At 43.2% G+C, this 118,696-nt stretch overlaps 1 protein-coding gene across 3 annotated transcripts; it reads right to left on the bottom strand.

Annotated features, from left to right (window-relative positions):
• Positions 1–44,456: 44,456 nt before the first annotated feature.
• Positions 44,457–113,778, bottom strand: TMEM154 (transmembrane protein 154). 3 transcript variants are annotated; one of them, XM_066280636.1, is made up of 7 exons: positions 113,544–113,778; positions 94,539–94,811; positions 94,410–94,448; positions 88,542–88,569; positions 86,630–86,715; positions 78,885–78,942; positions 44,457–45,419 (listed from the first exon to the last, which is right to left on the bottom strand). In XM_066280636.1, exons 1-7 carry the CDS (start codon positions 113,611–113,613, stop codon positions 45,416–45,418), a joined length of 558 nt encoding a protein of 185 aa, XP_066136733.1. In that variant the 5' UTR covers positions 113,614–113,778; the 3' UTR covers positions 44,457–45,415. The 3 variants fall into 3 exon arrangements, with proteins under 3 accessions (XP_066136733.1, XP_066136712.1, XP_066136723.1); XM_066280615.1 differs by lacking the exon at positions 44,457–45,419 and adding an exon at positions 64,463–67,698 and having other exon boundaries at positions 113,544–113,772; XM_066280626.1 differs by lacking the exon at positions 44,457–45,419 and adding an exon at positions 76,981–77,677.
• Positions 113,779–118,696: the final 4,918 nt, after the last annotated feature.

Below are 118,696 nucleotides of genomic sequence, written 5' to 3'. Positions count from 1 at the left end.
TTTTAAACTACTTCTATGAAAATTCTTGGAAATAATTTAAGGAAACATTGAAAATGCATTTAAATTTAAAGAGAAAAAAAATTAGCTCCCCCTTGCCTCTTGAATTAAACACAGAGTCAGTTCACAAGGGATCTAAATCTATCAGCTTTTTCTGCCATTACTATGTACCGTATTTCCCCATGTATATAAAATGCTCGCATGTATAAGACACATCTTAATTTGGGGGCCCAAAATTTGAAAAAAAAAAGTATTACATAAAGTTTTTGAACTCAAGTTTTATTCATCATATTCATACAACTCCTCATCACTGTCAAAACTCCCATCTATTAGCTTGTCCTCATCTGTGTCTGATGACGAATCACTGTCTTCAATAATGAGCAAAAAAACAGCGCAAAAAAGCGGGAAACGCAAGTAAAAAAATCTACAACCACTGTCTAAGATGCACCCAGTTTTTAGACCCCAAATTTTTCAAAACAGGTGCGTCTTATACATGGGGCAATATGGTACCTGTTACAGATCCCATTCCAAGGTTGACTGGCCCACCTGCTATTTGCAGACCTCACCCTTGCTCTTGTCACTGTGGTTCCTTCTGTCTGAGATGCCTGCTTTTCACCTGTGTGCCCCTCTCCAACTATGTATCTCCGACAGGCAGAAATTCCCCTCTGCCTTTAAAGCTTCTTCTGGGAACTTTGCCTAACCGGGTGGATCTTCCTACACTTAAGATTGCTGAACATGGTTTATGCCCAGTTTATACCACTGTTGTCCTCTGCAGGGCTGGGATAAGGGTGGGGTAAGGGAGGCACTCGCTTGAGATGCAAATGTTAAGGGGGCACCAAAAAACTCAGTAATCAACTATTTTTAAATGAGACCCCAATCAAGTTTCACTCTATGCATTTGATTATGTGGCCTTGGTCTTTTTAAATCTAAAACATTCCCATTACCTCTTTAAAAATGTATCTTACTCTGTGGACAAGTCCTGCCGGGGGTGAGGACGACATAGACGCAAAGACCCGACTCTGGGGACCAGGTTCAGTGACACAGATCCACTTTATTCAGGAAGTAAACTAGCTTATATATGTGGATTCAGCCTATAGGGTGTTACAGCGTGTCCTTCATAGCCAATGGCTGAAAAGATCAGGAGCTGTGTGGTTGGCGCTAAGTCACTCCCTTATAGCCAGTGAGCTTCCTTCCTGGGTATGCCCAGGAGGCTTCTGGGAGCTGGAGTGTTCTCACAGCATTGCATCAGCTGAAGCTGCTAGGAATGCACTCTGCGCCCCACCCACATCTCCCCCTTCTATTTATTTATTTACTTATTTGTTTGTATTTTTCTGAAGCTGGAAACGGGGAGAGACAGTCAGACAGAATCCCGCATGCGCCCGACCGGGATCCACCCGGCACGCCCACCAGGGGCCACGCTCTGCCCACCAGGGGGCGATGCTCTGCCCCTCCAGGGTGTTGCTCTATTGCGACCAGAGCCACTCTAGCGCCTGGGGCAGAGGCCAAGGAGTCATCCCCAGCGCCCGGGCCATCTCTGCTCCATCTTGGCTGCAGGAGGGGAAGAGAGAGACAGAGAGGAAGGAGAGGGGGTGGGGGTGGAGAAGCAGATGGGCGCTTCTCCTGTGTGTCCTGGCCGGGAATTGAACCCGGGTCCACTGATCCAACCGGCCAGGGCTCCCCCTTCTCTTTTAATTAAGGCCAATTGGACTTGATGAATTACAGCTTGTTGTTCTTGTAGCTTCTGAATGCTACACATTATGCAATGGAACCCTACTAGAACTAAAACAACTATAATACCTATTATACTATATGCTAATAGATTAGCTAGATTAAACAATGAGTCAGGCTTCTATAATGTTGGACTAGTTAGGAAATAGAGCAGGGGTCTTAAACAGGGAATTCCTCCTAGAGGTCGTGATGTCATTTCCCTCCCATTGTGTTACAGAGACCTCCCAGGTGCTGTTAAACACAGTTCCATTTTGATTGCAAAAAATGGACATAGGCCCATGCATGCCCCCTTCCCACAAAGATCCCAGCGTCCAAACACAGAACGGATGGCTTGCCATGGGCTGCGTACTGCATATGGTTGCAAGGCACATTACACAAATTATAACAACATGACAAATCATACAATTTCAATAATTACAAAGGTACATTTCACCAGTCTCTGAGCACTTTGCCAAAAGCACAAAATGTCCTCAGCCTTCTTTCTAGCCATGGGAAAAGCTTCCCGGGGCAGGGGAAGAACCTCCAGCAAAGCTGCCCCCCACCCCCATCAGAGTATTTCACATGGTCCAAAATCTGTAAGTCCATCCAACAAAGGAGCCAGTGCTCACTCGGGTCGTAGTCCAGGAAATCAGTCCACGCACAGGAGGCCTCAGCCACCCCCCTCATTCCTGCCATTCTGGCAGGTCTCACTGTCCCAGGAGGAGCACGTGGCAATGGCAGTCAGCATTTCCATCTCTGCTCTAGAGAGCATGATGGCAGCCACCCCTATGTCCCAAAGTGACAGCGAACCCACCAGCAGCTTAGGCACTCCCTGCCATTCCAGCGGCCAAACAGTGATGCAAACCTGGCTTCCGTTCATCCTTCCGCCGCAGCTGCCGCTGTTTACCTTCTGGAGACTGCGAATCACAACCTCAGCCCAATTCTTCTCATCCTCCAAAGATGAACTGAAAACACCAGCTTGCGCTGCCAGGTTAGAGCCCCGGGCTGCCACTGCCTGCATCTGAGAGTCAGCGGTCACTATAGCACACATAAGCAAGAGCAGAGCACCACGGCCTGGGGACCCGTCAGGGGCAATTCTCTGGGCACATCCCACCAAAGCCTCCACATCCCCCCAGGTGATGGGGCGCACACCCTGGCCATGAGGTCTTCTTCTGGAGCACTGAGGACCTCCTCCCCTCAGGCGTAGTTGGTGTGGAGAAGGCCAGGGCTGTGGCTTTGGACGGGTGAAGACTAAACCACTTAGTGGGTGCCCAAGAAACCCTGTCAAGCAGGTTGGGGGGTTCCTGGGATCCAAATTGGCTGAAAAACACAAGCATAACCTCTCCCTTGTGTTAGAAGAGGGTGTGATCCCCACCACTGTGCTGTGGCTGGGTCCTTCCAGCGACATATCAGAGAAAGAGGTGGGGGAGAGAGAGAGGAAGAGATACAGAAAAATAGACAAGACAGACAGAAAGAAAAAAGAACACGGGGCGTATAGGCTGGCCCATGGATCTGCAGCAGGAACACGTGTTGGAGAAAATGGCGCCTGAGAGGCTGGGGTGGGGCACTGAGCCCCGGCAGGGAATGCGGAAGTAGCGACTTCCTTCCGCTTCTTCGGTGGCAGAGCTGATGGCGCGGTTTCTAATGTATCTAGTTTCGTTTCTGCACTCTCGGCTGCAAGTCCATCAAACTCGATGGCTCAATCCTTTTCTTCCTCTACAGGGGTAGGCGAATACGGAGGTAGGGGTTCCTCTGAAAGAGGAGTAGCCTGTAGGACCTTAGGGACCAGCGGAGGGTCCCCAAGCAGGCGCGTATTGCCAATAAGGCAGGAGTGAAGGTTTGCCCCCCATGCACCTCGGCCAAATGAACGCGTGGAAGAACTTGGGCCCAAGAATCCAGGTTCCAGAGGGGCGCGTCCTCAATCCAGAGATTGAGACCAGAGAGGATATCCCAGTAAGTACAGGGATCCTTTTCACAAACTTCAACTTGCCTACTCTGCAATAGGGCGTGCAGGGCTCGAGCCTGTGGGGCTCGAGAGTGGGGGAGAAGGTTTCCCATTGCAGAGGGTCACTCACCCGTCCCTTGTATGCTGGTTAGGTCCTTGCCCCAAAATGGGCGCCAGTTGTGGACAAGTCCTGCCGGGGGTGAGGACAACAGAGACGCAAAGACCCGACTACGGGGACCAGGTTCAGTGATGCAGAACCATTTTATTCAGGAAGTAAGCTAGCTTATATACATGGGTTCAGCCAATAGGATGTAATAGCGTGTTCCTCAAAGTCAATGGCTGAAAAGATCAGGGAGCTGTGTGGTTAGCGCTGAGTCACTTCCTTATAGCGGGTGAGCTTGCTTCCTGGGTATGTCCAAGAGGCTTCTGGGAGCTGGAGTGTTCTCACAGCATTGCATCAGCCACAGCTGCTAGGAATGCACTCTGTGCTCCACCCACATTACTCAGTATTATCATATCCAGTACATAGTTTATATTTCTATTATATAATATTTTATGTTAACATTGTAAAGAATCAAACTTAGTGTACAATGTATATGATAATATTTGATGATATCAAAGTTTTTAATAAAGACAAGATTAGTGTGGCTGATTTTCCCTGAGCCTCAGGCTCCAATATGGCTCCAGGCGGCCCTGGTTTGTTCCCACACTGCCCCAAGTAAAGGACTCACTCATCTGGTATGCCTGCAGCACCTATCCTAGGGCCTGGCACATCCTGGGCACCCATTCATATGACTACAATTTTCTGCTCCTTCCAGGAGGTATTATTGTACTTCCCTTGTTAAAGGAAATGTGTGTGTGTGTGGGGGGGGGGGGGGGGGGGAGAACAGCAGTGATGGTTAAGACATCTGTGTTAGAAGACTAATGAAGAAAAAAATGTAACAGGTTTGTAATAAAAGAGAGTACAGATTGTCTCCAAGTCAAAGAACTTCGGCTGCATTCTCTGCATTCTGCACATGAAGACAGACCACAAGGGCAAAAAGAAGTATTATCTGAGATTGTTCTCATTTTCAAATTCTTTCTCTTATACAATAATAAATTATCCTGAAATCATCAAGCCCCTTCTTAGCCTTCATGTAGAATTATTTTGTCATAAAATGCACATTCTTGATATAAAATTAATATAGTATATCGAGCCCCTTTCCAGATTCTCTTATCTTCCAGTTATAGATTTCTTTCTTATAGTAAAGATGATAAGAATTGTCAATTTGTGGGCACTCACGTTCTTGGTGACTGACTAGCCTGTTTTGACATTCCTCTTTTATGGGCCAGACTTTAAAATAAACTCTGAAAGGATTCAGTGACAAATTGTGTATCTCAGTATTACCATTGTGTTCATGGATTAATCAGAGAATTATTCATTTCAATTCTTTAAGCTTCATGATATCATCATATGTAGTCTTTTCTAATCTGGTTAAAACCGGTTTTGTTCTCATGACTCTAAATATATGTTATAATACAGAAAACCTCAAGTTTTAAAGAGAAAAAAAAAAACCTAACATAACTTACTGATCTGCTGTGCATTTTCATATTCTTAGCAGTATTGTTTCTACCTGTATATGTAATACTGCTTTGTTTGATAATATAGTCTATTTTTAACATCATTTGTTCTTATCTGAAAATAAATACAAGCAGAGTTCAAACGTCTTAAAATACTCCCTGTTCAAAAGGACAAATTCTTGCTCCTTAAATGAGAGTAAGTTAGGCTCCATATTCACTGAAAACTTGAAAGTACTATTACAAGAAAGATTTAGTTTAATCTTAAGAGGGAACAATAATAAATAACAATAAAAACCCTTAAAATGTGAAACTATTTTTTTTTTTAATCTTTTTTTTTTTTAATTTTTTTCTGAAGCTAGAAACGGGGAGAGACAGTCAGACTCCCGCATGCGCCCGACCGGGATCCACCCGGCACGCCCACCAGGGGGCGACGCTCTGCCCCTCTGGGGCGTCACTCTGCCGCGACCAGAGCCACTCTAGTGCCCGGGGCAGAGGCCAAGGAGCCATCCCCAGCGCCTGGGCCATCCTTGCTCCAATGGAGCCTCGCTGCGGGAGGGGAAGAGAGAGACAGAGAGGAAGGAGAGGGGGAGGGGTGGAGAAGCAGATGGGCGCTTCTCCTGTGTGCCCTGGCTGGGAATCGAACCCGGGACTCCTGCACGCCAGGCCGACGCTCTACCACTGAGCCAACTGGCCAGGGCCTTGAAACTATTTTTTAATGAAATAGAACTGATTTGAGCATGGGTCCAGATTTCCTCACTTTGTTAATCCAATTAAAAACAGCACATACAGGCCCTGGCCGGTTGGCTCAGTGGTAGAGCGTCGGCCTGGCGTGCAGAGGTCCCGGGTTCGATTCCCGGCCAGGGCACACAGGAGAGGCGCCCATCTGCCTCCCCACCCCTCCCCCTCTCCTTCCTCTCTGTCTCTCTCTTCCCCTCCCGCAGCGAGGCCCCATTGGAGCAAGGATGGCCCAGGCGCTGGGGATGGCTCTGGTCACAAAAGAGAGATGCCCCGGAGGGGCAGAGCATCGCCCCCTGGTGGGCAGAGCGTCGCCCCCTGGTGGGCGTGCCGAGTGGATCCCGGTCAGGCGCATGCGGGAGTCTGTCTTGACTATCTCTCCCCGTTTCCAGCTTCAGAAAAATACAAAAAAAAAAAAGAAAGAAAGAAAAGAAAAACAGCACATACAACATGCATCTTGACTACCTCAGGGGAAGGAACCAGCTAGTGGCTTGGAGGATGCCTTCTATTTTCATTTGCATCAGTATTAGGGGTGATTCATAAATTATCTTTTCAAAGTTTAACCCTAGTTTTGGATTTTATTACTGATTATAGGCAGAAATAAAAGTCTATATGCCAGTCATTTGCTATAAAGGACGATCCAGATATGCTCCAGGATGAAAAAATGGGTGGAGACCCCCTTTCGGGACAGCTACCTTTCTCTGGCTTCATCAGATTTTATTTATATTTATATAAGCAAGTCTAGAACAGGACCGGCACTAAAAAGAAGGAACTGGTTCGTCAGGAACATGGTAACTCACTTGTGGGTAACATTGGTCTCCTCACAGTTGATGTGTCAGCAAATACTTCCCTCAGGGAAGAAAGAGAAGATCTTTAAAATAACACAGAACTTGTTGCCTAGGGAAAGCTGCTGTTGCTCGTGTCAAATATCTGACAGTTTTGAAACTTCCATCTTGCCTGTCTTCTCTACTGCTGTATACTCAGCACCTATGACTCTGCCTAGCACATAGTAGGTATTTAATACACATTTTGATGAGATTGTTAATGTCTATAGCTTTACAAAATCTGACTTGGGGTGGTTAACACACAATACAATATACAGATGTTGTATCATAGATTTGTACACTTGAAATGTACATAACCTTATTAACCAATGTCACCTCAATAAAGTTAAAGAAAATAAAATAAAAGTCTATAGCCTTAAAAGTACATGAAGGAATCTTAATGCATATTGCTAAGTGAAAGAAGTCAGTTTGAAAAGGTACATATTGTATGAGTTCAAGTGTATAACATTCAGAGACTGTAAAAGATCAGTGGTTGCCCTGACAGGGTAGCTCATTTGGTTAGAGTATCTTCCCAACATGCCAAGGTTGTGGGTTTGATCCCTAGTCAGGGTACATATAAGAATCAACCAATAAATGCATAAATAGGTGGAACAAAAACTGATGTTTTCCTCTTCATTCTCTCCCCCCTCCTAAAATTAATAAATTCAGAAAAAAGTTTTTTAAAGATCAATGGTTACCAGGAATTCAGGGGAAAGGAGGGAGGAAAGGATGAGTAGGCGGAGCACAAAGGATTTTTAGGGCAGCAAAAACTATTGTATATGATACTGTAATGTTAGATATGTCATTACAAGATAAAGATTGATCCCTAATATAAACTATGGACTTTAGTTAATAATAATGTATCAATACTGGCTTATCAATGTAATAACAAATGTGTCACACTAATGCAAGACATTAATAAGGGGCCACAAGGGTGAGGGGAAAGATGTATGAAAACTCTTTTTACTTTCCGCTCATTTTTCTGTAAATCTAAGCTTCTCTAAAAAATAAAATCTACTAATTATTTTTAACAGGCCCATGAGCTTTTCTGTGCCCCTGACTTTGACTTGAGGACAATATAAAATGAGCTACCAGGATACAAGTGAATTAATGAGATATTTGAGGGAATATTCTTTAGAGTATGTTTTATTTTGAATAAATAAATATATCTATTGAGTGCATACTAAAACATCACTAAGCACTGTACAGCATGGAAAGAAAGAAAAGTGCTCCTTATTTTGAGAACTACAAAGAAGAGCTTTTTCATTCTCCTGACCACAAGATTCTTCAGGAGAAAAATGTTCACCTGCCAAATAAGGAGAAAAACCACCAGAGTTTCAAGAGCTAGGTAAATGTATGAAAATGGGGAAAGCATCCTAATAACAATGCAATAAAGGTGTAAGAGTCCATGCTGCAAATTAGGGGATACAAGAATCACCATTTCTTGAGATAGTCAGAAAACTTGTGTATGATTTTGTAGGTCAACTGAGACATGCTAGATTCACTTGGAGTCTCTCTCATGCACACATGCGCACACATACTGGCAGTCCTCTTTCTAAGGATCTCCAAGCCATAAACAGTTGAATGCAGCCATTGGAGGTAGGGAACAGGGAGTCTCATTTGATGTTTAAAACGAAACAAAGCAAAACACAGGCTTATACAATTAGGACATCTTTCTCACCACCAAAACGGCAGAGAAGTGGTGCTGCCCATTCCTGCTTCCACACCCATTCCTCTGGCTGACCTTTAGTGACTTCCTTTAGTCTTCAAATCTGGCCTGTGAGTAGACTGTTTTATTTTTAACCTGGTTTTATCTGTACACAAATTGCAATGCAAGTGGTCAAGAAAGCTACGTGATTTTCCCTAACTTCTCTCCTATACCAGGAGAGCCCAAACCTGAATATAGCATTTGGGAGCTATGAGCTACTCAAGAAAGATTACAAAAACAAAAACAAACAAAAAAGCATGATTGGGAGGCATTCCTTGAATATCCCTAAGGGAGGAGGTAATATGGAGGTAGGGCTTTATGATCAGGAGACTCTAGCCTAAAAAGTCACATAGTCTATCAGAACCTCATTTTCCACATCTCTAAGATAGGTGTTTAATAACATGTGCCCTTCGCCTGACCAGGCGGTGGCACAGTGGATAAAGCGTCGGACTGGGATGCATAGGACCCAGGTTCTAGAACCCGACGTCGCCAGCTTGAGCATGGGCTCATTTGGTTTGAGCAAGGCTCACCAGCTTAGACCCAAGGTCACTGGCTCGAGCAAGGAGTCACTCAGTCTGCTGTAGCCCCCTGGTCAAGGCACATATGAGAAAGCAATCAATGAACAACTAAGGTGCCCACAATGAGGAATTGATGTTTCCCATCTCTCTCCCTTCCTGTCTGTCTGTCCTTCTCTGTCCCCATCTGTCCCTCTCTCTCTTCCTGTTGTCTCTGTCACAAAATAATAATAATAATAATAATAATAATGTGCCCTTCACAATAGACAATTATAATGAAGATAAAATGAGATAATGAAAATGAAAGTTATTGGTACACTGTCATTGTTGTCATTATTCCTTCCCTCTCTGGAAAATTACAGGTTGTCCAAAAGGTACCCAGGAAAGTGTTTAAATGTTTTTAGGGTATAATTTAATCATTGGTGTGACCCTGGAAGACGGGACATATATACACTTGTTTTCAAGTTCAGCAAACAGTTATCACCAGGCCTGTACCATATGGCCATGTGAGTTATACACTGCACAATCCCAAGGGGAATCATTTATATAATTCAGGACCTTCAGCTGAAAACTAAGGATTAGTAGGTAAAGATTTCAGATGCCACTATCTATCATACACTCACAAATGATTAGGCAAACCAGGTAGCTAGCTATGCAAACAAGTGGTACATGAACCTCAAATTTTCAATAAATTTGAGAAGCACAATAAAATTAATGAATGAAAGGAATTCCCATCCTGAAGCTCTAAGTCCTTTTTTAAGTGATGAGATATATACAAATACGGAAACTAAAAAGGGACAACAAAAAGTGTAAGAACTTTGGTCCTTCAAAAACCCACTTACTTAAAAGTCTTCACTGCAATTCTGAGATCAGTGACAAAAGAAGTGTCTCCTAAAATACAAATTTCAAACAGCTTTATGAGAACAGGAAGTACAAATGAATTTTGTTCTCAAAATGAGAATGAACTGGATAGGGAACAGGTACAAGAACCCTTATCTGCTTGATGGCAGGGACACTCGTTGTAGCCTTTGGATACTTTCCAGAAATTTTTGCAAAGTCTATGCAGTTCTGATCAACAGCTCCATAGAATCTTTCTTTTCTTTTCTTTTTTTTTTAGGTTGGAAGTATACTAATATTCATCTGAAAGAACAAATGAAAACACCATGGATAGTTTCAAGAGAGATGAGGTAGTGAACTAACCCTACCAGATGCTAAAGCCTTATAAAGCAACGAGAAGTAAAAGTCTGTGGTACTGGGATAGGAACTTGATTGACAGACCCCTCAGTGGAACACCTGCCTTTGAATGGATTCTAGGATGTGTTGAATACATGTTAAAAGTTATATCACAAATCAATTGGGAAGGAAGAATCATTCCATAAATTGTAATGGGCTGAAGAGCTAGCCATTGGGAGAAAACTCAATTCATATCTTCATCTCACATCATGAATAAAAAATAAATTTTAGAATATGTTAAAAGATGGAAAAAAAGTAAAGCTTTAGTTGAGCTAAAAGAAAATACAATTAAATATTTTTCAATTCTCAGGAAAAGTATGAATTTTTAAGCTTGAAAACAATAGAAGAAACAGAAAGTTGACAACATAAGAACAACCATAAATTTGAAAGTTAAATTTTAAAAAAGCAAACTATAAAATAATAATTTATGGGGAGGGACTATTAACTCTAAAGAGTTCAGATAAATAGATATAAAAATAACTAAGATCCTAATAGATAAATCAGCAAAGGGCATGTTCAGAATATTTACAGAAGACTTCCTGTAATTAGTTTTAAACAAAAATTTTCACCTGCAGTTGTGATTTTCAAAAGCAACATATAAAACAAAAATACATCATTTTCACTTATTCAATTGGCAATACTAAAGAGTTATATCATTAATGTACAGGGGACAGGAAAGTAAATATGCTATGTATTTCTAGTGACACAACCTTTTAGAGAGTAATAAATTTTATTTAAAAAATCTCATGCCCTTTTTATCCAGGGTCTTTATTCTGGAGATGAAGAAAATGCAAGGAAAAAGCCAAATGCACTAGGATAGTTGTAATATAGTATATTATTTATGATTATAAAAGATTGGAAGCAACCAATTATATAACATTAAGGAACTGGTTTAGAACTTGTCAAATGGTGGCTTGAACAAAAATAATGAATGAATAAAATGTATGGTGGAATATTAGCCAGCAGAAAATAAGATCACTACATAAATCAAAAGACCATCCACGGCAGCTATTGTTTTGAGTTTCTTCCCCTCCTTTGTCCAGCATGCTTACCACTTTCCTTCTGACAACAACATCCCTTCCTTTTGTAGAATCTTTCCCAACCTTGTGTTATCCTGGCCTAACTTCATCTCTGTTAACTGGTGAACATAGGACTCAGATTGAATTAGTGACAATTTCGCGTTGCCCTATGCATGGTGATTGGTCAAAGGAAGGCTACATTTTTTTGTTTCCTTTTGGATGACTTTGGACTATAGGCAGCTGTACCCCCTGCTGGCTGGGTTAGGAAGTGCAGAAGAAGAGGATGGAGGCAACATATGAAGAGAAGGAGACAGAAAAGAAAGCTCTAAGGACTTTCTCTGGACTCCTGGATTTAGCCCTAAGGAGACCCCTTATACTTCCCATTTACATAAGCATTCCTGACACATGGTTTTGAATGGTTAAGGCAGCATGAGTTGGGATTGCATCCTTAGCATTTCTGTCCTTACTCATGCAGAAATAATTTCCATACAGTGTTTCTGGTGACCAGAATATCTTTTAAAATCTAGATCAGATATGTCACTGCCTGTTTAAAAATCTTACAATAGCTTCACATTGCTCTTAGACCAAGCAATAATCTCCATACTATATCCTATTGATTTTCCCAACACACACGCACACACACACCATCCTCTCCTCGTCTCAGCTCCCTCCATTCTCCTTTTGCTCATCTACTCTACTGCACTGGCCACATTTCTGCTCCTCAAGGAAAGGTCACTCCTGTCCTGGCATCCTGGGTCCCTGAACTCATTATCTCATGTGTGAGGAATGCTCTTGCCCAGGCCTTCACAAGGCTGACTCTTTCTTGTCAATCAGGTTCCGTTTCAAGTAACGTGTTTGGAGATCTCTTCTGGCTATTTACTCTACATTATTCTCCTTTACCTACTTCACAGTATCTATGTCTATCTTAAATCATTTATTTGCCTTTTGTTTGAGAATGAAAAAAAAATTAGCTTACTACTAGGAAACAATAAGCACGCAAGAAAATATATCAGTTAAGGACAAACTGATCATATCTCATTTCTTTAATCTTTTTAAAATGTTTTCATATTTTCTATAATGTATGATCTGTTTAATTAATTCAGACACAGATAGAAAAAAGTCATACACACTTCAGAAACCACTAGCTTCCTGGCATTTTTATAAAGAATTTTGCTTACCTCAGCCTTAATTTTTAGAAACTATAATAATAGCTTCTAACAACAACTGGCCTCAGAAAAATCTTTTGGTTAAAAAAAGAAGAAGAAATAAATCAAAGGAGAATTTGGTATGACAGTGCTTCAAATCATAAAAGATAAACTTGTATTGGGTCATTGTTTAAACTGCCAAAGCACAAAACAGAACAGTGATAGGTTTTCTCTACCTACACATAAGTTCACATCGAGACATGCCAGGGTCAGATACAGTAACAAAAGTTCTTAGAATTAGCTGTCCCAATGCCATAGTCCAGTGCATAATGACAAGGATCCTTTCTTTCCTATCTGCAACATGGAAGTAGTTAATTGTGAAAAAAGGCTACAGTCTAGGAATTACACAGATTTTACATTTAAAGTTTTATTTACAATCTTTAAAATTTTAACACTTTATAAAAATATCCCCAAAGCCTAAGGTGATCTCATCTGTGTCTTAAAATTTGCAGTGACCTTCCTCCTTCATGAAATCACATTTCTCTTGACTCTCAGTCCTCTCCTGGTTCTTTGACACATGAACCTTGGCACTTCTGCCCTCCCAGAGATCCCACAATCCCACAATTTCCCTCACTGGTTTATGTGGGAGTTTCACCTATTTTTAAACCACCTCATCTCTGTTTGATAGATAACACCATTCATTTTTTTTTTTTTTTTTTTTTTTTTTTACAAATAGTTACAAAGTGCCCACATATGGTTGATCTTGGGCAGAAATGAGACATTCTCCCCTGTTGAAACTTACAATTTACTGGGAGAAACAAACAAAAACAAGTGAACAAAAATATAAATACACAAAATTTGGTTAAGTTCTAGGGAAGACACAAATAGGATTTCCTGCTAAGATAGTCAGAAAAGTCCCTCTGACAAAGCAAACTGAGACCTGAATCACGAGGAGGAGTCGGCTGAGGGTGGGAACAAGCACAGTTTATTTGAAGGTTTGTATGGACACATAAGCAAGGGACTAAGCGGCAAGAAATACAATGTGTAGTTAGAACAAGCATAACCTACAGGTTGGCTTTTGTTTAAAGTGAAAATTGAAACAGTTGCAACATTTTAATCTAAAAAGTGACATATCTTTTATAAAATAAAAGTGATTTACTTTTATTTTTGCCTCATTCTTTCCATTTATTTATTTATTTACAGAGACAGAGAGAGAGTCAGAGAGAGGGATAGACAGGGACAGACAGACAGGAATGGAGAGATGAGAAGCATCAATTATTAGTTTTTCGTTGTGACACCTTAGTTGTTCATTGATTGCTTTCTCATATGTGCCTTAACTGCGGGCCTTCAGCAGACCGAGTAACCCCTTGCTAGAGCCAGTGACCTTGGGTCCAAGCTGGTGAACTTTTGCTCAAACCAGATGAGCCTGCACTCAAACTGGCGAGCTCTGGGTCTTGAACCTGGGTCCTCGGCATCCCAGTCCAACGCTCTATTTACTGCACCACCGCCTGGTCAGGCTCATTCTTTCCATTTATTTACTGCTTTATATCCTTAGTCTCTAAAGGATATGAACTTTATAATCAGTTTGTTGACATTCACAAAATAACTGGCTGAAATTCGGATTGAGATTGTGTTAGAACTACAGGTTAAGCTGGGATAAAATGACATCTTGACAATATCGTCTTTTCTTCCAGGAAGGTGGACTCTCTCTCTATTTATTTAGATCTTTGAATTCTTTCATCAGAGTTGCATAAGTTTCCTTTATAGCTTTTCAACATATTTTATAGATGTATACCTAAGTGTTTATTTTGGTGTTCATGTAAATGGCATTATGTTTTTAATTTAAAATTCATTACTGATATATAAGGAAGCAATTGACTTTTTTATATCAATCTGTATCCCATAATTTTGCTACAATCATTAGTTTTAGGAATTTATTTTTATTTTTATTTTTTTAAAGAGAAGCAGGGAGAGAGAGAAAGAGACAGGAACATCAAGCTGTTCCTGTATGTGCTCTGACTAGGGATTGAACCGGCAACCTCTGTGCTTCAGGACTGCGATCCACCCAACCAAGTTATCTGGCCAAGGCTTAGTTTTAGGAGTTTAAATGATTCTTTGGGATTTTCTACATAGATAATAATTTATTATCCTTCAAAGGCTTTAAAATATATGCATCACTGAGAATTCATGAATTTAAACATTTTAATCTGTTTCAGTCTCTTACAATAATTATTTCTATCAATATCTCACTATCCCATATGGAGCCAGTGGGAGTCACTTCAAGTAGATTCTTGAGAACTTTGGACATGTCCTCAGTGGTCTTGGATAGCCTCACTGCTATGTACGGCAAGACATTCCAGGCTAGTCTTTTTATATTTCTTACCCCAGACTTGTAATCAGCTTATTTTCCAAGGAGACCTGACTTCTTTCATTGGTAGACCAGGTGGATTACCATACCTTCTCCTAACCAGTTTCTCTAATTCCACTCAACTGGTTTTTATCCCATTCTCTATATACAGTAAAAGCAAAGTTGATTTTGTATCACACCAAGAATTGTGACTTCAAAATACCGTTTCCCAATAATATGATTGTTGGAGGAAAAACAAAACAAAATGACTCTCAAGAACAACTTACACGTTTTTGGTGAAAACTGAGCAGAATATCAATATCAAAATAAGGAGCTCTGGCTAGTTGGCTCAGCGGTACAGCGTCAGCCCAGCGTGTTTAAGTCCTGGGTTAGATTCCCAGCCAGAGCACACAGGAGAAGCACCCATCTGCTTCTTCACCCCTCCTCCTCTCTTTCGTATTTCTCTCTTCCCCTCCCAAAGCCAAGGCCCCATGGGAGCAGAGATAGCCTGGGTGCTGAGGATGGCTCCATGGCCTCTGCCTCAGGTGCTATAATGGCTCCAGTTGCAGAGAAGCGATGCCCCAGATGGGTGGAGCATCGTCCCCTGGTGGGCATGCCAGGTGGATCTCGGTCAGGCCTATGCGGGAGTCTGTCTCTCTGCTCCACCCCCTATCCTACCCCCCCCCCACCTTCTCACTTCAGAAAAATACAAAAAAAAAAAAAGAATAAGGAATATTCTCGGAAAGACTTGAAGTGGGATATTAAATCACTCTTTCAAAATACCAGTAGTCTAAAATGTAAAACTATCATATAAACAATGTTTCCAAAAATCCCACCCACCTAGTAACTGTTTACAATACTTTGTATATTCTTCCAGTCTTTGTTGGCTAAGTCTACAACTTAAAAGTTGCAAGCAATAAGTTCATTCTGCTTTATGGCCTCTGTTTTTCCATGCAGATGGTTTGAAATCTCATCACTTTAAGAGATATTCAATCATGCTTAACACATAATAATTTATTCAATCATTTTCTTATGTGGGGTTGATTTGCTTCTGATTTTTTATTATTACATCTCTGTTAAGATTCTCATTATAAGTAACAAAAAGTGATTCAAGTTACTTTAAGATAGAGGGTGTGTCATGAAGTTAATGGGCAGAAATGCAGTTTGGGCATCTGGAAGGAGCCAGAAAGCTGATGGTCCATTTTTTGTTTATTTCTGTTTTTCTTGGTGAATCTGCTCCATTCTTCTTTTCCTTAATCTGATTGTCTCTCCTTCTTGGGGACTAGAGTTACTGGTAACTAGAGTTACTACTTTATTTTACCACCCTGGCCATATACAAAGACTAACCTCCAGTTCTCTGTCCCAGTTCCACAACCTAGCTTGCATTAGATCCATCTTTGGTTGAGCTGTAGTTTAGGAGGTGATATTATTCCACATTGACATGGCTGCCCATGCCCTATCCCTGTGGATGGGGAGCCAGGATGGCTCACGGGCTGGGCTGAGCCCTAAAAGAAGTAACTACTGTTTGAATAATATGCTATGAACAAGTTTGTGGACTGTGTGTGTGTGTGTGTGTGTGTGCGCGCGCGCGCGCACGCACGCGCTTGGCGTATGTTCTTCAAAGTAGGATTACAAGGTCTGAGTAGGAACAGTTCCTAACGTATCCTTAGATGATGTGAGTTGGTCTGTGCTGACGACAAGAGAGGAAATAAGGGTTTTGGAAAATACTGGTCTGGCAACTCTGAAATAACTCTTCCTTATCTCCACGATATGCTTTTTAAGTCGTTGCATGTTTTCACCCCCAGAAAGCACTAGAATTAATACACTTTCCATTACTTTTTTTCCTTTTTCTTTTTCCTTTTTTGTCTTTTTGGTAGTATTTTCTGAACAGAAGAAATGAGACAATAATGAGATAATACAAGCCAAAGCTCATGTAGTAACATTACGATCTTAAAAATTCTCTTCTCACAAGTAAATACCCCACATCTTCTCCTCTTTCTAATCGGTCCCATTTTCCAACCCTTTTTGGCCTTTGCCACTCTCTGAATACTTTCCCTCCAGAATATAACACCAAGAAATACTCATTGGTTTAAACTACTGATTCATTTGGTAAATGGCAACTTTAAAGGATATTGATTACTTAAGTACTTTACATTTTCAACATTTTAAACAAAACTACATTGTTCTTTTTAACTTGGGGCCAGAATTTTATATTACCGTTGGTTTCCTCAATTCATACATTTGGGAATTGGACAGACTTTAGTATAAGATTACAGGAAGTAGGGGGGGGAGGCTTGAAGGAACCGGGATGGAGAACGCTCCAGGGTGACTTTGCCGTGGCTCACCTGGCTCAGCAGGCTGCGAAAGAGGCCATACAGGAAGAGGAAGAGTGGGGAATTGGCCAATATAAGATATCTGACTGACTAGTGGAAATGACCAACTGTGGGCTCTAAGCTGGTAAACTAGCTACTAAAGTAAGGCAAGGTAGGCTTGAGAAGAAGGCAAATGTAGGCTTCAAGTCCAAGATCAAGATCCTAGGAATAGATGAAAGACATGTTCAGCTCAAAGGACCAGAAGGATAGCCAGAGAGATCTGATCCTACACGTAAGCATTGGAGGTAGTATTCGCCATGTGTTTTCAATGTATTATAATTCTTCCAAATTGATTTTTTTCTTCACTGTATTATAAAATCCCATGTTGCTTACTTAAAATTGTACAATTCACAAAGGCACTGTAAGAGCACGACTCTTGATTTTAAGTCAGGTCTCACCCCCTGTTTTATTTTTAAAGGCAAGCAATGAGGGCTGGTGTAACCTGACTGGTGTGTTCTCGTCCACAGCAAGATGAGACTGTGCAGGTGCCGTTGGCTGGGGCTGCAGCCCAGGCAGGGGGAAGTGTCCCCTGAGGGTCCCTCAGTTTCTAAGGGAGTTCTTCCACAGGTACAATGGAGAGTGTTGGGGGCCTTTCCTTATATCATTCATTGTTTGACACACCCCCACCTAATTTTAAGGGTATAAAGAGAAAGGTAGCTGGTTTCTGAGTTTGCAGGGGAAAGTGCTAAAAGCAGATAGGTAGTTGAGAAATGTCCTGGAGTTCCTAGATTGAACAAGGCAATAATGTGTAATAGAGGAACTTACAACTGTTCTGAGAACATGACCACTGTGCTAGAGAGAAGGTTGGTCATTTGTTTTAAAGAGTTCAAGGAATAGCAAAAGCCATTCTGATCATTTTGGGGGGAAACTGTGAGCAAAAATTACAGAAGAGGAGGGGGAGGAAGAGCACATGAGACCCGGGATCAGCTGTCTGTTAGAAAACAATGAATTTGCCCTGGCCGGTTGGCTCAGCGGTAGAGCGTCGGCCTAGCGTGCGGAGGACCCGGGTTCGATTCCCGGCCAGGGCACACAGGAGAAGCGCCCATTTGCTTCTCCACCCCTCCGCCGCGCCTTCCTCTCTGTCTCTCTCTTCCCCTCCCGCAGCCAAGGCTCCACTGGAGCAAAGATGGCCCGGGCGCTGGGCATGGCTCTGTGGCCTCTGTCTCAGGCACTAGAGTGGCTCTGGTCGCAACATGGCGACACCCAGGATGGGCAGAGCATCGCCCCCTGGTGGGCAGAGCATCGCCCCTGGTGGGCGTGCTGGGTGGATCCCGGTCGGGCGCATGCGGGAGTCTGTCTGACTGTCTCTCCCTGTTTCCAGCTTCAGAAAAAAAAAAAAAAAAAAAAAAAAAAAAAAAAGAAAACAATGAATTTAAAATAAGATAAATAGCCATTGTACTGTAAAACAATATTTATTACAACATTTCCATTCTTGCTTCCTTACGTTTCTGTTCCCAGACTTTGCTAGAATATAGGATCAAAAAATAATGTGACGCTCAGACAGAAAATGGCTTGATCCCATTCATCAGTATTGAGAGGAGTATTTGGCATTTTTTTATAATACATTATAATTCCCCTAAATTGCCTCTTTTCTTCACTCTATTTGTTTCCACCCATGTTGCTTTATTTTAAATTGCATAATTCATAGAAAATTAAGGCTTTCTCCCATGAATATGCTCAAATTTCTCATATAACATAGAATTGCATGTGCTTCTGTCTTTGTTAGTGACTAACCCCCTCTGCATACTTAATTGTTAGTAAATATCAATATTAAGTGATGTATTGCTTCCGTGTTCTTGGCTAGAAATTCTGTGACTGGGCATACTCTCAAATTTTGCACCTTTTTGGATAATGTACTTTTTGTAATAGTGAATCAAAATAGATTTATGTTCCAATGCTTCCTTAAATTTAAAATAGAGAGAAAGGAATTCGAGGATCTTCGTAATGTTAGGGGAATGTGACTGCAGCGGAACTGTGTCAGAGGAAACCGCCAGGATGAACTGAAGAATGTCCTCCTCACCATAAACTCTAGAGGTGGAAGGAGAATTTTTTAAAAAATAGAGGAATGCCTCAAATGAGATATTTTTAACAATTATAAAAATCACTTCCATTTTATCAAGCTATATATGATAACCTTAAAATATCAAAGTGAATATAATGGGCTCTGATTTAAACAGATGGGACTACAATTTTCAAAGCAGTGAACTTCAAGCTGTATTTAATAAGATTGTTTTTTTTTCCCTATGCTACTGACCTAGTTTCAGATGTGGACTCACAAATCCCAGACCCCTAGGAGAGTAGGAAGAAAAGTTACTTGCTTGTATTCTGCAATTTATTACACTAATCTATGGTCCTTCAAGTCTGGGCAGGGGATGGGCTGTTCTTGTTTTATAGAAGAACCTTTTTGTCCTTTGTTGGGGATGTTTCCAGCAATTTAACAATGGACTCTAATAGAATCTTATGAATAAAACTAATGAAAACATGAAGAAATGAACTCTAGAGACCACACATACAGTAGCTTATTGTTCACTCTCTGGAGAATAGAAATACCTTCTCTAACAAGGTACAATGGTGCAAACAGGAACTAACACTCAGGTTTGAATGAACAAGGCAGTTAGGGTCAGGAGAAGGCCAATGTTACCGACCTTAATCTGGTCAGTAGGAGTAAATTCCATAAACAGGTATTAGCAAAAAGGTAAATGTGCTTTAACTGTTGGATGTGTTCAGATGATTATTAAAATTGTTTTGAGGGCCCTGGCCGGTTGGCTCAGTGGTAGAGCGTCGGCCTGGCGTGCAGAAGTCCCGGGTTCAATTCCCGGCCAGGGCACACAGGAGAAGCGCCCATCTGCTTCTCCACCCCTCCCCCTTTCCTTCTTCTCTGTCTCTCTCTTCCCCTCCCGCAGCAGAGGCTCCATTGGAGCAAAGATGGCCCGGGCGCTGGGGATGGTTCCTTGGCCTCTGCCCCAGGCGCTAGAGTGGCTCTGGTCGCAACAGAGTGACGCCCCGGAGGGGCAGAGCGTCGCCCCCTGGTGGGCGTGCCGGGTGGATCTGGCGGTCAGGCGCATATGGGAGTCTGTCTGACTGTCTCTCCCCGTTTCCAGCTTCGGAAAAATACAAAAAAAAAAAAATTGTTTTGAGAGAGCAACAATTTACTGAATCTAGTTTTTTGTCCTCTGGCCATCCCAATTTTTTTTTTTTTTTTGAAGGAGCAATAGATAAGAATGTTTTATCTTTCACTGTGGCCAATCCTTATTTTGCCTATTCTCTCAAATCTTAGGAACTATATGAGAAACATGGAAGGGAGAGTTGATACAACTGAAACACCTAGATGGCTTTTAATTACCAAATTCTTCAATATATGTCAAAACTTTCAGTGTAGCTGCAATCCCAGAGAGATTCAGAGAGGACACATCACTCACCTTCTTGGGCAGGCGTGGCCAACAGTTTTTGCCTCCAGGCCAGATTAGAAAAAAATTTTTTTCATGGGCCGGACAAAATATTAAAATTAAAAAATGTTAAATACAAAAATGATTCGTTTAAGTAAACAAAATTTTATTATGTAATTTATGAATAAATGTAAATGAGTGAAAATAATTTTAATATACAATATTATTTTAATAAAAATATTATTACATATCGTATAACTATCCAAACTGTATCTCAATCAATCGAAACAATATTTAATTAATAGAATGAGCTTGAAGGGGTTATATCACAAATAAAACAATTATTTCGTTTTACAAACAGTTATCACAAATAACTGAAAACTTATTTTCAGTTTTGTTTGTTTCTTTGTTTGTTTTTTAGAGTGACAGAGAGAGAGTCAGAGAGAGGAATAGATAGGGACAGACAGACGGGAACGGAGAGAGATGAGAAGCATCAATCATCAGTTTTTCGTTGCGACACCTTAGTTGTTCATTGATTGCTTTCTCATATTTGCCTTGACTGCGGGCCTTCAGCAGACCGAGTAACCCCTTGCTCGAGCCAGTGACCTTGGGTTCAAGCTGGTGAGCTTTGCTCAAACCAGATGAGCCTGCACTCAAGCTGGCAACCTTGGGGTCTTGAACCTGGGTCCTCCGCATCCCAGTTCAACGCTCTATCCACTGCGCCACCGCCCGGTCAGGCACACATTTTCAGCTATTAACTGCAGCAATTGTCTATGCTATAATGCCACTTGATTCAGCACACTTGACCACAAAAATAATGAATTGTTTGACCTTGGGTGAGCACTGGCAAACTCCGCCTAAAAGAATGTGGGTTTCACATCACCACTAAACATCAAACAGTTCATCTCAAGTACAGATGAGTACAAAAGTTGTAAATCTTTTTTTTTTAAGTTGTAAATCTTTATAATGGAATTTTTTTTAAATATAAAGAAGTATCGCGAATCCATTCGACCAATTATTGGAAGTTAACATTAGATTAGTCACACGCAGAATTATTTTCCGCCTATCACTATCTTCTTAAATATCTTGATTTCCAATAATCAAAGACACTTCTGCTTCTGAGTAGCTGAGATTTTAAAGTAGTGGAGAATATTAAAAATTTAATCGCAGGCTGCATAAACTCATTACGCGGGCCAGATCCAGCCCGCGGGCCATATGTTGGCCATGCCTATCCTAAGGTATGTGTTGCCCTATAAAATGAGGAATGTATGTGATTAGTACGTACCCAAGTACACCCATGCCCCTGGTAGAACATGAGATTATTTTAGATGGTATATGAATCGGTGTTTTAAGTTATATATTTATTTTTCTAGCTTATCAAACCTGTAATGTTTATGCATATTACTGCTTAGAAGTAAAGTTTGTTTTTTTAAGGCCAATCAACATAATGTAAAAAAATAAGTAAGTGATATAAGGATATGACAAAGTAGTGACACATTATTTTTGAATGAGTAATACCTGGAAACTATCAGGCTGGATAATCCCTAAAGCATGTTTTAGCTCTAAGTCTAAAATGTCTATAATTTTTAAGCCTTGTTCCAAATCTTGCTCATATCAACCATAAAAACCAAAATTAAATAAAACTGATGAAGGTTAAACAGCAGAAGTGGGAAGAAATGAAAGCAAGTGCTTGGATAATTCTTAGACTTGATAATCACTCAAGAATTAAAACTGAATACATTTCCTTTGATTTTGACATAAAATTTTTACATAACTGTCTAAGTAACCTCATGCAACACTTTCATAAAAGCCTTTAAAAAACCCATCTTGAATTATAAATTCTGTAAATGTGCCCCAAGTGTTTATATTGTGATCAACACTGGTGTTCTAAAAGAGTTGCAAATTCTGCGGTGGTTGTCCTTTAACTGTTTGTTGGACTGGAAAGATAGTAACACACTAACTTCATTTATTGAGCACCCAGCAATGGTCTTGAACTTTATAAACTTTGTCTTATGTAATCCTCAAACAACCTCAAAAAGAGGTATTATTTCCCTTATTTTCAGGTTAAGAAACTGCAGGGTTTTTTTTACTTTTCTAACTTGCTATTTTACCCAAGGGCTCACAGTTAGTCTGTGGTAAGCAGTTAAAAAAAAAAAAAGTTAGGCCCTGGCCGGTTGGCTCAGCGGTAGAGCGTCGGCCTGGCGTGCAGGGGACCCAGGTTCGATTCCCGGCCAGGGCACATAGGAGAAGCGCCCATTTGCTTCTCCACCCCCCCCCCTCCTTCCTCTCTGTCTCTCTCTTCCCCTCCCGCAGCCAAGGCTCCATTGGAGCAAAGATGGCCCGGGCGCTGGGGATGGCTCCTTGGCCTCTGCCCCAGGCGCTAGAGTGGCTCTGGTCGCGGCAGAGCGACGCCCCGGAGGGGCAGAGCATCGCCCCCTGGTGGGCAGAGCGTCGCCCCTGGTGGGCGTGCCGGGTGGATCCCGGTCGGGCGCATGCGGGAGTCTGTCTGACTGTCTCTCCCCGTTTCCAGGTTCAGAAAAATACAAAAAAAAAAAAAAAAATGTTTTACCCAATTCTATCTTATTTCTAACAACACAGGTTTTTTCTACAACATAAAAGTTTTGTGTTTGACTTTTAAAGAGTTAAATATCTCTCTCTCCCTGTATGTGAAATAAAGACACCTTTGCACTTGACCAAGAAAAATTTTGGAAGAACTCAAATTCTTAAAGAATAGGTCAGAGACTTAGGCTAAGGTAGTAACTACAGAGTGGGTCATTGCAAAAAAAGAAGTGGTCATTCTAGAGATTGTCATCTCTGTCTTAACAGTTTATGCTGAATACTTGGGGTCCCTGGATTGAGATGCTTCCTTTACCTGTGCAGACAACCACCACTGCCCCTTACCACACACACCCAGGGGGAAGCTGGCATCTTTCATTACTGTGGTAGTTTTCCTCCCCCACAGTTTATTTGTCCACATCCCAGGCTAAAAGGCTATATATCCTTTCTCTGATCTCTCCACCAACTCTTAACTCTCAGCAAAAAGTGACCAAGCAGTTTTCCAGACTTATACAAAGTCACCTCTTGGCCTTCACTCTCTTCTCATCATGCAGTAGTCCGTTTTGGAATGCCCTAAAAACTCTGAAGAAGACCAACTAGCCATACTACTTTCCTTGAGAATCCTGTTATCCAAAAACAATGTAGGAATTTGGAATATGTGAAGTTAGAAATTATGTCCACAAATAAAATGATTGACCCCCTTGGTCCTTCTGAAAAGAGAAAAGTCCTTATATAAATAATTGTTTTTACTAGAGTAGAAAACATATCTTATCAAATGGAAAAAATAAAGCTGAAAATATTTACGATATTTGGAATGCAGTCTTAGTAAAGGTGCTAAGGAGAGAAGGAAGTAACTTCTAAACATACTTGGTTTGAAACACTGTGGCCTCGGTTTCAGACAGGTGACGGGTGCCCGGAGCAGTAGCTCAAGGGCAAAGTGACTAGCGAAGAAAATGTGAACGCAAACTCCTGGTTTCATCCCACTCCCAATGGTTTCTGTTATCAGCACCTTCCCCACTCACACTGAAGTCCCAAAGAAAGCCTCATTCTTAGGAGACACCTCCAAGGTTGGGCCAACCCGACTATTAGATTCAATATCCGAGACTGCACTTTTGTGAGTCAAAAATGTCAGCAATGCCAACCTCTTCACTTCCTTCCGGCATAGGAGGTGACACCTTGGCCTTGAACATGCTCTCTACTTCATTCACTTTCAAGGGGCATCTCTTCCAGATTGTTCCTTGGCAGCACCAGTCCCCACATCCAGACTGATCCCTGAACTTCAGCATTGGTTAGAAGCTCTACTCTGTGGCCTCTGTCCCGCCTTACTTGCTAGGGAGAGGGGTTTAGTTTAAAAGGACCATATCCTGACAAAAGTAGGGTACAGGTATAGCTCAGAGAATCGCCACCACTGAACGGGCTCTGGGTCCCAGAGGCTCACTTTGTACACATATACACCCCCACACACACACACACAAAGCATAGGTGATGTTTTCTACTTTAATTTTTTCTATCTCACTAAAAAATCGTGGTGGGTATCCACTAAATTTATTTTGTGAGCTATGAATGGGTCGTGATCAACTCTTTGAAAATGCTTCTCAGAGAAGTCTTTCTGGATAAATTCTTTGAATACAAATGGAAATATAAAAAATGGGCCCTCCTGAAGGCTTGCTTGCCAGGGTACCCTGACCTGGTTTTTCTGGTCCTGCCTGACTCCTTTCGTTGTCTGACTCAGGGTTTTCTGAAAGGACCTGACAGCTGCTTTGGGAACCTTTCCTTTGCCTTCTTTAGGCCTCCACTCCCCAGCTCTACCCCAGGCTTCTTGCCCAGTCTTTCCTGCCCCATGAAAATGTGTACATGGCCATGATACAAAATTGTAGCTTCAGAGATTCATCAGTTTGCCTTTTTAATATTTCTATGTTTCAGTCCAATTTCAAACATTCAAGATGTATATGGTACAGTTTATCTTAACCAATAACACCCCACACAAAGAACTGAGCCCAAGTATTAACATCGTGATCAATTACGAAAGAGACTGAGATGGAGAAATGGCAAAATAACACTTCCCAAGTATAGTTTTCAATGCCTGTTCTATTCTCCAATCTTTTTAAAAAGTCAGAATTTTTCTTCATAGCTGTTATTATAGATTGTATTATTTATTTGTAGTTCTTTAATTACAAGTTCGATAAGATCAGAAACTACAATGTTTGGTATATCGTAGGTTTTAATACATATTTCTTGAATGAGTCAAATGAATGTTTCCTTTAAGAAGACTCTGGTAAGATTACTTTTTTCCACAAAGGCTTTGAACTTTCTCTCATGTCTTATAAACTGGAATACCAAATGTGAATTTGTCACTGAATCAAAAACTAAATGTACAGTCCTAAAGGTTTCAGTTATTTTTAGGGTTCCAGGTAGGGTATAATCCCCTCAATACATATGAGCACCCAACCCCCAAGGTAGCTTTCTACCACTAATAGCTGCCATCTATTGCACCCACACAATAACTTGAAGAAGTGGGTACTATATTATCCCTCATTATACAGAAGAAGAAATTGAGTCAGAAAGGCTTAATCTAGGTCTCTAGATTTTTGCCTTTATGCTACCTTTTTTGTGAAACTGTATAGAGCGAGACTAGAGTGGACTTTTTGGACACCTTTGACAGTCCAATATGGAATCACCATCAGTCATGACAGTTATGTCCCCTGCTTTGTCAAGACTGAGGTAATGGGGTATAATAGGAATGCCTTTAGGAGGAGCCCAAAACCACTTGGAGAAGGACTCCATCTGGTCACTGATATAAGTGGGGCCCCCACCGTGGTGGGCTATGAGAACTCAGAGCTTTGACAACCCAGTGCTGGAGCTTGGCTATACCACAGCTCACACTCAGAGTGCTGCTGGACTTCCATTCCATCTGATGCGTTCCACTGGATGCGTAATACCGGATGTGTAACACCAGATGCATTCCGCTGCTGCAGACACCTGGCTTGAGACCGATGCCTGCCTCTCCACCTGTGGACAATGCCAGTGACAGGGACTTCCTGCCAGAAGCTTTCTTTTCTCCCTTCTTTCACATAAGCTCTCCATCTCTGTGTGTAACCTGTGTGTCACATGCATGTGACTATTAGCCTTTTGGGCAGGTCTCCCTAATAAACCTGGCATTGTGGAAGGGCACAAACATGTGTGACTTCTTTCAGGAATGCTCCCTTGCTCACAACAGAAACACCTTATCTTTTTTAAAAAGTGTGTTTTTCCTCCATTCTTATGAGAATCTTTTGTACAATGGGATCATTAAGAGATGTCAAAGAAGAGGAATGAGCTTTAAAATCAGGTTATTCTGAAAAAGAATGTAATGTCATAATGAAGTGGCTCCACAAAGATGTTCACTTACATTGTGAACAAGTTTTTTAAAAAAATCTGTCTTTTCTTACTGCAAGTAAATGAACAACCTTTCAAATAACACCATCACTGCCTGATTTTAGTTTATAGTCTTTCAAAAATATAAGTGGATATCACAGGAACTGAGAGAAGGAGGAGGTTTAAAAATATAACAACTTTTAAAATGAAGAATAAGAAAGAATTTAGGTATGGCTTTTAAAAGGTGTTCTAAGTAGTTTTTTCAAGTTAAAAGAGGGAGGCCCTGGCTGGGTGGTTCAGTGGATAGAGCATCGTCCCTGGTGTACCTAGGTTGCAGGTTCAGTTCCCAGTCAGGGCACATAGGAGAAGCAACCAATGAATACACAACTAAACAGAACAACTAAGTGAAATGGTGAGTTGATGCGTTTCTCTTTCTCTCTTTTCCCTCATTCTCTTTTTCTCTCAAATCAATTAAAAAGGTTTAAAGAAGGGAGATTTTGTTCATCTATAACCCTATGAATAATTTCTACTTTGGAGGTTGGAAAGTGTTCTTGAGATTTATTTTCAACTGAAAGCTCTGTCTCTCATCTTATCACTTCTCTCTACTGGAGTGGGTAGAATGTGCAAAAGGTGTTAAAAGGGGTTCTGAGAAACCTGGTCTTAGTTCTCTGAATTTTACAAAAGCAGTGGCGATTGTTATTACTTTTCTCAGAGTTACCTGCATTTCAAAAGGACACATATTCTGATTTTTCGGTCTCTTATAATTGATAATCAAAGTGTGTTCCTTGAAGAATCGAGCCAGCAACAAACACTGTAACACCCCCCCCCCCCCCAAAGCACTCAATCAATACTGACCTCAGCGAGCCTGGGGCTGAGGCCACCCTTGCCAACCCCGAGAGGGTGGTGAACAATTGATGGGTGCTCCTTCTACTTCCTTCTGCCTCTTCCCTTCCCTTGCTCAGTTCCACCTTTGACCTCACGAACTAGAATGAGATGCTTTCTACCCTCTCTTGGTGGGAAGATGCCAATAATTAGGTAACAAGCTATCAGCTGAGAACATGAAGGCAACTGCCCCCTTGATTTCCGTCTGTAGCCAGTACATCTGGGGCCTGGACAGCTGCCAGGGAAACCATGGCAATCCAGCCATGAGAGAAACAAACCTACGGAATCATGTTTGGGTATAAAAATCAAAGTGGGAAGTTACGCAGACAAATAATGCTGCTTTGATGGCCAACTCTGATCTTATCACAGAGAAGTGAGGGGATAAGATGAGAAATGGATTTAAGAGTTACAGGGGTTGATTATTTTGTAATACTAAAGAAACAGGGAAAAGAATACACACAGGCGAGGAAGACCCATTACTGGTCCTCCCATACCACCTCACTATGTGGCCCGAGGTCGTTTCATACCTCTCTGGCCTGAGGAGTCCTCCTCTGCCAAAAGAGAAAGAAGTGTGTACCTGTTGAGCAGAAACCACAAAAGGCTGAGTTTCTTTCCATGCACGTGAAATAAATGGTTTTCATTTAGAGAACAACCCTAAATAAACATAATTTTTTAAAGAAAACATGTACATATCAACTTGCTGGGACATGCGCGCTCCGGCACACAGGGAGTAATTTCCGAAATTGAGGAACTGGTCGTGTGAATTAGGCCTCTTGCAGTGGTTCCTGGAAGCCATTAAGCCGTGTCACGGCCCTGGCAAACCAAGCCCCAGCATCTTCACGCCAAAGAGCTGCAGCCGGCGCCCCAGGAGTTGGTGGAGGCCTGCAAGGTAGCGGAGCAGCTGGCTTCAGAAATAGATAATGATGTTCCAAAACCAACCTGTCCCTGCACTGACAGCAGTGATGCCCAGAAAGGCAATGTCATGGCTCCTCCCTCCAAGTCAAAGGAACAAACGGCGACCCTTGGAGAGAGGTCATCCAACAGCGGTTATCCAGGTTGCCACTTCAAAACTGTTCATGGCCTGAAAGATTTGGACCGCATCTACGAATCTACATGGGAGACAAACCACACCAGTGTGAGTTCTGTGACAGTGATTTCACGGGAAAGACAACCTGACCGTGCACATGCAGTGCCACACCGTGGAGTCTCCTGCGAGTACCCCTTGTGTGACCATGCTGCTGTGGACAGCAGCAGCCTGAAGAAGCACCTGTAGATGCTTCTGACCAGCAGCCATAAGAATGTCAGTTCTGCCCCTACACCAGCCGCAAACCCAGCCAGCTCACCAGCCAGCTCCGATCCCACACAGACGTGGTTCCATCCATGAGGGGATCGGAGTCAGGGATCGAGGCCCATCTGAGCTGCTGGTCTGGTCTTCCCAGGCTTCCAGCTCTGGATAAGCCACATCCAAACTAAAGAAGAGTATGACCAGAGATTCTGGAATGGACACAGATGGAGTCTCAGATGTTGAGGTGTCTTCTATTGCGGTTGTATGGGAACGCTGAGGCCTAGTGGGAACAGTGGACACAGGGCCGGCACAATGCCCTCCCAGGCACGCTCACTCCTAGCCCCACTTCTCTGAGCTGCTCCACACTGTCTCTAAGGGACCCTGGGGCAGACAGTGTGGGGCTGAGTGCCGGGAACATATGCATCCTTCCTGGCGAGCTGGCCACAGAGGCATGGTTATACCAGATACCACATGGTCGGGAAACATTACCCAGAAACTGTACATCACAGTATGTTTATTGGCTGTCACCTGTATGCAATCCCTTCTGCAATCCTGAACTCAATCCCTGATTCAAATGTTGTGGCCACTTCCTTAGGCTTGCCACCTCCATCTGCCTGGACCTGGTCCACTAACTGCAATGGTCTTCAAACCCCTTTATCTGCTTCACCCCATGCTCCAAACCCTTCTTCCCATTTTTTATAACTATAAATTGGATTATACAACTCTTATGCTTAATCCCTCCAAGAGCCACTCATGGCAGAGTCCGGGGTGATGGACCAGGAGTCTCTGAACCTGACTCAGTAGAGAGACACTAGGAGAGGGAGACGGGGCTTGAAGAAGCAAAAGGTAGCAAAGCCAACCAAAGAAGGACCCTCCCTCTGCAGAGGCACATGCTGAAGATGACTCGGTGGGCAGGAGACCATCCCTAAGGCAACCCTGGGGGCCGTGACCTAGGATGGCAGGGCCACATTTGGGAAGGAACGTGGGTCCCCTGAGTCACCCCATCCAGGAACACTTGATTTGAATGGGGGCAAACTGGCTTCAGAAAATCCCTGAATTTGTGAGGCCTGCCAGTTGTCATTGGTTTCTGCTGAGTTCTCACCATTGAGCCCAGGTCCTTGAGTCTATTTGGGGAAACCCTTCAGTCCTTTGCTCCTGCCCAACTATTGACCAAACACAAGGACAGAGGAGGAAGTCTTGGAAAAGGAACTCCCTGGGAATTTTGTAAGCAGGATCAGCCTTCCCTACGATAAAAGGAAACTCAAAAGCAGGAGAGCGAGCCTCACCCAGGGGAGAGGACCTCGCCACTCTGCTCTGATACGCTCACGTGCAGAGCAGGGGGTGTGGCATGGCACTGCTTTGACCCTCTAGGTTTGCCGTGTGGCCCCAAACAGTTCCAGGTGCAATGGCCCTCCCCACTTCCTAAAGGCACTGTACAGGTAATGTCACTTCCTATGTGTGCCATGAGCAGAGCAGTTAAAGAACACTATTTTCTAGAATTTGCCGGGCCTCCCCTCCCCCCCAACCCTAATGATGGTTTGCTCTGGTTGCCTGGCACTGGTTTGTGTTCTAGACGGAACACTCAGCAGGGTTCTGTGTGGTCAGTTGTGCCCCGATCACAGGATCAGAGGCTGAGCCGTGTGCCCTGTGGAGCCGGGGAGGGCTTGCTGCCACTACCAAAATGTCTTCCCCGCTGTTCCTGTAGCAGCTGTGGGATGTCCTGCTGGTGCTGTCTGAAAGTTTGAGACAAGGCCCCGGTGTCTCGGAGTTTCCCTGGGAGATCCTGCTCTGTGCTGCTCTGGTGATTTTTATAGTATAGAGCCGACACATTGTAAGACGAGGAAGAGAGCTGGCCAGAAGGTGTTCTGACCAGGAAGAACTCTATGGCAAAGTCAAGGAGAAGATCGGACTGATGATACAAACCTATGAAGCCCTCAAGACCCCTGTGGTGGAGGCCGGTGCTCCCCATTACAAACCCTGTGCTTAGTGGCACTGAATAAAAACCTCAACAAGTCACTTCACATGGCAGACTTCTTTGAGAAAGGACAGAAAAGTAAGCCCTCCCCCCCCCCCCCCCCCCCCCCCCCCCCCCCCCCCCCCCGACCTCGACCTTCATTTCAACACAGCAGGCATCCTTACAGTCTGAATATTCGCAGCTCAACATTGAGGCTGGGCTGGGAAGCTCTGGCGGCAACTTCAAGTGCTGCTAGAATTACATCAAGAGCATGTGAAGCAGCTTCTGAGAATGTCAATCAAGGAGGAAGGGCCCTGCCTGGAAATTGAGAGGAGATTTCACAACGTGTATGAAAACATGGACTATACCCATCGAGAAGTGCACCAGAAGATGGCGGAGGACAGGGAAAAAGAATCAGAGAGAACCATCTTCTCCTGTCAAGGGAAGATTCTCTTCTTTGAGAAAAGAGCTCAAGACAGGTGGATGGTGAATGGCAACTCTGTCGGCCGAGAGACAGTTCAACGAGAGAAGGAAGGAAAACGATCCAGTCAAATACTGGGCAACGTCCAGTTCAAGTCCAGTCCTTTTCCAAGCGGAGATTTTGCTCCTGATGTTCCATGTGCAGCCCACAGAGGTCCAAAAGTTCCGGGATCCCCTGGGTCACTAGGTGCTTCAGGAAGGAGGAAGGTCATGCTGGAAGGATTGAAGGTCCCATGGAGGTTTAATTCATCTTTCACAGCAGCTGGGCTTGAGCACTCACCACCGTGGCGAGGTATATGCTTGTGTCTTCTCTCTATAAAAGTTATTTTGATTTCTCTCCTTCAGTCTTTCAATCCTTACAGCCTAACTGCTGTTGATCCTGCAATGGCTCATATTTAAGTTGAATAACATGATAATGGTTCAATAGTAGTTTTTCAAATGTAAATTTAGTTAATATCATTGTTAGAAATACATTATTTTCATGTCATTGGACCCCCTAAAATTAAGTAGTGTAAGTATTTTATTTTGATTTCAAAAGGACCACTTTTACCTAAACCGTAAAAAAAAAATTTTTAATGTAAAGATTATAACTCTAAAAAACTTCATTTTGCATGTTAACTCCCTTGCATGGTTCAAATATAGTTGTACATTCATTTTATACTGAAATAGTTAATAATAAATAAATCCACCTGCTTGAACAAAAACCTGGTCCTTGATCTGTTTACTGAAATTTACCATATACATTGCCAAATCTTTTATGTCACAAGCTCTGCATAAATTCTCTCATTCATCTTTCCTTTCACGAATGAAATATCCTGCATGACATGAGACATTGTGCTTGACTTTTGGACTTGTGTTGTCAGTGGGATTTTACTTCTAAATTAAACTTTATACACAGTTGGAGTCAACAGAGCATTTAAAACCACCATGACCTTTGGGTTCTCCCGAGTTTCTATGTGGCTTTGGCTTCCAGCACTCCATTAAAATTGGTCCTCTTGAAATGAGTAACCGTCTTCACCTTCTTCCTGAACAGTCTTTGAATGTTGGACTTTTCCAGGGTCCAACCTAAAGCCTTAATTGCTTCTTTCACAGTATCCGATCTGATGGGTAGCTCGTCTATTCCCTGGTTTTAAATACTTCCCCTAGCCCCTCTTCTAAGCTCATCTACGCCATGTAGTCACCTTACTTATCAAAGTACCTCTTCACCATTTTCCCTGTTTAACTGAAGATTGCAAATGCTGGTGGAAATAATCACAGACAAGTCCTAAGAATGTGACCATTCTTAAGAATTCAGAACTTTCCTCACAGGCACCTCAAGCTCAGTATCTTCAAAATGAAAATCTCGACCCAACCCCCTCCCACCCCAGGACACTCCTGCCCTAGTTTTTCTCTGTCTCAGTGAGTGGGGCCATTCCTCATAGAGTCACTCACTCTAGCAGGACCTATCATGCTTAAACCCTCCCTTCATCTTTTCTTTCACTTTCTTTTTCTTTTTTATTGAATTTTTTGGGGTCACGTTGGTTAATGAAATTATGTAGGTTTCAGGTGTACAATTCAATAGTACATCACCTGTATATTCTGTGTTCACTACCCCAGGTTGCGTCTCCTTCTATCACCATTTATCCCTCCTATACCCTCTCCTACCTCCCCCCTTCACTCTGGTAATCACCCTACTGTCATCTGTGTCTATGAAGGTTTTTTTTTCTTAATCTCTTCACGTTTTCCAGTGAATCCTGCCATTTCTACTTCCTTGAATATTGCTCACCTTCTTCAGTTTCTCTCCAGCCCTAAGCCACTCTCCACTCTTTCCTGGGCCACTGCAGGGTGGCCTGACTTCTCTGTTTCCCCTCTTGCTTCCTGCCAAAGGATAGCTGGAGTGATATTTTTAAAAACACAAATTGAATCGTGATGGACCATTGTTTGACAACCTTAAATGGACTGTACTTTCAATAAAGTCTAACCTTTTGACTACATAATCTGGCCTCTTCTCTTTTTCCAGTCTTGTCCTACCTGTTCCCTGGCCCTATACATCTTGAACTCCTTTCTCTCAATGCATGTACGAACACCTTTTCTGCTTTAAGGTCTTGTTCTTACTGATTCTTCTGCTTGGGACCATCCTCCCTCTCTTTGCTCGTGCCCCCTCTGCTCATTCTTCCGGCCTCGGCTTCAGTGTGACCTCCTCTGAGGGGCCTCCCTCCACCTAACCGCACGCACGCACGCACGCACGCACACTCACACATCCAGTCAATATCCCACTGCATCTTTTCATTGGTAGCATTCATTCAATATTTAATTAAGCATTTTTTGTTTATTGACCATCAAATGCTTTTGCCAATTATTCTTTTCCCCTCCGTCTTCCTTGTTTCTTTTGTTTTTCTTGTCATTCATCTTTCCATTACTTAATAGTATATTAATACTGTTGAATAAATAATTTACAATCTGTGGACACAAGATAATTGGTTTTTAAAGGAGGGAGTGTTTAAATTTTCAAAAAATTAAAAAAAAATTCATTTTGGGTAGGCACAGGGGAGGGGAATGGGGACAAAAGAGGCTTTGCTTGGGTTGATGGGTGCATGATGCAGTGTGCGGACGATGTTTTGTTGAGTTACACACCTGAACCTGTACCCCAGTAAATTCAATTAGAAATAACTTTTAAAAGGTTTCCATTGACTTGAAGTCCTGAGGTTTATAATCATTTGATAATTTAAGCCAATAAAATAATTTCAAGCAACAGTGCTCTCCACGAACTGGCCTACAAGGACAGAGAGGTGTTCATCTGTAGATTTGCTGGGGATGTTTCACTGAAGATTGAAGACGCCGGTGGAAATAATCACAGGGCACAATTATCCTTAAGAATTCAGAATTTTCCTCTCCTGGTGTTCAGGGGAAGAGGTTGTGTCAGTAATGACGTTAGCCAGGGCTGCTCTTGTTCAGTGTCAGTGACGATAAAGAAGTCATATGATCTGACAGAATGCGGGACAGGAGGGTTTGATCACCGTGGAACTGGTTCAGATGAAACATTTAAACACCTGGGATTCCCTCAGAGTTTAGGATCCATTCCTGGTCTATGAAATAAACGCATTTAAAGAAAACATCTGGTTTGGATTCCTTCCATGTGTCAATTTGGTAAGCAGTTTAAAATATCACAACATCTGAATTGGCCAGTATATTCAAATATTTTGAAGGAAAGCAGGCTTCAGTGACACTGTGGAACCAGAGGCAAGTTAATAGTATACTACTCTTTTGTTTATTTTTACCTATAAAAATGAGTGCAAATTATTGATTACCCACCATGATGGTAGAGATGGACAGGAAATATTTACTGTTTGGATGAATTCCTTCTCTTTGGTTATAACATTATACCAACCTGTATCAATTGATCAAGAAAGGAAATAGTTCAGACGCAAAATCAGGGCTCAAGAGAGCTGAACTGAGAGGCCAGACAGGCCTTCCCAGAGCCTCCCAGCTTGCCCTTTCAATGGAACAATGGCACAGCAGAAGTGGCAGGTGCACCTGCATGCATGTGCCGCATTGCCACCCGGGGAGCAAAGAGGCCTGTTCTAAGAACAGAAGCTGAGCAGAGCCTGCGCAGAGAAGGTCGGACAGCAAAAACCAGGGTGTTTCTATCAGCCAATGACTTATGGGCAGGATAGGAGAATTTTTTTTAAATGGTACTAAAACTAGAATTTATAAACAGCCTCTCTGAGAGCTTACAGTATCAGCTCAACACAGAGCAAAGCATCAGCTGAGAAGGAGCGGGGAGAAGGGAGACTTTTCTGAATGACAGGTGGCCACTGCAGGCCCTTGAGCACGTGTATTGATGGAGGAAACACTTTCCATCCACTCCACGCACATTTCTGGCCCACAACAGCGACACAGCTGATGAAAAGGAGCACTTCAGTTCTGAAAAGGAGCACTTTGGGCAATGGCAGATGGAGAAAGAAAATTAACAAAAAGCCTTTATGTGAAAAAATAACCATATTGACGAGGACAAGCATGGGTGGGGAACAGCGTGGAGCCTAGTGGGGGCCCACTTATCCGGGAGCAGAACAGAAGATCCCAACAGGGCATCACAGACACAGGGACTTCAGTGAGGTCTGATCAAGAATCACACGAACTACTTAGTGAGGGGGGGTTAAAAGTTAATACCACTGTTCTGTATATTTTTATATGTTCAATACATATAAACTTGAACTATTTCAACCATTTGGTCAACTCCATTTTGTTAGTTACCAGAGTGTAGACTCAATCAATCTCAACTATTTTGGGGTGTGTATACAGACCTGAATTATATATATATAATTTTTTTTTAATCTCAGGGTTTTGTTAAAGAAAGAAGGCTGACCTCCCCAAATCCGGCTGTTAATTGCAATCAAGGTCCCAGAGTGTGCAGACTGGGTTAGCAGCATGCCTTAGCCCAGATGGGCATCTGAGGGGGTTTGTTCCTGCTAAAGTAGGTTTAACTTTACACCCGAAGGAATAGATGTTAATGGAATACAAGCATTTCTGATCTGAAGATGAGAGGTGAAAGAAATAAAAAGGATTAATGGTAGGCTCTTACTTTACCATCTCTTAGATTTCTGTCTCTCATCCTTCTAAAGCCTGTGATTATCCACTAGGTTCCACTCTCATAGGACCACTGGTGGCTGTGGTTGGGGATGGCACAGTGTATGATGCCATTCATTCTGAAGAACGATGACTGAGCTCGGAGTCAGGAAAGCTGGGTTTGAGTTCACGGTGTGTGCTAGCATCTAGCTGAGTGACCCTGCTCAAGTCTTCTGGTCCTTTCACATCCTTTCATGATCTAATTCTGCTGCCAACATTCTCTTCCTCAGACCCAGAACTCTCTCTTGTTTGACTCCACCTCCTTTCATTCTTCATGGCTCACTGACCCTTAAAATCAATCTGCCTTCAGATGTGCTCAGTGGTTGTGACCCACAAATTCACCAGGACTCAGGCCTCTTTCCAACAAAGCCTCTCTCAGCTTGCAGAGGATCTGAGACATTCTCTACTCCGCTTACGTTCTCTCTCTCATCCTTCCATGTCAACCTAGTAAAGTCCAAGTAAAATCCTAAGCTCACCAAAAAACAGCCTCAAAGCCCCTCAAAATATTTCCCTTATGCCACAGAGCTATTTATGCATCCATCTTTCTCCTGCTCCTCCTTAATTGTGGGGTCTTCAAAGGGGGGATCAACTCTTCTTTGCCACAACCCCTAGTTTTTCACTTTGCTGAGTCTGTTGAATTGCTTTGAAGAAAATTCTAAGTTTTTACTAAATAAGTATCACTGGGATAAGTGTAAAAGAACTTCTACTGGCCCTGGCCGGTTGGCTCAGCGGTAGAGCGTTGGCCTAGCGTGCGGAGGACCCGGGTTCGATTCCGGCCAGGGCACACAGGAGAAGCGCCCATTTGCTTCTCCACCCCTCCGCCGCGCCTTCCTCTCTGTCTCTCTCTTCCCCTCCCGAAGCCAAGGCTCCATTGGAGCAAAGATGGCCCGGGCGCTGGGGATGGCTCTGTGGCCTCTGCCTCAGGCGCTAGAGTGGCTCTGGTCGCAACATGGCAACACCCAGGATGGGCAGAGCATCGCCCCTGGTGGGCGTGCCGGGTGGATCCCGGTCGGGCGCATGCGGGAGTCTGTCTGACTGTCTCTCCCTGTTTCCAGCTTCAGAAAAATGCAAAAAAAAAAAAAAGAACTTCTACTGAGGTTATTTAGTACACATACAACACAATCTGTTATTTCGTTGAGATAGAATTCACATATGTACAATTTGCCCAGTGTACAATTCAGTGTTTTTAGTATATTCACAGGGTTGTGCAACCATCACCACAATCTAATTTCAGAACAGTTTTGTCTCTCTAAAAGCAAAACCTGTACCTATTAACATTCCCCAAGTGCTGCTAAGCCCCTGGCAACGACTGTTCTACTTTCTGTTTCTATAAATTTGTCTATTGTGGACATTTATGTAAATGAAATCATACAATATGTGGCCTTCTGTGATCTAAGCTTTATGCTATTAGAACACTCAGAGATTTTTCTTTTTAAAAGATTGTTTCCTTTAAATAAATCTCTTGCAAGATCCATTCTAGAAGGGAGAAATCATTAATCAGGCAGGGGAACACTGAGTGACCTTTTTTAAGGGTATTTGTATTTTAACAGCAAATAACAATTCCATCATACAAATAAATAACTCTTATTTAAAGGGAAGACACTTTGGGTGAATGCAAAACACATCACTGAGCAGCTGTCCTCCCCCAAAGCTGGCTCTCCCCTTGGAATCGGCGGGAGGCAGCATACCCTGATGGGAGGAATGATCAAGTTCTTGGTAAAGGCCAAAGATTTGCGATGTGCTTTCTCACTAATAGGAAGAGGTGCAGTTTTTCAATAATCCTTGAAAAGTGTCCTGAGGATAAAATTCATCCTCTTAAGACCAATTTCATGGATTCTAAGACGCACATTTTGTTCACATTTAAATGTCCCTTCAATTAGAGTGCATCTTACAGTCACTGCTGACATGGTGGCAGTCATAAAAGATGGTTATTGCTGGGACAGGCACAACACTGTCAGAGCTGTCCACTGGGCATTTTAATTGAAATGTGTGCCTGGTTGGCACCACCTGCACTGAGTCCCCAGGCCACTTACAGTGTCTTCAGAAACTTATGCTACAATTTGACTTTGGCATTCTACATGCCCATTGTTCCTGGTGGCACTGAAGATGTTATGTGAAGAAACACAGATATTATCGACCAAGAGTTAAAAAGTCATTCAAAAGACACAGACTCTGCTGGCAAAAACATTTTAAGAACATCCTCTTCTGAGATTTTCCTCTTAATGTATGCACAAGAGTGATATGTGATCTTTAATATCTGTGTCAAAATCTGAAGGAGTCTTTTTAAATTGATTTTTTTCAAAAAGCTTGTGTTAGAGTTTAATTAGCAGATATTTCTTTCTTTCTTAGTGGTAATAAAAAGTAATACATCTTACCATCTCTAATTCTGCATCTCAAATTCAGAACATTCCTGGTGCCTTTCGTTCCACGCTCTTTGTGAATTAGAGAAGGAGCTAAGAAACGGAGTGAATTCTCAGAGACTCAAGCCAGCAGGACTAGAAAAATGCGTCTTATGTAAGGGACTTTCGAGGTTACTTCTCATGTCCCAGTGCTTGTACAGAGAACACCAAAAATCATGACAGAGATAAGCAAGCCGGGATACACAGGACTAAGTGGGATTCCGTTCTCACCACACTGGCCAGCAGCCTGGAGGCGCTCTCTAAGCTCCCGGAATCCTCCAGAGGATTGCAGAACTCCATAAACTGTATGCTGACATCATCCCTGTCTGGGCGAAAACAGGACCAGCAACCACCCAAGAATGGCCTTTCAGAATCCCTAATGAATTAATCACCATAAACCCGAGCAGGGGAGGGAGAACATGCTCAAGCCGTCAGCCTGTCTTGGCCCGGGAGTTCCACCTCCCGTTCGAATACCAATTAACTTTACAGGCGCATCTGCCTTTCCTGCCAAGCTCTCCCATAAAGGAATTTATCACCTTCTGTTCTGCTTTTCTTCCCCCATGTGTATCAGGAACCAACAGCCCCGTTTAAAAAGGTACTTTCAACCAATCCAATTATGCTCCCCAAGCACCTTTATATGGAGTGAGTGAGCTCTTCTGCGTTTCCTTTTGCGGCTTTATTAACGACACTGGCCCCGAAGCTCGCTGCTCGCTGGCGCCAATAATAATAAGAAACACTTGTCCTTGTGCCAGGCGCTGCTCTGCGGGCTCCATCTCTATTACCTCATCTAATCCTCACTCGGAGACAAGGACTGTTATTACACTCATGTTACAGACGAGGAAAAAAACTGAGGCAGAGAGAAGTTAAGAGACTTACCAAAGGTTCACACAACTCTACACAGAAGAGATGAGGGCCGAATGTGTGCAATCTGGCTCCTCCAGGGCCCGTGCTTCTGAGCACCATTATGCTCACCCTGAAGAGAAGTGTCAGACCCTCATTTTGCCCCTTTATGTGAAGGTTAACTAGTCCTATGGTTCTCGCCCCTTTAAAATCAATTTTACTTAGAACTCACATATATAAAGGGTCCAATCAGAGATGCCCTGTTTGAAACAGGGACAAGGGCCTGTAGTCCTTGTGCCTGTTTGTCTTTTCTCTGGAGCCTTGCAGTGGTCGGAGGCATTTTCTGGGACCCCAGGGGCTTCTGGGAAAACTCTATCTAAATGCCTCTTCTTATTGATGAACTATCAAAAACCTCAGAGAAGCAGCTAGTTTCACCAGGCTGTCGCTGTTGTCAGGGGCAGACCGCGGGCAGAGCCCAGCTCTCCCCGCCAGCTCCGGGCTCCCTGGCCCTGCCCCAGCACGCTGCCTCGGCATGTCGGTTAGTGCCTGCTACGCCACTTAATGAGGACAAACAAATGTGCTCATCGCGTTGAGTTCAAGTGTGAATGATGTGATCATTCACTCCTGCTTAGCGATCCTTTCTCTGGAAAGATCTAGGGCAGATGCTGCAGAGCTTTAAACATAAACTCCCAGACAACAGTGCCATGCTTACAGGGGAGTCCTCGAATCAAGGCTGCAGGGGAGCTCTGCTCACCAATTTGTCTCAATTAGCTTGTCTTCAAGCAAGCTCCTTGCCCCGCTCTTACTGTTAGTTCACCCTGGATAGTGTTTGGAAGTTTTTCCTTCTAACTCATCCCTCATAAGCGAGGGGACAGACAACCTAAACCACCTGAGAAATTTTCAAAGGGTCATGCGAGTTGGTAATATCTCTTTTTTCGGGGAGTATAAATCAATCCCCAACTTCTTCTGTGTGGATCACTTTGTATTAGCAGAGAGCCCCACAAAGCGTCATTGTTTTTGCAAGCCTGGCCACATGAAAACCAATCTGTGTCCTCTCCTTGAAAGTGAATCTGTGTCCTTTCCTTCACAGCAGGCACTATCAAGAGCTTTTTTGAGGGCTCAAACCAGCCCGATGGAATAATTGGCCAAGAAGTAACAGTAACATACAATTACCATTCTGTATTTTTAAGCTAATAAAGAAATGATTCTTTGATTGCAACACTTTCTTTTGTGTTCACTGAAGGCTGACTACCTGGCATGGTAGTTTAACAACTTTTTAGGAACTCTGATCACAGACATAAAAATACCTAGGCATTCTTGCCTCCCTTTCTGGCCTTGTTGGATACTTGTTTTAATCACTTCAATAGTGTGATACATTTATGTAGGGAAAAAGAAGGAAGGAAGGGAAGGGAAGGGAAGGGAAGGGAAGGGAAGGGAAGGGAAGGGAAGGGAAGGGAAGGGAAGGGAAGGGAAGGGAAGGGAAGGAGGGAGGGAGGGAGGGAGGGAGGGGGAGGGGGGGAGGGAGGGAGGGAGGAGAGAAAGAGAGGAAAGAAAGAAAAGAAAAAGAAAGAAATGAAGAAAGGAAGAAAAAAAGAAAGAAAGAAAGGAAGGAAGGAAGGAAGGAAGGAAGGAAGGAAGGAAGGAAGAAAGAAAGAAAGAAAGAAAGAAAGAAAGAAAGAAAGAAAAGGAAAAAAAAAAGAAAGAAAGGAAAGTTTTGGTCCAATAGTGATTTTAAAAATCCATCTTCTATATAAATAGATGCATTATATTTAGAGTCAAATGCAACCACAGTATTATGTTTTTCATCTTTGGGCATCTTCAGCTATACCTGCCTTCATCTTCTGCATACTTGGCCAAGTTATATAGGCTCACATTTAATTTCTCCTTAGAAATAATGCCATATTAGTCATTAAGAAATATGCATTCATTCCCTCTCAGTCTGGCTTGAGACCAGGGAGCTCTCAGGTATAACTTGAAAAATTATGGGGAAAGTAAACCACTCAATTATGAAAAATATTATCAACATAGGAGGATAATCCTTCTGCTTCATGTTAAGGTGGCTATCTTCTTCGATCTCATTCAGTTCTTAAGTCAGTAGTCTGGGACAAGAATATGCAGTGGGTAAATGTCTGAATTCAACCAATATAATAGAAAAAATATATTCACTAACAATAAATGCCATTAGAATTGTCTCATTTTATCCAATAATTTTTCTAATGCAATTTCTCTTAAGTGGAGCATTTTCAATATACAGATGTATAGTCTCTACTAAAGACCTACTAGGTCAGAATCTTTTGTGATGTGACTCAAGCAGTGTGTTGAAAGACTTCACAAGTTTTGTTGTTGTTGTGTTTAACCTAAGTGGGTAAGACTGACTTCTCTCCATGGTTCACAGTTGTATTCTAATTTTTAAGAATTTAAAGCACTGTCATCACTTTTTGTAACATTTTATTGATTTGACTAATGGCAAAACTAATTTCCCTAGTTAAATAAAACATCACAACTCCAGCAGATGATTTGAAGACTAAGGTTGACAGCAAGTGATTCTTGGGAAAGGCAGATGGGATGAAAAGGTTGGGGACCTCACCAAGTTTCAGTCTAAAGGAAGCACAGCCTGTATGGGTTAAAAACTCCTGCCATCTGCCAACTTTGTGCAGTGGCATGACGTCAAGACAGCAGCAGACAGGTGCCTCTTGCCACCAAGTTCTGGTTTGGCCCTTGTCACTAACAGGCAGTCTTGAGCATGGAGGCCCAGCACTGAGCAGCCCCATCAGGGTCTCTAGTCTGTGGAGGAGTCGCTTTTCCCAGGGAGGACTCCTGAAGCCTGGGGGAGAACAAAGAACACCCAAGGAGTGGACCTTCCAAAGCTGTCATTCCCAAGCAACGCTCAGCTCCTTCTGGAAACACACACCCCTGCACACACCTGGTCCTGTTGAGGAGCGGGGTGCTGGCTGCCCCGGGGAGGGGGTGGTGCAAGGGTGAGGAGTGGTTCAACACGGTACCAAGTTTAGGTTAATATATTGTCATTTCATACATTTATGAACTCATTTTACACAAAGAGCATTTTCTCTTGGGTAAAACAACAGCCTTTCAAAATCGCAAAACATGAAATAAGAAGGAATCACAACAGGTTAAATCTACTCTGAGCTACGGCTTTCTATGTGCAGCTGCCGGGTCGTGAGTAGCTTGTAAAACCAACCACTGTGACGGTTCATGCATAGACTCTGCTGATTTTACAAATGCATAGCAATGCAGCCGCCTCTCCAAGGGCAGGCTCCAGCCTGACGTTTGCACAGCCAGCAGAAATAATTTCTTGCAGGAGATAGAATTTCATTGTTTAGCAATATTCCTTCAAAGGAAGATGCACCCTCAGCCACATACGCTATTTCAGAGGATGTGGCTGCCCTCTCCCTGGCTACCTCCCTTCAAATTAATGGCAGCTAGCAGGTAATCATGCCTTTTCTATAGGCTGGCAGAGAAGATTCTGCAGGTCTCTGTGTCGGGGGTATTTATCATGGGAGGCAGACGCGAGGTTTTAAAAAAAATAACATGTATTGTTTTTTTCTGGGTTATCAAAGTAAATCATGTTCAGTGAAGAAATGTTGAAAGATAAGAAAGCTTGAAAAAGGAGGAAAAATTATTTGTAATTCAATCTTTCAAAGATGACCACTCTAATGTTTTAGCATGCTCTGCAGCCTCTTACACAACTGTTGTTACGCCATGTGTTCAGTTTGCTGCCTGCTTTCTCCCTCAATACATTGTGCGTGCTGGACAGTTAGTGACTGTGTGTGTGTGTGTGTGTGTGTGTGTGTGTGTGTGATGAAGAATGTTTTGGTGAATCTCCTTGGATGTAATTTTTAGTCTACATTTCTCATTATTTTCTTAAGGTAGATTCCTAGAAATGGGATTTCTAGATCAAACGATATAAATGAACAACAGCATGGCATTTCAACAAAGATTTTCTAGGTAAATTGGAAAACACACCACTATGTTTAACTGGTGTGTACGGCTATTTCTGGGTAAGGAAAAACCACCTCTCACCAGTTTTTCTCACACCAACACTTTGTTGTTGGTAGTCTGGGGGTGGGTTTGACACTTCCTCTGGAGCCCAGACCATTGGATGACAGGACCCACACTGTCTGGCTTCCTTTTGTCCCTTCAGCTCTTCTTCTCCCCTCCACCCTGTGTTGTGCCCTGCAAGGCTGATCTTCATGAACTACATCAACAGGCTCGCTCACTGTGTGTGTTTTTGTAGGTTCAACTTGTAAGAGACTCTGGCCACCATCGGAGGGAGCAAGGATGAAAATGTTGAATCTTTATCCCCCAGACAGCTCTCTGAAGAGTTGCTGTGGGTTGGCTGCATCCTTTTATTTATCTGCATTCTCTCTCTCTCTCTCTCTCTCTCTCTCTCTGTGTGTGTGTGTGTGTGTGTGTGTGTGTGTGTGTAAGAGAGAGAGAGAGAAAGAGAGAAAGACAGACTGGAAGGGAGAGAGAGAAGAAGCATGAACTTGGAAATGCAGTACTTTAGTTGTTCATTGATTGCTTCCTCATATGTGCCTTGACTGGAGGACTCCAGCCCAGCCAGTGACCCCTTGCTCAAGCCAGCAACCATGGGGTCATGTCTATAATCCCATGCTCAAGCCAGCGATCCTGCACTCAAGTTGGATGAGGAGTCATCCATTCTCAAGCTGGATGACCCCATGCTCAAGCTAGCGACCTCGGGGTTTCAAACCTAGGTCCTCAGTGTCCCAGGTCAATGCTCTATCCCCTACCACCTGGTCAGGCTCTTATCTGCATTTTTAAAATTGTGGTTTTATATATATACAAATGTATATATGTAACATAACATTTACTATTTCAAACATTTTTAGGTATACAATTTATTTACAGAGTGCAGACATCACTATTATCTATTCCAAGAACTTTCATCATCCTCAAAAGAAATTCCATACCCATTAAATAATATCTCTTTGTTACTGTACCCCATAGTCCCCAGTACACTCTGTTCTGCTTTCTGTGTCTGTGGATTTTGTCCATTCTAGTTACCTCTTATAACAGGAATCACATAATATTTGTCCTTTGACTGGCTTATTTCACTTGGCAAAATGTTTTCAAGGTTCATCCACATTGTAGCATGTATCAGAATTTCATTCCTTTTTAAGGCCTAATAATATTCCACTGTGTGTATACACCACATTTTGTCATTTATTCATCTGTTGCTGGGCGTTTGGCTTGTTTCCACCTTTTGGCTACTGTGAATAGTGCTGCCATGAATATTGCTGTACAATGGCTACATCCTTTTCCAAGGCCAAAAATCCTGTCAGGTGGTCCTGCTCATATGGTTACCCTCTCTGTTTGTTCCAATAACCATTCCCTTTCCTTGACCCTTTAGGCTGAGGGGGTAGTAGCTCCCTTCTGTTGCTAGTATTGGGGTAACAAACTATCCCTTGTGGCTTTCCTTACAGCCTATCCATGACTGTAATTCTCTTTATTAATCTTCTTTGAACTGCCCAGTTTGAGTGTGCTACCTATTCCTTGCTGGGATTCTGACTTCCACTGAACTTCTGCTGTAAACCATTAAGGTTTCTATGCAGTACTTTAGTTGTTACTCCAGTTGAGGTCTGAATCAACTGAATACCTCTCAAAGAGAACCTGGGCATATCGCCATGCATTCCATCAGTAGATAGTGATAAGCATCTGGAAATCTAAAAAAATACAGGTGCCCAGGCTCCATGCCATTTCAACTGATTCAAAATATCTAGTGGGATGCTCTAGAAAAATTTCATTTTAAGGATGTTTTCCAGCTGTTGTTTCGAGGTCTAACATAAATCCCTGGCCTTGGTAGTCTTGTTTGCAGCCTTGAACCAAGGTGTAGTTCTAGGTCTGCTGTAAGAATTTAGGCCAACATTTTTAACTAAAATACCCAAAGTACATTGAAATGAAGGCACGTGAAAATGAATCACATTTCACTCACAAGAAATTTCTAAAATAACTTGGTTTCATATTGGGTTGCCTTTCAAATGATCAAGCTTTTAAGGAAGGAAGAACAGAGAATGATTTTCATAGACAGAACTTGTCTTCTCAGCTGCCAACGTATTGTCCATTTTTCTCCAGGTACTATCTTATTGCTCACTAATCTTTTAGGTTCAAGATTCTGTACAAGTAATAAAGGCAAGACTGAGAAGCTGCCAGCATGCAACCCCCATACCTCTAAACATTTACTTAATTACCAATACTTCTTATAGTAAGTTTGCTGAGGTAGACAAACAGAGCTGTCCTAAAGTGTAATGTCACAGGTCACAGCAGACATGCTATGATTGTGTTACCAGACCTTCCCGGCAAACAGTAGCTATAGATTTAAATGGTTTTCATAGCTAAGTAGAGAGCTGAAAGGAGAGACAGGAAAATAGGCTTTATCTACCTTAATATTTTGCCAAAGGCAATCATGAATTCAGAGTATTAAATAAGTTATTATTATATCCTTTGCTTATTACTTCTTTTTTTATTCTCAATCCTGTTAGGTGATAGATTCTGAAGTTCATCTAACTTCTCTGATCTTCAACTTCTTTATCTGCAAAAAAACAGAAAAATATTTTGCTGTACTATAGCAAAAAGCATCTAAGATCTCATGAAGTTAAAAATTCTTTGGTTCATAAATTCCACATTACAAATGAGAAAATGAGGTGCAGAGGAGTTTAAATGACAACTCTCCATTCAGACTACTATCTAACAGTGGGATTAAGCTTCAAATCCAGACCTTCTGGTCCTTAGCTTAGCAAATAAACTGAAATGAAGCCAGTCAGAAGGTTAAGAGGAATTTAACTAGCAATAAAACAAAACAAAAACAAAAAGAGAGAGTAAGCAAGAAAACACAAACTGATGCTGTAAATACTAGACTTCTGCTCTCGCTGGCAAGACTGAACAGGAACGTGGTTGCTGTGGTTAGTGCAACCAGTCAGCGCTAAGGTTTAAAGAAAATGCAAAAAATGTAAAATACCTCCAACATCTAATGAGCTGAATGGGAGCTAAGTGCAGGGTAGGTATTAAAATGGTGAAGAGGCCCTTGTCTGGTTCACTGTGGTATTTGGTTCAGGTCAGTCACTAGGAATGACCCACGGCTCCGCATTTAGCCTGGGTGACTCGGAGGCCAGATGTGAAGGCTTCACAGGGCTAGAAGGTGTCCCTTCTGGTGGGTTGATGAATTTTTCCAAACTTACCCACAAACCTCTCTTGCTCCCTCATCTTTTTTATTTTTTTATTTATTGATTTTACAGAGAGAGGAGAGAGAGGAGCAGGGGAACAGGAAGTATCAACTCATAGTTGCTTCACTTTAGTTGTTCATTAATGGCTCGTTGTAAGTACCTTGACCAGGCATGCCCGGGGTTTTGAACCAGCAACCTTCGCATTCCAGGTGGATGCTCTATCCACTGCACCACCACAGGCCAGGCATCTCCCTCATCTTTAAGATAAGTTGAACCATTGTTATCTTCCTACTCCTTAACTCAGAAAATTGATAACTTTCATTTTCAACTGGGAACATCTAATTTGTCTTTTGAAGAACTTGACCCTAAAAGACTACCATAATCACTATAGCAAGTAGCTGTTTCGAACCAGAAGTATTAAAAAAAATTAGATAACTTCATTTTCAGTACATAGCATAAACCTGTGTTTACTTCAAAATCTAAAACAGGTTTCAACTGGGAGGGAAGAAGCAACAACAACCTCTCTTTCTCCTCAGGCGGTGGTTTGAGAAAGTATCCTGCAGGTTGTCCCCAAAGCAAAAGCCATACTTTCACTTCTTCCATGAGCACAGCCTTTGACCAGTGCTGAAATGTCATTAAATTTGAAATAATTTTCTAACCCATCACACCCTCACTTTGAGTTAATGGTTGGAGTCATTGGCACAGGCGGAACCCAGAAACCAGCTTTTGGCAGTGAGGAGCAGATAACATAAAGCACAGAGGTTCAGGACAGCTTCCTGGAAGCCAGGTGGCAACTTTTACTGCAGCGTCATTATTGTGGGCTAAGTAGGTACTGCTGTGAGTCCACTGTGGCCTCTGCACCTTCACAGTGTAGTGATGCACAAAGCAAGAAACAAATGCTCCTTATACTCCTTGGGAAATTCAGTTTCGTTTTTCTTATTCACTTCTTTACCGAAATGTATTTTTGATTGTAGCGGTGAGTACATGGCTCACAGAGATAAGCATGCACCAGAAACTGCCCCCTCCGTTGTAGAGAGGGTGTAAGGGACACTCCCTCCTTTTGCTCCTGGACCTGCAGGTCTCAGGTGTGACACCAGGTTTATTGTGTTGTACTAAGAGGCATGAGTCTCATTTAGATCACAGGGAGAGACCACATCCATGTGGGCAGAGGGAGGAATACTCCCGGCAGTGAGTGTGTGTAGGGGGGTCACTCCGAGGAAGGGGGCTGGACTTCAGTAGGGCAGTGGGAGAGCAGGGCAGGCAGACAGGAAGGGCAACCCTTTCTCCTCATGGTCTCCTTCTGTCCTTGGGCCAAAATTTAAACAAAATTTTGTGACACTTTCCCTGTTGGGAGAGTAAAAGATGGCCCTCCATTGCAGAGACAGTCTGAGAATAAGGTAAGATGGTGAGACACATCCAGAGAGCAAAGTAGATGTTGTAGCGTGTTGTCATTCTCTGAGGTTTTTGTTTAGGATTGCTTTATGGATTCCGGCCCAGTCATGGTTGTGCCATGAAGAATTAGAGTTGTGAGTCTTTGCCGAGGTCCGTGTGTTATGTGAGGAGACTCAGTCTCAAGTGGGGTGATCCCAAAGGAATGGAGAACACCAGGAAGCAGATGGTACCTGGCTGCTAGCCCTGGGGATGCTTCTTTCTCTGTTGCCAACTTTAGAGGCAATTTGCATAGCAGTTATGCAAAGTAGTTATTCTTGAGTCAGACTTTGTGGGTCCATGTCGCAGTTCTGTCACTTATTGGTTGTTGACCTTGGACCAGTTAGCCTCTCAGGGCCTCAGTTTTATTGTCTTGTGAAAGGGGAATAGTAGCAGGTTGGTTGTGAGGAGTAAATGAGCTCATTCATTTAGGTGGAAATGCTAGATGAGTGTTAGTTTTTATATTAAGGTAAAAGATGCTGTTGGATTTTCTTACAGCATTCTTAGGATCACTGGGGAAATGGGTGAGCAGCTGCATAAGGCAAGGCCACGAGGAAAAGAAGGCTGGGAAGAGGGCCAGAGAAAAGGACAATGTGGCCACCACATGGCCAAGGGCAGGGCTGAGCTCTCAGCTTGGACTTAGGACTCCCGGATGGTAACAAAAGGAGTGGATTCTAATGAATCAACCCCACATGGCATGAAAACTCTCTCTGTTTTACAATACAGTGACCTGAAGCACGGACTCTACGGCTATTTGTGCAGCAACTCACAGAGGAGCTGATGAAAACTTCTAGTCATAAGGGAGTCTGTTTGGCTCTCATCTGGTGTTTTCTTCTTGCAGTGGTGACGCACAAGGTCTGTTGCTCCCCCACTAATTTAGTGTCCTAGGACAGCCATGATAAACCACCACAAACTGAATGGCGTAACACAAAAGAAATCTATTTTCTCACAGTTTTGGAGGCTAGAAGTCTAAAATCAAGGAGTTGCCAGGGTTCCTTCTGGAGGCCACAGTTGGGGTTCAGGACTAGCTGGCGAGTCCTCAAATCCTCTAGTCACCAGTGGGAATTTCCACAGGGACTGAATGTGGGGTGGTAGCCTGTTGCCAGGGTAGGGCTTGCACAGAATAGCACCAGGGCAAACTCTAGAGCAGGGGTAGTCAACCTTTTTATACCTACCGCCCACTTTTGTATCTCTGTTAGTAGTAAAATTTTCTAACCGCCCACCCGTTCCACAGTAATGGTGATTTATAAACTAGGGAAGTAACTTTACTTTATAAAATTTATAAAGCAGAGTTACAGCAAGTTAAAGCATATAATAATAATTACTTACCAAGTACTTTATGTCAGATTTTTGCTAAGTTTGGCAGAATAAATCTTTATAAAACAACTTACTATAGTTAAATCTATCTTTTTTATTTATACTTTGGTTGCTCCACTACCACCCACCATGAAAGCTGGAACACCCACTAGTGGGCGGTAGGGACCAGGTTGACTACCACTGGTCTAGAGGGAGGGGTTGTGTAAAACACCGTATTCACACCTGTTTGCACTGCCCCTTCCACACCAAAGTGCTAAGCCTCAATCAGGGAACTGCCCAGTCTGCTCAGGGCACAGTGAACCACAGAGAAGAAGGACAGAGAGCCCTGTGCAGGTCTGCTGCCCATAGAAACAGCCAATACTCCTGATGGTTGGCCCAAGGTGCTGGCTCCTGTCCTGACAGATGGACTGTTACTAGTCGGGACCAAGGACGACATTCCAAGTCACTTTATTTTCAAAGGGGCCAAAAAGCAAATCAACGGCCATTTCTTTTAACTGGCAGGGTATTTTCTTCACGCAGCGGCACTTAGCAACGTCCCCATCGCTCCTGATTAGCGCTGCCATTAGAGAAATGATTCCTCAGCACAGTGAGTCATCTCCGATCCTGACAACTGTAACCATTCCAGATGGTGAGAACATCAGCGCCCATAATGGCCCTTCCTGTCAGCGCTGGCTGCAGATTGTTCTCGGAACTGCAGGGAACAGACGCAAGCTTGTAGCCTCTGAGATTTACAAGGTGTGGCTGCAGAGTAATGCCACAAGCCCTGTGTGGGAATCCGTCGCTCTTCTTCAGAGTCCCAGCTTCCACGAGGGGCCGAGCACAACCGCAAGTGGCGGGGGGGGGGGGGGGGGGGGGGGTACAGAAGAAAAGGACTCGCGCGACTCGGCAAAGCGCCCCGCAAGAACAAGGCGCAGGCGCTTCCGCGGTCTCCCCGACAGCGCTGTCATCGTGAAGGCTCTCTGCGCCTACTTCATACTGTCACCTAGATAGACTTGAGGGCCTCAGAGGAAAAGATGGGCATCCAATATGCATGTCTTTCAGTGTGAAGAAAAAGAAGCCATCTGCAGTTGCTCATGCAGACAGCAGAAAGGCCCTGCTTCTTGGCATTTCGAAATCTCAGGGAAAAATATGATAAATTACAGAAGACTGAAGTTAGTTTTTAGAAATTGTGCAAATGACTTCATGAAGCTGGTTGAATTAAGCAGTGACCCCTCCACCCACCCAAATATCTGTGGTTGGGGGGGGGGGGTTGTTTTGTTTTGAGAGCTATAAGAGTGTAGCACAGTTGAATTTACTTTACCAATTCTCAAACTTACATGATAAAAAAAAAAAAAAAGTACCAGGCACAGTCTCATCATCATTACAGCATCACAGCAAAGAGAAGTGCTCACGTCACAATTGGTTGTTTAAAGTTAATAGTAAATCAGCGGAGCCACCTCTAAAAAGAAGATGCATTGGCTTAATGCCGTGTTGTTACGGAGCTCAGCAGCTGAGCTCATGTATACGTGGCGATGTTGGCAGACGGCTCCTTTTGGTAATAATCTTCATTTTTATGAATGGCTCATTTATTTTTTATACGTTCCTCTTTAACCCTGCCCTCATTTCTCCCCTCTGTACCGAGTCTGGCTCCCGGGACTCTGAAGGCAGGCGAGGAAGCAGAGCCCTGCATCTTAATGGAGTGCATGAGCAGGCGGCAGCTTCAGACAGCTCCAAAGCAGTGAAAAACAAAGGGGGGTGGGGGGAATTAGGAAAACGAATCAGGGGCCGTAATTGGCTTCACAAGTGCCAGTTAGCCGGTTATTTACTGAGTCTACGCCCTGTGTATCTTGTGTATCTCCGTAGGTGTGTTTGTTCCAAATCCAGGCAGTGACTCATCCTGACAGTGAATCTCTTCCATCCGCTCACCTCCTGCAGGAGGAAACTTTATATGCATAAGGCATTTTATCTTTTTTATCTAATCACTTGAAGAATAAGAGGCGGAGTAGAGTTCCTTGGGGGGGGGGGGGGGGGGGAGGACACAACCCTCAAATGAAAATGCTCCAGACCTTTATCTTAAGAGTTGTGGGGCAGGGTAGAGGGGGCTTGTGCCTCTCTTGAAGTTGTCTGTGTGTTTACACCAGGGTCCGGAAGGGTCCAAACATCCGTGCTGAGCAGTTCCTGCATTTTCTCTGCCCACCAGGCTCCCTGCTCTCCCTAGGTTTTTCTGAATGTTTACCCTCAGGCAACATTCCTTCAAGCCGCCCCAGAGCCCTCATCCCTCTTGGGGTGGTCCTTCCTCCGCACAGCCCCCCAGCCCTCCACAGAACAAAGATGCAAAGATGGCTTTTTGGGGTTGCAGGCCACAGCTGAGGAAGAGCTGAGACTCCTCAAAACATAGGAGAGGCAACAGAGCCAAGCGGCTAAGAGCTTGGGCTGCAGAGGTGGACTGCTTACTAGATGCGTGACCCTCAACCACTTGCTGAACCTCTTTGGGTCTCAGTTTCTGGAACACCAGTATGATCATAATAGCTCTCTCAGAGGTTTGCTGGGAGGTTTCAATGAATTAGTGCAGGTGAATTACTAAGAACACTGCCTGTCACAAAGAAAGTTTTAGTCACTGTTATTATTTCAACTTACTGTGCTAAGCAGTCCCTGATATAAATGCCAAACCAATCATATACATCAGGGGTCCCCAAACTTTTTATACAGGGGGCCAGTTCACTGTCCCTCAGACCATTGAGAGGGCCAGACTATAAAAAAAAAACTATGAAAAATCCTTATGCACACTGCACATATCTTATTTTAAAATAAAAAAACAAAACGGGAACAAATACAATATTTAAAATAAAGAACAAGTAAATTTAAATCAACAAACTGACCAGTATTTCAATGGGAACTTTAGGCCTGCTTTTGGCTAATGAGATGGTCAATGTCTGGTTCCATATTTGTCACTGCTAGCCGTAACAAGTGATATGACACGCTTCTGGAGCCGTAAGGCGTCTGTTCCGCATCAACGGAAGTAGTACTGTACGTGAGCGACACCGTGCTTTGCGGTGCCGCCACATACAGTACACTGACCACCAATGAAAGAGGTGCCCTTTCTGGAAGTGCGGTGGGGGCCGGATAAGTGGCCTCAGGGGGCCGCATGCGGCCTGCCGGCCGTAGTTTGGGGACCCCTGATATACATCTTCCTAAATTATCAGTAAGAAGACCTGGTCAGGGGAAATTAAGCACCTCCCCCTCACTCTCAGATCCATAATGAAGGGAATGGTCTTTGAAGGGACTTGTACCTGCTACAGAGAAAAGGGACTGAGAACAGATGGTGGGGGCCGGGGAAGGTTTGCCTGAGCCGAAACCTGGAGGCTGAGTGGGACCCGATGTGGCAGAGAGCAGGGAGGGGTGCGGAGTGGCAGCATAGTGTTGCAAGTGGGAGAAACAGCATGCAGGAAGCCCGAGGAAGGAAGGGGCAGGGTATGCTCCATAAGCTGAAAGAAGGCAGTTGGCTAAAGTACTAGGCTCAGACCTTGTGAAGGGCTTTCAGTTTCATTTTAACATCGAGCAAGGGGAAGCAATGGGAAGGGTGTCCAGTGGCAGCGGGAGGGTGGGCAGTGACCTGATCCTATCTGGGGCACCCTTCCTATTTCTTTTCTCTTCTTAATTCCCTCTGCTGTTACTCTCGTTCCCTATCATCTGCTTCTCTTCCTGAAACCCACCATCCAGGAGCTGAGGCTCATTCTTACACATTCCAGTGCCGATTATTGTGCTACCATTTTCAAAAGCCTTCAAGAGCTCCTCAGTTCCTGATAATGAGAGCCAACTTCCCAAGCCAGAGCACAAGGTGCCTGGGCTTCTGGGTGCCTGGGCTCCTGGGCAGGCTTTATCACCTGTCACTGTCCCTCACACACCCTGCGCTGCAACCAAGTCGTGCTGTACAGTGCTTCCCTGTGCCCGGCCTGTCCTCATGCTCTCCCCAAGGCACTAGAATGCCATCTTCTGGATCACCCACTTGTCAAAACCTCCTGTCCTTTAAGACTCTGCTCCGAGCCAACTCTCTCCCTGAAACTCTGCCTGGTCTCCCCAACCCATTTGTCTTTCCTCCTCTGTGTCTCTGAGCCCTGTAACTGCTCCTCACCAGGAATTCATGACTCTCTGCCTTTCTGCACAAGCTTATCTCCAGGAACAGCTTGACGGGAGGATCCTGGCTTCCTTTCTGCAGCGGGTAGGTCCCGCTGTGCCTCCTTAGTAATACTAAAATAAAAATAAAAAGTGGGCAAATTGCACCCAGGATTATACTTTGTACAGATTCTTTGTGGTCCATGAAAATGGCATGTCTGCATGGTGGCCTGGTAACATGAAGGCTGATTTTAGAAACAGAATACCTGGGTACAAATCCCACCTCTACCACATACTACCTGTATGACCATGCTGAGCAAGTTAGCTCATCTCTCCATGCTTCAGTTTCCTCATCAGTAAAATGGGGTAATAATATACCAACTTGTAGAGGCAAGTGAGTTAATTCACATGGAGCACTCTACCACTGAGCCAACAGGCCAGGGCCTCAATAAAAGTCTTGATCATTGTTGGGCAGTAAAGTTATTTTTTGCTCACTCTGTTAAAGATGGCACTGCTCTCACGTGATACAGCTGATTGCCCTTCTTGCTTGGGAAGGGGCTTGGTTATGCTAATGTTTGTTGGGGGAGGGCTTTTGCGCCACAGAGTTTTAAAGGAGGAGCTAGGAGGCCATTTTGGAGAGACCACGTTGTTCCAGGGGGAGAGAGAGAGGCCATGTGGAGGAGAGGAGGCAGCCAAAATGGAGGCAAAGAGGTGGGAGCCTTTGATTCTAGAAAAATTCAGATGAGTCAGTGACTTTGGGAGCCCTGAATGGAAAGGGAAGTGTTTTCCTGCTGTGTGTTTTTACTCATTTGCTGAGTGTGAGTGCAAGTCTAGAATAAAGGAAAATGGCCCACCAGTTTTTGACTCTGCAGTTTCTTTACCATCTGTCCGGATCAAATGCGAACCTGCAAGAGCCAGGCGGCTGTGATGGTGGCCATGGCTACTGGCTTTACAGTCATCTCATTCTCACTTAGGACTCTCACCAGGCAAGAAGTTAACAGGTATGCCTTCTGTAACCCAATGACTACAAAATGGCACCTAGGTCCAGAGTGCCGGGCAGGATAATTCCCTACAAGCTGTTCAGCAGGGGAGTCTCCCAACAACTCTGTATCTTAACAAAATGAACCCGGAAGACCCTTCTCTTGTTACAGATCTCTAGTGTGCATGGTTTCAGCTTCTGGACTGTGAACTCCGTAAGGGCAGAGACCATAATACACAGCACTACACAAGTGCTACCACACACTAAGCACTCACTGCTCAGAGCATTCACATGGGTCAACTCATGTGGGAACTTTTTTCCCACATATGTTGTGAGTCAACTAGGGCACAGAGAGTTTAGGTACCCTGCTCAGGGGCACAGGCCAGCATTTAAAGTTGGCCAGTGTGGCTGACAGGTATAAGCTCTCCTATGCTACTACCCCACCTCTCCTTTGTATCTTTAGCACCTGGTGCATAGTAATATAAAAACTCAATAAATGTTTGCTGAATGAATGGATGGCTCCCTGTGGCATCTTCAGGGAAGCCTTCTAGTATTGTCTATTTGGGATTTCTGACTAGCTTCCTCTCCCACTGATCTTTCTCAACCCCCCACCCCCACCCCTACCCCCAAGCAGCTGATAGTGCCTCTCTCTGTTCAGGAAACCATACTGCCCCCTCCCCCCCAGGCTGCTTGAGGAAGTCACCCAATGTGACCGCAACTGAGGTCCAGCCTTCTTCTCATTTTCCCTTTCTTAGAAAGAGATAGATGGAGACTCCAAAACTGCTAAAAATAGAAATTGCTGTGCTAGGCTGGTGGAGTTAAGAATGATTTGGGGGGAGGGGATTTTAACTGGCCTTTATTTTTAATTTTTTTTTTTTGTTTTACTTTGAAAGATGTACACATTAATCGTAGCAACTTTGACAGCTAAAGAAGTACGTAAGGAAAAGAATTTAAAATGAAGGGTATTTTTGCTATTTGTTCAAATTCCCCTTTAATGTTTAATGATCCTTACAGTAAGAAAATGAAAATAGCCCAAGTGATTAGACATTATGCATTATGGGGAGAGGTCTTTTCAACCTGGCTTTGTTCTCCTTTAGCCTCAGGGTCTGGAGAACAACCTTAATACCCTCTGCTACTGTCTTTTTTTTTTTTTTTTTCTGAAGCTGGAAATGGGGAGGCAGTCAGACAGACTCCCGCATGCGCCCGACCGGGATCCACCCAGCATGCCCACCAGGGGGCGATGCTCTGCCCATCCGGGGCATCGCTCTGTCACAACCAGAGCCACTCTAGCACCTGGGGCAGAGGCCAAGGAGCCATCCCCAGCGCCCGGGCTATCTTTTTGCTCCAATGGAGCCTCGGCTGCGGGAGGGGAAGAGAGAGACAGAGAGGAAGGGGGGGGGGTGGAGAAGCAGATGGGCGCTTCTCCTGTGTGCCCTGGCCTAGAATCGAACCCGGGACTCCTGCACGCCAGGCCGACACTCTACCACTGAGCCAACCAGCCAGGGCCTGCTCCTGTCTTAAATGGTGACTTGGCCAACAAATTAAATATGTACAGAGTGCCAAAAACTGCCCTGCTTTACTCATAGTCCCTGAAGGGAAATGGGCGAAGTGTGCCTAAGTTCAGGCTGGGTTACCAGAATGCGTTTGAAAAAAAATGGAATATTCTCCACTTTGGAGCAAGTTTTTGAGGGCTTCCTTCCTTTCCTTCAGAACCCTTCCTTCTTCCTACAAAAAAATGGTCCTTGTGCCTGACCAGGTGGTGGCACAGTGGATAGAGCATCAGATTGGGATGTGGAGGACCCAGGTTCAAAACCTCGAAGTCACCGGCTTGAACACGGGCTCACCAGCTTGAGCACGGAGTCGCTGGCCTGAGCATGGGATCATAGACCTGACTCCATGGTTGCTGGCTTGAGCCCAAGGTCACTGGCTCGAGCAAGGGGTCACTCACTCTGCTGTAGCCCTCCAGTCAAAGCACATATGAGAAAGCAATCACTGAACAACTAAGGAGCTGCAAAGAAGAAGTGATGCTTCTCATCCCTCTCCTTTCCTGTCTGTCTCTATCTGTCCCTCCCTCTGACTCGCTCTCTGTCTCTGTCAAAAAAAAAAAAGTCCTTGTCACACACTCCTAAATATATTCATTCAGCTTTACAAGTTAGTTTTAAATAATGTTTATGCTTCAAGAACATTAGACCTAAAATTGGGATTTTTCTATGCTGTGCTTCTTAATATTTCTGTCTTGGTTAATGATAATGTCTTGGTTGTATTATATGCTAAATAGTAGCATATAATACAAAAGGAATACATATTTACTACAGAACATTTAGAAAATATTAAAAGTTCACATAAGAAAATAAAAAGCATCGGTAAATTTACCATCCCGAGAACCTGGCCCATTCTGGGGTTCCGACTCGCTGAATGAGGACAAGGGGAATAGGGATGTATATAGTGGTGGATAACTGTGAACGTGGCTGGTCCCAAATGCCCTGCATCGGGTCATGACACTGGTTCCCTTTATAAACTGCTCCACGTCCACCACCCACCCCTCATCTTCTCTCCCATAACCAGCCAACCAATCAACTAATCAAACACTCACACACCCACCTGGCCAACCAATCACATACATCCACACACACACCTGTGGCCATAGAGACAAATGTTAATCCCCATCCATCCCAATACCCATTTCACAGGGTGAGACAAAAAATCCAGACTGTCTAATCTAATTCTTCCTGAAAGCAACGTTTCTTAATTTGATTCAAGGAGACAGGGTCCCTTCCACTCTGACGGCAAAGCTAGAAAGATGAGCTCCCTGGAGCTACCAGCTGCAATAGCGACAGCCTTATGGAGGAGGTTGGTTGCAGAATGAAGGGAAGAAAAAAAACTCAAGAAGCATTATTACGTTTGAGCCGGCCCTGGGGGCAGAGAATCCCTGCCCTAGTCCAGTTCGGTTACAGGAGCCCATAAGTTTCTTTAGGTCTCGGTTGGTTTGAATTGGACATTTTCTCACTGGAACCAAGTGTTTCATCTAAACAAACATACCAACATGACATTTAAGGAGAGAAAATTAGGAGAAGCATATTTATTTAGGATAATTTTTTCCTTATTTAAGGGAAGACACTGGGCCTTGCCTAGGTCATGCCTCATATTGTCTACTGTGGATCTGGCCAGAGATGTAGGTGGCTTGCCCTCTTCCTCAGGTAACCCAGTTAGCTCCCACAGCTCCACTCAGAGTTGGGATTGTGCCCGAGGCTGTGGGAGCCGGGTCCGACCCCAGCTCTGTGATGGGGGTCAGTGTGTGCCCCGAGGCTGTGGAAGCCGGGGATCCGGCTCTATGACAGGAGTAGTGTGTGTGCCCCAGTCTGTGACGGGGGTCAGAGTGTGCCCCGAGGCTGTGGGAGCCGAGTCCCAGCCCGGTTCGGTTATTCATGCTGTCTCTCTGGAGCTGGCTTTTCCGAGGTAACGGGGGACAACGACTCTGACAAAGAGCAAGCATTAGTTATCTGGTGTCCTTTCTGCCCCTCCACCATTAGGCCAGGCCGACCAGCGCTCTTTGTGCATTCAGCCACCAGTACAGGCAGACTTTGGGTAGCTCAGCTCCATTGTGGAAATCACCAGAACCCTGCTCACCTCACTCCCAACCCTCTCTAGTCTGCTCCTAACTCATTTCCTTTACTTTGTAGTTCAGATTTTGACTTCTCTCCTGCCCCTTTGGTCTTCACAACTAACCTTGGTTTCTCTTGTTTTACCAGAGAACTCCCCGAGAACTTTTCCCCCACATTCTCCCCACTCCACACAGCCCGCAGGTCTCTCCTCGCTTGTGCTCCAGCCCCACTCAGAAAACAAATCTTGACATGAATTCATTCGGCTGCTTCCCCAGATCTATCTACCCCTGAGGGCAGAAGGTTGGGCATTATGAGCAAAGAGGGAGGACGGGGGTCCACCTGGAATGGCATCGGGCTGGTTATGAACAGAAAGGCATGGCCATATGATGTCAAAAGCCAGCAGTCCCCACTGGTACCAAGGTGGAGAAGTATCCTGCCCAGAGAAGAAACAATCTGCATCTTGTGCTTGTGTCATCACCTAGAATAGATTATTTACACTGTTTATGGACAAAACTTGTATTTCTTTTCTCCGTAGACCCTCCAAAGAACAAAAAAGAGAAACCCAGAGCTGAGGTTGAAAGAGCTGCTGGGAGTGTTTTAACAATCCGCTGGGCTTCTTCCTAGGTGTTCCTTCACCATCCAAATCAGGACCACCTTATCTCCTCCATCTCCACCTGCTTCTTAGTTCCATTATGATTGTTCTCTGCGCCCTTCCAGAGTGGATTTAAGACAGCTAAAAATAAAATGCACGTACAATAGGACAATTTCAAATAAGTATAAAAAAGTGGTGTCAGAATCCATTAAATGGAAGGTGAGAAAAAACATAATTATACCGGGAAACTTGGGAAGACAATGGTGATGGAAAATGACTAATTCTCTATTCGGGTCTTGCTCTCATTGACAATGAAGGCTAATTGTGTACTTGCATAAGAGTAACTCAGCAGGTGATTGGTTTTTCCATGATCATCTACTTGTGCCAAACACTGTTCAGATACAGAGATGCTATGTCTTTTTTATTCCTATCCTCAAGGTGCTCACACTTGAGCTGGTTCCATTATAATCTTATGTACTAGGTAGCCATAAATTTCTATGTATCTGACCCACTTACAACCTGTTCTGTGCCAGGTAGTGGATGAAACCAATTCTACCACCTACCAAAAATTATTGGACCAGGGATGTATGTCAAGCCAAAGACAACCACACAGGCACTGGGCTCAAGGAAGGTCAAATATTCTTAAGGACACTTGATGTGAGATTGCTTAATATAGTTCCTCCATACTGCCTGGGGCCACACCAATTTTGGCAGATCCTATTTTCCAAAGATGCTAATAACATATCTCCTATCCCAGTAGCTTTTCTCACATGACCTTGACACCCCACCCCATTGAATGGTGGGGTTTATGTCTTCTCCCCCTTGACCTTTGTGACTGTCTCAGACAACATTGTATGCCAGAAGTGATCGTATGTGACCTCTGTGTCTAGCTTATAAAAATGCCATGTGCTTCGACTTTGTTCTCTTGGGATACTTGCTCTTGGAATCCAACTACCATGCTGTGTGGAAGCCCAAGAAGTCTATGGAAAGATCTGTATAATAGGAACCAAGACCCTGCCCCACTGACCTACTTGGCTCCAAACCAATGGCCAGCACCAACTTGTCAGCCATGTGAGAGAGACATCTGAAAGTCAATGCCCCAGCCCCAACTGAGGTGCCCAGATGATGCCATCTGTAACAGAGATAAGCCATTTCCACTAAACCCCATCCACACTGCAGACTCATGAGTAAAATAAATGATTGTTGCTGTATCAAGCCACTACGTTTTAAGGTGGTTCATTGGTTATCCATAGATGGCCCAAACACCAATCCAATCAAATTTTTTTTGAAGTATGAATGCATCCAGAGGTGGGCCACTTGAACTCAGGCTGAATCCCAAACAATGCTGCTTGTCCTCTTCCACACAAGTCCTATGTACATGCTAGGCTTGGCTATTCTGAAAGGCAGAATCGCTATGTCTGTGAAAGAGGTGATACTGCAGGCTACTTTATTCTTCCAGATTCTAGCACTAGACACCTGTTCTTGAGAGTACCTGGTGTGCCTCTCCTCTCCACTGCAACCTTAAAAGTACGACTACTATCCTGTTGGCTTTTGCTCCAGGAAACGGGAACTTTCGTTTTTGCTCAGTGACCAAACCCTCTTCAGCACCTGGGTCCAGAAACTAGATTTTTCTTTTTTACCCTTATTCCAAGCCCTGGCTTTTTTCCTCAGCATGATACATTATTCCCACTGGCCCTGGGGTCCTGCTTCATTGCCATCCTGTAGCTTCTGCTACTTCTTATCTCAGGCTGTGCCTACTCTCAGGCCTCCTTGACAATGACAGACACCTTCTTAAATACTTTCCTATTATTTATTATTGGAGAGACAGTGTAGCATAGTGATTTAAAAGCATGTGCTTTGGAATTGGGAGACAGAAACAAGTTGATAAGTTCTCTACACTTGCTTTCAATGTATATTTTGAGAATTAAAATGAGATGACATATGTTAAGTGCTTAGCACCTTATAGCCAGAATTGCTACCTCATCAGGTGTTTAATGTTCTTCTATTGCTTTGAGAAACAGAACCTTTATTGGTGGAAGTGATGATGTACCAACCATGGAAGCCACAGTTTGCTGCTGCCTTGTGAATAGGTTGGCCAATGAGATATAGGCCAGGTTGTTTCACTGGGTGGGTAGGTGACCTAGTTGGGAGGCTCACCCCATGCTGGCATCTTCTTTCTCCTTGTGAGTATCATACTGGAGCTAGAGCAACTTTCTTGGGTCATGTGGCCACCCTGAAAAAGGCAGCTCTGCAGTAAAGGAGGTGGGGAAGAGTTAGCAGGAACCCAGGTCCCAGTGACCAGGGAGCTGCCATATCAGCTTACTTCTGTACTCTTTGATGTGTGAGAAAGAGCCAGTTTTTTTTTGTTTGTTTTTGGTTCTTTTTTTTGGGGGGGGGCTTGTATTTTTCTGAAGCTGGAAACGGAGAGGCAGTCAGACAGACTCCCGCATGTGCCTGAGGCAGAGGCCATAGAGCCATCTCAGTGCCTGGGGACAACTTTGCTCCAGTGGAGCCTTGGCTGTGGGAGAGGAAGAGAGAGACAGAGAGGAAGGAGAGGGGGAGGGGTGAAGAAATAGATGGGCACTACTCCTGTGTGCCCTGGCGGGGAATCGAACCCAGGACTCCTGCACGCCAGGCCGACGCTCTACCACTGAGCCAACCGGCCAGAGGAGAGAGCCAGTTTTTTGTTTGTTTGTTTGGTTGGTTGGTTTTGGTTTTTTTGCATTTCTCCGAAGCCAGAAACGGGGAGGCAGTCAGACAGACTCCCACATGCGCCAGCCGGGATCCACCAGGCATGCCCACCAGGGGGCGATGCTCTGCCCATCTGGGGGATCACTCTGTTGCAACCAGAGCCACTCTAGCGCCTGAGGCAGAGGCCACAGAGCCATCCCCAGCGGCCGGGCCAACTTTGCTCCAATGGAGCCTTGGCTGCGGGAGGGGAAGAGAGAGACAGAGAGGAAGAAGGGGGGAGAGGGGAAGAAGCAGATGGGTGCTTCTCCTGTGTGCCCTGGCTGGGAATCAAATCCGGGACTCCTGCACGCCAGGCCAACGCTCTACCACTGAGCCCACTGGCCAGGGCAAAAGAGCCAGTTTTGATTAAAACAATTTTGTTTTGTCTCTAATATTAGAGGCTGAACATAACTCTTAACTGGTACATGTAATAATTCTGGTCAAGATTATTATTCTCTCTTCACATCCCTTCCCTAACCTGTGGGACTGTCCGTGGTGATTGCCAGGCTGATCTGACTCACCATGTTAGTCTCTTAGCTGTTTCACTTAAAGCAGGACGGGAACTACACACTGCAGCAGACTCACCAGGCATATTAGTCCCACAATTAGCCAGGTTTTTCTTCCATTGGGACCATGAGGAGCAATCTTTCTGCCCATTGTTTGTCAATACACTGACTAGTTTTGATGACCTGCAAGAATGCATCCTCAACCCTGGCCAGTTTGGTCAGTGGCAGAGCCTCAGCCTGGCATGTGGATGTCCCAGGTTCAGTTCTGCTCAGGGCACACAGGAGAAGTGACCATCTGCTTTTCCAACCCTTCTCCTTCTCTCTCTCTCTCTCTTCGCCTCCCACAGCCATGCCTTGATTGGTTTGAGTGTGTCGGCCCCAGGTGCTGAGGTTGACTCTGTTGAGCTTCTATCTCAGGTGCTAAAAATAGCTTGGTGGCAAGCACAGCCTCAGATGGGCAGAGCATCGGACCCAATAGGGGTTACCAGGTAGATCCTAGTCAGGGTGCATGCAGAAGTCTGGCTCTATTTCCCCTTCTCTCACTTGGAAAAGAAGGAAAAAAATAACAAAACAAAACAAAAAAAGAATGCATCCTCAGTCAGGAAGTCTTCATGTTCTCCGTAGGTCATGAACCTGCCAGTCAGCCCTGATCTGTTACAATGTCAAGGTGTGGAAAATGAAATTAGAATCAAAGGCATAAATCAAAATGAGTAATCAGAAAAAAGAGGTTTTGTTACTAAGATTTTCCCATTTTTACTAAAAATATTTTTAGTTACATTCCCTTAGATAATTAAAATTTTATCCTTCAATTTAGAAATATTTTGGATGGAAGAAAAAAGACAAGAATGCATAATAATATATTTTAGATATTCAGAAAACCCAACTACGTTTTAGTCTGGACAATTTTGTACAAAACAGGTCCAAGTCTATAAGAATTTTTTTAATTGATATTGCTTGTTTATTTAAAGAGGTATATGAATCAAAGAGTGTCATTAAGAAAGTAGCAATTCTTCTTTTTCATAGTCATAGAAGTTGAAAGAATTTTCTTTTAAAAGGATGTATAGCACTCCTTTACTCTTAGTCATCAGCATTTTAGTAAGCAAATATTTTCAAGTAAACATTTGTTCTAAATATTGATATACATCAATTCATGGAAATTAATGTAGAAGATATTCTTTCTTCTTTATTTTTAATTAAATTTAGAAATACTTTTCAGTCTATCACTGCTGAATGTGTAACTTAGCATACAAATATATACATTTTTATTAAAAACCATAAAGCTGAGAATAGAATAATTTAATAACAGTAAAATGTAAACCTGGCATTAATAAAGCCTTAAGTCATAAAGAAAAAATAGTTATATATATATATTATTCTCAGCATGCAAGTTAGGAGAAAAAAAACTAAAGCCTTTAATCAGTCTTAAAACTTTGATAGTTTTGCTAATAAATTATTATTTTCTTAAGTGAGAAGCACAGGGGCAGAGAGACAGACTCACACATGTGCCCCAACTGGGATCCATTCAGCAAGCCCCCTACCAGGCAATGCTCTGACCATCTAGAGCCATCGCTCCACTGCTCAGCAACCGAGCTATTTTAGCACCTGAGGCAAGGCCATGGAGCCATTCTCAGAGCCCAAGGCCAAGAATTGCTCTAACCGAGCCATGGCTGCAGGAGGGCAAGAGAGAAGAGGGAGAGGGAAGGGTGGAGAAGCAAATGGGTGCTTCTCCTGTGTGCCCTGACCAAGAATCAAACCCAGGACATCCACATGCTGGGCCAATGCTCTAGCACTGAGCAAACCAGCCAGGGCTAATTAATTCTAATCAGTAACAACGGGACCATTTCTTATATGAGGATTACAAAGTAGAATTTATATGTTGCTGGGACATAGGCCAAGTGATAAATATAATGTCTGATAATCTTACTGATCTCCTGAGGAAACATTTTACATTACTTGTGAGATGAGAGAGTCTAATATAGTGGAGTTTGTTTTTTATATTATTCTCTTAACTTTAAAAGCAAGATGCACATGTATTAAATGTGCATCTGATCTACCAGATTATGTTTTTTGTTTTTGTTTTTTGTTTTTGTTTTCTTCATTTTTCTGAAGCTGGAAACAGGGAGAGACAGTCAGACAGACTCCCGCATGCGCCCGACCGGGATCCACCCGGCATGCCCACCAGGGGCGACGCTCTGCCCACCAGGAGGGGGTGCTCTGCCCATCCTGGGGGTCACCATGTTGCGACCAGAGCCACTCTAGCGCCTGAGGCAGAGGCCACAGAGCCATCCCCAGCGCCCGGGCCATCTTTGCTCCAATGGAGCCTTGGCTGCGGGAGGGGAAGAGAGAGACAGAGAGGAAAGCGCGGCGGAGGGGTGAAGAAGCAAATGGACGCTTCTCCTGTGTGCCCTGGCTGGGAATCGAACCCGGGTCCTCCGCACGCTAGGCCGACGCTCTACCGCTGAGCCAACCGGCCAGGGCCCAGATTATGTTTTGATTTGTTGAATACAATCTCTGCTCTTTCTGCAAGCTGGCAATTATTAAACTTGCTGAGTTTTTACACGTTTCTGATGTTATTTATAGTTTCAGGAGTTTCACCCAAGTCAGAGTAATACAGGGGTCACTCTCACATGTTGCTTACCATTTTTAATATCCACATATCATTCATTTAGTCCATCCATGTTGACCACAGAGGTGAAAAATGTGAAGACTATACCTTTTATAAAATGTCTAGTTACTTATTTATGAAGTAACAAAGGCCAATGATGATAATGTGATGGGAACTCAGCAGTTTGATTAACGGGACCCTCTGTACTTGAAGTTCAATTGTAAAAAGAACTCATCCACCTTTGGTTGTCTTAAAAAGTTCAACATTATATTTCTAATCTTGTACAGAACTAAAATTAAAGTATTCATGTTATTGTAATCACTTTGGTTTAGGAATTTAACTTCTTAAAATACCATTTCAAAAAGAGCTGAAAGCATCTATAAAGTTGGTTTAAAAAAAGTTTTATTTTATATAACTGTATGGATTGTTATCTCATGAACATAACATATTATTTTGAAAAGGTAATAGGGCAAAATATAAAACAAACAAAAAAACCCATCAGGTACCTAAAAATAACCACCCCCCGAAAGGACTAAGTGGTAAACTTTTGGTGCTAGGCAAGACAGTATCAAGACAAGGTCAAAGAGCTGCTCAAAATAATAGTAATAATCAGTTTTGGGGTTATAAAATTGTTAATAACCAATTTCTAATAATTCCACTCTACACTAATATACAGTGACTCTTCTGGTTATTGTAAGATCAAAAAATGTAATCTAGGAGTGAAGCTACTTTGGACCACTTATTGTAGATACTAAATGGAAACCCCAGAATTCATTCTGGGTGTCTTCTGAGTGTGAAAAAGTATCATGTGTAAACTAAAAATTTTTTAAATTTCAATCTCTTAGCTACACTGAGAATTTTAGCAGGGTTTTCCCAGTGTGAAACCAGGTCTTACCACTCTACTATATTCAGAATTTGTACTAATTCTGACAGAAGTTGAAACTAGAGCCTACATTTTATGTTTACTCAACAGAGAGCCTTCTTTCAGAGCTGGTGCGAACCGATAGTTTAAAGCACCCATTTACATTGCTAGAGCTACTAGGGTGTTAGGAGAAACATCTGTCACTGCATAGATATCGAGGCTGATCCATGCTATGTGCTCATGTTTGGATGAAAATGACCTTCCCAGAGAGAGAAGTCACATCACTGAGTTAAGACAGACATTTTTACATACTTATTAAAACAAGTTTCCTGATGTGTTCAAGTAGTCAATGTTATTAACCCAGGGTGCTTAAAATGTACAAAAGTGCTTAATAAGAGATGCATGCTTAAGATATTCTAAAGTCAGATTTACTCTGATTAGCTACTCAGTTCAGGCAAATGAATGAAAATTTTTTTTTAAAAGCTTAGTTTTTTTATTTATTCATTTTAGAGAGGAGAGGGAGAGACAGAGAGAGAGAGGAGAGACAGAGAGAAGGGGGGAGGAGCTGGAAGCATCAACTTCCATATGTGCCTTGACCAGGCAAGCCCAGGGTTTCGAACCGGCAACCTCAGCATTTCTAGGTCGACGCTTTATCCACTGCGCCACAACAGGTCAGGCCTGAATGAAAATTTTAATAACAATAATATGAAATATAAAATTAAGTTTGGGTTTTAAAAAATTTTTTGAAATTATCATATATCTATGATGCCTACTTATTGGATAATAATTAAAAAAAAAAACCTCAGGGAGCCAGAACTGACCTCTGACTGTTTTGATTCATTCAAATTTCCTATATCTTGCCAAAATTAACTATACTTTTAAAAAGTGCCTTGTACCCTGTGCAATTACAGAGTACATTTTTCAGATATAAACTCAATGAGATGATGCTGAAGACTGGCTTGTTCTGAAATGTGAAGTCATTGTAAATACTGCACAAGAATATTTTTATCATATCATAATATATTGCTTCATCAAAGTGAGATTACAAGACGCCTCTTTTTCTCAGAACTTCTAAAGTCCATTAATTGATAAAGTTGGGTAAAGTTTACAGGTCAAAGTGTTCAGGAAAAAAAAATCTTAGCTTCCTAGAGAAAGAAAGAACTGAGACTCATCTGAGAGTCAAACATTGATGAGAAACAAAATTAAAGTAACCAAACAGGCAGAAATGGTGACTCAACAGTGGTCATTTTGGCATTGTGGATCACAAGCTGAATACGAATATGAAAAACAGCAGTGGAAACCAAAATGCCATATTAGGATGTCCCAAAGAGATGCGGCAGATAAATCTGTTGAAGTTAGATGCAGTGAAGACTGTCCTTTGCCAAAGCTGAGTCCAGCGCCAAGATAGCCTAAGAGCAGTGGTTAAACACAATCAGACAGTCCTCCCTTGCACTGTGTGAGAAGACCTTCCTGATTTGGAACCCTGCCTTTAAGATTATGGGAACAGTTGGGAAGGTAAGGACTAGCTGCCGGGATTCTGAAAGGGAGGAGGGGCCACTTCTGGATATGCGTTAAAGTGGCCTTTCATACACAAGACCCAGAATTCAGCAGCAAATGTTTGGGGAACTTTATCTCCTCTCAGTTTAGATGTGAGGAATAAAATAAAGCTTTTATTCTTTGTTTCTTTACTGGAGTCAAATATCAGGTGTCGCAGAAGACCTGAGGACTCTCCTTTTGCTAGATTGCTTTAAAGGTCAGAATTTGAAAATTAGGGATTAAATGAGATTGATTTTACGTGAGTGGGAGTGATAAATAGGCCCTTCTGCATTTTGCGCCATTGCTCCTAGCACGAGTATGTCAACAAACATCACGTAGAAATCACGCAGAATGTCCTCTCTGATGGGCTGATAGTGACCTCCTGGAGAACTGCTGGGGAGGACATGAGGCTTGTCTCGCTTTGCAGGAAAGAATACTAAGTGTGATCAGTGACATCTGCCACCGGCAGATATCTCCTATTTCCATCCTGTTTCTAGTGACCTTAAAGATCTCAGAGACATGTAAGGGTGACAGATAGCCCCCCCCCACACCCGCACACCCCCTATGCACATACCACATGCACGGGAGCTGTAGTGAGGACAAGAATGAGTTGGGGAAATGTCAGCACGCAGGTGATTTTAGCTGAAAAACAAAGCATCTGCTCTGTCATTGCACATTCCTATTCCTCCCAGAAGTCCCGCAGTTTGACCAGATCTGGCCAACATGGGTCCACAAGCCACCAAACAACATCTCGTCAGCACTGTGGACTCTCCCTGTGTCTTCCTGACTGATAGAAACCAGCTTGTCAACTTCCTGGAATGGTGTGTACAGCAAAACACTTGCTTTGTTTGCTGTCTTTTCTCTGACATACTTGCCTTGAGAAAAAGTTCCTGCTGAAGGCAGCTGACCTATCAAAGCACTTGGTTAGTCAGAGGAAATTATCCAAAGCTAATTAGGTAACGATATGACCCAGAAGGAAACCATAGATAAAACAGCTTCCTGACTTAAACCCTGAGGAATGGAACAGAAAGGTAACAAGGACAGGATGTGGAAGAGAGTCTGGCCAGAGTGTGGTCTGGAAGAGGCGGCTGAGAGGAGGGAACACCCCTTGATTAGAGGTGAGTGTATCCCAGGGCTCCTCCACCCTCAGCGATGGATGTCAGCCAGGCCTTTTCCTCCGACTTCTCAATAGCACGTTCTTCTAAGTACAGGTGATGCCGCCGTCAGAGAGAGTGGGCACTGGAAGAAAACAGCGGAAGGTTCTTGTGTCGGTGTTGATTTGAAATTAATTAAATTTGTATCCTCTTCATCCTCTGTTGGCAGGCCCAGCAGGCTTCCCGCTCCGGGGCTGCTTCTCTTGGAAAACATTAGCACCATTCAGTTTTAGGATTCATTCTCACTGTAAAAAACAGAACAATAGTATGTTTCCAAGAAGCTACCAAGAGCTGGTCACTCCACTATGGAAGTGACTTAAAAGAGCACAGTCAGAAAGCCAACAGCGTCCAACTTACAACTTCTAAAACAAAAGGTTGGTTTGGGTTTTGTATTTGATCCCTGAGAAGAAAATCCATGCAGGCCAAGAGATAATCCCTAACTGTTGCTCTAACATCCTTCCCTAGTGCAGACTTGGAGAGAACCAGATGGATCGGGGCTTCCCCCCTTTAATTAAATCTAATCCCATTCTCTATGAATAAATACCAAATTGCCTTTTTTCCCCCCTCTTTCTAAAAAGTTTTCATGTGTTGTTTTCCCTGAAGTGTTTGTGGTCCTGGCATGTTTTCAAAAGCCCATTCTGTTCATCTCCACAGGACCTGGCGGTGCCTTCTCAGGGCCATTTAGAATCCAGTCACCCATCATCCTGGGGTGTGCGCAGCCAAAACTTAAGGCCGTGGTATCTGCACTGACTGGTGGCTGGCTAACTTGTGCTTTTGTTCCAACGTGGCTATCTTTGCCACATATCTGGCTCTGCGACTTTTTCCCAGTAGGACCGTGCCACCACCCAAGTCTCTTGGAAACCAGCCTACTCTATGCTCTCCTCCTCTGCATTCTTGTGAGTGTGGTGATCCTTCACTCAAATCCGAGCACATCCCTGCTGGAAGTGACCTCTGTCTCCGAAGAAGTGCCTGAATGACAATAATCAACACAGCCTGGTGTCTCCTTAGCACACGGGCACGTACAGTCTGCAGCAGACTCCGTTCCTCTGGCTCCCGCTGCAGTGCTGCTCTCCCACTCAGGGACATCCGCACGCGTGTCTCCAGAAAGGACTCTGGAGCAACTTGACAGATACCGCTGGGCACATCCACAAAGAGGAAGGGCGACGTTGCATGCATGTCTGTGTGTCTGTGCTTGTGGGGTGGAGATGGGGAAGAAACTGTAAAGAGGGGTGATCAATGGGAAAGGAGGGGCAAACGTTGTCAAAAGGACAATTTCTGTAGCGAAACTTACTTAAATTGGAAACCTTATTGAAGATTAAGACCTTCTTTTGTGTAGGTGTGTGTCTGTCTGAAGAATAGATGTAATAATCCACTTCACTTAAATCACCCTGAAATGACTCTTAAATTGGACAGGGAGATTTCATTTCTTGGAGAAATGGGTGGTAGCAAGATAATATTTCTAAGAGCCAGAGTTCATCTCTACAGAGCATAGTTTCTGAATGGTGTGTTTTCCATCTGTGGTCTTACCTTGAAATTTTTGCTACTCTAAGCAGAGTATATTACAAAACTGAATAGGAAAGGGCATGGTGTCTCTTTTGTCCACAACACTGATATGTGTCCAGCAATTATAATAGAAGTGATTTATTAAATTAATTATATAACACCAACCCATATCCAGTGTTGAAAAAATAGAAAATACAAATAAGCAAAACAAAAATACTAACACTCTCACGACAGTTAACATTTTGCTATTTATTCTTCCAAACTTTTTTCTGGGATGATGGTATATATTCTTTCTGTATAAACAAGGGATGATATTATGCATATTATGTGATAATCTGCTTTACTCACTCTGATTCACATACAAACATCTTTCTTTGCTAATAAATATAAAATATCTTTTTAATGGCAACAGAGAAGTCCATTATCCCATTAGACCAAAAAAACATTTTTTATCCATATCCTTATTGCCAAACATGTGGACTATTTCCGATTTTTAGTTTTGATTTCTTATAAAGTTGCTGCACACTTCCAATTATTAACCTTTGCACAAATATCTAGAAGAGGAACTGCTAGGTTAAAATATACGTGAGTTTAAAGCTTGACTAGCCTGCTGTCACGTTACCCCCTTCCCTAGAAATTTGTATAATTTCCTTCTCCTAACACTTTCCTTTAGGGAAATATCCTTTCCCCGCATCCTCTTCAATGCTGGATATCATCATTTTCACTTTTTTAGTAAATCAAATAGGTGGAAATAGTGTAGTATTTACCTTGATTTTTTCTTTATTTTTTTTTATTACTAGGTAGAATAAACTTTTTTTAAGAGCTCTATTGGTAATTCCAACTTCTTCTTTTTCTGAATTGCTTATTGATATTCTTTGCTCATTTAAAATGGGACAATTATATCTTTTTATTAGTTTGTGTATTAATAATGATATTATCTTTTCATCATATAGATTGCAAGCAGTTTTCTCCAGTTTGCCATTTTCCTTCTAATTTTATATGTTACAGTTTTGGGAGAAAAGAAAACTTGAAGTTTTAATGTAGTTAAGGTTATGGCTTTCTGATATGGTTTCTGGCTGCATGTCATGCTTTCAAACTAGTCTCTACCATAAGGTTATATTAATATTTACCTTGAATTAGTAATTATTTTATACTTATTAAAGTTATAATAATTTTAAACTTATCTGGCATCTATTTAAATCTAAAGTGTGAGGTAGAGTTCTAAATATTCCTCCCAAATCTTAGTTGTCCCAAGACTATTTAATGAATAATCCACTTGCTATGAAATGCTAAATTTATCATCTATCAAAGGTTCATGTACACTTGAGGCTATTTTTTATTATTCAATTCTATTCCATTAATGATTCTTATGTGGTTCTGGGTGCACATAGCTTTCGTTAGCAGAGCACATTCTCTGCGAATCCCGGCCCCAGACCCTAATTCACGATTGCTCTTTTTCCTTCTTTTAGAATTGTCCTGGCAATTTATGCACTGTGATTTTCCCAGATGAAATTCTCATTGGGATCTTTAAGAGACTGAGTTGAATTTAAGATGATAAATTTTACACTGTTGAGTCTTTCATTTAGGAATACAGTATGTCTCTCTCCATTTGTTTACCTCTTTGTGTCCCTCAGTTAAAATGTGAGAAATTTCTTTTTATATTACCTCATGCATTTTTTGGTTACAATTATGCCTGGGTATTTCACACCTTGTATTCCTTTTATGGTAGTACTAATGCTAGTATGTGCTAACAGTGGCTTTTTTTAGCCTACTAGAACACAGGGTGAGATGTCCAGAGCTTGAATCAGGGCTCAGCCACTTCCTTGCTGTGTGACCCTGGGCGAGTTAACTTTTCTTAGCCTTAGTTTCTGTTCTCCTCTCATCTGCAAACATACATAATAACATCATGTACCTTATAGGGTTGTTGTAAAGAATAAACAAGAAAATGCAGGTAAAGCACAAGGCCCTGACACACAGACACGGGAATGCATGCTATTTTTATTTAGAAGAGTTTACGCTGGCAAATACTTGTCCATGAAACAGGATCTGGGACATTGCTTCAAATATCCAAAGGCTTAAAAAAAAACAACCTCATCTTCCAAAACAAACTTGCAATTTCTGAGCAGTGTGTACCTGAATGTGGTTTGTTTAGAATACTCTATGAGCATTTTGAAGGCCTAGCGTGTGACACTGTCCACCAATCAGAACTCACTTACTTAAAGCACACACGGCACGACCCACTATACAGCTCTGTGGACACAGCGCAATGTGCCAGACCCTGCCACACAGGGGCAGTCCCAATGTGAGTACAAGTTGCTTCAGTTGTGGAACATCGTGTTATTTCTAGTGTTGCAACGCTCACACACAAATCTTCAGCAGTGGTTTGGTGGCCATTAGGCCTGTTAGTAAGTCAGCAACGTAGGAAGGCAGGACCTGGGGTCCAGCCCGCCATCTGAGCCCAGAGGCTTTCTCTTGTTCTCACTCATTCCCTTATTTAGTTAGACGTGTTTCCTGCTGTCCTTGTGGCTATTCATCATCTTGCTGAAATAATCAAATAAGCCCAGATGCTTTTAACTCTGGCAAATTCTAGCGTTCCCTGTTAAAACTATCTTGGCCAACTGCCCCAGAATTGCAACAAATAAAATAAGTGAATTTGCTTCAAACCTCTATTGCTTGCCTTGATGTTAATTGGTAAGGCCCTAGAACTTCTCTATGACTGAGGCACTAGTGAGTAATTTTTCTTGGAGTGTTATATTTTAAATATATGAAACAGCTTTTTGCAAAGCCTGCGTAGTACCAGGCCTACAAACTGGGAAAACGAATTGAACTGATTTTAAAAGCATCTTATTATTTTTAGAAAAGCACATAATTGAAATGCTGCCAGTTAAATGAGGACAGATGCGACTCTGACACCTTGTTTCATAACTGTCCTTTTGTTGCTGTCAGGATCAGATAAACCAGCTTTGTTCTCCTGACCAGTTTATCTTGTAACAATCCCTCTTTATGACCACAGTTAATGCTCCCTCTCCGAAGATGGCAAGAAACCTACACTAAACCTTCCTGAGACAGGATGCTCTCTGACTTGGTTTTTGGAGAGTGCGGTGTTCAATTTAGCACAAAGTCACTTAACAATTAGATCATACTCCCTTTCTCTGCATGAATATAATGTCCCTTCTTTTTCTCGAAAGAGAGCTGGCCCGGGTGAAATTACAGAGGTCACACATCTGGCTAACATCAGAGTCAGGCCTACAGTTAGTCCAAGGCACATAGATCATGCCCATAGTGTAGACATAATCTGGGCTACTATTCAAGCAATGCTGTGGTTTATTAAATTTTAATACATCTCCCCCCCTACCCTGCACACACCTGCATTTTAACAATGTTACTTGAGGTTATCATTTTATAAGATTATAAATAGGTACTTTGTATCCCTCATAATACTTAGCTTAGATTTGAGAGAAGCCAGTTGGTGCTTAATACACTTAATACTCAATACTTCTTAACTTTTACATGACTTTTGAGGGATTGATTAGAAAGGAAAAGGGGAAAGGAACTCGTAAACAAAGAAAATAATTGGAAGTGGCCACAGAGTCAACTTGAGCAGAGAAGCCAAAACAGTTCATACAAAACAACTGTTTTCTTGCACTTAATGGTTTGGGTCCTGTCAATGCAATGATTGCACTAGATGATGAAGATGCGCATTCACCAAATCCTTTTTGCCAAATAGACCTCAGTGGCTGGTGGCTAGCTTTCTTGCTGCTAAGTGTTGTGTTTTTGTTGGGGGTTTTTTGTCTTTAATTCGTCTTTTAATTTATGGAATATCTCTTTTATTTTAACTAATTAATAAAAGAAAACAAAAAATGCAGTTTTAAAATAAACTCTCCTCTAAATTAAACTTTATCATAAATGGATTGTGTAAACTAGGACAAGTCAATTAACGTCTCTGAGTTGCAGGTTTACTTAGACGAATTATTTCATTTTTAACTGGCTGCCTTGACATGATGTAGACAGCACCAGACATGTATTAGGTGTTCAATAAATATATTTTGAAAAGTGATATTGATTGTACTTTCTCCAAAAAAATAAAAAAATAGACAAAGGGAAGGGAAGTAACGAGAAGAAATTTTAAAATATGCTCTATTAAACTAACCTGGATTTTCCTGAAAAATATTGAAGTGATTTGTTTTTATAATGTCATTGATCTCAGCCATGGATCAATAGAATAAACAATAGAGTTATTATAAAACCAAAACAAGTGTACTGTGACTTATCTTCTCTGACTTAATTTCCTAGGTAACAGTAGCTAGGCATTGGGCATATAGAAAATGCTATATAAATGTCTTGTTGCTGTTATTACTGTACTTATAAAATTATAAATCCACTTGGATGGAACCTAATCTAATTTCCCCCCAATCTTTCCCAGTGCTGTTACTCAATATAAAATCATCACTGTGGCCAACAGGCCTAACGGGAAAGAAAATGGACACTTGGCTAATATTTGCAATTTCTTTACTGTGGTTGCTTGCCTAAGCTTGCAGAGACAAAAAGGCCGAGCTTTCAGAAAATTGTTCAACTAGAAAGGCCTCGGGAAGAAGCAAGAGGCTAGCTAGCCTGTAAGCACCCTAATAAAAAGGACTCTATATTTTTTGCTTTTATTCATGTCTAGTGGCACTGGGGAAGGTGTGGTAGGGGGTGGGGTGGACAATGAGGGGATGCATTCTTCACAGAGAATTTAAACAATAATAAAACCAACTCAGTTGGTCTTTTGTTGTTATTGTTGTTATCACCATGGGCTGGCAATGCTTAACAATGTCAGTGCTGAAATTCTTTTCAACTCTAGGGCAGACCTCTCCCATTGACCCGCCCTATACCTTGGCCATGATTTCACTGACACTGTTCCCAGCACCTCAGACAATGTCTGGCACATAACAGGGGAAAATGTCAGTGTGAGACACAGAAATATAGAAATCCTCCTCCCCTACAAGTTCTTTGTGTTTTTTATTGTTGTGTTTTTTTAAAAACATGCAAACCATAATATACACTTTCCATAGTACTTTGTACATCTCTAGCCCTTATTTAAATCTTATGCAAAATTTTAGATTCCATGGCTCAAGGAAAAAAATGTCTCTTCAGTGAGGACATGGCTGGCCAGTGACTTTCTAGCATCAAGGAGGGCAGAACCTATAAATAGAAACTAAAGTCTTAATTAGCAGAAGGATGGGAAAGTGGGTTTTCCACTGAGCTCAATCCCAGTGACTCTTAGATACTTTCTGAAGCATTTGAGTCCCAGGTGCACTGCTTATATGGTAGAGGAAGGATGACTCACATTGGTAAAAAACAGTGGGGAACTTTGGGGGTAATGATGTGTCAAAGTAGGTTCACTGACTGTAACACATGTTATAATTCTGGTGAGGGGCGTCACTAGTGGGGGAGCCTGTGCCTGCGTGGGGGCAGGGCGTGTATGGGAAATCTCTGTACTTTCCACTTCATTTCACTGCAAACCTAAACCTGCGCAAAACATAGTTTATAAAACAGGCCACTTAGGCCCTGGCCAGGTGGCTCAGTGGTAGAGCGTAGGCCCGGCATGTGGAAGTCCTGGATTTGATTCCTGGCCAGGGCACACAGAAGTGCCCATCTGCTTCTCCACCCCTCCCCCTCTCCTTCCTCTCTGTCTCTCTCTTCCCCTCCCGCAGCCGAGGCTCCATGGGAGCAAAATTGGCCCGGGCACTGAGGACGGCTCCATGGCCTCTGCCTCAGGCGCTAGAATGGCTCTGGTTGCAATGGAGCAATGCCCCAGATGGGCAGAGCATCACCCCCTGGTGGGCATGCCGGGTGGATCCCAGTCAGGCGCATGTGGAGTCTGTCTGCCTCCCCACTTCTCACTTTAGAAAAATACAAAACAAAACAAAAAAACAGGCCATTTAGGGAAAGGGGGAGAACTGTTGCCAGAGCATAAAAAAATGTTTCATTTGCATGGTAGTTTAAGACTTACAAAGTGGTTTTTTTCTCCTTACGATCCCATGAAACTAGCAGACACAGGTGTCAATATTTCCATTCTTCAAGATGAGGACCCTGAAGCTCAAAGAGGCAAAGTGATTTGTCTTCGTATAAGGAACAAGTGACCATTCAAGTCAGGCCTTAAAACTATCTTCTGACTCTAAGTCCAATGACCAATGCTCCCTCCATTTGTATTTCTTAGGATTCATAAGCTTTAGACAGAAAAAAAATCTTATTTCTGTCCTACATTAGATGTTCTAAATTCTGGCCCTGGCCGGTTGGCTCAGCGGTAGAGCGTCGGCCTAGCGTGCGGAGGACCCGGGTTCGATTCCTGGCCAGGGCACACAGGAGAAGCGCCCATTTGCTTCTCCACCCCTCCGCCGCGCTTTCCTCTCTGTCTCTCTCTTCCCCTCCCGCAGCCAAGGCTCCATTGGAGCAAAAATGGCCCGTGCGCTGGGGATGGCTCTGTGGCCTCTGCCTCAGGCGCTAGAGTGGCTCTGGTCACAACATGGCGACGCCCAGGATGGGCAGAGCATCGCCCCCTGGTGGGCAGAGCGTCGCCCCTGGTGGGCATGCCGGGTGGATCCCGGTCGGGCGCATGCGGGAGTCTGTCTGACTGTCTCTCCCTGTTTCCAGCTTCAGAAAAATGAAAAAAAAAATTAAAAAAAAAAAAAAAGATGTTCTAAATTCTGAAAGACCTGAGATTATGAACCCTAATAAGAGAAGGTTGCAGTCTGTCCACATTCTGGTGCATTAAATGTAGGCTGATGACCAAGTTCAGTAAAAGTTTCACCAATTATCAATGTAATTAAGGCAGTAGTAGGGGAAAGAAATGTAAATAAAATCACAACAGAAAATAAAAATTATCTAAACTATGAAATAACCCAATCTATATGCATATCCTTTGAAAAACCTCGGAATACTAACAGGACTATTCTGAAATTACCATTAATGGGCCTGTGCTGGTAACAGAGGAATTGAAAGTCTCCAGGTCATTTCTAGAAGATCAAACAAATCCCTGATTTCTCAAAATTGGCGAGATTCAAAAAGAAGTCACTGGGGAAACCAGATGCAAAAATAACACCCCACCCAAAACTATAGCTGCATCTGGGCCTTAGGACACAGCCACATTAGCCCAAAGACAGTGCTTTTATATACATCAATTTTAATTTATTATTAGAAATAACCAACACTTACTGACAGTTTGTTTTTATGCCAGGCTTTGTTCTAAGTGCTTTGTACTTTTCTTCGTTTTTACTGAATAAAAATTAAATTTGCTTGTGATGTCGTAACACCCCTTGAAGTAACCAGAAAGCACCCATGGCCTCAAACTTGGGACTTAGCGCTCTGGTTCTATGACTCTGACACTAGCTTCACAGAGAAGGAGCGAGGTGAAGGCCTGACAGTCATGCTGTGAATTAAAGCCAATACAGTTCTGGACCAACAGAGAAATGTAGACACTTCCTTAAAAAAACACTAATTTAGCCTGACCAGGCAGTGGATAGAGTGTCAGACTGGGACGCAGAGGACCCAGGTTCAAAACCCCAAGGTTGCCAGCTTGAGCATGGGCTCACCAGCTTGAGTGCAGGGTCACTGACTTGAGCAAGGGGGTCACTTGTGCAGTAGCCCCCCAGTCAAGGCACATATGAGAAAGCAATCACTGAACAACTAAGGAGCCGCAATAAAGAATTGATGCTTCTCATCTCTCTCTCTTCCTCTCTGTTTGTCCCTATCTGACTCTCTCTCTGTCACTATCTCACACACACACACACACACACACACACACACACACACACAAAACAAAAAAAACCCCACTACTTTAGCATAAAGCAGCTCTTCAAATAAGTGGCCTTATCGGCAGAAACGAGCTAAAGCTCATTTCTAAGACCGACCTCTCAATACTTCAAAATATGGTTTCTCAGAAGCTTTCTCCATCATACAAATCTCTAATATTAAGCTTCTTTAATGCTGTTAATTTTAAAAAACAAGAGACAGACAGGTATGTGAAAACTACTGACATTTCACGTCATTTGACAGTACCCATCAGAGATACAGTCATAAGGTATTTACAGAGTTTTGGCGCCTATGCTGGATATACATAGTGGCTCATTTCTAGGTAAGATAAAATGCAGAGGAAATATTCCTTTGTAATGTCTTTTGAGATACTCCTCCTAGCATTTTTTCTTTTATCTGCTTGTTAAAATCTGGTATTTCATTTAAGTAAGATAGAATCTTTTCTGAACCATTAATAAATTTTAACATGCAAATACCTGGTGAGGTAACAATATTTGATATCTGCAATAAGATCTATACTGCCGCATCAGAGTGGAGATTTGCCTCAGTAAGATTGCTTAGGTTTGCTCTGGAGACAGACATAGAATGGTGACTTCTTAGGTAAGCTTTAGGGGAAGATGCAGAATAAGTGTCCCAAAGACAAACATCTGGCAGCTCCAATAATCAGTCTTTCCCTGCAATGCTCTGACCTCAGGGACCCCCAGTGGTGAGTGACTGTACTCTGGGAGCATTTCAGATGATTGGTGCAGAACCTCTGGTTATCACGGAGGGAGAGCAGGTGGGTGGTGTTTATCCTGCTCTGAAAGCTGCTTCTGTTTATTCTGACAGAAGTGTAATCTCTCAGTCACTGGCTCAGCCAATTTCTCTGCTTGCTGGTGGTCTCCAGTCACCCCATCAACAATTCAGTGCCTTCCAAATCACAGAAGTGTTCTGCAGAGCAAGACCCCACCATGTTGAATGGTCAATCCTATTTCCTGCAAGCACTTCCCACCTCCTGACCAAACAATTCTCTTATCAAAAACACCCCCAAAATGGTCATTTTTATCCTCACAAAAGAGGATAATTGAAACAAGATCATGGAATGCTAAGATACCCAAGACCTGATGCACTAAAAATTTCTATCAAGCAGAGCCACCTAGTGGTAGAAGAAAATGTTTTTTGAAATTCTCCTTTAATTTCTATCATACCACAATCCCATCCAAATGGGGTTTCTTTTCCTTTCTTTTCCTTTCATTCCCTTCCCTTCCTCTTCCCCTTCTCCTTTCCTTTTCCTTCCCTTCACTTCTCTTCCCCTTCCTTTCCCTTCCCTTCCCTTCCTTTTCCTCCTTCCTTCCTTTTTTATATGTTCATTTTACTCACTCTTGTTTAGTTACCCCACTTGAGACTATCACCTCCATCCATTTTCCTTCCCAAACATCTACTTATCCATGATAATCAAACCTACAGTTTATTATAATCAGAAAGTTTTATGACTAAACAGAAAGCGACTTTATAGTCAATGTCTCTTTAGACGGGCAAGAAAATGTCGATACTAAATTATTTCTAAAGATAAAGATCTACTGTTTACTTTCTACTTTTCTATTTTCCATAACTCACACTTCCTTTTCTTCACACTATACACATATGCAGCCATGTAAAACATCACATAAAATTTGCAGACACAGCCTGATCAGGTGGTGACGCAGTGGATAGAGTGTTGGACTGGGACGTGGAGGACCCAGGCTCAAGGCCCCAAAGTCACCAGCTTGAGCACGGGCTCATTTGGTTTGAGCAAGGCTCACCAGCTTGGACCCAAGGTTGCTGGCTTGAGCAAGGGGTCCCTCGGTCTGCTGTAGCCCCCCGGTCAAGGCACATATGAGAAAGCAATCACTGAACAACTAAGGTATCGCAATGAAGAATTGATGCTTCTCATCCCTCTCCCTTCCTATCTGTCTGTCCTTATCTGTTTCTCTCTCTGACTCTGTCTCTGTCTCTGTCTCTGTCTCTCTCTCTCTCTCTCTCACACACACACACACACACACACACACACATACATACACAAATTTGCAGGCACAGAGAGGTGAGCAAAAGTGTTCTACTGTGTTCTCCAATCAGTACTCCCCACACACATAAACTCTTTTGTAGAAATTAGAAGTACCTTGGGTTGTGGTTTGATTCCTTTTCTTCTTTTAAAGTGGGTAAACATTCACTATCAGCTAGAACAGAATAAAAGCAAAGCCATTATTAGTGACTGGAATTCTACCCACAAAATTCATACAGTTGAACATCACGCTGTCCTAGTCTGAATGGTTACTTGTGCAGAAGTGGTCTCATCAGGGAGTTCCAGATGTTAAAAGACTAATGGTGGCAAGCCTCTTGAAATAAAAAAAAAAAAGCACTAATAGCACAGATACAAGACTTCAAGGTGCTTCTGGCCCTGGTGAAAAGGGCATAATTCATCATGGCTCAGTCATTCAGTCCCTGACGAACCCCACTATGGCTCCAAAAGCCAGAATCTGCATGATTCGGGATAGACGCTGGAATAAAATGGCTTCACCTGAGGTCTCAATGTGCTGGCAGAATGATGTCAATCAGGATGCACGATCAAAAAGCAGCAGGTACAAAGGGAGAAACTACCCTCCTTATAATCATCAGAGTTCTCTCCTATTATACCACTGCAACTTTCAAGGGAAATAAAGAACTATTGGATCTATCACATATGTGTCAAAATAACTCTGCTTTAGTGTCAAATAGAAATGCCCCCACACCATCATTTTATGGTTTTAGTGAGCATAACAGGATCATGATTTTGTATTAAAATGATCTCAGGAACAAAAGGAAATACACCAAAAATTTTAGGAGATATTATCTATGGGTGGTGAAATTCTTTTTCTTTCTATCTTTTTTTTTTAATTTTCCAAATTCTGCTGTGTGTGTATATTATTTTTACAAACTAAAAACAACAAAATGAACCCACTTCAAGGGTTGTTTCAGTGACCTACTACTTTCTTCAGATGCTTTCCAAAGACATTCTATTCTTAGCATTGGACTGTGAAAAACTGTTTGCAATTGTCCATGTGAGTTGAGTGGTTCTGATCCTTTGAAAAACTTATCTTAATAAGCCTCTAGTACAATAATCCTACTAACAATCTTTGGATAAGAAAAATTCCCTTGTGGATTGTTGAATCTGATAGACCCCAGGGTAATTTTTAAGATAAGTGTTAAAAATACAAATAATATGACAATATAAAGTAGATTTTATTAATTTAATCTGAGCATTAAAATAATTTAATGATTTTTAAAGAAATTTTAAAAATAGCAGCTGACATTACTTTTTTTTTTTTTTTCATTTTTCTGAAGCTGGAAACAGGGAGAGACAGTCAGACAGACTCCCGCATGCGCCCGACCGGGATCCACCCGGTATGCCCACCAGGGGCGACGCTCTGCCCACCAGGGGGCGATGCTCTGCCCATCCTGGGCGTCGCCATGTTGCAACCAGAGCCACTCTAGCGCCTGGGGCAGAGGCCACAGAGCCATCCCCAGCGCCCGGGCCATCTTTGCTCCAATGGAGCCTTGGCTGCGGGAGGGGAAGAGAGAGACAGAGAGGAAAGCGCGGCGGAGGGGTGGAGAAGCAAATGGGCGCTTCTCCTGTGTGCCCTGGCCGGGAATCGAACCCGGGTCCTCTGCACGCTAGGCCGACGCTCTACCGCTGAGCCAACCGGCCAGGGCAACATTACTTTTAAACTCAATATTAACTTAATAAAAAGGAAGGAACATATACTACAATTACTGCCGCTAGATATCAACTGGAAATTAAGTTATATGGGGATATTTATATTACTATCTATGTTAGTGCTGTCTGGTAGATTTTTCTACAGTGATGGAAGTGTTCTAGATTAGCACTATATAATATAGTAGCCACAGGTCACAATAAAAGCAAGGATAATCTATAACACCAATAACATAAAAGGGGAGAGGATAAAGATCTGCAGTAGCAAAGGAGGATGCAGTACAGAAGCACTCATAAGACAAAGAACTCTTGTACATATGAATACTTTTTTCTTAATAACCTAATGGTAACCACCCACCAAAAAGCCACTATGAAACACACAGCTTAAGTAAATGAAGAAACAGGGGAAAGGAATATGGAATACCGCCAAACAAAAACAACTGACAGAAACAAAAAAAGAGAAGAACCAAACAAGACACAGAGCTACCAGAAAACAAACCATAAAATAGCTATAAGACATCCTCATCTGTCAATAATTACCCTAAATGTAAATGGACTGAACTCACTAATAAAGAGGCACAAAGTAGCAGATTGGATCAAAAAGCAAAACTCAACCATATGCTGCCTTCAAGAGATACATCTAAGCTGCAAGGACAAAAGTAGATTAAAAGTGAAAAGTTGGAAAATGATTCTCTAAGCATATACTATCCAAAGAAAAGCAGGTATAGTCATACTTATATCTGACAATGCTGACTTCAAGACAACAAAGGCAACCAGGGACAAAGATAGACATTTCATAATGATAAAGGGGACATTGTATCAAGAAGACATAACACTTCGAAATATATAGGCACCGAACCAGGGAGCACCAAAATATATACGATATCTACTAACTAATCTAAAAATAGGAGCAAACAAAAACACAGTCACACTTGGAGATTTCAACACACCATTGATGGCTTTAGATAGATCATTCAAACAGAAAATCAATAAAGAAATATTGGCCTTAAATGACACATTGGACCAAGTGGACATATTAGACATTTATAAGACATTTCATCCCAGAATGTCAGATTATACATTCTTCTCCAGTGTGCATGGAACATTCTCAAGGATAGACCATATGTTGGGCCACAAAACTAACATCAATAAATTCAGGAAAACTGAAATTATACCAAGCATATTTTCTGACCATAAGGCCTTGAAATTAGAATTCAACTACAACATGAAAGTAAAAGAAATCGACAAAAATGTGGACATCAAACAATATACTTCTAAAAAAATAACTGGGTCAAAAAAGAAATAAAAGTAGAGATCAAAAGATACATACCGACAAATGAAAATGACAACACAACATATCAAAATTTCTGGGATGCAGCAAAAGTGGTAATAATAGGGAAGTTTGTATCTTTACAGGCTTATATCAAGAAACAAGAGAAACAGCTAAAGACATCCTCATCCTCATTTTATAAAAAAAAATCCCAAATAAACAACCTAACATCACAGAACTAAAATAAAAGAACATAGAAAAAGAAAACTAGAAAAGGAACTAGAAAAAGAAGAACAAAGGCAACCCAAAGTCAGCCAAAGAAAGGAAATAGTAAAAATTAGGGCAGAACTAAATGAAACAGATAACCACAAAAAAAACTATAGAAAAAATTAACACAACAAAGAGCCGATTCTTTGAAAAGATTGATAAAATCAACAAATTACTGGCTAGACTCACTAAGGAAAAAAGAGGAAGGACTTATATAAACAAAACCTGAGATGAAAGAGGAGAAATTACCATAGACATCATAGATATACAAAGGATCATAGTAGAATATTATGAAAGATTATATACCACCCAATTCAACAACCTGGAGGAAATGGAAAAATTCCTAAACTATACAATTTTCCTAGACTGAGTCATGGAGAAGTGGAAAACATAAATAGACCTATAAGCAGGGAAGAAATAGAAATAAGTATCAAAAACCTCCCCCAAAACAAAAGTTCAGAACCAGATGGCTGTACTAGTGATTTCTACCAAACATTCAAAGAAGATTTGGTTCCTATTCTACTCAAAGTCTTCCAAAAAATAGAAGAAGCAGCAATACTCTCCAACACAGTTTATGAGGCCAACATAACCCTCATACGAAAACCTGGCAAGGATAACACACACACACAAAAACTACAGACCAATATCTCTAATGAATATAGATGCACAAATTCTAAATAAAATACTGGCAAATCAAATACAACAACATATTAAAAAAATAATACATCACGATCAAGTGAGATTCATTCCAGGAGTACAAAGATGGTTCAACAAACAGAAATCAATCAACACAATACACCACATCAATAAAACAAAGAACAAAAACCATATGATCCTATCAATAGATGCAGAAAATGCATTTGAAAAGATACGACATTCATTTATGTTTAAAACACTCAATACAATTGAAATAGAAGAAAAGTACCTCAACATAATAAAGGCCATATATGACAAACCATCAGCTAATATACTAAATGGTAAAAAGAAGGAAGGTTTCCCTCTAAAGTCAGGAACAATACAAAGCTGTCCATTCTCTCCACTCTTACTCAACATAGTTCTGGAAGTATTAGCTAGAGTGAGCAGGCAAGAGCAAGAAGTAGAAGGCACCCATGTCGAAAAAGAAGTAAAGTATCACTTTTTGCAGATGACATGATCTTGTATATAGAAAACCCCAAAGATTCCACCAAAAAAAAAAACTATTAGAAACAATAAACCAATACAGTAAAGTTGCAGGATACAAAATCAATATACAAAGTCTATTGCTTTTCTATATGCCAATGATGAAACTTCAGAAAATGAACTCAAAAAAACAATTTCTTTTACAATTACAAATAAATAAATAAAATATCTAGGAATAAACTTAACAAAGGATGTAAAGGACCTATATACTGAAAACTACAAAACATTATTGAAAGAAATTGAAAACGACACAGTGAAATGGAAAAATATTCTATGTTCATGGAGTATATGAATCAACATAGTTGAAATGACCATATTACCCAAAGAACTATACAAATTTAATGCAATCCAAATCAAAATCCCAATGTCATTTTTTAAAGAAATAGAACAAAAATTACCAGGTTTGTACAGACCATAAAAAGCCCTGAATATTGGGCCTGATCAGGTGGTGGCACAGTGGATAGAGCATTGAACTGGGATGCGGAGGACCCAGGTTTGAAACCCCGAGGTCACCAGCTTCAGCGCAGGCTCATCTGGCTTAAGCAAGGCTCACCAGCTTAAGCCCAAGGTTGCTGGTTTGAGTAAGGGGTCACTTAGTCTGCAGTGGCCCCCTGTCAAGACACATATGAGAAAGCAATCAATAAAAACTAAGGTGCCACAACAAAGAATTGATACTTTTCATCTCTCTCTCTTCCTGTCTGTCTGTCCCTATCTGTCCCTCTCTCTGTCTCTCTCTGTCTCTGAAACACACACACACACACACACACACACACACACACACACACACATCAAATAGCCAAAGCAATCCTGAGGAAAAAGAATGAAACTGGAGGTATCATACTACCTGACTTCAAATCATACTTCGGAGCCACAATAATCAAAACAGCATGGTATTGACAGCATGGGACCAATGGAACAAAATCGTGAGCCCAGAAATAAAACCACATATATATGGACAACTCATCTTTGACAAAGGAGCCAAAAACACAAATGGAGAAAAGAAAGCCTCTGCAATAAATGGTGCTGGGAAAATTGGAAAGCTACATGCAAAAGAATGAAGCTAGACTATACCTTGCCCCCGCATAAAAGTTCTTTTTTTTTTTTTTTTAATTAAGTGAGAGGCAGGGAAGCAGAGAGACAGACTCCCACACATGCACCCCAACTGGGACCAACCTGGAAAGCCCAGCAGGGGGCGATGCTCTGCCCATCTGGGGCTGCTGCCTTGTTGCTCTGAACAGAGCTATTTTAGTGCCTAAAGTGAGGCCATGGAGCCATCCTCAGTGACTGGAACCAAATTCCAAATTGCTCAAACCATTAGAGCCATGGCTGTGGGAGGTGAAGAGAAAGAGAGAGAAAGAGAGAGAGAGAGAGAGAGAGAGAGAAGGGGGAGGGGTGGAGAAGCAGATGGTCATTTCTCCTGTGTGCCCCGATCAGGAATCAAACCCGGGACTTCCACACGCTGGGCTGACAGTCTACCACTAAGCCAACCAGCCAGGACAAAAATTAATTCAAAATGGATCAAAGACCTAAATATAAGATCCAAAACAATAAATTACATAGAAGAAAACAGGTACTAAGCTCCTGGACCTTGACCATAGAGAACAATTTATGAATTTGTTCATAAGTAAAGGCAAAAATAAATAAATGGGACTATATCAAACTAAAAAGCTTCTGCACACCAAAATAATTGACAACAAAACAAATAGGCAGCAATCTAAATGGGAGATGATATTTGCAAACAACAGCTCTGATAAGGGGTTAATATCCAAAATATATAAAGAACTCACAAAGTTCAGCAACAAACAAGCAAACAATCCAATTAAGAAATGGGGAAAGGACCTGAACAGATACTCTCCCAAGAAGCCATACAAATGGCCAACAGATATATGAAAAGATGCTCATCTTCATTAGCTATTCAAGAAATGCAAATCAAAACTACAGTGAGATATTACCTCACACCTGTTAGATCGCCTATTAACAACAAGACAGGTAATAACAAGTGTTGGAGAGGCTGTAGAGAAATATTTTATTTATTTATTTATTTAAATTTTTTTATTTTATTTATTCATTTTAGAGAGGAGACAGAGAGGGACAGAGAGAGACAGAGAGAGACAGAGACAGGGGGAGGAGCTGGAAGCATCAACTCCCATATGTGCCTTGACCAGGCAAGCCCAGGGTTTTGAACCAGCGACCTCAGCATTTCCAGGTCGATGCTTTATCCACTGCGCTACCACAGGTCAGGCCGAGGCTGTAGAGAAAAAGGAACCCTCATTCACTGCTGGTGGGAATGCAAACTAGTACAACCATTATGGAAGAAAGTATGGTGGTTCCTCAAAAAATTAAGAATAGAATTACCATATGACCCAGCAATCCCTCTACTGTGTATCTACCCCCAAAACTGGAAAACACTGGTACGTAAGGACACATGCAGCCCCATGTTCATTGCAGCATTGTTCACAGTGGTCAAGACATGAAAACAACCAAAATGTCCCTAGATAGAGGACTGGATAAAGAAGATGTGTACATATATACAATGGAATACTACTCAGTCATAAAAAACAATGACATAGGGACATTACAATAACATGGATGAACCTTGAGAACATTATTTTGAGTGAAATAAGTAAATCAGAAAAAGCTAAGAACTATATAATTTCACATATATGTGGGATATAAAACTGAGACTTATGGACATAGATAGAAGTGAAGTGGTTACCAGGGGGAAGGGAATGTAGGTGAGGGGGTAGGGGACTTGAGTGAATGGGGAAGGGGTGGGGGGAGGAAGAATGTAAAGAGGGGCAAATATAAGGTGACGGAAAATGATTTGACTTTGGGTGATGCGTACACAACATAATCGGCAGTTCAAATGCTATAGAAATGCTTACCTGAAACCTACGTACTCTTATTGATCAATGTCACCCTGTTAAATGTAATTTTCTAAATAAAATTTAAAAATTAAAAAAAATACAGTAGCCACTAGCCACAAGTGGCCACTGAGCACTGAAAATGTGGCTAGAGTGATTGAGGAGCAATATTTTAAATTTTCTTTTTAAAAATTTAAATATCTACATATGGCTAGTATCTATTATATTGGACAGCACTGATCTACATCAACTATATTTGATAAAGTTTATAACCATACACAGATTAAAATCACAAATCTCTAAATATAAGGTAATGCCAGATGCTAACATTTTCCAGATAATCTAGACTCAGATTTCCTTGTTTGAAAAACAACTATTTGAAAAACTTGTATAAAAGAAAAACAAGGGTGGCAACGATACAATAATTAAACTGAAAATTTAAGGATGGCCAGACCCAAGGCACTGTCTGTGTGTTCTAGAGTTGATGTGGCCATGGCTCACACTGTCACACTGCAGAATCTCTGCGGGATTTAGAACGCTGTTGCAGTCTTCCCTTACTAGAGAGGACAGGGAAAAACAACGTTACCACGTACCATTTCTGTTCATGCTGTTCATCCATTTATCAAGCTCTTCCATTTCTATTTCCATAACAGAGGGTGTGTCTTCCTCAAAAATAGGACTAGAAAGAGAGCAAAAATGTGTTGAAAGAAAAAAAAAGTGGGGTGTACTGAATTTCTGTGGGGGAGCCCATGATGCTGACCCTGAGGAAGATGAACTTGATTCCGTGGCTAACCATCCACGGTAGACTGTGCACCCTGTTCAAGTGTACCAAACTCTAATACGGAAAAAAGCAAACAAACAAACAAACAAACAAACCAGCTTTCACCCATCACTGATCCAAAAATGGAGTAGGCACCAGCCAGCACCTGGGCAGAAAGGGAGCCCAGGGGCCTCTGCTCCCGGAAAGTCAAACACACAGCGCTGCCACCGTGAGGTACACGCTCCTCCAGGGAGTTGCCACATTTAGCATTTTCGCTTTGCTTAATTTCACTTCCCTTTCTTTGGGGTTTTGATCAGAGCCCCCAAGTCCAAGTCGAGAAGCCACAGTCAACTGACAACTTGCATCAGCTCTCCCTTCAATTCCTACGCTTTTCTGTCCTGGAAAGGGCGCAGTTGCTTTCAGAAATCCACCGCCCTTACTGGTCAGAGTTTAGGGGAAAGAAGCCCCTGGTTAACGGCGGTGGGTTTGGGGCAGGGGGCCACCAGCTCTGAACAGCTGTGAAGGAGCTACACCTTGCAGAGGAACTGGGGCCTAGTGTCTCAATACGGCTGCAGGTGGGGGGCAGGAGGAGGGAGGCCCTGCTCTAGAATATTCTTCTGGGGTGAATCTTCCATTTCCCTCCTTCTCCTCCCTCCCCTCTGACTTTTCTTTCTCTCCCCTCTGTTTTCTTTCTTTTCTTTTCCCTTCCTTCCTTCCTTCCTTCCTTCCTTCCTTCCTTCCTTCCTTCCTTCCTTCCTTTCTTTCTTTTTCTTTATTTCTCTCACTCTCTCTCTTCCTCTCTCTCCTTCCCTCCCTCTCCCCTCCCTCTTTTCCTCCCTCTCCCCCTTCCTTCCTTCCTTCCTTCCTTCCTTCCTTCCTTCCTTCCTTCCTTCCTTCCTTCCTTCCTCCCTCCCTCCCTCCCTCCCTCCCTCCCTCCCTTCATTCCTTCCTTCCTCTTTTCTCTTCTTTTTCTTTTTTCTTTTTAACCAAGGCTTTCGTCCCTGAATGCCAACCAAAGTATCTTCCCTGGTAATAAAATTCTTAATCCAAATAAATGAACTGATGTCTTTGGCCCTGGCCAGTTGGCTCAGTGGTAGAGCATCGGCCTGGCGTGCAGGAGTCCTGGGTTCGATTCCTGGCCCCATCTGCTTCTCCACCCCTCCCCCTTTCCTTCTTCTCTGTCTCTCTCTTCTCCTCCCACAGCCAAGGCTCCATTGGAGCAAAGATGGCCTGGGCGCTGGGGATGGCTCCATGGCCTCTGCCTCAGGCGCTAGAATGGCTCTGGTCGCAACAGAGCAATGCCCCAGATGGGCAGAGCATCGCCCCCTGGTGGGTGTGCCGGGTGGATCCTGGCTGGGTGCATGCAGGAGTCTGTCTGACTGCCTCCCCGTTTCTGGCTTTGGAAAAATACAAAAAAAAAGAAAATGAGCTGATGTCTTTGAAAACACCCAGGGTCAGAATATATTTAACTATTATGCATTTGGAATTGGTAGCAGGAATCAGAAAATGATTCTTTTCTAAACAGAGGACCCTGTCCTCAGGCCAGATCCCCTCTGGATGGAGGTTTGAGGACACGGACATCCTTCAGTAGGCTATAAGCAATGAGTGGCTGTCTCCTGGGGCCCAGGAAGCAAGAGGTTCCCGCAAGGAACACTCTTGTAAAGGCAGATGGTCCTCTAATCTGCTCCTCTCCCTAACATCTTTGTTCACACTGAGCTGGATTGCAGGGAGTGGGGAAGACTTACAGTTTCAGGTTGTCGCTTCCCAGTTCATCTAAAAGAGAAAGAATATAAAGGTCATGTTAGCTTTGTCTACATAGTTTTTCATTTCAACCACAGCTAAATCATGCTTTACAAAGAGAACAAAATGGCTTTAAGTAAATTGCGTTTTCAAAGGAGCAACAATGAACCTCTAAGTCAAGCACATGCTGATTGCCATATTGAAAGGAGGCTCCAATCCTTACAAAATCTGTTTTAGATACAACGGTGCTCTGAGAGCGCCCACTTTGGCTCCAGCATTCATCCTTCTCTGTTTGTTTTCTCCACAAAATGCGAAAAACAGTGGAAAGCGAAGAAGAAAAGGGTCTGAGAAGGGGGCTTGCTGCTTGCCTCCCTGCTCCAAAATGTCCCAGTTCAAAGTGTTGCTTTTCATCTCCTGTAACACACCAAACCGAACACGGTGACTGTCCCTTTGTAGGACGGCAGGTCCTCCATCCAGAGCTCCCCTCGGAACTCTCCCTGCACCTGCTCTTTGCACGGCTGGACCCCGCCCTCTGTTTTCAACTTACAGGCTCTCCTCAGGGAGGCCCCCCCAACTCCTCTGCCTGAAGTGGGGCCCCTTTTTCCAACTGTTCCCCAGCTTGGCACCGTGCTCACTTCCTTTATACCATGTGCCTCCATTTGTCATTGCTCAGTTCATCTGTCTCTTCTGCACCTGTCTCTTCCACTAGACCGTAGCTCCACGGGAGCAGGGGCACGTCTGTGCTGTTTGTCATAGCACCCCTCGCTTCTCATCCATCTGGCACAGTACCTGGCAAACACACAGTATTCATTCACTGAATAAACTCATAGATGCTGATCTGGATTGTCCCAGCACTGGTGTTCAATTTACGGTCCGTGTTTTGGACTCAGCATTATCCTAATAGTGAAACTTCCAACAAGCCTGCTTTTCCCTGCTCTTTTTTCAGGTAAGAGTGAGATGACAGCAAAGTGGCCCTAATGCAGATCAAACTCCAGAGGAACATGTGGCAGCAACGAAAGCCCAGTGTCCGAGTTCAGGCTCCGTCCCGTATGGCAAAGGGTTCAATGAATCCAGAGAAATGAGGCAGTGATGTCAAGCGAGTGGTCCGCATAGGCCTGCTGCACTGAGAAGTTTCCATGATGTGAAAACCAGTAAGAAATCAATCCCTTTGTAGAAGTCCACCAAGTAGTTTGACACTCCGGATCCTTGGCAATCAGAGGCCTCATTTTTGTCTGGCCTGCAGAAATGCAGGTCCCCAGCAAGGGGACATAACCAGCAGGCACCTGGAATGGAGCCCCTGGCAGCAGCTGGGACCCGCTGCCATTTCCTGTGGGCTGGCAAGCTTGAATGGCATTGCTAATCCAAGAACACTGGGCACAGATATAAGTTTCATGCCATCACCACTTACCTTCCAGGGGTTGTAGGTTACGTCCTCCCGTGCTCCTCCCCCCCCCACCACCACCAAAATAAATCTGAGGTTTCCTGCAGAGGCCTGACTCCTCAAAACTTTGGGGGAAGAGGAGTATGTTCGTCTTATATTCTATATATAGATACATTTTTCATCTAAATTTTACATGCTGTTTCCTGAACCCCCCCCCCTACAGGTGACCCATAAAAATCCCCTCTTTTGACATTCCCTTCTCCTCCCTGGCCCCCTTTCCCTGCTTAATAACCCCCCGCTAATTTCGCAGGGAGCAAGTGTCCCCAGAGCCCCACTGTCCAGGGCATGGATTTATCTCTATAATCTGAGCACCTGCCTGCAGGCTTCACAGTGAGCAAAAGCTAGCCCTATTTGCAGATGATGGAAAAGTTTAAAACCCCATTACCAAAGTGCTCCAGATGCACCAAATGTGAAGTTCCTGTAATCAGTATTCAAACAGAGCAAAAAGCTTTCTGTAGCTTCATCGCCCTGCTCCAGGACCATTACCCCCCCCCCCCTCCAGCCGCCATGGCAACAGGAAAACATCTGGGAGAGCGCAGCAGAGCAGAGCATTAAACCAGGAGGGAGAGCAATTACCCGGCCTCAGCAATCAGGCCCTGCCCCTCCCCCTCCACTCCACCTGGCCGGTATCTCGTTATTAATAGCCACCTACACCCTTGCAACCGGAGGCAAATGCAGCTCTTACACAGCCCCTCACCCACACTTGCTTCCATTTCTCCTCCCACAGCCCTTCCATTTCACATTCTTCTACCCACTTTGTCCTCCTCTTCCATTCTTACATTCCTCCCCCCGCCCCCCAGCTATTCTGTGCCTGGATGGGGGGATTGCTGGGGTGCGAGGGTGGGGCGGTGGGAGCCCACCAGGAGGCTGGCTTGCTTATGTTGTTTCCATGCTGAACAGTGAGCAAGAGAGACAGTCTCTTTCGGGAGATTTACTGAGCAGAGCCAGGTGCCATGTAGCCACAGCCTGTTTAAAGTGATGGTTTACTGCCAGCTGTTTCCCCTGCAGCTCTGTCAGACAGAGCACACCGAGACACTTAATAAACGTTAAATAATAACAACTGCAAAGTCCATGCCCGCAGCTGTGGGGAGAATGACAATAGACATCAAGTTCCTACACAGCGTTACCCTTTTCCTGGACATGAATGGGGCAGGCCCAAAGAGAAAAAGTAATTCCCAAATGCACGAAGCCTTCTTCCTAAAAACGTTGGCCAAATCCTTGAGACCCAGTTGTCAAATTTAGACTTATTTTCTGCTCTAGACTATACTGGGCTGTACTCCTGTGGGGCAGGAGACAATGTATCTATTTCTAACTATGAGGGGACATCATCCTCCTATAAAACAAAAATACTGACACAGAAAGTTTAATTTTTCCTGGAAAAAAATGTACTTAAATCAGATTTTGTTAATTTAAATATTCTCCTTTTACTGGCTTGCTTATAATGTTAAATATCAATGAGTGAAATTCAGTGGAGAATGGTCATTAACCCTTTAGCATTCAGGTTATCTGAAGAGCTATGCAACTGTTAAGCAGTTAACTGCTGTATCTACATTAAAGGAGTGAATAGTAAAAGTAATTATTCAAATAAAGTTCTCTCTATGAAGAACTTTTGTGATAAACCACTGCTTTGAAATTCTAAGTTTTCTATATTATGTTCTCTTAAAGTGAGGCATATTTAAACCAAAAAGAATGTGCCAATTGATGTGTAAAAATTTTGTTTTAATCTCTGAGAATAGGTGTCCTTTAAAATAATTTCTAACATTGGTTCATTTATTCAACAAATATTTATGAAGCAGCTAATCTGTGTGTTGGGTTAGACACTATGTCAGGTGGGAGGAGTAATACTAATAAGTTGACACAATATGCCAGGTGTTATTTTCTTCTATGTGATTTCCACTGATGAATCCATTTAATTCTCACAACAACTCTAAGAAGTGGGTTTTGAATTTGCCCAGGTTACAGACGAGAAAGCTGGTTGGAGAGGTCACAGAACTAGGGAATGCAAAGACTAACTAGGCGGTGTGGTTCCGGAGTCTGTATTTGCAACCTCCATGCCACACTGGTAAACAAGATAAATTAGACAAATTCTTGGCTCTCTCAGACCTTAAAGAGGACATAACCTCTTAAGAAAGAGACAAAAAAAAATGCAAGTCACCAACGTGCGCACAGTGAGTGTGACCACAGCCTAAGAGCACAGCAGAGGTGGTAAGTAATTTTGCCCAACGAGTGATTGTGCAAGGCTTCATGAGAACTTTAGAACGGGGCATCGGAGAGTGGGGCTGCCACTTGCGAAGGCAGACAAGGGAGAAATCCCAGACAGAAGCAATAGCGTCAACCAGACATGGAGGAATCCTGAAAGTGCAAGCCAAGCTCTGGGGACAGCAAATTCTTCGAGCGTGGCTGCCGAGCAGGATGCTTGGGTCGTGTCTGAGGAGGCTGGTTCTCACTTAGGAGGGCTTCTGAACTTTGAAATTCACATACGAGAGTTCAATAAAAAATCCCTTTCTGGATTTAGAGCCTAAGAACATGACCATTTACTGGATTACCCCCCCAAAAGAAATTTCCCACCAATCCCATGACCCCATTCGGTAAGACCAGCTCTGGGGCTCTCTGGGGCTTGGGCAGGGAATTCTTACTTTCTCCACTTAAAAAAATGAGGTTCAGGCACCTCTGGTTGCTTTTTTTTTTTTCTTTAGCTTACCAAGGAGCTCCCATATGACCACAGTCATTAGATCACCCTGAAATTTCAAGCGATGGAGAAACATGCATATTTCTTACTTCCCTGAAATCTATCATATCAGCCCCTGTCGTGAAAGGTAATGCACTTCAGCGCTTCTTCCCCAGCTCGCAGTCGCTGTACCTGAGGGCATAATGGAAAATGACTTTCTGCAGTTCCTCCTGAGAGCCTAAAGCAGGGGTTGGGAATCTTTTTTGCTGAGAGAGCCATGAATGCCACATATTTTAAAATGTAATTTCATGAGAGCCATACAACGACCCGTATACGTTAAGCATTATCCAATAAAAATTTGGTGTTGTCCCGGAGGACAGCTGTGATTGGCTCCAGCCACCCGCAACCATGAACATGAGCGGTAGGAAATGAGTGGATTGTAATACATGAGAATGTTTTATATTTTTAACGTCATTATTTTTTTATTAAAGATTTGTCTGCAAGCCAGATGCAGCCATCAGAAGAGCCATATCTGGCTTGTGAGCCATAGGTTCCCGACCCCTGGCCTAAAGGCTTCTCCTGGTGCTAGGACATGGCACAAGCCTGCAGGCGGAGGCATGATCTCAAAGTTAGAGGTGCCCTGTTAATGAGTGTGAGGGACTTACAGAGAGTTGTGTATGCACATATGAATAGTTGTGTATGCACATATCTTATTAGAGAAATTCTCATTCCTTGGGTGATTTTTGGAGTCACTACAAGCTTCAACTTAAACATCTAATTGGAATCACTTTTTTTTTTTTTCTGAAGCTAGAAACCGGGAGAGACAGACAGACTGCTGCATGTGCCCGACCAGGATCCACCCGGCACGCCCACCAGGGGGCGATGCTCTGCCCACCAGGGGGTGATGCTTTGCCCCTCCGGGGGCGTCACTCTGTTGCGACCTGAGCCACTCTAGCGCCTGGGGCAGAGGCCAAGGAGCCATCCCCAGCGCCCGGGGCCATCTTTGCTCCAATGGAGCCTCGGCTGCGGGAGGGGAAGAGAGAGACAGAGAGGAAGGAGAGGGGGAGGGGTGGAGAAGCAGATGGGTGCTTCTCCTGTGTGCCCTGGCCAGGAATCGAACCCGGGACTTCTGCACGCCAGGCCGATGCTCTACCACTGAGCCAACCGGCCAGGGTAATTGGAATCATTTTTATGAGCCCAAGACAAAAGCATCCAAGTTTGCTTTGGACCCAGAACTACCCTAAAACCTAGTATTTGGTGCTCCTAGAATTGGAACTGAAGACTCTCAGAGTGAATAAGAACAATGCTTCACCCAGGCCTTTTCAAGATCAAATTGGGTTGTGGCGTGAGGGAGAATATAACATCTGTGACAAAAATATGGGTGGAAGGATTCTCTTCTTTAGAATGACCCCAACGTCTCTGCCCTCCCATCTTGACCCGTCTGACCCACTACTTCACTAGCCTTACCCTTTCCTCCAACAGTAAGAACCCGTTACAATGACCAATTGACCAAGATTATATGGGTTCTTCATCTGGAGTAGGTAAAGAGCTGGCTGCTGTGTATATTAAATTTCAATTCAGGTGAAAACATTCTCTTTTTTTTAAAAAAGAAAGAAATATAGCATTTTAAACTCTGGGAAATTTCATTGAAATATGTCATTCATGACTTACTATTGTACTTAGTCCTTGTTGCTTAACTTAAAACCTCTCCGTTCCTTCTCCTACCCCACCCCAACTCCAGGCAAGCATTCGGATAATACTCACATGTCTGTAAAGCACTCTGAGATCCCAGGCTAGAAGGCTCTGTGTAGAAGCAAAAAGTATTTTGTTTTATTGATTGTTCATTGACACATGAAGCAATTGTCTGGAATTGGGAACACACAAACTATTTACCTTGTTTGGTTTTTTTTCTTTTATACTTTATTACAATGAGTACCACGGATAAGAGTAGGAGTGCCAAGAAAACCAACGGGATCAAAACCATTAATATAAACTCTAGCTGAGTATCTTCCTCCTCAATGATGATAGACGTTGTGTTTACAGTTACTGTTTCTGGGGTCGTTGCTGCAATTGTGCTTATAATAGCAGGCTCTTCCTCTGTGGGTGTCACTCTCTGGGGTGCATCTGCTGACCCTTCTATTGACTCTTCTGCCGCCTCAGTATGTCCTGTGGGAACACACACAAAATTGAGATTGCCATGGAGACAAAGCTAGTATGTTATGTTTTCAATGATTTTTAAATTTATTCTACATTCATTCAATGATCAACTTGACTCACTGTATTGGGTCTTCCAGTCCGTTGTGATACAGAATATTGATTTAACATAAACAGAGCTCAAGCTGGGAATCAGAGCCCAAAGATAAACCACCCACAAATGCAGGCAGTTTAGACCTTGACTGATACTTTAGACACGTTTAAGCAAAGGCATTAAGAAGCTCTGCCATGTCATGAGTGATATTCCAATACATCTCTCATAGGGTATCACAGTTTAATAACATTTTAGTTCTTTTGTTGGTTGTTTGTTTGTTTAGTTGGGTGAACAAGAGAGAGAGAGAGGGTGAGAGAGATGAGAACCATCAACTCGCATTTGCAAGGTGGGGGGCTCCAGCCAAGCCAGTGACCCCTTGCTCAACCCAGCAACCTTGGCCTCAAGATAGTGACCTTGGGGTGCAACCTTTGGGTTCAAGCCAGTGACCATGGGATCATGTCAATGATCCCATGCTCAAACTGGCAAGCCTGTGCTCAAGCTGGTAAGCTTGCACTCAAGCCAACAACCTCAAGTTTCAAACCTGGGTCCTCAGCATCCATCCCAGGTTGATGCTCTATCCATTGCACCACCGCCTGGTCAGGCTAATATTGCTGAGTAAATCAAAATTCATATATACTGAAAGGTAAATACTTGCCACCCAACACTTTTAGGTATAAAGGAATGCACCATGCCCTAATTTTTAATAAAAGGTTACCTATCAGTGGAAAAGAATTCTTGGAAATTGGGGTGGCTGCTTAGAGTTCAGCATCAGCTCTCATATTCTGGAGAACTGAGTCTACCTCTGAGATAATCTGACAGAAAGCCTTCTGGATGCTAAATAAAAATACAATATGTATTTCATTTGTAAAGTGAAACTCTCAAGGGGAATTTAGAGACTAAAAAAATATGTACCAATACTTAAATTTATTTAGTAAAATGCATCTTTGGGACTTTTCCTATTTATAAGCTATAAGCAAGTTCATTCTGTTTGAACTTTAAACTGTGTTGGGAAAGCATCCCGTGGCTCATCACAAGACAGGAAAGGACTATAAACTGAAAAATCTCTTCTCATCTGGCTATGTGGTGATCATGGTAAGGCAGGCTAAAGGTTTTCATCCTGTCAGGGTATACCGTTGCCTATCATTCAGATGGGGCCCATTGAGCAAAACAGAATATGAGTGTAGGCTACAGAAAACTTATCAAACAAGATACTTTATGTAAAAGTTCTTTCTCAGGTGATATGCAAATGGGGAAGTTGGCTGTTTTACACTCTGCCCTGTTGCTACCGGTCAGGCCACTGCTCCGCAGAATGACTGAGCTGGCCGTAATTGGCAGAGCCAATTTATGGTAATACCTTATCTAGATGCATGCCTATGTCCCAGTGCAGTCCTCTGACTTGGTTTATAAAGCTATTTGTTTGATCACGGTCTAATTATTTTGGTTATATAGATAAACATTTTCGTTTTTCCCAAGAACAGGAAATCCACTTGATAATCACCTGAGTAAATGCCAACCCAAACCATCAGAATCAACTACGAACTGCTGGGTAAACTGCTGGGGTTCCTCACCTGTATGTACCAAAAGCAGGATTTTTTTTTAAATCTACCATTTATTGACATCTGCCTTCTGGGTTAAATGACTTTGTCCTGTAGGTATGTCTGTGAAATAACATAAGTCAAAACTGTATTCACTCGTATGTTAAACACTTCAGTTTATCGCATATCATCTTGGGTCAGGAAAAGATATTTGTCTACCAGGACATGCCTTCATTAAAGTCACCCTGCTTGCAGAACTACTAGAACCAAACAGTATTCCTTACTGAAAGCCCAGGCCACTGAAGACCACCCAACATACAATATGAGGGGGTGGGGAGGTAGGATGAGGGAGGGCACATACACAAGAGCAATGGTGGTAATGACCCTTTTCCATGAGGTCAGTGCTTACGGTAACCTTTCTCAAATACTCAGATCCCCTTTTTATCCCTTTCGCTGTTGCTGTAGCTGCTGCTACTATTTCAAGCTAGCCTTTATCAGAAATTTACTAAGAGCCCAGTCCCACGCTCTGCCTTTTACCTGGAGGAACATTTTGTCCTCACCATTTTTTTCAGCTAGAAATTGGCTCAAAGAGGTTACACAACTTGCCCACGATCACAGAGCTATCGTGGAGGTGTGAGGGTTTGAAGCTAGGAGGGCTGATCGCAGAACCTGGCTGGAATGTAATGATTACAAATCATGAGGGGGTGAACAAGAGAGAGGACCTCATATTCTTGCCCATCAGTTTATAAGGAGGCGGCTTTCCGGCCCAAAGGGGAAGGAAGCAGAGAAGCGTTCCCAGAGACTTTAACTTTGCCCGGTTCTCCCTAAGCTCCTCAGCCCAGGCAGCTGTGACCAAAGCTGTCCAGGATGCAGGGTCTTTTCAGCGCCTCTCCAAGGACGGCCAACAAGTTCCCAGTAGAACACTTAGCACTCTGAGTCACCACTTGACTCGTGGTCCCAGAAGAAAAGAAAATAGGAAAGGGAATAAGCTAGCAAGAATAATGAGGGCTTTCTGACAACAGAGAATGAAAGAAAAATGCAAAGAAGTGCGCCACAGTCTGGTTGAGACAATGCTTGTCATAGGTGGCTCTTAGTGGCCTCTCTGAGTATGTTTTCCACATTAAACATCATTTACTCAATGGAATTCTCCAATGACTATTTAAGTAAATGATAATCAATTCTATCTCCCTCCCCTCTTCTTTATTCTGCAAACCTTCATCATATGACAACCTTCCTCACAGCTCTCTCTGCCCCAACCAACTCCATAACAGCTTCAAAATAATAAACAACAGTAACTAACACTGATGAGATGCTTCGTACAAGCCAGGTGCTAGGATAAACATGCACTACCTAATGTAATCTTCACAATTTTCTTGTTCACATTTTACAGATGAAGAAACCGAGTCTCCAATATCTCGCCGTGGGGGATAACCCCATCATTTATGTTGTAAATTCTACTGACATATAGGGTTTTGAAGTTGCATTCCCTCAAACATAGGTGCCAAATGACAGTGAGGGTTCTAGTCATGGCTCTGTCACTTAGTAATTGTGGGAGTTTGGACAAATTATTTACCCCTTTAATGTCTTAATGTTCTAATCTGTACCACAGGAGTGATCCCCAAGCTCCTGTCTATTTCTACATCTTCATGTTGATTCTAAAGCCTAGCTCTCATTTGTCAGTAGAATCTTTGAATAGGTGCGATACAGCTGGTACTAAATTCAGCAGGGAAGTTTCACCACCACATTTCCCCTAGTTACTCAGTTACCCTCCCCAGAGATAACCACTGTTCTGCTGCCTTCCACAGAAACGCTAGCCACGTACAAGTACCTTCTCCTGTTTTCTTTTATTAACACAAATGGAAGCAAAAAAAGTTAAATATTGTTCTGCCTCTTGCTTTTTTTCACTTAAAATTTGACTCAGATCTTCTTCCATGTCTGCACACACAAAGCTGTCTTCCTCCCATCATTTGAAAGTATCACAACCTGTTCCTATTAATGGAGATTTAGGTCATTTTTTTGTATTTCTTGAGATGCTGCAACAGATATCCCTGTATACATCCTTCAGTCCACATGAGTGCAGGTGTCTTCTGCAGTGTGTCCCAAGAGTGGGGGCAGCAGGGGAGAGGAGGTTGGGTGCAGGGGGAAGAGGGACAGCACCAAACTACGCTTGGCCGTCTGCCCTCACTTCTCCAAGACAACCCTAGCTCAGTCCTCATATGATGAGAATTGGCGGAGAGGAAGTCAGGGATGGGCTGGGAAGGCAGGGAGTCTATGATAGGAAAAGAGGAGGAAGTTGAAAACAATGGGGATCAGACCCAAGTATTGTGCCAGGAGCATCAAATGTCATCAAAGGGGAGCTGGAAAACCAGGTGGGTCATAGGATCAAATCAGTCACCAGGAGTGAGGACCAAGGGGACAGAGGTGAGAGTTAGGAAAAAAACGGGAAGTAGACAAAACCAAAGTGGAAATTAGAGGAACCAGAGTCACAGGAGCAGGGACAGGAGGGGAGCTGGCAGACTTTTCCTGAAGCATTACAAGTTCCTCCCACGGTGTGTGGGCTAACAGCAACCTAACCCAATAGACATGGGACCCCTTAACACTGTGCAGCCTCAGACACTAGGAGAGACCAGGACTTTTTCAGGAGATACTTGCTAAGATCCATGCTAGTCAATGGTGATTTCCTGTAGGAGCCATCCTACACTTCTTACGTAGAAGTGACATTTACAACCTCAGGAGCTCAGCACTGCTGTGGTGGAACCAGAAGTCTCTTTAAGGAATTGAGTTGAAGCATGAACCCTGCTGAAGGTGCAGAGTGATTCCTGTGTTGTGTGAGGACTTCGTGGACAGCTCCACGGCATCATGGAGAAAAGGATTTGGATTCTGAAGAGTGGGGCTTGAGACTCGGTGCTGCCCTGTTAGCCATGGGGTCTGGGAAGAGCCCCTCCCTTCTGCAGCCCTGCCTTTCCCAGAGGCCAAGAAAGAGGCCTGCTGCCCTGTCTATCCCAAGGTGTTTGTGTGAAGAGAAAGGAAATCACAAATGTGAAAATGCTGTGTAACCCATACAGTGCCACGCATAAACCAGGTGCTGGTAGATTTGATATTCCCTCTGTCCTCCACCCATTTTCTTCCCCCATCTTTCCTCTGTCCTCCACCCATTTTCTTCCCCCATCTTTCCTCTGTCCTCCACCCATTTTCTTCCCCCATCTTTCCTCTGTCCTCCACCCATTTTCTTTCCCCCATCTCTACCTAGACTTATCTGTTTCTCTGCTGTTTCCCAGGAGATCCATCTGCCTGATGCAAATTCTTCATTTTATTGTATCTTATCTAAATTTGGACATATTTCAGGGTAAAAACAGAAGAAGCTGCAGAGAAAAAGGTGAAAAGGATCATGTGGGAGTAAAGAGAGAGAAGCATCAGCAAGCAAAAGTGCAGAAGATACAAGAGAAGGAGGACAGTACGTTACAAGCAGAAGGGCTGAGCGAGGCCGGCCAGGTGTGGCTGTGAACTGTGTGGATGACCGTGAACTGTGTGCGTGACCTGCCTGTGGAACCTGGGGTGTGAGGCTGGCTGGCCAAGGCTCTCTCTACCTTTCAAGTGGCCCCAGGGGAAACTCTCCCGGGAGTTTTCCCTCCCATCATTTCTCTTTCTCTGCTCAGACCATGGAGCATTAAGAAGAGGTAAATGGGAGTGGTCATGTGAATGATGAAGCTAAGCTGCCATATTTCACTTACTTTTAATCCTAAATTTCTAGAATTACCAGATAATAAGCTGCACAGTGTACACAGTCCCAAGTGATCATTGGCAATATCCATGCAAATGCATCTGGGACTCATATGTTGTGTATCTGGCAAGGACCCTGCGGGAATCCTTGTAAGTGGAAGCCGGGGTGGGGTGGGGGAGGGGATGCGTGAGGTGAACCTGACAGCCAGCAGCAGAGCGGACACACAGCCACCGTGACCACCGTGACCGCCACCCTGGGCATCGTCACTAAGTGGAAATGACTCTGCTTCCCGGTGAAGCGAACTAGCTCACTTCTCTTTTTTATTTTTTGAAAGTGGAACAGATATGCAACCACGCTCTAGTTTTTAAGGTTAAAAGAAATGTATTCTATACCAACTGAAAGATTGCCACACTGATTTTGCAACACAAAATAAAATAATGATGAGAGGATATTACTGAATTCAGGATATCATGAAGTATATCCTCCACTGGTCACCCCATTCTTTCATTTATGTAGACTCCATACAGAAATTATTTAAGTGGTTGTATAATACAGATTGTGAAATGAAAGAAGACAAGTCAGGTGACAGGTGTTCAAACTGTGTCCTGCTCTATGGCAGAATTAAACTATATGAACTTCAGGATGCTCAAGAAACCAAATCCAAGAAGTCTGCCCACTCTTCCTTCCTACCCCCAATCTCCACATACAAAGAGCCAGAGTGTGAGAGGGACGAGATAACAGCAAAGCAAGGTGTCCTCTAGAGTTCTCCCTGAGGTTCGCAGCCTTGGCTGCACATTAGAATCACGTGGGGACCGTCTAACACTCCTGATAGCAGACCACACCCCAGACCATTAGATCAAACTATCTGGGGGTTAACCCACACCTCAGTATTTTTACAGCTTTCTGGGTGACTCCAGTGGGCCAGCCACTATCCAACCCCTACTCACTCTGGCCTTCCCTGGGGCAAGCCCAAGTCACTCTGCCCTCTTGTCCTCTGTGCCCCTCCTCAGTGAGCTGCAGAATCAGCAGTCAGGAAGCTGGGTGCCAGCGGCTTATCCAGCAGCTGCCAAGTCTGTCACCAGAACACAATAGCATAAAAATCACTACTGAAGCCTTGAGCACCTAAGAGACTCTAGCCAGGACGGATTGAGAGGACCGTGACAGTCATGCCTTCCCATGCAAGTCTGGAGTTTAAATGCTAGATCTCCAGTCAAGATCACTGGTGACAGAATAGCTTGGACTTTTAAACTGGTGGACCTCAAACCTTAGTGTCATCAAAGCCATCTGGAGGGCTTCTTAAACACAGGTTGCTGGACACGGCTCCCAGAGTTTCTGATTTCATAGGTCTGTCTGGATGGGGCCCAGGAATTATCATTTCTAATAAAATGCTGCCGCTGCTAATCCCCAAGCCATACTTGGGAATCATTGGTTTAAGTTGGCCAAACAATCTCATTTAGTTGTGTTTCATCATCAGTCACCCCTGTTGTTGTTTTTAACATTTACAGTACACCAACATCACGTGATGGTTTTTAAGGTTCATGCAAATTAGTTTGTTTGAGGACACCTGTGGCTCTGGCCTGGGCAACAGTTTATTTTATTTTATTTTTTAATTTCAGTTGACATTCAATATTATTTTATATTAGTTTCAAGTTCAATAGTGTATTTTAAAAACTCTCCAAATGATTCCACCAAGTATATGTGCTAAGAATTCCTGAGTTAAATCATAACTCAACTGCCCTTATTTTCACTTGCTGTTATTCAAGAAAGCAACCCTGATTAGCTTTAAAGGTGATCAGTGAAGCCTGTCTTCAGAAAGAAGACTTTAGGAGCACAATGAATAGGTATGTGCACCTATCAGATAGTCTATCTATTCAGCTCTGATGTCTTTTTAAAAAATCAGTTTTTCAGTATCTGTGGAATCTGACTATGATGCGGTCAGGAACCAAACTGGAACAAACCGGGAACAAAAGACCTTACCATACTCATCATGTCCCAGCCTGGCTGTGGGAGAGTGACAGTGTTTGATTCAGGGAGAGCTAACACAAAGTAGATAGAGGGCACGTGGTGGTGGGCCACTGGGACACCTTCCTGCGTGGACCTCAGAGGATGTACCAAAGTGCTCTGCCTGTACTCTGGTTTACTTGGTATCAAAACAGTACTAACTTACGGCTGATTATCTGAAACCATCACTCAAGTAAGTGCTTACTGCTTGTCTCCTCCGCCGTTTCTCACTATGTCTACCCCAGCACCTGGAACCCTGTCTGCTACTCAGTGGCCACTCACAGATGGTAGTTTAGGGAATGTAAAACAGGCCTAGTTAATCTGAGCAAAATGTTACACCTCTCACCTTTTTATCAACAGTCTGATATTCTCCTCCCTCTATCAACCCCTTTCCAGGTCTGAGAGAGGACTTGTTTAATGTAAACTTGTGACTTCCTAATGAGGAAACTATATGTCTATTTGCTGTTGGTTTTTTTTGCTTATTTGATATTTTGGCAGGGGGATTTCATGTTTTCTGTGGCTGCCATGGTAGAGGCCAAGTGAGTTTACTCTCCGGGGAGAGGGTGAGTGACGTGGAGAGGTTGTTCGTTCCACTGTAAGCTCTGCTGTACTTTGTGTGCGACCATTTCAATTCAGTAAAAGTATTCACTCAATATGCTTTCTGACACAGTCCCTGGAAGAAGGTAGGGTCAGAATCAGTAGTTTGTTGAACAGGTGCAAGGCAAAAACCCGGAAAGTTAATGGTGAATTTTACATGTTGAAGGGCAGTTTGGGTAACATGGTGTCGGTCTTGTACACACTTTCACTTCAGCCATCTGACGGTGACCATGCTTTATATCGAAAGAATGTTTAAAATGCTCCTTTTGCTCCTTTTGAGAAGGACAGCTTTTATGCCGTCACCTGCTCTAGGAAATGACTTATGAAGCCAGGTTGTATTTTTACCTCATTTCCTTGAGAATGTACATCTGTATTTGCAAGTTACTACCAGATCAAACACACCCCACAGCCCTGGACAGTTGGTAGAGCATCAGTCCAGCATGTGGATGTCCTGGGTTCGATTCCCAGTCAGGACACACAGGAGAAGCACCCTCTGCTTCTCCTCCTCTCCTTCCTCACTTCTCTCCGTCTCTCACTTTTCTCCTCCTGAAGCCATGGCTCGATTGGAGTGAGTTGCCCCCAGACACTGAGGATGGTCTCTGTCTCAAGCTCTAAGAAGAGCTTGGTTTTTGAGCAATGGAGAAATGCCCCAGATGGGCAGAGTGTCGCCCCCTAGTGGGCTTGCCGGGAGGAACCTGGTCAAAGTGCATGCAGGAGTCTTTCTCTGCCTCCTCTCTTCTCATTGAATAAAAACAAACAAACAAACAAACAAACAAAAAAGCCCACCACCCCACATTGAGGGCACGCGAGGCTCTGATGTCTGTTTCTATTTTATTCTGATATCCTGTTCAGAGAAGGCTTGCCCATGTCTAATCAGACTTGCCCAGCCCCTAAGGCCATCTCTTATTTGAAGGTAAACCTATCTGGGGAAGTTGCTTTTTTCACCCTCCGACTGTATTTTTGTGCCCTGGAACCCTATTCTGACCTGAAGTACCTGGAAGTTTAAAGGAATGTATTTCTATGGGACAGGACACAAACACACTTTTAACATTGAAAGCTCCTTCCTACCACCAGTGGGAGAGCAAACACAAAAGTGCTTTACAAACAAAAAGATCAAGGATTGTTAAATGAAGTTATGATCATTACTCACCCGAATAACAATTACAATTGAAAAGAGTAGCTTGAGAATATATGTTCTTCACCAAGACCTACCCTCTCCCTGGCCTGCTATGTCAGCCTCCCTCCGAGTAGGGAAGGGACGCACACTGCCCATGGGATAAAGTGGGTGGGCTCTGTGTGGCCCACCTAGGCCTTCTGTCCTGCATGGCACCCCTTGCTCAGCCTTGCTGGATGGGCAACTGGAAGACAGAGACACACCAAATAATATATACATGGTAGAAGTATGTTAGCGATAGATCAGAGAGCAGGCAAGCTGGGAGGGAAGACGAGGCCTGTTGTTTCAGTGGCTAATGCACCTTCACCATGAGCTGCAGGAAGAACCGGAGAGGGTGCTACCAAAAGTTCCGCATCGCCTGACTATGGCTGAACAGAGAGCAAGTGTTTGTTTATTGTGGGAAGGCTTCTTGGAGCCTCAAGAAGGAAGCAAGTTCCTGAGGTGTCAGGGAAGCGAAGTGGTGGGTGAGATTTTCTGGAATCAGCAATGTCCCTTAACAGGCTTCCAAGGCTAATTTCCCTCTGGTCCTATTTTATCTTGAGAGAGAATCAATCCTGCCCCTCCATCCTGTATGGCTAACCAGCCTCCAGTAGTCAAATTTCAGTACTGCAGCTTGAGCACTGAGGTTGTGCTAGTCTCACTCTAGTTAACCTCTTTTCAGCATTTATTAATGTAATCCTATGATGTTTTTCTCATTTAGTTGTTTTTTTTTGTTGTTGTTGTTTTAGTGAGAGAAAGAGTAACAATCAGAGAGAAACAGACAGGGAGAGATGAGAAACACCAGTTCTTCATTGTGGCATCTTAGTTGTTCATTAATTGCTTTCTCATATGTGCTTTGACCAGGAGGCTCTGGCCGAGCCAGTGAACCCTTACTTAAGCCCGTGACCTTGGGCTGAATCCAGCAACCTTGGGCTTCAAGCCAGTAACTATGGGGTCATGTCTATGATCCCACACTCAAACCAGTGACCTCATGCTCAAGCTGGATAAACCCCTGCTCAAGCTGGCGACCTCAGGGTTTCAAACCTGGGTCCTCTGCGTCCTAGGCCAATGCTTTATCCACTGCGCCACTGACTGGTCAGACATCATTTAGTTTTTAATGGGATGAATTACATTAATAGATTCTCTAAAGTTGGTCCATTCTTGAATTCTTAGTTTAGAGATGGTCATTGCTTGACAAAGGATAATCATTATGATGAATAGTTACTAGATAAAATATAGGATGCCCAGTTATATTTAAGTATAACAACAAATAATCTTTAGTATAAATATGTCCTATGCAATATTTGTATGTCCTATATTTATATTATATTACATGGGATGTTCTTATACCAAAAAAAATTTTGTTTATTTGAAATTTACATTTAACTGGATGAGTGTCCTATATTTTTTTCCTTGCTAAGTCTGGCAATAATAATCATAAACAAATAAACAAGAACTTTTTTAGAGAATAAATGAATTTTTTAGTTAATAAACAGTGTTGTCAGGAAGAAAAAAGTGTCATGAGACCCTAGTAGTAACCACTAGGCTCCTGTTTCTGAAAACAATGGGGTGGGGATGTAGGAATTAAGAAATCTGTCTTAATTCATATGAAATAAAGAGATATAGTATAAAATGTCAAATTTCAAAACCAAACTAGATTACCTGGTTTTGTTTTAAGGAAAAGAAACCCAACCTTCCCTACCCCCTCAACTCCCATCTCAGACTCCATTCTATCCCAAGGAAATGGAAAAACCACCTCTAATCATCTTCTGTCATTTCTCAGGAAACACTTTAGTGCTGTTCTCATCTCCTGAGGCAGGTTTCTTTTTTATTAGTTTTACATAATTTTTATTTCTTCAAGTTTTCAAATCAGCTTATACTGGCTTGAACTTTAGTGTTAATGGAACCTGTATTCCATTTGTTTTTTTGTTGTTTTTTTTTCAAAAGTCTCCCCAAAATGTTTGTAACTTCCTGGCCTTTCTGCAACTTGTCCTGCAGCTCAACACACACATTGTGGGGCTGAACTTCTAGCCACCCCTTTGGAGGAAGATGGGTACAGTGGTCCTCTGTGCAGTGGCCCGTAAGTGCAGCAATTCTGTCACCTGTTTTGGTGTGAGGAGGCTGAAGGAAAGTATTCATGATTAATATTTGGGATACCGTATTTCCCCATGTATAAGACACATACTTTTTTGAAAGACTTAGGGTCTAAAAACTGGGTGTGTTTTATACAGTGGTTGTGGCATTTCAAATGCCATCGATGGAACTGAGGAAGAGGCAATATATGATGACAGTGATTCATCATCAGACACAGATGAGGACAAGCTAATGGACAGGAGTTTTGACAGTGATGAGGAGTTGTATGAATTTTCTGATGAATAAAATTTGAGTTAATAACTTTATGTAATACATTTCTTTTTTTCAGATTTCAGGCCCCCAAATTAAGGTACATCTTATACATGGGCAAATATGGTAGTTACTTTACCTTTTTGAATGAAACAAAATTGGGTTATATAAAATCACATTTATCCAGGTATGACTACAGTGTCACTTCATTCTTTAACTGACTATAATCTGTCATGAATACAAGTCTTGGGTTATAAGGTAAATTTCATGTCACTCAGTCAGTCAGCTATGGGGCTAGTATGTGTCAGGCACTATTCTAGGCGCTGGGATATAAAGGTGAATAAGACCAGCCCCCTATCTCCCAGGGAAGTGACTACTAAGTAGGTGCAATGGCACACAGATCAATAGATATAATATAGTTTACTAAAAACTGTATTATATAATGTGTTTGTGAACAGAGTGCCATGAGGACATGGGAGAGGAATACATTCATCGGGATAAAGGACCAGAAAATCTTCACAGTGCAGGAGTTCAGGGAGCACAGATGTCAGGGCAAGACATCACAGTGGAAGCAGAGCAGAGAGAAAAGCTCTGTGTCCCAACAGAGCTTGGCACGTTCAAGTAGTTGTATCAGAGGCTGTGCAGTGGGGAGTGTCGAGGGTGAAGTGGGAAAGGAGCCTGGGACCAGCTCCCGAGGGATTTGTGATGATTGGGGGCAGGGGCAGGGGTTGGATCTATCCCAAGGAAGAAAAAACCACTGAAGGGATAGTGCAGGAGGGAAAGGATTATGTATTTATTATAGAACAATTACTCTAGAGGAGATGTGAAAATGGATTGGAGATGAGTCTAAAGGCAAGGAGACCAATCAAAGTTCAGGAAGTAGCCTCGAGAAAGCTAATGGGGACCTAAACTAGCAGGGAGTGATGACCTCTGTTTCAACACGCTGAGTGTAGGGCCCTGGGACGTACCCACAGAGAACTGACGATGAAAACGTGGGTCTAGACTTCGGCAGGTAGGTCTAAAGATGATTGTTGGGGAATCACTAGCCAAAAAGTGAGAGGAAAGCCATCAAAGTGGGTGTCAAGGCCCAGGAACGATGTGAGAAGTAAGAAAAGGTCAGCTTTAATGTGAAATGAGCAGGTGAAAGAGAAAGACTCTTGACCAAAAAAATGGAAAGGAGCCATCAGAGTCGCAGGAGACTAAGAAGAAAATGGCACTGTAAGACTTACAGGCGTCCCCAAACTACGGCTGGTGGGCCGCATGCGGCCCCCTAAGGCCATTTATCTGGCCCCCTGCTGCACTTCTGGAAGGGGCACCTCTTTCATTGGTGGTCAGTGAGAGGAGCACTGTATGTGGTGGCCCTCCAACGGTCTGTGGGACAGTGAACTGGCCCCCTGTGTAAAAAGTTTGGGGACCCCTGCTAAGGATAAAGAGTCTCAGTGATTAATTATGCTAAATGCTACAGAGAAAAACATAAAATAAGGACAGAAACGGATCCTGTGGGTTAAGCTATTAGGAGGCATTGGTACCCTAGATAGAGCAGGTGCTGTGTGGACGCAGTAGCCAGATTGCTGTGGGTTGAGAAATGAATGGAAAGTGAGGAAATGATGATGGACATGTCTTCCAAAGAGACTGGGACAATCTCTGGGTAGGAACGATGGAGAGTGAGACGGGGACGCAGGAGTGCTAGGGAAGAACTCACAGGCCCGTGCACTATTTTTCATTGTGAACACAGACCCACCGAAAAGAACAGAGATTCATGTAACGAATAACACAGTATTCATCACTAATTATAATATATTAAATTTTTCCATATTGACTACAGCAGGAATTGGCAAATTTTTTCTTAAAGGGTCACAGAGTAGATATTTTAGATCTTGAGGCCAAGAGGCAAAATACAGGTTGTTATGTACATTTTTATATAACTATTAAAATATAATTATTTAAAATATAAACACCATTCTTAGCTCAAAGGTCAGTAACTATTTTGTGAGCAATATATTTCTGTGAGCCACTATAGAGTTGGTTGAGGCAGGGAGAACTAAGAGGAAGGTTGTTATAGGAGTGTTCAGAGAGTAAGATTAGCTTTATAAAGTAAAATAAAAGAAAGGGAGCGGGAGGGTGGGTGGGTGGGTGGGTGGGAAAGAGAGAAAGGGAGAGAGAAAAAACCCAACTGCAATGATTTGGGCAAAGTTCAAAGTCAGAATCAGGTGCACTACCCCAGGCTGACCTCACCATCATCTTGACACCATGACCCTAGCCCCTCCTCTGATTTTGAATTTGGTTTTGTCAACTTCTTTCTCTTTGGCAGTCTGGCCTCCTTGATTACCTGCTTCTGGTTACCAACTTGGCCCCACTGCTAACTCTGGCTTGCTGGCTTGCACTTTTAATAAGGTTCTGGAACCTGCTCATGTGACTCTTGAAGGCTGACCCCAGGAGCCTGCCCTCACTGCATCCCAGGGTGAGCTTTAAGCCTGAGGTCCAAGCACTGGCTCTTTTGAAGCCCAGCACATACCTTGTCTGAGTTTCTTTCAAATGCAAATGATGACAGGATTGGGGGCAGAGGTTGTATTGGTTAAGCATTGACAGTAGCTTGGTGATAGAATCAGAAAATTTGGGGTTCTGCTCAATAGGGTGAGTCATCCTCTGCCAGGATCTGCCTTCCGTGCCCCCGAGTGAGTTTTTCCATGAATGGGATTCGACCCACTCAACAAGCAACAAGATTAGGTCTATAAAACCTTCAGATAAAAGTTATCAAATAATAATATGTTTAAAATAAAGACAGAAAATAAATAAGAAAATAATGAAACCAAGACAATCTATAGAATGTATATTACATATATAAGGGATTTTCTAGAAATAAAAAAGGATCTTCCTTAAAGCAAAAATATGATAACTGAAATTGAAAGCCCAATGGATGGGTTAAGCAGAAAGGCAGGCTAGAGAGGACACTGATCTGCCCTCCCACCAGCAGTGCAGAGCTCCCCTTTCCCCCCATCTCTGCCAACATTTGAGGGTAGTACCCACAATACACAGGTAGGCAACTTGCAGGATGCATTGTTTCTTTGTAAAACTAAGCTCATCCCAGCCAAGATCCTGCCCTCTTCTGGTTCCTGGGTCAGCCTTTTTAGAGACAGAGGGACTGTAAGCCTCAATGAATCCCTCTGCTTGTCGTGTGTGCGTGTGTGTGTGTGTGTGTGGGTGTGTGTGTTTGGTCCTTGGGGTCAGTGTTCAGCAGGGCTCTCCCACAGCAAGGCTGGGCTTCCTCGCCCTGGTTCCCACACCCTGAAACCTCTGATCCAGTGACTTCTGGTTTGAACTGTGCTGATCCCCAGATTCCGTGTTGTTCACTCTGCACCGTTCAGCCCATCCCTTCCCCCCTCTTCAGGCCCAAGTTTAACCCAACTGTCGCCACTCCTTTTCCTGTTAGCCAGACTCTCACCACACCAAATACAGCTCCTTTATTTGCATGTGGTAAATAACCTTAGAGTCCAGCCAAGAGTTTCTGTGTCTATCTACAGTTGGGAAGGCACCAGAGACATATTTTTCCAAACCTGAAACAAGCCACATAGCCTGAAAACCCAGAGGTAAAATAGTATATGGTTAGAGCATGGAGGCCTGAAGCTGAATCTTACTTAGATCTACTACTTACTTAGCTGGGCAAGTCATTTAACATCTCTGTGCCTCAGTTTTCTCATATGTAAAACAGATAAAATAGTCCCCATTATACAAGGTTGTTAGGAGAATTAAATCAGTTCTGATAGGGAACGTATTCAGAACAGTGTCTGGCATATAATGAGCACTGGATATATTCCCTGTCATCATTATTACTACTTCACTGGGACTATCCCAGAAAATAGCAGGTGGCAGTCAGTCACGGTCATTGAAATGAGAACAGCACCGGCAAGTGCCACTTCATCTTATGCAACTAGCATTTCCTTCTATTATTTAGCTCCTCAGGGTTCATCAATCAATAATTATATGGTTCTTACTCTTCTGAAACAGCCCAGAAAATTTCCCAGTCCTCTCTGTTAAACCCAGTGTTTGGCCACCCAAACAGTCACCCTGTTTCTGCCTTATGCCTGTCACTCTTCCTCCTACAGACCACTCTGCTTGCGGCAGCTAATAAATCCCATGCTGCAGGTATCTGGGAAGTTGCTTTTAGCTTTCTGGTAGGGCTAAGCTGACAGTGACAGGGCCCAGAGTGAGGAATGAGATGGGAATGCCTTCCTTCACTCCACAGGCAGAATGTCACCTGGAGTCTGAACTTTCTTAGCATTCTACACTGGTCAAGACACCTCAACCCAGAGCTTTCCTCTAGCTGTGCTTGTCTGTTTGGCCAAAATCCCAGAAAAGCTGTTTCCTCTTTCTCTCTTGGTGATTTCTAAGTGGATTATTCACTTGAGATAGTAATCAATTCTGCATCAGGCTCTCAATCTACATTAAAGACAAAGGTGCTGACTCAGAGGTAATGATGCAGGTCTCAGGTAACTGCAGGGATCAGATAATGTTGCCTGATTGTGGTTAGTAAAGGCTTGATTTGAGAAATGTCTTATAATATGCTTGCAAAGGAGAGAGTTGGGCTGTTCAGTAGATTGGATTCTTCCACCAAACATCTCCAAGGTGTTTTTTGAAGAATTCAAGAAAATATAAGTGTGACACCTATAAACTAACTCATACCTGGAAGTCTTAGGCACCATCAGCTCAAAAGGATATACATTATTTATATATATATATATATATATATATATATATATATATATATATATATTCAGTCCTCAATTTAGAATAGCCTTTCCCTTGACTAACCTCAAAGTAATAAGCTTTGATTATACAGCTTTTTTGCAGGTGGCACTTTTGAATTCTCAGACCTTGGGAATCCAGGAAAGGCCCAATAAATGTGTTGAATTAGCTAGATATTCCCTGCGGTCTTCTAAAATGCAGTTTTTAATCTTTGACTTCTCCTGACATGCTAACACTATCTGTTATCAACAGACCCGTCAGTGTTTAGTAATTAGCCTCATATCCATTCTAGGATGATTGCCCAATTCTACAACACATCTCTGTATACTACTGTATTTTGTGATTTTAGTATTTATTAACAATTACTGAGTTTCTAATCTATGCTGACCCCTTGGGTTTTAGGAAGTCAAATACTAACTAAAGAGGATTTTCCTAAAAAAAAAAAAAAAGAGGATTTTCCTTGGAAGTGCTCACAGACTGGTGGAAGAGATGAACATAGACACAATTATGATTCAAAGTGATAAGCAGAAAGCCCTGGCAGAGCAGGTCAGTAAGTTAGTCACCCTGATACACCAAGTTTGGGGGTTCGATCCTCGGTCAGGGCACATGCAAGAATCAAACAGTGAATGCATAAATAAGTGGAACAACAAAGTGATAAGCTGAGTTTATATATTATACATTTCGGTCTATGGGCACTTAAAGGCAGAGCATCAGAGAGGGTGAAGTAAAGGGAGACATCAAGGAAGAGGTGATACAGAAATTCACTAAGTAGAAAAAAGAGAACTTGTCATTCACTTGTGGCAAGAAGCACAGAGCACATGCTGCATTCAGTGTGAGAAGAGGGCCATGGCTGGGAGTGGGAGGACATGCGGAAGGAGGTGCCACTGGAAAGGAGACTGAACTGACAGCCCAAGGAGCATAAACGAGGAGCCACTGAAGGTCTTCAAGTGCTGCAGTGACATGATCAGATATGGGCTTCAGAAAAAAATTGAACGCTTGAGTCTCCTCAGATTTTCTTTCTCCATCTCCTGAATTGCAAATACTTGATTCAATCATTGTCAAGAAGCTCAAGAAAATCCTCAGGCAAGGTTAAATACTACTCTCAGGGCCCTGTTGGCGGGGCATGTTTGCGGCAGTTGTAAGAGGTAGAGAGGCAGGATGGGAGGACTGGGCTCCACTTCCTTGGGTGTGCTGGGGGCGGCCCTGAGGGCAAAGGAGACTAGTCCCACGGTGTTGGCAGGGGGTGTGGTTGGCCCCCTGGGGAAGAGGACAGACCCTGGAGTCCGGTTAGTAGAGCTGGCTAGCAGTGGGATTCAGACATCTCAACTTCCTCTGCCTCAGTTTCTCCACCTGCATCCCCAGTGCTGCTTGAGCTTCAAAACCTTTAGGCTCCCTTCCAGCTCCAAAACTTGAAGCATAAACCAACACACTTGTTTTGAATATGTGTTGTGAATGCTAACTTGTTTTGAATGCTAACCTCAATTTCAACCAAACATCTCTCCACTTGGAATGGTTTGCCCATCGCCCTTCGTTTTCCATCTCACAGCCTGGAGAGACACCACAGGGAGAGCACCCAGGAGAAGAGAAGTTGTTGGGGTCGGGGTGGTTGGATGCTGACTGCTAATTTCCAGGAAGTTGTGGCATGGGTCAGCAGTGCCTGATGCCCCCATCCTATTTAGAGAAGTGTGGCTTGGAACCTTTCTTTTTGCTTGAAGTCCTTCTCTATGCTAGAAGCAGGTAGTGTTCACTGAAGAAACCACGGGTAACAAGGGTGTTTACCCAAGGGCAAGTCGACAAAACTGTAAGAGGCATTTGAGGGTGACTACCCTTATTGTAACAACTGTCAAAGATATAAACCAATAGCTGCCCACAGTTTAAAAAAATGAGACTTAGAATCTTTTGCCTCTTCCAATACCGCTGGTTTGCTATAATCACATTACTTTTTTAAGCAAATTTTCATCAGTAACAGTCAATGCAAAGAAAATATCCCCCGAAGTAACAAGATCAAAGAAAAACAGATAAAAGAACTTTTTTGAAAAGTTAAGTGGATGAGAACTCCTCAGATAATTTCCTGTTTACATTTTTTTAAACTTCTGTTCTTTAGTATACTTTCCAGTAATAAATTTCCCTAACCCAGCTTTTCCAAGAGTTTCTGAAACCAGCAGACTTCTCAGTCCACATTATAAAAAGCAAATTTACTATTATTTCTCTGTTTCAGCTGAATGAAATGTCCTTTTACATGAACTGCCGAAGACCTTATGCTTTTCTTAATACACCCACTAAAACTGTGAATTACAGGGACCCGCGTATGTTAGAAGACAAAGATTGCAGGAAGGTTACATTAAGTGAGCGGGTTGGAGTGCAATTCGGTTGCTGCAGGCAAAGCCAAGTTCACCCTCCCACCGCAACACGTTAAAAAAGCAGTTCTCATTTTCTCCACTTCTTTCACACAAAAAAGATTACACTTTCTGGGTGTCAGCCTCCCCGGCAGAGTTCTGTAGCCTCCCGCACCAAACAAGGCTTCATTATCCTCCTCCCTGGGGTGGAGGTAGCTTACCCTGAGCCCGGCCAGCGGGAAGGAGCGCGGTGATCAGGGCCAGGACGAGGGCTGCGCAGGGAGCCTTCATGTCAGCGCGCCCAGGCTCTCCCTCCAGCACGATGCTGCGCTGGCTTCAGCCTCCCTGAGACGTGAACATTTCCTGTTTCCTGCTTGTTTGGGTAGGTGCTAACTTGAAGGAGAAGTGTTTGCCTGTTTTTTAGGAAGTGATGTAATTCTGCAGGAGCCTGTCAGACCAGCAAGGATTGCAAAAGACAAGTTGCTCTTCAATCACTCATTCAGTTAGCACGCCTCTCAAGCCCTTTTCAGTCCTGGCCCAGCCACGGGCCTCTGTCTTTTTTTGAAACTGTCCGTTGTTCAGGTGTCATTCAGAATCTGAAGCTGCTGGGTCCTGAACCACATGCATTCTTGATTTGTGATTTTACTCCACGCCCAGGTGTGTCTCTGTGCCTACCTCGAGTACAGAGCAGTGCTCGCCAGCGGTCAAACTTTCTGAGATGGTGAGAATATTCCACGTTCCAAATCCAATATAGTAGCCATTAGCCACATAGGCTAGTGAGCACTGGAAATGAGGCTAGAGGCTAGTGTAAACTGATATTTAGCTTTCAGTTTTATTAATTTAAATTTAAATAATTGCACGTGGCTAGTCCGACGGCCGTATTGGACAGTGCAGACCCAGACAACAGAGACATCTGTGCCATCAGAACATGGCCAGGCCACATCTCTCCAGCCAGGCCTGTCCTTCCTGGGCCCTGAACAAATGTCCCTCCCTCAGGGCTAATCGAGAGGGTAAGGACCATGCTCCATCCTTGCCTGAATGATGTGCTCTGCGTCCCCAGAGAGAAATGATCTTTCTATTTGTTTGGTTTTTTTGGGAGGGGTACTTGTTTTTTTGCTTTTTTTTTGGTAAAGATTTTGTTTTTTACAGTCTTTAGTTTTAGGTTCCCAGCAAAATTTAAGAAGTACAGAGAGTTCCCATATAACCTCTATTCACATGCATGCACAGCCTTCCCTGTCGTGATCATCGCCCATAGAGGGGTCCAGTTGTTACAACGGATGGGCCACACTGACACATCATAATCACCTCAAGTTCACTCTGGATGTTGTACAGCCTATGAGTTTGGACAAGTGTTTGATAATGACATGCATTTTCCTTGTAGTATGGTACAGTGTGGATTTACTGCCCTAAAGATCGTCAGTGCTCCACCTGTTCATGCTTCCCTTACGTCCCCCCCAACCCCCGACAACCCCTGATCTCTCTACCATCTGCATTGTTTTGACAATTCTGGAACGTCACATGTTGGAACCATACAGCCTGTAGCCTTTTCACATTGGCTTCTTTCCCTTAGCAATATGCATTCAAGGTTCTTCCTTGTCTGTTTATGGCTTGAGAGCTCATTTCTTTTAAGCTCTGGCTAATATTCTGGATGTGCCATAGTTATTCATCCATTCACCCATTGAAGAACATCTAGGTAGCTTCCAAATTTTGGCAATTATAAATAAAGCTGCTCCTCTAAACATCCCTGTGTGGGTATTTGTGTGAAAATAAGTTTTTGAATCCTTTGGAAAAATACCAAGGGGCCTGATTGCTGGATTGTATGGTGAGAGAGAAATGATCCTGTAAAGGGCCTATTTCCAAAGCAGAGTCTGTTCTGGGGTGGGGGTTGTGTGTGTGTGTGTGTGTGTCTGCATTTCGCCTTTCTTCTGCCTTGCATGACAACAAATTTCTCAGAGGTTGTTAACAACCAACAAAACAAGACTAAATTGGATTAGAATGGGGGTGGAAATTCTACCCAGTTGAAACAATACAAGAAGGAGGTGTCTGTTTAGACCATTATGCAGGGGAGATTAGAGTAACTGAAGTCCTTCCTTTGGTTTAAGGTTAGGGCCTAAGCACTAGAGAATGCAACTGCATGATCATGTTGTTGTGGTGCTAAGAGGGATGGGCAGATGAGCAGGGCATCAGACACCCCTTTCCTGTAGACTGCCATGAGTCACCACACTTTCCGGTAGGTTTCATCTTCAGTGACCTGGTTGGTGAAAACACTCGAGGTAACAGGAATTTCTCTGCCCCTGATGTAGCCATTACTTTTCTTGTTCAGTGCATTGCTGCTTTTCAATGTTGTTAGTCACTGTTTGTCTCAGTTCTGATGCATAAGAAACGGGCTGGTGATTCATGTAACAATCAGTTTGCTAATGGATTTACAGTATGGATTTTAATGTTTTAAGCTGGCAATTAAGTCAACTCCTGATTTAATATGCCTTTGCCCGTTAGGTGACGACACAGAACAAAAGGCGGAAGACAACAGACGCGTTCAAAACTGGATGACTGATTGGAAAATAACCGGGAAAGAACTATTAATCAAACTCTCGCTGAGCAAGTGAATAGACCACTGGCTCCGAGCCCCTCGAGCACTGAGTGGGGTTGGCATTATTCCTGTCCTAGCACATGTGTCTCCAACTGCCGCACGGGAGCAAGAGAAAAAGCCCTGGGCTTGGGAGCTCTCTGCATTCGGCCACTTACTCCCGTTTAAAACCATTGTTGGATCCCAGGCTTGAGGCATGGGCTTGGAAAGAGCAAGGTGCCAACCTTGGTTTCTTCTATTTTAAAATGACAGCCAGCAGGAGGCTTTGCAGAGCCGGGTATCTGTGGCTGGACCACAGACTGTCTTACTCTGCAGCCCTCTGCGGAGGCCCGCAGCATGGCCGGACAGTTAGTTCCTCTTACTTGCCTCAGGTGCACCGTGCGTTGCTTCGAGCAAGCGGAGCACTACATCAGTTAGACTGATGTGCAAAATAAGCCAAGGCTGCGGAGACATCCTGCACAGCTGTGCAATTTTTTTTGACCCCTGCGCTCTCTAAGACCCTTAGCGTGATTAAGCTGATCTTAGGGGGAAGAAAATTACCATCATTGATCAGAAAATTGCAGCATCTTGGTGATCTTTTTACTGCAGTTAAAATCACAGGGAGACTGTATGGTAGGTAATGGACTATTTCCCTCTGTTTGTTCTAATTTTACCAACCATTAATTTTGGCAAGTGGCCACCCGGCCTCAGATTAAACCTTGATACACTCGTGGCAGGAAGTCAGGGCCCCAGTCTCAACCAGAATGCACCGGGAGCCTCAAGAGGGACCGGCAGGCACATGGAGGGGGGAGAGGAGGTAATGAAATTTGGTGCCTAGGAAATGCACTGAGACCTCATCATGCTCAGGAGGGCAGGCAGAGAAAGTGCTTGCTTATTCTGCAGACTCTATTACTTTACCCCAACAAACCTGGCTTTTACAATCACCTCTCTGCATTACAGAAGAGACTCTTGTTCAATTCCTCCTCCCTTCCCTCCTGTCTCCTCATTGCCCCTCCCTCCCATCATCCCTAAAAGAGAAGGGGCCCAAGGGAACAAACCCAGAGGTGAGAAGATCTTACAGTCAGCGCAGGCTCCCCTTACATGCCCTTCCTCTCTCACACGTGCACACTGCGCAAATCCATGAAGACCGACCGAATGAGAACAAGCAAAGGCTGCTTACTCCGAGCCTGCAAAGAAGCTGGCCTTCATCACTTGTGCTTTGGCTGCGGCCCAAAGGCAGGCAGAGGAGTAGGAACACTCTGTAGTGGAAAAAGGAAAGCTTCAGGCATACCCTGATGGGATGCCGTTGGCATGGGGAACTAGAAGCAAGCTCTGGTTATTCACTTCTCCTAAATTGAAAGCGGCAGGAAAACATTAGGGCTGATTGTTACAGGGATGTGGTTTGGCTTCCTGGACCATATACTAGAGACAGGGTCTGACTTCCTGCAAGGTTGATTTCCAGAGGGCTGCAGATCGTGGGTCAGAGTTCTGTTTCCTATGGTCTGGCTATTGTCTTCTTGTATTCAGTCTCTCAACACATACCCGCCTGCATACTCACTCCTAAATATATACAACACTCACACACAGAAACACGCTCACACCGGCATGCTTGTGTACACTTTCTGGGCGTTCCTGTTCTGTCTGAATGCTAACTGGTGGTACTCAGTGGCTCTGCAGTATTTGTATAATAAGGTGGCCAGGACTCAGACCTAGTGGGAATAATATTAGATGGGCCTGTAGCTCCCTCTGAAGCCAGTTAGGAGGGCATAGGGGCAGATTGAGGTTCCAGGTTCTGATGGGGTGCCCAGAGAAATAAGTGGCCAGGGCAGAGACGAGGGCACGACTAAACTGAACCCCACAATAAGGAGAAAAGCCAACCCAGGAGAGGAGCTGATAGCATTCCTATTGTATCTTAGCCAGCTCAGGCTGCCACAACAAACACTTGTTTTCTCATGGAGCAGGAAGGCTGGAAGTCAGAGACTGGGGTGCCAGCATGGTCAGGTTTACGTGAGAGCCCTCTTCCTGGGTGGCTACTTTCTCACTGCGCCCTCAAATGGCAGAGAAAGAGTGAGAGCAAGCTCCCTGGTGTCTCTTCTTACATAAGGACTAATCTCCTAATGAGGGCCTCACCTGAATGGCTGTACTTAATCCAATGACTTCCCAAACACCCCCATCTCCAAATATCATCCTATTTGGCGTTAAGATTTCAACATCTGAATTGGGCTTGGATGGGGGCAATCCAGTCCATAGCACTCTGCCCTTGTAGCTGGGAGCCTATACCCCCAAAGTCCCCAGAACCCTCAGCGGTCTGTGTCCCTGCGTTCTGGCTGCTGACCCCAGTCCCACTCTCTTCAGCTGATCACTCAGAGCAGCTACTACAGGGTTTGGAGAATCCCAGGGGCTCCTACCACAGGCCTCAGCCTCCCCAGGGCCTCGGCAAATAGCCTGGTTGACCAAAAGTGAAACTGAGAAGGATTTTGGTTAGGAGCTGAAGTAGCCCTTGGCCTGGGGGACGAAGTGCAGAGCTGGGGTTTGGGGAGCACCTGAGGAACAGGGCAGAACCCCAGATTCTGTGGCCCTGCCCTCACTGAACAATGTCTCCCCGAGTGCAGGGGAGGGCCTTCTCCGCCGTCTTCTCCCATTTATCTCCAACATTTAGGACAGTGCTTAATAGTTTTTTGAATGAATAAATGAATTAAAAATTCCTTTTATAGCAGTTTATGTTTTAAGCAGGCTGGAGGAGGTCACCTATCAGAATTTTAGGGGAAGCTTGTTAGAATTCAGAGTCTTGGACCCCACCCCAGAACT

The sequence above is a fragment of the Saccopteryx bilineata genome, chromosome 1, assembly GCF_036850765.1.
Source record: "Saccopteryx bilineata isolate mSacBil1 chromosome 1, mSacBil1_pri_phased_curated, whole genome shotgun sequence".
NCBI classification, from domain to species: Eukaryota; Metazoa; Chordata; class Mammalia; order Chiroptera; family Emballonuridae; genus Saccopteryx; species Saccopteryx bilineata.
Note: the sequence above shows the minus strand (reverse complement) of the source record. Positions and strands in the feature narration are given on the sequence as shown.

Excerpts from the sequence above, each read along its gene's own strand:
- TMEM154 (XM_066280615.1), bottom strand. The coding sequence starts at position 113,613 with ATGAAGGCTCCCTGCGCAGCCCTCGTCCTGGCCCTGATCACCGCGCTC. Across the intron at positions 94,449-94,538 it reads AAGAAAAAAAACCAAACAAG|AGCCTTCTAGCCTGGGATCT; the intron begins GTAAATAGTTTG and ends GCTTCTACACAG. Across the intron at positions 86,716-88,541 it reads GGAAGCGACAACCTGAAACT|TCCTATTTTTGAGGAAGACA; the intron begins GTAAGTCTTCCC and ends CTCTCTTTCTAG.